This window comes from Schistocerca gregaria, chromosome 5, assembly GCF_023897955.1.
Source record: "Schistocerca gregaria isolate iqSchGreg1 chromosome 5, iqSchGreg1.2, whole genome shotgun sequence".
NCBI lineage: Eukaryota > Metazoa > Arthropoda > Insecta > Orthoptera > Acrididae > Schistocerca > Schistocerca gregaria.
Window position 1 is genome coordinate 208,282,510 of NC_064924.1, and position 144,179 is coordinate 208,426,688.

At 42.2% G+C, this 144,179-nt stretch overlaps 1 protein-coding gene across 1 annotated transcript; it reads right to left on the minus strand.

Moving 5' to 3' along the window:
* Positions 1-1,801: 1,801 nt before the first annotated feature.
* On the minus strand, positions 1,802-85,140 carry LOC126272374 (uncharacterized). Its single transcript, XM_049975188.1, has 4 exons — positions 85,017-85,140; positions 56,480-56,635; positions 16,935-17,105; positions 1,802-2,163 (listed from the first exon to the last, which is right to left on the minus strand). Exons 1-4 carry the CDS (start codon positions 85,089-85,091, stop codon positions 1,999-2,001), a joined length of 567 nt encoding a protein of 188 aa, XP_049831145.1. The 5' UTR covers positions 85,092-85,140; the 3' UTR covers positions 1,802-1,998.
* Positions 85,141-144,179: the final 59,039 nt, after the last annotated feature.

Below are 144,179 nucleotides of genomic sequence, written 5' to 3' on the forward strand. Positions count from 1 at the left end.
TGCTTCGCCACGACCAATATCTCTCTACCTGCCCAACCTGTAATTCTGCTTATGTTCGGTGATCCAGGTGTTGATTAATCCTCCAATCACTCCAACATAGACTTTTCCACATGTAGGTGGCATACGGTATATTACCGATTTTTCAAGTGGGTCCGTTTTCTCTATTTCCGATCTGAGACTCTCTTCGATCTTCTTTGTGAGTTTGCAAAAAATGTTTCTACGCCGTGTTTGCGCAATTTAAGGCCGATTCTGTCAGTTATTTTTGGAATCTATGGCAGAAATCCCGTACTCGATATTTCTTTTTACGATTTGTCACTTCGACGAGTGATTATGTGGCATATCTCACGTAACTTGTGGAGTACCGATTGCTCCTCGGAACGCTTTCCAGGTGTCGCATCTCGCGTCCGAGGTGGTGCTGCTCACACATTCGTCTTGGTCGCGTTACGAGTGTGGTGCTCATGCGTCTTTTCTGACTCTGTTGGTGATTTGGTAGTTTGTGCAGGTATCGGTCTGTGTGACAATCCCAGCAACTCGTGCTGGGGAAACGTCAGAAGAAAAAGTATCAAATAAACATCGACCGAAGAACTCGAGACAGAAACCAACAGGCAATTTGTCAAAACAGAAACTGCTGCTCACAGCGTGTAGGCTTTCACGGCCTCTTAGCCCGGAAGTTTTAATTACTGAGAAACTGCTGCTGCTCCTTGCACCTCTGCCCAACCCTGCAGCTCCAGCTAGTGTGTCCCAACATCTCATGAATTTATCTGCTACACACCCACATTAAAATATATTTCTTAACGCTTAATGTATCCTTTCTATAAAAGAGAAACTGCTTTCCTCCACTCGGCTCAGTGACTGTCAGCAGTGTATTCGACCATTGCAGCAATTTTTCTCCTGCCCATCCACATTAACTTACTTTTATTTGCACGCAATGTATCCTGTAAATGAAACAAACTGCTACTGTTCCTCGCGCATCCCCTCGAACTCCACGCCTGCCGCTAGTGTACTCCAAAATTTCAGGAGTTTTTCTGCTAGTAATCGACAATACCCTACATGTATTCATACTTTATGTACCCTTTGTATAGAACAGAAATAGCTCCTGCATCTGAGGTGTCTACTCAACTAAGAGTCTGATGTTCTTGTGCCGAAACATATCAGGAAATTTTCTCCTACTCATCCATATTATCTTACATTTATTCACACTTTATGTGAGCTGACATACCTTGCTCCAAATGGAAATTCTGTCAAATTCCTCCTGAATGCTCCAACGACGAAACTTTGCCAGTCACAGCAGTGTCGTAAGCAGACACTTTTGGATTTTAGCTCACGCTTTCTGAAAGTAACAGATCTTTCCTGAATAGTGAAGAAAGTACATGGTCCCATGTCATCAGAAAATGGTCCATCTAAGCTTACTTTTGTTTTGAAAAATACTTTTTGTCGAAAAATAGTAATATTGTGTGATCCATTATCTGTAGAAACCTCTGCTTATTATTCGTGTGGGAATATTAATCTCTGCTACTTTTTTATGGAACTAGAAATTCCAATATAGATCTGTCTGTTTATCGTACAAAGAAGTGTTTTTTATTGCTAAAGGAAAAAAAGTTTCCCATATTAGACCTTCTACTGTGGAACTAACACGAAAAATTACTAGGAACATTTTGCAGCCAGTAAACAGAAACGTTTTTTCTTATTTTCATTAAGTTAACACGTTTCAGTTCATATCCTCATTTTCCGAGTTACACGTGATGTAAAACGCTGCAAAAACAATATAACATAGGATTCTGGACAAAAATAAATATAGCCATTATGCTGTAAATCACATACATATATTTTGCAAAAACCTGCCCAATAAATTGCTTTTGTTTTCAATAACAAGCGTGTGATTACTTCTTAAATTTTTGAATGAAAAAATTCTTAAACTCCCTTAGTTTATGGACTAAACTTCGATGAAACATTTAAAAAAACTAATGGCTTATCACATTTGTGAGATGTACTAAAAGATCAGACCAAAGGAAGGCCAGTGTCTATTTCGACTTCCATCTTCTGACACCCAACAATCTTTTCATTATCAATGGCGACATTTTTCAGCTTCCAGAAACCGTCGATTGCTGGAATGCGCGAGAAGCTTTCAGCATCGAATTCTGCATCCACCATCTTGTAAACACCCTGAAACGAAAAATATTTTACAGCCATCAGTGTAATTATTAATCCTTTTCATTGATTTGCACCAAAAACACATAGCTAATGAAATGAATGTACTAAAGTTAGGTTACGAATAACTTGCTTCTGTTTCGATAACTCTTCTGAAAAGCCTTAAAAGCTAAAAGAAAATAGTACAAAATACTTTTCAGTCAACTCCTGGGTAGGTAGTTGCAATTTATTGTACACCCTCTTTCCCTGTTGTCTTTAACAACATCCGTTTTCATGCTGGGCTACAAGTTTTCTGGTTTAATAACCCTGGAAACTTCATTGTTAATAATAATTCCATCAGATAGTGTGCCTAGTTTTTCTTTCTTGGAAGTAGACTTTCATCTTCGAAAAAGTTTATGATCATGAAACCAAGAAATTTAATAGGAGCTAAATCAGAAACAATGTTGAATCTTTGCAACACCATGATCATACTATTATGCATGTATGTGAGTCCTCAGCAACAGGATTCAGGCAAGAGAAATGATATTTCCTGGTCGTTTGTAGATACGATAAGCGGAGACGAAATACAAAACTAGTATATACGACAGGGTCTTAACATCAATGATCTAAGTAGAAAAGTGATGATATGTCAGAAGAAGTCAAAGTCGCACATGGAATGGATAATCCATGTATGTTTCTCAAGAGTACTATAGATGTAGCAACCAAAACACTTCCACAACTTGCACACGCCGAGGGCCTGATAACACTCATGAATAAGTGATATTACAACAGCTTTGATGACGATAGCAATGACTGATAGTCCGCAATTCTTGGTCTAATATTTAGTGTCACTGGCTCTAGACTGCGAAGTCACGGTTTCGATCATCACAAGGGTTAGAGATTTTCTTTGCTCGGGGACTGGGCGTTTGTATAGTCCTTCATCACAAAGGCGCGCAAGTCACAGAAGTGGTGTCAAATAAGTGTAGAAACACTTGCTCTAGGTAGCCAAAAACCTCAGCTAGGGTCTCCCGTCAAATAATGCTACCTGACCATTTCTCTTCATACATAATTAATTGTGTTTAGCACGTAGATCCGAACAGCTCTCATATAGTAACGCATAGTAGTAATACACAATGCACACTCACGCTGGAAAACGTATCTCACACGACACGCCATAATATTCCACAATGACGCACAAATGAAATTAGTAACATCTTCAAAAAACCTAGAATTAATATATCCTTCAACACAAGTAGAACAATGCACGCGCACAACACATTAAAATACACTAGTGTAACATTTAAAATAAAATTATAAAAGACGACATCTTGTGCTGTCTGTGCCAGAAATGTCCATCATAAAAGCAAAAAAATTACATCTTATGCTACTTTTGGCAGGAAGATCCATTTCAAGCACAAGGGGAAAAAATCAACATAAAATGAGAATCGATTCGTTCATGTATAAAAGTTTTCTAAAAAGCGTTTATTTTTCAACTCGTTGGGACCAAGTTGGAAAATAGACTGTTTTTAGACAACTTTTATACGACACTGAAACATTTGTAGCTTTATTACGATTATTTTGTCTATGGGTTGACTGTAGTGTGTGGACACCAAGTGATTTTATGCGTAGAATGTCGTTTAGCGTTGCATCGTTTAGTCCAAAAGACAGCGAAAAATCCATCTCGCCCCAGCGAAGCCACCTAAAGCATCGTATTTGTGGTACAGATCTTATACTTGAAGCTGGTCCGTTGCCCACATTAAATAGGGAAGACCAGATGATTAAACCATTACGACCATTGGGAACGCTGTTTTAAGGCTTCTGGGAAAGATATTACTAAATTAAGCATTACTCTGGAATGCTTCTTGAGCGAAAATATTTTGCAGCAATGTATCTTAGCATGGGAAAATAGTGTGTTACTCAAACTGCTGTGTTCGTTTGCAGGCTGAGTTGGCATCCCTTCGCTCCCAGCTTCAGGCAGTGTTGGCTTCGGTCACACAGCTTGAGGCTGTTGCCAATGGGGGGTCCGGATGGGGGTTTGTCAGGGACGGCCAGCTCGTCCCACGCATCCCCCAATCGGACTACGACTGTGGTTGCCCAGGATACTGCCCGCATTGAGGCTGATCCCTCACCTGTGGTAGAGTGGGAGATCGTCCCAAGGTGTGGCAGGGGGCGAAAGACATTCCAAAGGGCTGAACGGAAGGGCTCTCCAGTTTGTCTGACGAACCGGTTTCAGACTCTGTCTCAGGGTGATACTGATCTTCGGCCTGACATGGTTGCTTGTCCTTTTCCAGAGGTTTCCCCTCAGTCTGCAAGATCCGGGCGGTCGCAGAGGGTGGGCTTACTGGTAGTTGGGAGCTCCAACGTCAGGCGCGTAATGGGGCCCCTTAGGGATATGGCAGCAAGAGAGGGAAAGAAAACCAATGTGCACTCTGTGTGCATACCCGGGGGAGTCATTCCAGATGTGGAAAGTGTCCTTCTGGATGCCATGACGGGTACAGGATGCACCCATCTGCAGGTGGTCGCTCATGTCGGCACCAATGATGTGTGTCGCTATGGATCGGAGGAAATCCTCTCTGGCTTCCGGCGGCTATCTGATTTGGTGAAGACTGCCAGTCTCGCTAGCGGGATGAAAGCAGAGCTCACCATTTGCAGCATCATCGACAGGACTTACTGCGGACCTTTGGTACAGAGCCGAGTGGAGGGTCTGAATCAGAGGCTGAGACGGTTCTGCGACCGTGTGGGCTGCAGATTCCTCGACTTGCGCCATAGGGTGGTGGAGTTCCGTTGGATAGGTCAGGAATCCACTACATGCAACTAGCGGCTACACGGGTAGCAGGGGTTGTGTGGCGTGGGCTGGGCGGTTTTTTGGGTTAGATGGCCTCAGGCAAGTACAGAAAGGGCAACAGCTTCAAAGGGTGCGGGGCAAAGTCAGGACATGCGGGGACCAAGCAGCAATCGGTATTGTAATTGTAAACTGTCGAAGCTGGGTTGGTAAAGTACCGGAACTTCAAGCGCTGATAGAAAGTACCGAAGCTGAAATCGTTATAGGTATAGAAAGCTGGCTGAAGCCAGAGATAAATTCTGCCGAAATTTTTACAAAGGTACAGACGATGTTTAGAAAGGATAGATTGCATGCAACCGGTGGTGGAGTGTTCGTCGCTGTTAGTAGTAGTTTATCCTGTAGTGAAGTAGAAGTGGATAGTTCTTATGAATTATTATGGGTGGAGGTTACACTCAACAACCGAGCTAGGTTAGTAATTGGCTCCTTTTAACGACCTCCCGACTCAGCAGCATTAGTGGCACAACAACTGAGAGAAAATTTGGAATACATTTCACATAAATTTTCTCAGCATGTTATAGTCTTAGGTGGAGACTTCAATTTACCAGATATAGACTGGGACACTCAGATGTTTAGGACGGGTGGTAGGGGCAGAGCATCGAGTGACACTATACTGAGTGCACTATCCGAAAATTACCTCGAGCAATTAAACAGAGAACCGACTCGTGGAGATAACATCTTGGACCTACTGATAATAAACAGACCCGAAATTTTCGACTCTGTATGTGCAGAACAGGGAATCAGTGATCATAAGGCCGTTGCAGCATCCCTGAATATGGAAGTTAATCGGTATTGTAATTGTAAACTGTCGAAGCTGGGTTGGTAAAGTACCGGAACTTCAAGCGCTGATAGAAAGTACCGAAGCTGAAAAAGGGAGGAAGGTTTATCTGTTTAGCAACAGTAATAGAAGGCAGATTTCAGACTAACTAACAGATCAAAACGAAAATTTCTGTTCCGACACTGACAATGTTGAGTGTTTACGGAAAAAGTTCAAGGCAAACGTAAAATGCGTTTTGGACAGATATGTGCCGAGTAAATCTGTGAGGGACGGGAAAAACCCACGGTGGCACAACAACAAAGTTAGGAACTACTGCAAAAGCAAAGAAAGCTTCACTCCAAGTTTAAACGCAGCCAAAACCTCTCAGACAAACAGAAGCTAAACGATGTCAAAGTTAGCGTAAGGAGGGCTATGCGTGATGCGTTCAGTGAATTCGAAAGTAAAATTCTATGTACCGACTTGACAGAAAATCCTAGGAAGTTCTGGTCTTACGTTAAATCAGTAAGTGGCTCGAAACAGCATAGCCAGACACTCCGGGATGAAGATGGCATTGAAACAGAGGATGACACGCTTAAAGCTGAAATATTAAACACCTTTTTCCAAAGCTGTTTCACAGAGAAAGACCGCACTGCAGTTCCTTCTGTAAATCCTCGCACAAACGAAGAAATGGCTGACATCGGAATAAGTGTCCAAGGAATAGAAAAGCAACTGGAATCACTCAACAGAGGAAAGTCCACTGGACCTCACGGCATACCAATTCGATTCTACACAGAGTACGCGAAACAACTTGCCCCCCTTCTAACAGCCGTGTACCGCAAGTCTCTAGAGGAACGGAAGGTTCCAAATGATTGGAAAAGAGCACAGGTACTCCCAGTCTTCAAGAAGGGTCGTCGAGCAGATGCGCAAAACTATAGACCTCTATCTGCGACGTCGATCTGTTGTAGAATTTTAGAACATGTTTTTTGCTCAAGTTTCATGTCGTTTTTGGAATCCCAGAATCTACTCTGTAGGAATCAACATGGATTCCGGAAACAGCGATCGTGTGAGACCCAACTCGCTTTATTTGTTCATGAGACCCATGAAGAAAGTTTGCATACTACGCAATGAAAGACGACTCAGAGTAGTGGTTAATAATGAAACGCGATAACTCCACACCCCTCTCATTACAATACATGATCACGGTTTACAGTTTTTACATTAAAATCATATGTCAAGATCTAAGGTGCATGACAGTACGCCTTCACATTCTACTGATTTTAGCATCTCCCTCATCATTTGACAAGCCATCCTGGGCTTACTTTTCAGCATAATAATGCCCGCCCACAACACGGGAGCTTCCTATTACTTGTCTTTGTGCTTGCCAAACCCCACTTTGGTCATAAATGCTGCTGGATCACTCCCCAGGTGAGAACGTTCGGGGCATTATGGGCAGTACCCTCCAACTGTCTCGAGATTCTGACAATCTAATGCGCCAATTGGACATAATCTGGCATGATAACCCTCAGGAAGAAATCCAGCATCTCTGTCATTGCCAAGCCGAACAGTTGCTAGTGGTCCAACGTGTTATTGATTGTCTCAATTTGTGAAACTCTTTGTCCTGAATAAACCATCCAATTTTCTCTGAAACTGTTTACCTCTACATGTACATCATATCTACCGATTTCCGTCCCATTCGGAGTCGTTCTTTTGTCTTGGAGGGTATTAGACGCCCTCCCATCCACCACCGTCTGCCCCACTCATCCCTGGAAAACAGCATTCTAATACCGCGTAATACACCTTCTAGCATTGATAATGGCCTCAACTGGGCGAGGAACAGAGTCCAGGTTTCTTCAGGTGTATGATGTCAAGCCACTTATCAATGATTATATCGTGTGGAGATACCAGACAGTGAAGTAATATATTGCAACAAGACGCCTGCTATTCCAAATAGTCCCAGACATTTTGTATGGACTTAAGATCGCCTGATTTAGCGGACCAGTCGAGACGCGACACAGTGCCTGTCGGACTGTCAAAGTAGGAATGTATGTCTGTGGTACTGTGAACACAGCTGTTGTAGTGTGCAGAAAATAAGGGGGACACTTGACCACCGAGAATGTTGAAATAAACATCCTGATTCATGTTCACGGAGCTTGAATGAGCAGACCCAAGTCATGGTACGGAAAACAGCCCCAAAACATCAAAGCATCACCTCCGATGTGAGCGACCCCCTCCACAGACACAGCCGCATCGGGCCGTCAGTACAATCGTCGCGTTGCATCATTGGAAAAGAGGCAAAATCGCGACTCTCGGGCCCACACTGTACTACTGTCCCATTTCTGTATTGATTGGGGCGTTGAGGACGAGCAGTCTGCTCTGCTGCTGCGAACAATGACCTTTTGCGAGGTACGGAACTCCATACGTCCACTGCATGCGCATCTCGTCGAAATGGTTTCCCACAAAATGGGTGAGATGGACAGTAGATATAAATATATAAGGAGTGACCATTCGGATGCGCGTAACGAGGATTCCGCCGGCAGCATCTCCTACAGCTCACGTCACGTGATTTGGGACGGCGTATTTTAGCTCGTGTAACGCCTAGTTTATTCTGAGTGTTATTACTTCTCTTGTACAGACAGATCATCTTCAGAAATACCGTGAAAACTCGCATACGTGTTTTACGGACATCTTAAGAATCTGATACCCTAATCTCTGTTATAATTAATTATGTTACAATGACACTGTAGACGGCCCCAAAGTTTCACGAAGAAACAACGTATTTGGAAATATGAAACTATTACAGTAAATAGGGTTAGTTATTTGCACAATCTGCTTGTCGATTATTATTTTCATTTTTTATTTATTTTCTCTCCTGCATTTTATAGAGAAGTAAAATATCTATAACATTTTTCGCCATCTCATCAGAAAAGAAAACCAAACATTACGTAAAAAAATACATGATCAACGCTCAAATTTTGGAGTAATAAAAGAAGTGTCAGTCATTAATTTTTTGTTTCAGGTTTTGTATTGCACTGATTCATATTGTGGAGTCTGTTCTAACTAATGCGTTACAATGGCAGGTGTATAGAAAACTGTCTCATATAGAAACAGATATATTCAAGGGTTTGACAACCTGCATAAATTGGAGAAAATTAATCATCAGTTTTGTCTGTATATGAATATAGCACCAGTATGTATACACTGACTGGCTGTTTTCTCAAACACACTTGCGAATTTATCTATCACTTGTTTCGTAGGTACATGGCCATAAAATCGCAGAAATTATCTCTACAGTACGAGACTTTGTAGTACGTGTCTGGATACCATTTACAATCACACATTTGTTGTACACACCTATACATTTGTTGTACTTGGCCTCGTTCATCCTTCAGTTTACGTCCGTAGCAACGACTGTACCGCACCATAGCTGTCACTAAAACTCAAATGTGCAGAAACGTATATAAAACAAGGTCAGTGCGGGTAATATTCGAGTTTCGCTATTACCGCAAATTGTAGACAAGCAACGCTGTCCCAAAATCACGTGACTAGCCCGGTTTGATGTTGAGAATGTGTACAATGGACTATGCTCACTCCATAGACACACATACTCTATGAAATGGACCTCCGATTCATCTCGGTTTTGAAACTGGTTGTCTTTGACAAGGCCTGACACTTGTGTCCAGACCCTGTGGATTAATATTTTTTTTAAGAGCGCTATTCTTACGCTATGTTACCTGGTTGCGAGTGGTACATCATTCTTTCTAGACACTTCAGACCACTGGTCGTCAAATCTTTTGCTTAATAGTCAATACTGACACTGCAGTGCGGCACGTCCAGCAGTCGATTATTGGGGCCGGGGGGCCGGGGTTAGGGGCCACTCAAAGAGAAATTCAATTCTCACGAACCCAAGGCTACTGATAGAAGGTCACCACTTGTTGTTGTTGTTGTTGTCTTCAGTCCTGAGACTGGTTTGATGCAGCTCTCCATGCTACTCTATCCTGTGCAAGCTGCTTCATCTCCCAGTACCTACTGCAACCTACATCCTTCTGAATCTGCTTAGTGTACTCATCTCTCGGTCTCCCTCTACGATTTTTACCCTCCACGCTGCCCTCCAATGCTAAATTTGTGATCCCTTGATGCCTCAAAACATGTCCTACCAACCGATCCCTTCTTCTAGTCAAGTTGTGCCACAAACTTCTCTTCTCCCCAATCCTATTCAATACCTCCTCATTAGTTACGTGATCTATCCACCTTATCTTCAGTATTCTTCTGTAGCAGCACATTTCGAAAGCTTCTATTCTCTTCTTGTCCAAACTAGTTATCGTCCATGTTTCACTTCCATACATGGCTACACTCCAAACAAATACTTTCAGAAACGACTTCCTGATCCATAAATCTATATTCGATGTTAACAAATTTCTCTTCTTCAGAAACGCTTTCCTTGCCATTGCCAGTCTACATTTTATATCCTCTCTACTTCGACCATCATCAGTTATTTTACTTCCTAAATAGCAAAACTCCTTTACTACTTTAAGTGTCTCATTTCCTAATCTAATTCCCTCAGCATCACCCGATTTAATTTGACTACATTCCATTATCCTCGTTTTGCTTTTGTTAATGTTCATCTTATATCCTCCTTTCAAGACACTGTCCATTCCGTTCAACTGCTCTTCCAAGTCCTTTGCCGTCTCTGACAGAATTACAATGTCATCGACGAACCTCAAAGTTTTTACTTCGTCTCCATGAATTTTAATACCTATCCCGAATTTTTCTTTTGTTTCCTTTACTGCTTGCTCAATATACAGATTGAATAACATCGGGGAGAGGCTACAACCATGTCTCACTCCTTTCCCAACCACTGCTTCCCTTTCATGCCCCTCGACTCTTATGACTGCCATCTGGTTTCTGTACAAACACATTCTGAATTTACATATTATAAGGGCTACATATTAAAAGGGTTTCTTTTTTTATTGGGTTGAGCATTTTGGCCAGTTTTCCCGATCGGACGCCATGTCGGCATCAGTGGTCCACCGAAGAAACTATCAGACTGAAGTAAATAACAAGGAACTACATTTATAGGCCAAAGGACGTTGTTTAAACACTGATGTGGTACCGAATTATTACTGTCATTAGTCGTCATACAAGTGAGGAAACTAGAATAAAATAAATGACTTATCTCATATAAGACGATTCAAAAGCAAAACCATTTTCACTAAAAAAAATAACGGAATCTCACTGACAACATGAAGTATGACACGAAGTCCTGACATCAGGTATCGGGCTGTCACATTTACAGGCGTATATAAATTTGGTAACAGACCTATTTCATTTATCTGATCATTTTAGAACTAATTTCTTATATTGATTCAAATTCTGTCATAAATTTAGTTTCGTCTTTGGCAGTCATACACAAATCTTTGCGTTGGTTCGACTGTTACTAATCAATAGTTGAACATAGAGCATAAACAATTCTCATTTTGTAAGTCCAGAATACCTTTCATAAGAAGTGAAATTAACTTTACGTTTGTATTTATGGAATGGAAATTTTCCAGCTAATAATCTTCATGATATAAGCAATTTTATAAAAAGCATTGTTATCGAACATATTTTATGAATCACCATCCTAAAAGCTAAAAGTCGGATGAAACATTATATTACAGTGTGGGAGGAGCGAACTAATAGTCCTACGTAATTCCGTGATGTCAGCCAGTATACACAACCATGTTTTTATTGTAATCAATAAATTTTCTGTATTTAATAATGGCTAACATAACCAGTCATTGTTAAAATCATATATGAGTGACAAATCAGCCATCAGGATCTTAGTTTCTCGGCAGTTTATGTGAGGCACTTTTGTCACAATTTTTTAACCATATTGTGCAACAAACATGTAATTCTGAAAGAGAAACATGTATCAACCTGAATTTCTTGAAATTTCTCTTGGCACTACATTGCCAAGAACTCAGCAAATTGCAGCAAATTATGGTGAAGCAGATACTCACAAATTCTTTTGCAGCCACTGCAGCATCGGAGATCACCCAGAAACGAAGATGAGTAGTTGCTGTTAATTGTTACGCCCTGTTATATTTCAAACAATGGCGATGTATATTAGAACTAGTTTGACTACTTCTCGACAGGCAGCGGCGCTGTTCAAGGTAAAAAATATGCAATGGCCACTTTTCCCGTCCGGACCACCTTACCACACAATCCCCAACAGATCTTTCTATTAATTGGTAACCTCCATAAATTAGTATATGGTATTAATTAATAACAGTAACTTCAATGTAATACACAATCACAAAGGTTTTGAATGGCATTTTTCTTTTACTCACTCTTAATTTGAATACATATTAGTTGGTACAAACATGTACCACATCTGAAGATGACCTTCTCTACAAGGTGTTCGGAAATTCCCCGTTACTAATTTCTGGGATTTGTAAAAGAGAGTGAGTACATAATATTTTGAATAGCGGCCCATATCAGGACACGTACCGTTTCCGTTTTATGACGGTTTCAGTTCAGTTGTTTGACTTATCCTCTTCTGCTTGAGGAAATGAATTAGGGTGACGTAGTACAATATGGAAATGGTATGTGGCTAGGGCCTCCCGTCGGGTACAGCGTTCGCCTGGTGCAAGTCTTTCGAGTTGACGCCACTTTGGCGACTTGCGAGTCGATGGGGATGAAATGACGATGATAAGGACAACACAATACCCAGTCCCTGTACGGAGAAAATCTCCGACTCATCGGGGAATCGAATCCGGGCCGTTAGGTATGACATTCCGTCGCGCTGACCACTCAGCTACCAGGGGCGGACGTAGCACAATTATTAGGTAACGAAACATTCATTTACCACTTAAGCATAGTTGTTTGTATTAAAACTTAAACATTACGTGTTTACACTATTCCAAAACATACAAAAGCAAGCACAGTGTATGTAGAGAACAGTATTGATCCATTACAACAGTGGCTCGATATGGCGGCCACCACCGCTGTTACAGACACTGTACTTACAAAGCATGGTCTGGTACGCACTCTCCATCTCACATGGCGTTTCTTCGATATCTGTTGTAATAACAAGAGCTCGGGCCAGTAGCTCGACCTCTGTCTAAACAGGAGTCTCGCAAATTAAACTTTGCTTACGACGACACAAGGTAAACGTTAAGTGACATCAGGTGGCCATCTAACGTACTACACATCTTTCTCTGTATCCTATTGCTTACCAGAACGAGAAACTCTGAAACAGTCGTAGAACGGAAAAGGTATGTGTCCCAACATGGGTTCCTATTCAGAATATTACGTACTCACTCCCCTCTACAAGTCCTAAATGTTTCCGGAGAACCTGTATAGCTTGCATTCACAAATTTATATTACTTCCGTTTGACACAGATACCGTGGCAGCTGATCTGGGCTAGATGCGTACCCTCGTGCGTTGGCTGCACTGGAAGATAAACAATGAAACATTCACCTCACACTTCTATTAATTCTGAAGTGGTCGCGCTACATACTACTCAGCCCCTCACGTAAGCGGCTAGATAACTGTACTTAGCTCCCTGCCGAATTTACCAACATCAATTAAAATTAAGCACATCTTAAAATATTATTGTCTCACTAAGTATTTTTGTTTCTTACTATGCAAGAAACATACACTGGGGTAGCGATAGGCACGTAAACTGGTGCCGGTAGTACTGCGTACACACCATTGGCGGAGCTGTCATTTCTACTCAGGCGATTTAAGTGAATAGGTTTCCGACGCAGTTAAAGCTGTGCGATGTAAATTAAAAGAATTTGAATACGGAATGGTAGTTGGAGCTGGAGACATCGGACATTCAGTTTCGTAAATAGTTAGGGAATTCAGTATTCCGAGATCCATAATGTCCAGATTTTGCCGAGAATACCAAATTTCAAGCATTACCTCTCACCACGGACAACGCAGTGGCCGACGGCCTTCACTTAACGACCGAGAGTAGTGGCGTTTGTGTAGAGCTGTCAGTGCTTACAGACAAATAACACTGCATGAAACAGTCGGAAAAGTCCTTGTAGAACGTACGACAATCGCATCCGTTAGGACAGTGCGGCGACATTTGGCGTTAATGGGCTACCGCAGCAGACGACCTACGCGACTGTCTTTGGTAATAGCACGACATCGTCTCGAGCGCCTCTCCTGGGTTCGTGACCATATCATTGGGACCAAAGACAACAGATGAGACCCTATTTCAGTTGGTAAGAGCTTGTGGCAGGGCTCGAGTTTGGCGCAGATCCCATGAATCGATGTCCTCTAATTGTTAACAAGCACTGTGCTAGCTGGTGGTGGCTCCATAATCGTGTGGACTGTGTTTACATGGAATGGACTGGGCCCTCGGTCCAATTGAACCAACTGAGACTATTTGCAGCCATTCATGCACTTCATATCTCCAAACCACGATGGAGTTCTTATGGGTGACAGTGTTGCACGTCACCGCCCCAGATCGAATCCGCCCGTCAGATTAACGAGGGCCAGTGTGCCGGCCAGCCTGAATGTGATTTTTAGGTGGTTTTCCACATCCCTCTAGGTGAATACCGGGCTGATTCCCACGTCCTGCCTCAGTTACACGACTCACAGACATTTGACACACATCCGCACTTTTCCATGATTTACACTACACACAGACATATGGGGTACCCTGGTTCTATCCCAGGGGGTACGGGGTGGTGGTAGGAAGGGCACATTAACATGCCATATCCGATTTAGTCACGCCAACCCCGCGCACAATTCATGACCAAGGCGCAAGCGATAGAAGCGATAGATAGTGTGGTACGTCACCGGACCACAATTGTTCCCATCTTGTTTGAAGTACATTCGAGCATATGATTTGGCCACTCAGATCGACCGAACTGAATACCATCGAACATTCATAGGACAAAACAGAGAGATCGGTTCGTGCTCAAAATTCTATATCGCCAACACTTTCGCAGCTATGGACGGTTTTCGAGGCAGCATGCTCAGTATTTCTGCAGGGGGCATCCAGTGACTTGTTGAATACATGCCACATCGATTTACTCCACTACACCGGGCAATAGGGGATCCGATACAATATTACGAGGTATCGAATTACTTTTGGCACCTCAGTATACACTCGTAAGAAACTCTCAGCGTCAGTTGATGTTTCTGGATGCAGCTGTTAGTTGCTTTATGCACATTATTTTATAATACGGCTAAGAATCGCGGGCCGCTTGAATATTCGGTTCGAACCGCATATGCGCGGGATTAGCCGAGCGGTCGTAGGAACTGCAAAATGGTTCAAATGGCTCTGAGCTCTATGGGACTTAACTTCTGAGGTCATCAGTCCCCTAGAACTTAGAACTACTTAAACCTAACTAATCTAAGGACATCACACACATCCAAGCCCGAGGCAGGATTCGAACCTGCGACTGCCGCGGTAGCGTGGTTCCAAACTGTAGCGCCTAGAACCGCTCGGTCACCCTGGCCGGCCAAGGCGCTGCAGTCATGGAATGTGCGGCTGGTCCCGGCAGAGGTTAGAGTCCTCCCTCGGGCATGGGTGTGTGTGTTTGTCCTTAGGATAATTTAGGTTAAGTAGTGTGTAAGCTTAGGGACTGATCACCTTAGCAGTTAAGTCCCATAAGATTTCACATACATCGAACCGCATGTGGCCCACGGGCAGCAGTTTGACAACCACCGCTTTAGACAGTCGGTGTTGACAAATAATAAATCTGGCAGCTTAATTTACGGAGTGGTCACTGGTCCCTCCGAAGACATGAAATACATCGTCATCTCCTTTGTGCCATCCCGTCTCATCTGCTCTTGGCTGTGTTGATTCCATGCAACCGACTGGGACGTACCCAGAACTGCACTGGCGTGACACATCAGCAGTGGAAGGTCGCATGATAGCCTAGTACCACCTACAGCGCTCCAAAGCGATCACCATGTTCTCTTAAGTGGGCGACTAACATCGTGTCCATCGAGTTAAGGGAGTGGACAGAAATACAGCACATTGCCTTAACTTACATGGTGTAGAAAAACCGTTGGCATTCAAAACAGTTTCTGGTCATCCGTAATGGATTAGCCGTGTATGGTCTCTGAGGGAATCTTATAACGTTCTTCAAGCAAATTGTGATAAGTTCACGTAACAGTGATGGAGTCAGATAGCGGTCATGTATCCTTCTCTCCAAAGTGGATCACAAGGACTCCGTAATACTGGGATCTGGTGATATGGTGGCCAGGAGATACGCGAAAATTCATCCTCGTGCTCCCAAAAGAAGTCCTGGATGATGCGAGCTGAATGAATAGGGCCAGCGTCGTCTTCAAACACAGCATTGGCATTGGGAAAAAGACATTGTACCGTAGATTGGCCCTCGTTAGTCACAATGGTCGTATACCCCCTGCAGCACTGTGACCTTGCAGAGTACCCAAGGGGTCCAAATCATCACCGAACCCCCGTCGCGTTACGTTTTTGGAACATGAACTCGGCCAGAAGCTACAAACATTATGCTAAAAGACACATCCGAGCATATGACTTTCTTTCATCGCTCCACGTTTTCCTATTACGGGCATTTTAATCACTGACGAGTGGTTTTGGAACTCCAGCACGCTGTGCGATACTTGCGGAGTTCCCTTCGTGTTGTTTTGGTGCTGATTGGGTTGGCAAGTGTCACATTCAGTTCTGCAGCGACATTTGCAGCTATCACTCTCTTATTTTTCGTCACAATCCTCTTCAATGACAGTCCGCCCCGATCAGTCAACACACACTTTCGTCCACGTTGTGACATAGCGGGAGACGGTTTCCCGCTTTCCTTGTATGCAGTATAAATCTTTGGTATGGTGGCTCTCGACACACCAAACATTTCGGCTACCTTGGTGACGGAAGCACCCACCATATAAGCACTAACAATTTGCCCACGTTTGAATTCACTTGACAAAATACGCAGAACACCGTTCTGACCACGACTGGTACTTGCAGCCTGTTGAGGACATTAAACTGTGCCGCTCGTGGTGGAATACAACAGCGCAACCTGCCGGCTTGGCTGTCATCTGCATTTATGTGCAATCATGCACTCCTAGCTCTATTTCCATATTTCAGTGCAACCCCTGTAAGCGTTAGACATTGACCCTTAAAGTAGACTTGCTGATGTACACATCCTTGTATATACATTTAAACAATTTTGTTAACAATATTAAACTTGAGATGTTTCCTTCAGTGTAATGTCGCTTCTACTTACTGGCTTAATGGGGCAGTGGGGGTCAAATTCCAATATGTGTTCCACTCCCTCTGTCCACATTTGATTCTTGTCTGCCAGATGATCACAGATGTCTACTAAGCTCATCTTTAGGTCCTGTGTGCATGTATGTTGCTGATCTCTGCTCTCACATTGTGTCAGGAACAAATCAAACTGGAAAAGAAATAAATGATTCATACTTCCCTATCGGTGTCACAGATAATGTTTTCATATTTGATTATCCATACCAAAAGCAAACTTTTCATTAGTAATAGAAAACGTTTTGCTAAGTAAACAGCTCTGTGAAAATAAAACAAATGGAACAGGTAGGTAAATAAACAACTATTATCCGTTTTCATGGAGTCCCTACTTAGAGCGTCTGTTTTATTAACTTAAGAAGCTACTACCAGCTTCTTGCACAAATCAGTTCTTAACACTTACGTACGTATCAACAAAGTGCTCCTTATTTAATTTCACAAGAAACAAGCATTCGCATAACATAATTATGTGGTTAGTAGACATCAAATCAAATGTATTTAGTCCTCATTAAAATGTGTGGTAAAGCGCTGGACTGATAAGTAATAAGCACAAGTTTGAAAACAAACTACAATTAGTCTTTCTTCATAACAACTTACGTATATATTATTTTTTTGTAGATAGTATGCCTACATACAGATACCGGTACGCTGAAGGAGGAGAAGAAAGAACAAGACATAGATAGAGACAGACGGAGAAATGGAGAAAGAGAGAGCAAAAGCCTCTGAGTGCTTCAGTTAATTAGTTTCAACAAGGCTTAATTATTATGTACATAATGTTTAAAGCCACTTATGTATACCGTCAGCATGTAGCCACATTTATACTGAAGAGGTGTGTCCTTCTTGTAAACTAGTTGTCATGTTAAACATCACAGAGTAATAAAACGACCATTGTTGTTGTTGTTGTTGTTGTTGTTGTTGTGGTGGTGGTGGTGGTAGCCTTTAGTCGAAAACTGGTCTGATGCAGCTCTCTATGCTATTCTAGTCTGTGTAAGACTTTTCATCTCTTTGTAAGTACAAACATTAACAGCCATTTTAATCTGCTTAGTGTATTCAAGCGGTGGTCTCCCTCTACAATTTTGTCCCTCCCTCCTAAACTAATTTCTGTTAACAAACTGACCATTCATTGACGCCTTAGGATGTTTCCCATCACTCGATCCCTTCTTTTACAAGTGGCTTTCAATGAGCAATGCAACACATTTTTCACGGTCAGTTTCGGCTGAAAAAAAGCGTAATATGTTGGGAAACATCGTGAAATATTCCTGATCCAACCCCTGTAGTTCCACGAAGTTCCAATAGGCGCCGGCGTAGCCTTCACAGTGTCGTCTGTAGCGAGGGTGCATTTCAAGCAAAGAGCTGTCTTTTGGTGGAAAACCAGAGCATCACAGATATTCGTAGAAGCTCTCAGAATGTCTATGGAGACTTGGCAACGAACAATAGCATGATGAGTCGTTGGGCGAGGCGTCCGACATTATCGCAACGATGTCGCGCAAACCGGCCGTGCATATCTTTGATCCCTGCAGTGTTGGAACTTACGGAGACTCTCATTCGATGTGATCGACAGATCACATTCAAATACCTCACTGCTCAACTGGATGTCTCTGTTGGTAGTGCTGACCCGCTCGTTCACCAGTTGGAGTACTCAAAGATGTTTGCCTGCTGGGTTCCTCGCCGCCTGACAGAAGACCATAAAGAGCAACGAAGGACCGTCTGTGCGCAGTTGCTTGCGCGCTGCAAAGCTGATCGTGGCAGTCTTTGAACGTCGTCACAGGCGATGAAATGTGGGCGTATCACGTCGACCCGGAAACAAAATGGCGCAACATCACCTCTCCCCCGAGCAAAAAGTTCAGTGCCACAGAGTCATGGCGACTGTCTTCTGGGACTCTTAAGGGTTTATTCTGTTTGATGTTCTCCGTCATGGTGCAACGATCAACTCTGAAGTGTATTGTGCTACTCTCAGAAAACCGAAGAAACCAGCGTGTTCATCGCTACAAAAATGCAAAAGTATGCGCACCAAAGGGGGGCTCACAAAACTTAACTGGACTGTTCTTCCTCATCCACCTTAAAGCCCGGATCTCACAGCTTCCATCTGTTGGGCATAATGAAGGATGCACTCTGCTGGAAACAGTACTGTTGCAGCAAGGCGTTGGCACCGACCACGGCCAGTACAGTGGTACCACGCGGGTACAAAGGCCCTCACAGTAATATGGGGTCAGGCCGTCGCACTGAAGCGAGATTACATTGAAAAATAGGATTTTGTAGCCAGAAGAGCGAGAAATAGTATTATGTATTGGAATACTGAATAAAAACCCTGCTTTCAAAAAAAAAATTGTTGCATTGCTTATTCAACGCCCCTCATAGTCGACTTGTGCCACAAATTTCTTTTTTCCTTAATTCGTTCAGTACCTCGTCGGATATATGTATTCAATTTTCAGCATTCTTCTACAGCACCACATTGCAAAAGCTTCTGTTCTCTTATTTTCCGAACTGCTCTACGTCCATGTTTCATTTCCGTACAACGCTACACTCCAGACAAATACCTTCAGAAAAGGCTTCATAACACTTAAATTGATTTTGTACTGTAATTTTCTTGTAAAAGGAATACAAACGTCTCAAAAATGAGATCGCCAGGAAGTGCAAAATGGCTAAGGATGGATGGCTAGAGGACAAATGTAAGGATGTAGAGGCTTATCTCACTAGGGATAAGATAGATGCTGCCTACAGGAAAATTATGGAGACCTTTGGAGAAAAGAAAACCACTTGTATAAATATCAAGAGTTCAGATGGAAACCCAGTTCTAAGCAAAGAAGGGAAAGCAGAAAGGTGGAAGGAGTATATAGAGGGTCTGTACAAGGGCGATGTACTTGAGGACAAATATTATGGAAATGAAAGAGGATGAAGATGAAGATGAAATGGGAGATACGATACTGCGTGAAGAGTTTGACAGAGCACTGAAAGACCTGAATCGAAACAAGTCCCCCGGAGTAGACAACATTCCATTGGAACTACTGACGGCCTTGGGAGAGCCAGTCCTGACAAAACTCTACCATCTGGATCTGGTGAGCAAGATGTATGAGACAGGCGAAATACCCTCAGATTTCAAGAAGAATATAATAATTCCAATCCCAAAGAAAGCAGGTGTTGACAGATGTGAAAATTACCGAACTATCAGTTTAATAAGTCACAGCTGCGAAATACTAACGCAAATTCTTTACAGACGAATGGAAAAACTGGTAGAAGCCGACCTCGGGGAAGATCAGTTTGGATTCAGTAGAAACACGTGAGCCAATACTGACCTTGCTACTTACCTTAGAAGAAAGATTAAGGAAAGGCAAACCTACGTTTCTAGCATTTGTAGACTTAGAGAAAGCTTTGGACAATGTTGATTGGAATACTCTCTTTCAAATTCTGAAGGTGTCAGGCATAAAATACAGGGAGCGAAAGGCTATTTATAATTTGTACAGAAACCAGATGGCAGTTATAAGAGTCGAAAGGCATGAAAGGGAAGATGCGGTTGGGAAGGGAGTGAGACAGGGTTGTAGCCTGTCCCCGATGTTATTCTATCTGTATATTGAGCAAGCAGTAATGGAAACAAAAGAAAAATTTGGAGTGTGTATTAAAATCCAGGGAGAAGAAATAAAAACTTTGAGGTTCGCCGATGACATTGTAATTCTGTCAGAGACAGCAAAGGACTTAGAAGAGCAGTTGAACGGAATGGACAGTGCCTTGAAAGGAGGGTATAAGATGAACATCAACAAAAGCAAAATTTGTGATCCCTTGATGCCTCAGGACATGTCCTACCAACCGATCCCTTCTTCTAGTCAAGTTGTGCCACAAACTTCTCTTCTCCCCAATCCTATTCAATACCTCCTCATTAGTTACGTGATCTACCCACCTAATCTTCAACATTCTTCTGTAGCACCACATTTCGAAAGCTTCTATTTTCTTTTTGTCCAAACTATTTATCGTTCATGTTTCACTTCCATACATGGATACATTGCATACAAATACTTTCAGGAACGACTTCCTGACATTTAAATCTATATTCTTGTTAACAAATTTCTCTTCTTCAGAAACGCTTACCTTGCCATTGCCAGTCTACATTTTATATCCTGTCTACTTCGAGTTATTTTGCTGCCCAAATAGCAAAACTCATTTACTACTTTAAGTGTCTCATTTCCTAATCTAATTCCCTCAGCATCACCCGACTTCATTCGACTACATTCCATTATCCTCGTTTTGCTTTTGTTGATGTTCATCTTATATCCTCCTTTCAAGACACTGTCCATTCCATTCAACTGCTCTTCCAAGTCCTTTGCTGTCTCTGAGAGAATTACAATGTCATCGGCGAACCTCAAAGCTTTTATTTCTTCTTCTTGGATTTTAATACCTACTCCAAATTTTTCTTTTGTTTCCTTTACCGCTTGCTCAATATACAGATTGAATAACATCGGGGACAGGCTACAACCCTGTCTCACTCCCTTCCCAACCGCTGCTTCCCTTTCATGCCCCTCGACTCTTATAACTGCCATCTGGTTTCTGTACAAATTATAAATAGCCTTTCGCTCCCTGTATTTTACCCCTGTCTCCTTTAGAATTTGAAAGAGAGTATTCCAATCAACATTGTCAAAAGCTTTCTCTAAGTCTACAAATGCTAGAAACGTAGGTTTGCCTTTCCTTAATCTTTCTTCTAAGGTAAGTCGTAGGGTCAGTATTGCCTCACGTGTTCCAGTATTTCTACGGAATCCAAACTGATCTTCCCCGAGGTCGGCTTCTACTAGTTTTTCCATTCGTCTGTAAAGAATTCGTGTTAGTATTTTGCAGCTGTGACTTATTAAACTGATAGTTCGGTAATTTTCACATCTGTCAACACCTGCTTCCTTTGGGATTGGAATTATTATATTCTTCTTGAAGTCTGAGGGTATTTCGCCTGTCTCATACATCTTTCTCACCAGATGGTAGAGTTTTGTAAGGACTGGCTCTCCCGAGGCCGTCAGTAGTTCCAATGGAATGTTGTCTACTCCGGGGGCCTTGTTTCGACCCAGGTCTTTCAGTGCTCTGTCAAACTCTCCACGCAGTATCGTATCTCCCATTTCATCTTCATCATCTTCCATTTACATAATATTGTCCTTAAGTACATCGCCCTTGTACAGACCCTCTATATACTCCTTCCACCTTTCTGCTTTCTCTTCTTTGCTTAGAACTGGGTTTCCATCTGAGCTCTTGATGTTCATACAAGTGGTTCTCTTGTTCGTGCAAAAATGGTTAAAATATTTATTTTAAAGAAGGGGAGCAGAATATACACATAAATCAGAGTCACTCTATTTCACTTTTTTAATCTATTTTAGGAACATGGATCAAGAAGATCGACGTCAACATGAAAACACCGTAGTTGCAAAAGGCTATTTATTTTACTACCGATGAAGGCATTAAAGAGAACAATTCAGCTTCTTTTACGTTAAGAAGAAGACAACATATTCAGTTATGTTCTCTTTATTCACATGTAGGCAGGATTCTGATACCACCTAACGCTTGAAAGACAGCTTCTTTCTTTTTGCGTATTTTCCAAGCTAAAATTACAATACATGAAGAGAAAAAGTGGTCACAGGGCGGTGGTGTGGACGCACAGTAGAGAGCTTGAGTCCACTCTTTCCTCACTAGGTAAGTATGAAAACATTAAAAGCTACAGTTGTCGTTGTTCACCTAAACTAACAAGTCTTACAACAAATTAAAATGTATGAAAGTGACAGGATTCGAAACCACTATGCATAGAACAAAAAATTACTGATTTGACCGTCACACCAAACTACCTCTCGTGTGCGTTGACATTACAGTATGGTATGATACTACGCGTGAGATAACAACTACTTAAAGACACAAATAGCGTCAGAAACACAGGCTGAATCGCTACTTGAATCTAAATTTCACTTCTAAAGTATGCCACTTCGAAGACCACTTGTGTGACAAAAGTCATGGGATACCTCCTCATGTCGTGTCGGGTCTCCTTTTGCCCGGTGTAGGGCAACAACTCGACGTGACATGGACTCAACAAGTCTTTGGAAGACCCCTGCAGAAATACTGAGCCATGGTGCCTCTATAGCCATCCATAACTGCGAAAGTATTTTCGGTGCAGGATTTTGTGAACTCTCGATTATGTCCATTAATGTTCGACGGGATTTATGTCAGGCGATCTTGGTGGCCGAATCATCCTCTCGAACTGGCTACAATGTTCTTCAAACCAATCGCGAGCAGTTATGGCCCGCTGACATGGTGCGTTGTGATCCATAAAAATTCCATCCTTGTTTGGCAACATGAAGTCCATGAATGGCTGGAAACGTCCTCCTCGTAGCCGATCATAACAATTTCCAGTCAGTGATCCGTCCAGTAGGACGTGCCTACACCATTAGGGAGCCACCACCTGTTTGCGCAGTGCCTTCTTTACAACTTGGTTCCATGGTTTCGTGGGGTCTGCGCCACACACGAACCTACCATCAGCTCTTACCAATTAAAATTGGACACATCTGACCAGGACACGGTTTTCCAGTCGTCCAGGGTCCAGCAGATATGGTCATGAGCACGGGAGAGGCGCTGCAGACAAGGTTGTGCTGTTAGCAAAGGCTCTCCCGTTGGTCATCTGCTGCCACAGCCCATTAACGTCTAATTTCGCCGCACTGTCCTGACGGATGCGTTCGTCGCACGTCCCTCATTGATTTCTGCGGTTATTTCACGCGTTATTGCTAGTCTGTTAGCAGTGACAGATTTAAGCAAACGCCGCTGCTCTCGATCGTCAAATGATGGCCGACGGCCACTGCGTTCTGCTTTGTGTGAGGTAATGCTTGAAGTTTAATATTCTCGGTACACCCTTGCGACTGTGGGTCGCAGAATATTGCTTTCCCTAACGATTTCGGGAATTGAAGTCGCATATGTCAAGCTCCAACTACCATTCCGCGTTCAAAGTCTTATTTTACGTCGTGCGGTCACAATCACATGGGAAAACTTTTTGCATGAATCACCTGAATGTAGATGACAGCTCCACCAGTAAACTTCCCTTTTATAGCTCGTGTACGTGTTACTACCGTCATACGTATACGTACATAGTGTTATCTCACGAATTTTGTCACCTCGGTGTAATACAGTCTTTCACGAACGCCAACCTCCCCAGCGGCTAAAGCAGAACCGACTCGTTTGGCGGCAGTAAACATGACAACCATCAGAACTCTCTGTCTGGCAGTCTGCATGGTCTGGAAGTTGACAGAAGAAATGTTATCATATGGTAGTCCTATCCAAAGCCTCTCCTGCAAAGGGTTTAGTGATAAACGGCGCGGAGCAGCTTTGCGAAATCTAGTCGTTGTACTGCATTCCATCTGTATACTAAAATCATATGTCTTCCGGAAGCAGAGTCATAATTTCGTATATTGGCACGCCATTTAGACAGTATGATGCAAAATTGTTTTCGCAGTTGAGCTCTAGGTTGAGAGTCTCTGCTTGTGAACGCTTTCGTGTTCCAGGGTCCTCTCCCTACACAGTCGGAGAGGTCATTGCCTGTGGCCACCGGCTCCCTAGCCACCCAGGTGTTCCCTGCATTTCGCAGCGACTGCTTGCGATCTACGGCGTATGTTGCTACTCTTGTATTCGCTGGTATAATACTATTCGTAGTTCCTCTACGAAAGTCCTCAGAGAAAGACTGTGGTATACCGAGTGAAAGCGGCGCACTGCGTCTTCAATAGAAACGCAGACAGGTATCCGACTAAGTTCTATTAATGGAGTTATAAAGAACTTAAGCTGGTTGAAAGTGACGCAATAGATATTCTTTTATATTTTATCAGAAGTTTTTGATTTGAGGAAGCCGAGTGTGGGAGGACGTGAGAACCTAATAGCTGCTAACGCAAGTCTCATAGAATTTTGACACAGGGATGACAATGTTACTCGTGTGGCAACTGCCCGTACCGCAAACGACGAGAGAATTTTTGAAGCATATAGTCTACCATCGTGATTAAAATGGATCGGAAAATTCAACTGACTTGTGCATCTACCTTACGATGGAAGTTTGTTGTAATAAAAGATAAAGGTAAACTGTTTGTTTCAGTCACAGTTCTGAAATACGGCCACGACCGTTTTCCACTACTAGAGGCCGTATTCAGATCTGCACCAATTGGTTTCAGTGGACTCATTCACGTTTGCCACTGAGATGGTTGTCATAACATTTAAATAGGAAAGGCAGTATATCTGCCCTTCCGAAGAGAAAGTAACGCAAAACTAACTTATGCAGACGTCAAGAAACAAATTTGACGTATGTCATATACTGGTAGCATTTCAAGACACTCGCCGTAGTTTGAAAATATGGTGGTAGAAGTAGAAGCATAAAGAAAATCGGTAGACGTAGCATTCGATATTACACAGTGATCAAATAGTATTCACGAGGAAAATGTATCTCTACTGATGCAGATAAAAAACTAAAGGTATGAACAAGGAAAACTCAAATCACTGTCAATAATGTATCTTCGTTTGCAAAACAGACACTTCTTGTTACTCCTACAAGGTAATGAATCGAGTTTGTGAGATGCCCTTAAGATGTAGAGCTTTTCTTAAAGTTTCGTCACTGAGTTTGGTTCTGGCGATTTCCAGGTCGAATAAAAGAAACGAGAAAAGAAGATTTACGAACCGAAACTTTTCTCCAGCGTGTTATTACCGTGCGTTACCGCCACGCCCACAGGACACTGTTGCAACAAACCTCCTCTCGGCCTTTTATGCCATTTTCATATACTTGGAAAAGGCATAAAAGACCGAAACCTGGGTTTTGTTTAAATAAAAAATGAAAGAGTCAAATGGCGGTGTGTTCCTTTAAAAATATTGTATGAGTGTTACCCAGCAACATCAAAAAACCCCTCTCGATACTACTATGGTACCTGAATCATTCGGAAAATTTCATTCAAATAACAAGAAAGTATCAAATTAATGTAGACAGACAGTTCATTGTACACCCTAAAATAAGTGGAAGATCACAGCTATGCCAAAGATTTTCTGCAATGTTGTCAATTCTCATCTATACTGCAGTCCGATTAAATTACTTGACAGCCTCTGTCACTTGCCGCTACAGTGTTGACACATCGGCTACTGACTACCGCTCAGTTATAACTTATAAGTGACACACAAACATGGCGGCTCACTTCACAAATGCTGTTAACGTGTAATGTGGAGCAATGTTGGAAGGGACCACCGCATGTATGTCGAAAATACGAGATGCTCTGTCAACAACTCCTCAAACACACAGAACAGCATCAGAAACAAAGGCTGAATCGCCTGGATAATACTGTGACGAACAACTGAACTGCGGCAGACGATGTTGTTCTAGATCCGCATTTAAACTCATGTTCTAAGATATTCACGGTAATTAAAGCCAACCCTTACGAGCAAAGCCAAAACAGGAAAAAAAATCTGTTTCAGCGCGAAAATCAAACTGTAATTTCTCGCTATCATTACCTGAAACTATCCTCACACAATAGTTCAATTCTTTTATCTTGGCGGTTCGCGCATACCCGCCCACACGCGGGAGATTGCTGCGTTGCTAGTTGTACGCACCAAGAGAAGCACCGCCATGGTATAGTTCGCAAACTTACGATTAGGGGGGAGCGCGCAGTTTATGAAGTAAAGCCACCACAGCCTCATTAACCCTTTCGCTGCCAAAGAGACGTGCTCCCTGCATTCCGCGATATGCGCGATTTTGTCGTCATTGCACTGCTCGCCTGTGTAGACTCATGGTGTTTAGACTGCTTTGACACAGTTTATCATTCAATTTCACAAAAACTATTTGGCCCAAAAATTTGATTTTTACTCATCTTCTTGACTGATACCTTCCCCCCATAAATGACTTAATTTTGTTTCGATGCTCAAGGCAGTTATTGTACAGCATTAGATGTAGTAAACCATTGCACGAAATATTGAAGAGTTTGCAGAAGTAAAAGTCCATAGCGTATACTTTCCGTGTGGTCGATTTTAGTTGCTACTAGAAATTTCAAAAAATTACATTCAAACTAATAAAATTCATGAAGTAAGACAATTTGATATTGTTTTTAAATAAAGAAAATATTAAGCACCAATCAAGGTTTTTTTTATTTTAATCTCGTTTTGCTCGCTTTTGTTCGTTGCATCTGCTTGGGGCAGACGTCGTAAGACATCCGTTTAAGTTTGTCATTGATCGATTAACTCAGTTTTTTTTATTACAGAGGGCAGCTAACCCTCTGACAGAACACGCTGAGCTACCGTGCCGGCTAAGTTCGAACTCAGAACCTTTCGCTTAGCAGCCATACACTTTAACCATTACACTAACGCAGCTTGTCATTCAATCTATCTCCCGGAAGACTTTAAAATATCATGCAAAATACTGTCAAACACTGTTGGTATGATTATGAATTACTCACGTTTCGTCGAACTACAATAGGAAATAAACAATTACCGCTGTTCTTTATTGCGAAAAATCGGTTGCTATCGCCTGAATTAGGCGGCTTATTGCTTGTTTGGTTTAATTAATTAATAGAATATCAAGCAATTGGTATAAAGAATGCTTTTTCCAAACTTTCTAAAAAAAGAAAGTCTGCTATCAAGACATTGCTTTTGTTCAATTACTTTATTTATGACTGAATGTTTCTAAAAGTGAAGACACTCGTCTGTGCTCTGCACTGCAGTCGGGCTCTGGCAACGTCATTCTCTGTTCATTGGCTGACTGTGTTTTGTGATGTTAGATGCACAGAACGAACTTAGACTAGGCCGCCATCATAAATGACGCGCACTTTAGCTGCATGAGCTGCCACGTTAAAAAACCACCCGATAAGCAGTGCTCCCTCGCACTTGGTTGCAGGTTATAGGTGACATAGGCAGATTCCAAACAAAAAAAAGGAGAGGAAGAAAAATAAGAGTAAATAATAAGTTGTCTGTCCAGCTAGCCACGCACTGTAACGCGCTGCTTCCCGAGCTGGAAGGCTCGGCGGTCCCCGGCACGAATTCGCCTGGTGGATTAGTGTCGAGGTCCAGGTTGCCGGCCAGCCTGTGGACGGTTTTTAAGGAGGTTTTCCATCTGCCTCGGTGAATGTGGGCTGGTTCCCCTACGCAAACACTGCCTCCACGTACGCGTACACCATACACTACCACGCAAACATATGGGGTTACACTCGTCTGGTATGACACGTCCCCGGGGGGGGGGGGGGGGGGGGGGGGGGGTCCACTGGGGGCCGAACCGCACAATAACCCTGCGTTCGAAGTGGGGCGGCGGTGGGACGGGTGGACTGCTGTTGCCTGTTGTGAGGTTGTGAACCAATAAAGGCTACGATGGAACGAAGCCTCTCTGTCGTGTCTTTGTCCCCGGTTCAATACACAAGAGACACACATAAATGAAATGTCAATATGACGATGAAAATTGACATGGCAAATAATTAGAAATAAAAAACTTACATTGAAACCAATTAACTGGATAAAAATAACAAACGAACTCTTTTGGTTGGATTTAGAAATTTGAAGAAATCGCTACATTTGACGAGATTCTAACCTACAGCCTCTTGCACGTTAAGTTAACTCGCCGACCATTGCACTGTGCCATATAATGGCTTCAACTACGACTACTTGTGACTATGGTAATCCAACCGCAGCGATGAGTTGCAGCCTTGAAAGATTCGGCTTCAAAAAGTGACGTACGAAGCTTATTTAATGTACGCTGATCTCTGTGATTCTGATAACCGCATATGTGACGCTGAATCGCATCTTTTGCTGAAATGTCCAGTAGTGTTGGGTTAGTGCTGTGTATGAAACGTATGTATTTCATTAGGCTGGTGTTGTAGAAGGAGAAACACTAGGATGAGATTAGTGTTTAACGTCCCGTCGACAACGAGGTCTTAGAAACGGAGCACAAGCTCGGATTAGGGAAGAATGGGGAAGGAAAGCGGCCGTGTCATTTCGAAGGAACCAACCGGCATTTGCCTTAATCGATTTAGGAAAATCGCGGAAAACCTAGCTCAGAATCACTGGAAGTGGATTGAACCGTTGTCCTCCCGAATGCAAAACCAGATTGCTAACCACTGCGCTACCCGAATCAGTGCCCGTGTTGCATAGTGTTGTGTGTGTATGTGTGAGTGTGCGTGTGTGTGTGTGTGTGTGTGTGTGTGTGTGTGTGTGTGTGCGTGTTGGTTTCGGTGTGCTTATCACTTATGGTGAAATACGAAATAAAAGTGCCAGACGGATGATTCGAGATCCAAACACAGCAAGAAAGAATGCTGGACAAGGCGTGGAAAATGAACTGACAATTTTTGTGGCCAGTTTGGCAGCGGCGAACGGTTCAGGCGCTTTGATTGGAGCAAACCAGCTCCAACGCATGAAATGTCAACTATCAGTGTAATTTTATTCAGGCTATAGATTTCGCATCTAAATTATTCGTGTGCCTCCCAGAGCACCACGTACTGGAGAATAGCTACAGGCAAGCCCTAAATTAATTTGATGAATGGTCACATACTGAGAGAATGCAAAATAGCTGCACGAGTTTCTCACTTAGATTTATTCCCGCCCCTGTGATTAGGTCAAGAGACTCAATTGTAGAAAGAAATATCGTTTTCGACCACTATGGCAACCTATACCACAAATTAAGAACAGCAAAGTTTTTTTTTCCAGCAGGTGTCCTATACAGAGGTTTAATTGTTTTCTTTTGACTCAAGTATTTTACAAATTGACATGGACGTTTGCTGTGTACTGCCTTGTAGACAATGCTAAGGAGAGGTGGGTTAGTGGGTGGTGCAGCAAGTGCCAACGTAGGAAAAATGGACAGGAGCAGAAATGATTAGCGAACACGTAAACACAGTAAACAGAAGTTTTACTCAAGTTGTAGCCTTCAACAAGCATTGCGAAGAAACTTCGCAAAAGAATAAACAGAAATAAAGTCCAGCTATTACAGTTAACCGGTGTGCAGTGTGAGGCTCCCGCTGCAAATGCAAGAGCGAACTGCCGAAGGCTGGATAAGGCTGAAGAATGTCGAAGACCGACTGAGGCAGAGCCATGGATCTGCCGCTGGCCACTGTATACTGCGACGTCAGAGGGAGCTCGTAGTCGGAGCCGCTGAATGTGTGGCTACCAGGCGCTCGTCATTGGATCCGTCGGGACCACACGCGACAGATATCGGCATCTCTCGGAAACGCACGTTTCCATTGTCAAATGTGAGACGCCGGAGAGGGTGTTATCGATCCGTGCTACCACACATTCAGCAGCCGCCTTCCGACTTTTGAACTAATTATCCACATTTGTTATGTCTAAATGTTATCTACTCTCGTATGTAAAGAAGTATTTAGTCAGAGACGCTAATGCTAGTATGTCTGTCTGCCAACGACATACTGAAAGAATCGCAAACTGTTCTGACTGCTGTCTGCAGCAATGATTTGCTTTAAGTGGTGTGTCAGTTGTCAGTTCCTTGAAAAAAAAAATACAGCTGTTTCCTCCTCATTGGCATTCAATCCAAGCTTGTGCTCTATCACTGAACATCTCATTCCCAGCAAGATGTTCAGGGTGATTATAATTAAAGCTAAACTTTCGAAACGCTGCAGAGATAACACCACTGATCAGAAGGACGTCAAATTGCAACGGAATGTTATCGGAGAAGGGGGGAAACGTATGGTCAAATTCGCCATCATCAGCATTGTAAGCTTCAAAATCGTGGAAAATCAAAGACGTGGAAATGAACTACATTCACGTCAAGTAACCCGTTTTCCTTTGCGGACCTCCAAAGTTTACAATAGCATCTGCTTTTATTGTTGTTTAATTCATTTCATCAGCATGTTATATTACTTGTGGTATCACCGCCAAACACCACACTTGCTAGGTGGTAGCATTTAAATAGGCCGCGGTCCGTTAGTATACGTCGGACCCGCGTGTCGCCACTATCAGTGATTGCAGACCGAGCGCCGCCAACGGCAGGTCTAGAGAGACTTCCTAGCACTCAGCCCAGTTGTACAGCCGACTTTGCTAGCGATGGTTCACTGACAAAATACGCTCTCATTTGCCGAGACGATAGTTAGCATAGCCTTCAGCTACATTATTTGCTACGACCTAGCAAGGCGCCAGTATCCGTACTATTGATATTGTGAATCATGTACCATAAAGAGCGACGTTCGTCATTAATGGATTAAAGTTAAGTATTCCACCAGCTACGTCCGTTTTTCTCAAGTCTAATTCCCTTACCATGTTCCAGACCTCACGCCAGCCTGTGTTAGCTAAAACTCGTGCATTTCGGCCTCCTTTAGCAATACGGTTGGCTCTCCTGCCAACCTCAACATTACTCGCTGGGATAATTCTTGTATCTTGTGGTAGACATTTGAGTGGATAATCTGTCAGACCTGCTACACTTTAGGGATCTACTGCATAATACTGGTATCACTTGTTACAATATATCTGCGATGATAAAGTCCCGGGGCAATTAAAGGGTCCTACCACAACTATTGTAAGCATGCAGGGTTCAGATTCAGCTATCTATTATTATTATTATTATTATTATCCTCTCTTATTTTTGTCACTACACCATAATGACTGCATCCCACATAACATAAAAATACCATGCGGGAATGGCAAGTGTTCATAATATCCCTTGTTGTTAACGTGTGTCAAGAGAGTGCTGTGTTTATTTAATACATTACTCAGATAAAACATCAGTATTCCGCTAAAATACTATATTGGTCCCAAATATTTACGCTATAACAACTTTAGACACTCGTGTTTTAACTTTCCCTGATCTCCTCAACACGACCAATGTAAAAATTAAAAAAAAATCACACGTCATGATCTCCTACAACTACATGGCACTGTAAGTAACAGCTAAAATGCACTACATTCTTAGACTGCCTCAGTATACAGCTAGATGCCTGTCTTGCAATAGCATCTATGGTTTCACGCGAAAGAACTGCTACTTCAAAACAAAATTTGAAAAATGGGGGTTTGAGGCAGAAACAACAGTTGCTCAAAGGATTAAGATCGCTCAGGATGGCTACTCGCAGGTATCTCATAGAAGCTACTGTTTGCAGTGATTTGTCGTCAATATTATAATCAGATATTAGTGAATCTCTTCACCTATTAATGCGTCATAAGGTACATGTATTTGGTTGAACTCCGATGACATTGTAATATAGTAAAGTTTTACTATTATTCGAAGGCAGTTATACCGCTGCTAAGTCGGTGACGCTGTACTGCAACCTCTCACAACAACAAAAATATATTTGCGTTCAGGGTCAACTGACAGTTGCTGCTTCAGTTTGTCGATGCCCTGCAGCTCTTCCGGCATTTCGCTGCAGTCCTTTGCCATTGCTGTCTTCCCATAGAAAACAGCGTCGCCCTTTAATAGCCTTAAGAAGTTTCCAACGTTAACAACTACACTGATGTGTCGAGAGTACCAAGTTTTAGGCATTACCTCTCACTACTGACAATCCAGTGGCCGACGGCATTCACTTATCGACCGAGATCAGCGGCGCTTGCGTAGGAAATTTCAGTGCTAATAGACATGCTACACTGCGTGAAATAAACGCAGAAGTCAGTGTGGGACGTCCAACGAATGTATCCGTTTGAACAGTGCGGCGAAATTTGGCGTTAAAGGGCTACGGCAGCAGACGAGCAACGCGAATGCTTTGCTAACAGCTCGATATCGCCTGCAACGTCTCTCCTGGGATCGTGACCGAATCGATTGGCCCCTAGATGACTGGGAAACCGTGATCTGGTCAGATGAGTCGCGATTTCAGTTGGCAAGAGCTGATGGAAAGTTTCGAGTGTGGTACAGAACACATGAAGCCATGAATCCGAGTTGTAAAAAGACACTGTGCAAGCTGATGGTGGTTCCATAACGGTGTGAGCTGCGTTTATATGAAAAGCACCTTATCTTCTAGTCTAGCTATCCTACCGAAAATTTATTGGAATAATCGAGATCTCAGTTCGTGCAAAAAATCCTGCACTTAAAACCCTTGTGCAGTATGGATGGCTATAGAGGCAGCATGTTCCTGCAGGGGACTTCCAGCCACTTATTGACTCCATGCCACATCGAGCTTCTGCAGTACGCCAGGCAAAAGGATGTCCGACAAGACATTAGAAGGTATCCCATGACTTTTGTCACCTCAGTGTAATAATGCCACTCCCAAAAGTTTCTTTACATCTTGCGATAATGTTCCGTCAAGCACGAAGCGTTATATGCTGTCGGCAAGGGAGTCCTACATCCAGTCACAAATATGGCCTGATGCTAGATACACTATGTGAACAAAAGTATCCAGACACCTGGCTGATAGCGACTTACAACTTCGTGGCGCCCTCCATCAGTAATGCTGGAATTTGGTATGGTGTTGGCCCACCCTTAGCCTTTATGACATCTTCCACTCTCGCTGGCATACGTTCAATAAGATACTGGAAGGTTTCTTCGGGAATGGCAGCCCATTCTTCACGGAGTGTTGCGCTGAGGAGATGGCGGTCGGTGAGGCCTGGCACGAGGTCGGCCTTCCAAAACAACCGATAGGTGTTCTGGAGGATTCAGGTCAGGACTGTGTGCAGGACAGTCCGTTACAGGGCTGTTGTTGTGTAACTCCTCCGCTACAGGCCGTGCATTATGAACAGGTGCTCGATCGTGTTGAAAGATGCAATCGCCATCCCGAAATTGCCCTTCAAAATTGGGATGCGAGAAGGTGCTTAAAACATCAATGTAGGCCTGTGCTGTGATAGTGCCATGCAAAACAAAAAGGGGTGCAAGCCTCCTCCATGAAAAACACCGTAACACCACCGCCTCCGAGCTTTACTGTTGGCACTACACATGCTGGCAGATGACGTAAACTGCGCATTCGCCATACCCACACCCTGCTATCGGATCGCCACATTGTCTTCCGCGATTCATCACTCCACGAAACGTTTTTCCACTGTCCAATCGTCCATTGTTTCAGCTCCTTACACCAAGAGAGGTGTCGTTTGACTTACTAGCAGCCGCTCGACCATGAAATCCAAGTTTTCTCGCCTACCACCTAACTGTCACAGTACTTTCAGTGGATGCTGATGCAGTTTCGAATTCCAGTGTGATGGTCTGGATAGATGTCTGCCTATTACACATTACGACCCTCTTCAACAGTCGGCGGTCTCTGTCAGTCAACAGACGAGGTCGGCCTGTCCGCTTTTGAGTTGTACGTATCCCTTCCACTTCACTATCACAGCGGATCAGTGGACTTAGGGGTGTTAAGGAGTGTGGAAATTTCGCGTACAGACGTATGACACAAGTGACACCCAATCTCCTGACCACGTTCGAAGTCCGTGAGTTCCGCGGAGCGCCCCATTCTTCTCACTCACGATGTCTAATTACTACTGAGGTCGCTCATATGGAGTACCTAGCAGTATGTAGCAGCACAATGCACGTAATATGAAAAACGTGTGTTTTCGGGAGTGTCCGGATACTTTTCATCACATAGTGTGATGAACCATGAACCATGGACCTTGCCGTTGGTGGGGAGGCTTGCGTGCCTCAGCGATACAGATAGCCGTACCGTAGGTGCAACCACAACGGAGGGGTATCTGTTGAGAGGCCAGACAAACGTGTGGTTCCTGAAGAGGGGCAGCAGCCTTTTCAGTAGTTGCAGGGGCAACAGTCTGGATGATTGACTGATCTGGCCTTGCAACATTAACCAAAACGGCCTTGCTGTGCAGGTACTGTGAACGGCTGAAAGCAAGGGGAAACTACATCCGTAATTTTTCCCGAGGATATGCAGCTTTACTGTATGATTAAATGATGATGGCGTCCTCTTGGGTAAAATATTCCGGAGGTAAAATAGTCCCCCATTCGGATCTCCGGCTGGGACTACTCAAGAGGATGTCGTTATCAGGAGAAAGAAAACGCGTTCTACGGATCGGAGCGTGGAATGTCAGATCCCTTAATCGGGCAGGTAGGTTAGAAAATTTAAAAAGGGAAATGGATAGGTTAAAGTTCGATATAGTGGGAATTAGTGAAGGGATGGCTAGAGGACAAATGTAAGAATGTAGAGGCTTCTCTCACTAGGGGTAAGATACACTCCTGGAAATGGAAAAAAGAACACATTGACACCGGTGTGTCAGACCCATCATACTTGCTCCGGACACTGCGAGAGGGCTGTACAAGCAATGATCACACGCACGGCACAGCGGACACACCAGGAACCGCGGTGTTGGCCGTCGAATGGCGCTAGCTGCGCAGCATTTGTGCACCGCCGCCGTCAGTGTCAGCCAGTTTGCCGTGGCATACGGAGCTCCATCGCAGTCTTTAACACTGGTAGCATGCCGCGACTGCGTGGACGTGAACCGTATGCGCAGTTGACAGACTTTGAGCGAGGGCGTATAGTGGGCATGCGGGAGGCCGGGTGGACGTACCGCCGAATTGCTCAACACGTGGGGCGCGAGGTCTCCACAGTACATCGATGTTGTCGCCAGTGGTCAGCGGAAGGTGCACGTGCCCGTCGACCTGGGACCGGACCGCAGCGACGCACGGATGCACGCCAAGACCGTAGGATCCTACGCAGTGCCGTAGGGCACCGCACCGCCACTTCCCAGCAAATTAGGGACACTGTTGCTCCTGGGGTATCGGCGAGGACCATTCGCAACCGTCTCATGAAGCTGGGCTACGGTCCCGCACACCGTTAGGCCCTCTACCGCTCACACCACAACATCGTGCAGCCCGCCTCCAGTGGTGTCGCGACAGGCGTGAATGGAGGGACGAATGGAGATGTGTCGTCTTCAGCGATGAGAGTCGCTTCTGCCTTGGTGCCAATGATGGTCGTATGCGTGTTTGGCGCCGTGCAGGTGAGCGCCACAATCAGGACTGCATACTATCGAGGCACACAGGGCCAACACCCGGCATCATGGTGTGGGGAGCTATCTCCTACACTGGCCGTACACCTCTGGTGATCGTCGTGGGGACACTGAATAGTGCACGGTACATCCAAACCGTCATTGAACCCATCGTTCTACCATTCCTAGACCGGCAAGGGAACTTGCTGTTCCAACAGGACAATGCACGTCCGCATGTATCCCGTGCCACCCAACGTGCTCTAGAAGGTGTAAGTCAACTACCCTGGCCAGCAAGATCTCCGGATTTGTCCCCCATTGAGCATGTTTGGGACTGGATGAAGCGTCGTCTCACGCGGTCTGCACGTCCAGCACGAACGCAGGTCCAACTGAGGCGCCAGGTGTAAATGGCATGGCAAGCCGTTCCACAGGACTACATCCAGCATCTCTACGATCGTCTCCATGGGAGAATAGCAGCCTGCATTGCTGCGAAAGGTGGATATACACTGTACTAGTGCCGACATTGTGCATGCTCTGTTGCCTGTGTCTATGTGCCTGTGGTTCTGTCAGTGTGATCATGTGATGTATCTGACCCCAGGAATGTGTCAATAAAGTTTCCCCTTCCTGGGACAATGAATTCACGGTGTTCTTATTTCAATTTCCAGGAGTGTAGATACTGCCTACAGGAAAATTAAAGAGACCTTTGGAGGAAAGAGAACCACTTGTATGAACATCAAGAGCTCAGATGGAAACCCAGTTCTATGCAAAGAAGGGAGAGCAGAAAGGTGGAAGGAGTATATAGAAGGCCTATACAAGGGCGATGTACTTGAGGACAATATTATGGAAATGGAAGAGGATGTGGATGAAGACGAAATGGGAGATACGATACTGCGTGTAGAGTCTGACAGAGCACTGAAAGCCCTGAGTCGAAAAAAGGCCCCCGGAATAGACAACATTCCATTGGAACTACTGACTGCCTTGGGAGAGCCAGTCCTAACAAAACTCTACCATCTGGTGAGAAATATGTACGCGACAGGAGAAGAAGAATATAATAATTCCAATCCCAAAGAAAGCAGGTGTTGACAAATGTGAAAATTACCGAACTATCAGTTTAATAAGTCACAGCTGCAAAATACTAACGCAAATTCTTTACAGACGAATGGAAAAACTAGTAGAAGCCAACCTTGGGGAAGATCAGTTTGGATTCCGTAGAAATGTTGGAACACGTGAGGCAATACTGACCCTACGACTTATCTTAGAAGCTAGATTAAGGAAGGGCAAACCTACGTTTCTAGCATTTGTAGACTTAGAGAAAGCTTTTGACAATGTTGACTGGAATACTCTCTTTCAAATTCTGAAGGTGGCAGGGGTAAAATATAGGGAGCGAAAGGCTATTTACAATTTGTACAGAAACCAGATGGCAGTTATAAGAGTCGAGGAACATGAAAGGGAAGCAGTGGTTGGGAAGGGAGTGACACAGGGTTGTAGCCTCTCCCCGATGTTATTCAATCTGTATATTGAGCAAGCAGTAAAGGAAACAAAAGAAAAATTTGGAGTAGGTATTAAAATCCATGGAGAAGAAATAAAAACTTTGAGATTCGCCGATGACATCGTAATTCTGTCAGAGACAGCAAAGGACTTGGAAGAGCAGTTGAACGGAATGGATAGTGTCGTGAAAGGAGGGTATAAGATGAACATCAACAAGAGCAAAACGTAGATAATGGAATGTAGTCGAATTAAGTCTGGTGATGCTGAGGGAATTAGTTTAGGAAATGAGGCACTTAAAGTAGTAAAGGAGTTTTGCTATTTGGGGAGCAAAATAACTGATGATGGTCGAAGTAGAGAGGATATAAAATGTAGACTGGCAATGGCAAGGAAAGCGTTTCTGAAGAACAGAAATTTGTTAACATCGAGTATAGATTTAAGTGTCAGGAAGTCATTTTTGAAAGTATTTGTATGGAGTGTAGCCATGTATGGAAGTGAAACATTGTCGATAAATAGTTTGGGCAAGAAGAGAATAGAAGCTTTTGAAATGTGGTGCTACAGAAGAATGCTGAAGATTAGATTTGTAGATCACATAACTAATGAGGAAGTATTGAATAGGATTGGGGAGAAGAGAAGTTTGTGGCACAACTTGACCAGAAGAAGGGATCGGTTGGTAGGACATGTTCTGAGGCATCAAGGGATCACCAATTTAGTATTGGAGGGCAGCGTAAAGGGTAAAAATCGTAGAGGGAGACCAAGAGATGACTACACTAAGCAGATTCAGAAGGATGTGAGTTGCAGTGGGTTCTGGGAGATGAAGAAGCCTTCACAGAATAGAGTAGCATGGAGAGCTGCATCAAACCAGTCTCAGAACTGAAGACCACAAGAGCAACACAGTGTAAGTTAGTATTCTGTTCATTGAGCGACAGTGTGGAACTGTATCTTATGCCTTCCCGAACTCAAGAAACACGATATCAATCTGTACGCCTTTATTTACGTCACCCTCGACTTCAAGGACGAATAGAGCTACCTGTTGGTTCGTTGGTTGATTTAGGGAATAGGACCAAACAGCGAGGTGATCAGTCCCATCGGATTAGGGAAGGGTGGGGAACGAAGCCGGTCGGTCCCTTTCAAAGGAACCATACCGGCATTGGCCTGAAGCGATTAGGGAAATCACGGAAAACCTATATCAGCGTAGCCGGACGCGGGTTTGACCCGTTGTCCTACCGAATGCGAGTCCAGTGTGCTAACCACTGCGCCATATCGCTCGACTAAGCGACCTGTATTGCGCAAAGTCTCTCTTCCGGAATCAGTTGTTGTTGTTTTTTATAGAGCAGATTTTCGTTCTCCAGCAACGGCGTAATGCGTGGTCATATAAATTTTCCATAATACTACACCAGCTGACGTCATCGATGTACACTTAGGTGACAAAAATCAGGGGATACCTCAAAGTATCGTGTCGGACCTCTTTTTGCCTCATGTAGCGCAACAACTCGACGAGGCATCGACTCACCAAGTCTGTATAAGACCCGGCAGAAGTATTGAGCCACGCTGCCTCTACAGCCGTCCGTAATTGCAAAAGTGTTGCTAGTGCAGAATTTTGTGCACAAACTAGTCTCTCGATTATGCCTCATAAATGTTCTTTGGGATTCATGTCGGGCGATCTGAGTGGCCAAATCGCTCGCTAGAATTGTCCAGTATGTTCTTCAAACCAATCGCAAACAATTGTGTCCTAGTGAAACTTCCATCGCTGTTGGGGAACATGAAGACTATGAACGGCTGCAAATGGTCTCAAACTAGCCGAACATAACTATTTACAATCAATGATCGGTTCAGTTGGACCTGAGGACTGAGTCCATTCCATATAAACGCAGGCCACGCGAATATGTAGCCACCACCAGCTTGCACAGTGGCTTGTTGACGGGTCTGTGGCGTCGTGGGGCCAGCGCCACTCTCGAACCCTTCCAAATTTACCAACCCAAATCGGGACTCATCTGACCAAGCCACGGTTCTCCAGTAGTCTTGTATCCAACCGATATGGTCACAAGCAAAAGAGATGCGCTGGAGACAATGTCGTCGCTAAGCGAAGGCCATCATCCACTGCGTTGTCCCTGGTGAGAAGTAATGCCTGAAGTTTAGTGTTGTCGTCACATTCTTGACACTGTTCATCTCGAAATGCTGAATTGCTTAACGGTTTCCGAAACCCAATGTCCCATGCGTCTAGCTCTAGTTACCATTCCGTCTTCAAAATATGTTAATTTCCATTATGAGACCATAATCAAATCGAAGACCTTTTCACATGAATCACCAGAGTGCAAATAACAGCTCCTCTAGTGCATTGTCCTTTTATATCTTGTGCACGCGATACTACCGCCTTTTGTTACACGCATATCGATATCGCATGACTTTTGTCTCGTCAGTGTACGTCTATAGGCGCATCAGTGACTGCTAAAGTTCGAATGGGGCGAACTCAAACAAATGGTTAAGCAAATGGTAGCGATAACCAGAAAATCCAGGTCTGAGTCACAGCTCGGTAAAAATTTTCAGTTGTGACTACAGGTTTATTACATTGTAGGTTGAGCGAAGCACTGATATCATGTCACTGCTTCTTCATTCATTTGGTCCCTACAAAAGTATTAATTTCATTCCATGGTCTTTAATTCATTTCAACACAGTGTACTGACTACCTGGAAAAGAGATCACCCTCACACAGTCGTCATGCCACTGTGCATCGTGAGTTTACGCGCTTTGCAGTCCTGTTGAATGTAGCTGCAATTGCACCCGGTTTTTGACGTGGGTTCCTTGTTACCTTGATTACCAGTACGTCTTTGAATTCCCTATATGAAGTCATCCAGATGTTGTCTCTGGTTTATTTAGTAATGGAAAACACCATCACGGTGCACCTTAACTGCTTGCTAATTGACACACGCTGTTTTTTCCTATTCTTTCAAGTGCCTCGGGTTGCGGGGCCGGTCCCATGTGGCTCTATAGCCTCGCTGATCTCATGCAGTGTGATGTCCTGCTTTCTGCACAAGACTGGGTAACCTCTGACAATTTTCTCCCTCACTTTCATCATTTCCACAGAGAAAAGAACATGTTATGGCACTTTATCTGTCTCGTCCTTACGTTTAGCAGAGCTTAGCAGAGCAGTAAATGTAAATGTGTGACTAGGGCCTCCCGTCGGGTAAGACGGTTCGCCGGGTGCAAGTCTTTCGATTTGACACCACTTCGGCGACTTGCACGTCGATGGGGATGAAATGATGCTGATTAGGACAACACAACACCCAGTCCTTGAGCGGAGAAAATCTCTCGAACCCAGGTCCTTAGGATTGACGTTCTGTAGCGCTGACCACTTAGCTACCGGGGACGGATGTGTTCTTTGCAGTCTGTATGGAGGAGAGCCATTGATACTAGCGATTGGTCCTAGCGGTACGACTTCAAGTATTTTAGGCAATGCAACGTGGGTGACCTGAGTACTCATGTTCACACATTTTTCGTAAGTTCTTCAGAGAAATCAGAGTTCTTTAAGAGCTCCACTGTCTTCCTGCCAAGAGCCGATGTGGGATATCATGCTAATACAAAGAGCCAGGACTACTTTGGACAAGGGCCACTTCGGCTCTGAGTTTAATTAGGTGACAACGCCGTAAAGAAACAATGGATATTCAGTCCGAGACATAGAGAAACCAATGTAAACGTCAGATTCTCTAAGTTGAGACTATCATCTACATTTAAATTTTAAAAGACATTTCAAAAAACATCCACATGAGTAGCAACGTTTCGCAAAAGCAACTGAATAAGATCCCGTATTAGGAAGCCTTTCCAAACCCTCAAGTGCGGTGGTGGTGGTTAGTGTTTACGTCCCGTCGACAACGAGGTCATTAGAGACGGAGCGCAAGCTCGGGTTAGGGAAGGATTGGGAAGGAAATCGGCCGTGCCCTTTCAAAAGAACCATTCCGGCATTTGCCGGAAACGATATAGGGACATCACGGAAAACCTAAATCAGGATGGCCGGAGACGGGATTGAACCGTAGTCCTCCCGAATGCGAGTCCAGTGCGCTAACCACTGCGCCACCTCGCTCGGTCCATCAAGTGCCTCAGTGCCGTGACAGAAGTTTATAATGAGTTACAGTTCTTAAATTTCTATCAGAGACAGAGGACGATTTACAGAAGGGTGCTGACTGCTGCAAAAAATTCATTAATGGCTAAATAATATAAAATACAGAGAATAAAATTAAAGCACCCTGGGGTGACGTTAACAGGAAGCATAGAGGGGCAAACAAAAACATAGTAACATACAGGATATCAAACAAAACACTTTCAAGCCGTCTAGTTTCCAAACTTATTTTATTTGGCTACCAGTTTCAGCGTTTTACTGCGTCATCTTCAGGCCTCTACCGACGTGTAGGAAGATTCTACCTCGGTTGTGATCAAAACAGGGGCCACCAATACTGCTATTAGTAGATTTCTACTTGCTATAGCGATCACTTCAACCGTGATAGTGGTAAAAGTATAGAGTCAGCCTTAGTAAAATTCACGAAAGGGGTTCTTGATGCTCTTGACAGTGTTCTTGAAAAAGTTGGCGATAAGATTCTACTAAATACTCTAGAATCATTAGGAATAAGATGTGTAGTTAATGACTGATGCCAATCATACCCAAAACGTAGGTTACAATGAGTATAGGTAACATAAACCTTTAGAATAAACTGTTAGTGAAGCAGAGCCTGTTCTGTTGATGGTGCGAATGGACGGTCTAAAGTTATAACGTTATGGTGATTCTCTTGTACGACTGTGGTGGTGTTATCCTAACGCATTACGTTCCTCCATGGCAGACCGTCAATGCACAGTATTACTGTTCGTTTTGGAGCATCACCTGCGACCAGCTTTTCGAAAGAAGTGGCAACACTTTCTGCACGTACTGTACCATCCACCATATTCCCTGGACTTAAGTTCTTGTGACTTTGATTTGATTCCAAAGATGAAGGAACCACTTCGTGGCATTCGCTTCAGAACTGTTCCAGAGATTCGGCAGGCAGTAGACTGCTCCATTCGCACCATCAACAGAACAGGCTCTGCTAAAGTATACTACGCCTTCCACATCGCTGGCAACGGGTTCTACACATTGCTGGTGACTGCTTTGAAGGACAGTAACAGGGGTAAATATGTACCTCTTTTGTATCGGTTGTGAACAAATACTTGCCACTATTTAAGTTGCAACCCTTGTATATTAATATTGGAGTTCTTTGGTGTAGCATATGAAGACCAATACTGTTCCTGGAATACATCAATCACTTTCCCAATAGTGTTACTCATGGAGAAAAAATACTCTTCGCTGATGACATCAACATTATATTCGCTGATAAAACAAGAGAACTCTTTACAAAGAAAACAAATCAACCTCTCAAGGAAGATTAAATTGGTCAGTATAACATAATGTGACACTCAACGTACAGAGGAAAAATCAGTTTGAACAGGAAAAATGGCACTCTTAAATCAAAATAATATAACCAGTATTTTTATAGATTGTGTTACACACGCAAAACTCGTAGTAATGAATATTCCAGAAAGAGATTTTTCACCCTGCAGCGGAGTGTGCGCTGATATGAAACTTCCTGGCAAATTAAAACTGTGTGCCGGACCGAGACTGGAACCCGGGACCTTTGCCTTTCGCGGGCAAGTGCTCTACCATCTTTTTTTTTATTCTCATTTTGTTCGTTTTCGTTCGTTGTATCAGCTCGGGGCGGACGTCGCAAGACACCTGTTTCAGTTCTTCGTTGATCCATTTACTCAGTTTTTTATTACAGAGGGCAGGTAACCCCTGACCGAACACGCTGAGTTACCGTGCCGGCTCAGCATAACATAATACCATCTGAGCTACCCAAGTACGACTCACGGCCCGTCCTCACAGCTTTACTTCTGCCAGTACCTCGTCTCCTACCTTCCAAACTTTACAGAAGCTCCCCTGCTTCTGTAAAGTTTGGAAGGTAGGAGACGAGGTGCTGGTAGAAGTAAAGCTGTGAGGACGGGGTGTGAGTCGTGCTTGGGTAGCTCAGATGGTAGAGCACTTGCCCGCGAAAGGTAAAGGTCCCGAGTTCGAGTCTCGGTCCGGCACACAGTTTTAATCTGCCTGGAAGTTTCGAAATGAATATTGATTCTCAGATGAAATGGTGAGAACGCAGGAAGATGCTTGGAAACGAAACAATATCAGCATGTTATGTCTGCGGGTTCCTGTCATCACTGTGTAAGAGCCAGTATCTTTTAGCTACATACTATTAACATGTACAGTCAGTTCTTTCCTACAGAATTCTTTTCTGGGGCACAAGTACACAAAATATAAACACAAAATACAATAAATTACCATAATAAGAACAACAAAAAACTAGCAGATCTAGTTGAGCTGATTGTAAATAACTGTTCAGTACCCTGGGGATGTTTAATAACTATGTGAGTACATTTACCAAATACTTATGCTCATCAAAAATAACGTTGATAATTTCCGCACAAACAGCTCTGTCTATGACTAAGGACTAAAATCTAGAGTGTACTATCATTTACCAAAAAGAGAATAAACATAGAATCCAAAACAACTTTTTCTACCAAAGAATAAAAGTGTACAAACTGCTCAATGAAATTAAGATATTATTTAAACGAAACTACTTAAAAAGACAGTTAAAAGTATCTTTCATGCAGAATATTCTAGACAGTAAGGATTAGTTAGACAGAACAGAGTATAGGTTTGGTAAAAAGTGTATCACAAGTAAATAATAACGGTAATGGCAATACTAAAGAAACATCTACCATGTCACATAACATTTTCACATTGTCTTTTTTCTTCTTTTCTCTTTTCTTTGTTTAGTGGAAAACCTTAGTCCAAAAGCAATACAATGAACGGTACTAAAGGCTTATTCTTTCCTGAGCTCAACATCTTACTCATTATATAGAGACCCGGATTTAATTTTACAGGTTAGCAAATGGGAAGTTGCAGAAGACAAAATGGTGCTGATGCTGGTTGATGGTATGTGTAGTGTGTAGTGAGAAACCAGTGAACAGTGTAGCACCGGCCGTTTTCGTTATGAAGTCATTTCTTTGCAAGACAGTAATGTACACTGTGAAAAAATCGAATGAGGTAGCATTGTTTAAAACAGACTAGTTTTGTATTCGGAAGGCTGGAGACTCCATTCTCCATCGAGCAATTCTGATTTATGTAGTCCGTGGTTTCCCTAAATTACAATAAGGCCGCTGCCAACTACGTGTCTCGACCTGCTTGCATGTGAATTCCTGTACATATAAATTATGTAGTTTTCATTGTTCTTAAACTGTAATACAATGACGTGACCAATACCCTTGTAAAAGTGATTCATAGATGAATGAAACTACTGCTACTATTACAGCTACATTAGGTCATCTCTGTCAAGGAAATCAAGGTGTGGTGCGATTCAACCAAGCCAGGAAGACCAACACATAGCGAGGCTACCGTTTCGCAGTGTAACAACAACTAAATACAGATATATGAAAAATCAGCGGTGGCCGAACACAGTCTAGTAAACAAACACAATGTTACATTCGAACAGACAGGATTCTAGGTCATGCTTCGAACTGTTGGGACTCTGTGACTAGAGGACCAGTAGAAATCAGTGTCATGACAACTTCAATAGGGACACAGGTTAAGCACTTAGAAAGGCGCGGAGGCGTACGCTTGGCCAAGAAAGATCAAAGAGGAAACTTCACGTAGTTTACTGCCTGACATACGTGGCAGCGCAATAAGCGACGCTGGGCAGCAAACACTATCGTAATGTATGAACGCAGAGGGCGACATCTCAGCTTACGGCATCTCTGTGACATCATTATGACGCAATGTAGTAAGTCCGATGCCCTCCTCTGAGCATGATTCTCTCCATTTCACAACAGTCACTCGTAGCTCTTAACGATGATCGAGTTTGAGATTTTATCCGACTTTGAAGTAGAAAGCTAACCGAGAACTTCTTATCCAGTGAACATTGTTTACAAATATTTGTAGTAAAAAGCATAATTTACAGCATGACATTCACTAATAAGTTACTGAAGTATGTGAGTCAATGTGTTTGTTTTTGTCCCAATCGGATTCAACGCCTCCTCTTGAACCTTGTTCTTGGTAGTCAGCTCTGGAGATTATCGGAGGAGTAGAACGCCTAACAGATGAAGTGTTCAAGAAACGTCCATGTGAAATTCTCCAATTTTTTCACGGGTACTTACAACTCTACACAAATACATACTCCTTTTCTGGCTGCTCCTTTATGGTTCACCAGCTGATGTTACACCACGAATTCATTAAAGCAACAACCAAACACCACTCGGACTTGCAACGCTGGTGGTATGTCGTTTAAACAAGGGGACAAATAGGAATTCCTCGTTCATGGGGAACAACTGCAAGCCCCAATCCCTTGCACGGTGGAGACTCATCGGATTACCCCAAACTTCCGGTCTAGGAAGACACACTGATGCCCTCACTGTAGCGTACGTCCGCGGCAGAACACCTAAGAGCATCACAGACCTGTTATTTCTCAATCTCGTGAGGCTAGAAATCGCCTGTCCCTCTGAGAAGAAAAGTAGTCGCTGACAGCACGAAGGATGTAACGTGAATAGTTAGCAGGCTAGAATCTCGCTCGTTATCGGAATTAAACGTACAATTCGTTCCACTAACTAAAAACGGCCTTGCACCACCCTTCAGCGAATCAAGAAAGAGCTACCAATCTGTCAGTCCTTCCGGTGTCCGGACCTGATGAGATTTCCCGTGTTGATTCAAATTAAACCCCAGGCTCCACTTCTGGTGGTGTTCTTCCGTCAATTGCTTTAAGTTTCAGCTTTGCAACCAGACTTTCGGCGGAACTCAAATACTTTTGTTCACTGCAGGCTACCCGCCGAGTCATCATAGGAACTGCGAGGGAGTCCCAAAAAAGGCTCTGAGCACTATGGGACTTAACTTCAGAGGCCATCAGTCCCCTTGAACCTAGAACTACTTAAATCTAACTAACCAAGGACATCACAAACATCCATGCCCGAGGCAGAATTTGAACCTGCGAACGTAGCGGTTGCGCGGTTCCAGTCTGTAGAGGCTAGAACCGGAGGGTGCCCACTTAAAACCCGTACGCCTCACGCCCGCGATTCCAGTAACAGTGAACTACATACAAAAGAATAGATAATAGTGAGATTAGAAAACATGTAGTTACATGTTTATAAGAGATGCAGGAAGTGGTGAACATGGGTATCAAAACCACTTCAACAGTATTTCGATTAGAGATGATTAACTGGTACGTGAAGCGTACCGGTTTTATGTCGGATACACCGTATAAAATATCGCATAAGAAAGTGACTTTATCCACAGGCTATTCTATAAATTTTAGTGTGAAGCACAGGTACACAGCTAGTTTTTGATCTAAGAAAGATGTTTCTTTCTACAATAGCTTTGAAATAATTGCTCTATTACACCCGCAAATCTCTAGGCCAGGTTACTATCCGGATGACATAGATAGTTATATGTTTATTCTGCACTTTGAATGATCATTTTCACCTTCTGTACGTTCAGAACAAATTGCAGCACATTGTCAAAAAATAGTGAGTTCAGGTTTCCAAACTCAGGAAAATATAATCTCTCCATCTTACCGTAAAACGGTACATTCATACAAATTTTGAAAAAATATTCATTACACAGTGGAACACTGTTTTTCTAGAATATCGATGGGTCTGACGCCCTTAACTGATTCCTGGCTGATCCTTTTAGGTAATTTGACTTTCTCACAACTTAATATTATTTTGTGCAAGCTATATTATTACATGAAAATGTGTATATTCACTGAGTTTGACAATAAAATTATTGTGAGCCACAGGTCCACAGTACAAATGGCACACATCTTCTACAGCTTCGACATATCCCACAGGTCAACTTAAAGCGTAGTATCCTCACTTTTCACCTGTACTTAAAAACAATACAGCAGTGGGTATTTTATAAAACTGGTAATGTTGTTGCTCTCCTTTCTTCCGTAATATATCACGATTGTCCTCCAGATGTCGTCTTTAATTTCCTTTTGGTACAAATTCTTACAAACTTAATTTATCGTTTTCTCTCTGGCTGCTTAACTGGTGGAGAAATCCCAAATAACTTGTTAAACTATGTGTTCCCACGTAATATCGATCATAACAATTGATAATCGCGACAATTTGTTAAGCACTTTTTTTCTGTTTTCGTGAGGTGTATTCAGCTCTCAGTTTAAACTGTTCAGAATTATAACTTTCATTTCAGTCAGTTTTGCATCAATTTGTACTCTTCCAAACAAGTCAGATCTTTTTGGTATGTAAACACAACTATTCCTAAAGTACCGAAAACTCAAGTAATACCAAATGCTTCCCTTTTTTTGTATACTGAGGTTCTACTTGCATCTAGATGAAACTTAGCTGAAAATTCTATGTTTTTTATCTTCTTTCTTTCCATGTTTAGTAACCTGGATGATTTATTCTCCAATACCAACCCCAGTAGTCAGTGCATATACAGTATAACTGGTTGAGATCAAATGACTTAATAAAAACTCTTAAGTGTGTGATACCTGAGTTTCTCCCGGCGTGTACAGTGTTCAAATAACTTGAGAGAATACAGCCAAGTGACGTCGTCGACGACCGCCGATATTTCGACAGGAGTATAACCAACCATTTTCAAGACGAAACTAAAGCAGGTAAGCACTGTGCAAGGAGATTTAAAACCTCGGTTTTCAGAGAAACTCGGGAAAGATAACACATACACACACAAACGCGCGCGCTCTCACACACACACTGATAACTCTAGCGCCATCACTAACCAAAGATGACAGACGTCAGAAGTTATCGACAGTGAAATTAATAACCAATGAGAGAGGTTGCATTAACCCTGTCCCTCTGTTTTTTTTTGACAAGGGATAGTGTAGAGTTTCCTGAAGAATTTAAACCACAACCATCATCCCTATTTATAATTTTACTTGTTAACGACATCACGTGGCTGCATTCCCCTAAGTTATCTGAACAGCACTTAACTATTTTATCCTTCAGATATTTGAGCTATATTTGACTTCTTCTAGTCTAAACAATCATGACATCATCTTTCAATAACTCTTAAGAGAAACTATATAAGGCTAGAAAAATTTCCAGTCCTTTTCTGATTGAAGGGGCAGGTCACCCTTGAGTAACTTCCACTCCTACTTTCCTCAGCCAATTTAATATTTTCTAAAAACTTGAGGCTTTTCTTCACAAACCGAGACCCTGATTATTTCAGTGTTATGTCTTGGAAGCTTTCAGAAGTTCACAATGTTCATCCAGATCCTAATGTCGATTAATTAATCATCTACACAATATGTAATATAGGAACCTAAGACATTATCTAAGGCCCTAAAGACTTTGATGAACAGTTTGTCAGGCTAAGTGGAGTAAACTCGATATCACTTGCTTTAAAAGTAAAAAGCCTTGTATTTATTACGTCCAAATACTAACGCACCTACTGGTACCTGTCCGGCAATTTTAGACTGGTATTGCAATTACTGCCATGTAATTACAATATGATTTTGTGGCTGATTTGTCCCTATCTGCAAAATGGTAATCGTTATTATGGCGTATATTTCTAGTGACATACCGCCAACCTATTTTTTCCCTCCAACTACTGACATACTGCTATATTCCTTACGCTTATTTTTTTACTCTGCGTGCTTTTTTTTTAATTCTTTTCCTAACGTTTTTCGTTTCAGGTATAGGATTTGTTTCACGAAGAAAGTCTCCTCTCTTATTTATGTTCCTAAGTCCACATTCTTCTGTTTGCCTGCTTCTAATTTGTGCCCAACTATAGCGTTCCAATGCTGTATGAATATTAGATTTTCATTTCCAATTAAGTACTGAGTTACTTTCAGTTCCCATGTATACTTCATCTCATCACCTTATGCTTGCGACGCCAGCAAGTATATTTGAATAGCAGTTGTTGGTGTCGGTTTCATATGATTAGGTCACTGAGATGTTCACAGTAATTCGCTGCGTGTCGTACCTCTTACCCGTAACGAGTCCTATTACCGTTATAAGGTAGCCTGTAGCTGTCGATATTACTCAGAGTTAACGTCACCAGAAATATGTACCTTCGTTCCGTTTCACTTCACTGACTACTTCTACACCTAGATTCAAGCTTTGCATTTAGCTTCTCAGATATTCTAATTTGCCTACAACATTCAGTCTTCCGATAGTGAGCACTCGGACCAGCAGTATATTAACGTTTCGTTGGCCTGTCAATAGTTTTCATTTACCCCCGTGGCAGTTCCCTCCCAGAGACCCGAATGGGAAGAGTGATATCTATTGTCACTGGTGAGGTCATCATGACACTTTTCAATTACTGACCACATTTTCTGTCTATACTGCAGTGGTTTCGATTGCCTGCTGACCGCTGCACATTTTTCAGCCATTAGAAGCAAGGGCCTCCCAGTCGGACAAGAAGGAGCCCTGAGCTTCATCCACACCTTCTTCCACTTTTGCCGATGCCATTGGCGTAATGAAAGTATACAGGAAACTTTCGCCTACCATACCTGATGCTTTGCATTCTAAATCGAAGAAATGCCTGGGATCGGACAAGGCGTCCAAGACATCTAGTATGGTGGTTAAGGACGCTACCCCTATACCCTAGTGTCTTCTTAATGGGTAACAACAGCACCCAACCCAACGAAGCATCCGTGAACGATATCTGTCCTGAACATGCCCGCGCTACACTGAGATGACAAAAGTAACGGCATAGCGATACAACCATATACAAATGGCGGTAGTATCGCATACACAAGGTATAAAAGTGCAGTGCAATGGTGGAGGCATCATATGTACTCAGATCATTTGAAAAGGTGTCCGACGTGATTACGTCCACACGACGGGAGTTAACGGACTTTTAACATGGGATGATAGTTGGAGTTTGGCGCATGAGACATTCCTTTTAGGAAATCATTAGGGAATTCAGTAATCCGAGATCCACAATGTCAAGAGTGTGCTGAGAATACCAACAGTCAGGCACTGCCTCCCACCACGGACAACGCAATCGCCAACGGCGTTCACTTAAGGACCGAGAGCAGCGGCCTTTTGTGTAGAGTTATCAGTGCTAAAAGACAAGCAACACTGAATGAAATAACCGCAGAAATCCATGTGAGGCGCACGACGAACGTATCCGTTAGGACAGTGCACTCAAATTAGGCGTTAATGGACTATAGCAGCAGACGACCGACGCAATGTTACTTACTAACAGCACGACATCGCCTGCAGCACCTCTCCCGGACTCGTCACCATATCGGTTGGACCCAATATGACTGGAAAACAGTGGTCTGGTCAAATGAGTCCCGATTTCAGTCGGTAAGAGCTGACGGTAGGGTTCGAGTGTGGTGCAGGCCCCACGAAGCCACGGATCCAAGTTGTCAACAAGACACTGTGCGAGCCGGTGGTGGCTTCGTGATTGTGCAGGCTGTATGTAGATGGAATAGCCTGGGTCCTATGGTATAACTGAACCGATCACTGATTCGAGATGGTTACGTTCGGCTGCTCTGAGACCATTTGCAGCCATTCGTGGACTTTATGTACCCAAGAAACGATGGATTTTTTATGGATGACAATGCGTCATCTTAGAACATTATGGATAATTAGAGCCAATGATTTGGCCGTTCAGATCGACCGACATGAATCCCATCGAACACTTACGGGACATAATCGACAGGAATTACATGCACAAAATCCTTCACTGCCATCACTTTCGCAATTATGGACGGCTATAGAGGCAGCATGGCGCTGTATTTCTGCAAGGGACTTACAACGCCTTGTTGAGTCCATAACACGTCGGGTTACTCCAGAAGGAGGTCCGACACTATATCAGCAGCTATTCTATGCCCTTTGTCCCTCAGTGTAAGACTCCAACGAGTTTTAGTTTAACGGCCAAAATTGTGGCTGGTTGGTAAATAACATGCAGGGCGTCGAATGCTGTAAACATCATCGGCCTTTTGCGATTTCTCACTGAAGGGGTTCCTTGTTCAAAAAAATTACAGGAATGCAGCCGGTGACGGCGTCTAAAACCGCCGATATTTCGGCAGGACCACACACTGCCATTTTCAAGGCACTGCAGCAAGTAAGCACTGTGCAAGGGAAAGTACATAGACATAACATACATACACAGTTTAAACACTAGCGCCATCACAAATCAAAGATAAACGACCTCAGAAATAATCGACAATGAAATTAATAGTCAGCGGGTGAGGTAGCATAAACTCTGTCCCTCTTTTATTCATAAGTGAGAGATCAGGATCCATGAATTCCTTGCTAATTGAATTTCAACAGCTTTCTTAATAGCTGGAACTGCATGCCAGAATCTGTGTATTGTTATATTCTGGCCCCCGGTGTGGCCGTGCGGTTCTAGGCTCTTCAGTCTGGAACCGCGTGACCGCTACGGTCGCAGGTTCGAATCCTGACTCGGGCATGGATGTGTGTGATGTCCTTAGGTTAGTTAGGTTTAAGTAGTTCTAAGTTCTAGGGGACTGATGACCACAGATGCTAAGTAGGGTCAGTATTGCCTCACGTGTTCCAGTATTTCTACGGAATCCAAACTGACCTTCCCCGAGGTCGGCTTCTACTAGTTTTTCCATTCGTCTGTAAAGAATTCGCGTTAGTATTTTGCAGCTGTGACATATTAAACTGATAGTTCGGTAATTTTCACATCTGTCAACACCTGCTGTCTTTGGGATTGGAATTATTATATTCTTCTTGAAGTCTGAGGGTATTTCGCCTGTCTCATACATCTTGCTCACCAGATGGTAGAGTTTTGTTAGGACTGGCTCTCGCAAGGCCGTCAGTAGTTCCAATGGAATGTTGTCTACTCTGAGGGCCTTGTTTCGACTCAGGTCTTTCAGCGCTCTGTCAAACTCTTCATGCAGTATCATATCTCCCATTTCATCTTCATCTACATCCTCTTCCATTTCCATAATATTGTCCTCAAGTACATCGCGCTTGTATAGGCCTTCTATATACTCCTTCCACCTTTCTGCTTTCCCTTCTTTGCTTAGAACTGGGTTTCCATCTGAGCTCTTGATGTTCATACAAGTGGTGCTCTTATCTCCAAAGGTCTTTTTAATTTTCCTTTAGGCAGTATCTATCTTACGCCTAGTGAGATAAGCCTCTACATCCTTACATTTGTCCTCTAGCCATCCCTGCTTAGCCATTTTGCACTTCCTGTCGATCTCATTTTTGAGACGTCTGTATTCCTTTTTGTCTGCTTCATTTACTGCATTTTTATATTTTCTCCTTTCATCAATCAAATTCAATATTTCTTCTGTTACCCAAGGATTTCTACTAGCCCTCGTCTTTTTACCTACTTGATCCTCTGGTGCCTTCACTACTCCATCCCACAATGCTACCCAATCTTCTTCTACTGTATTTATTTCTCCCATTCCTGTCAATTGGTCCCTTTTGCTTACCCTGAAACTATGTACAACCTCTAGTTGTTTTAGTTTATCAATGTCCCATCTCCTTAAATTCGCACCGTTTTGCAGTTTCTTCAGTTTTAATCTACAGGTCATAACCAATAGATTGTGGTCAGAGTCCACATCTGCCCCTGGAAATTTCTTACAATTTAAAACCTGGTTCCTAAATCTCTGTCTTACCATTATATAATCTTTCTGAAACCTGTCAGTATCTCCAGGCTTCTTCCATGTATACAGCCTTCTTTTATGATTCTTGAACCAAGTGTTAGCTATGATTAAGTTGTGCTCTGTGCAAAATTCTACGAGGCGGCTTCCTCTTTCATTTCTTCCCCCCAATCCATATTCACCTACTACGTTTCCTTCTCTCCCTTTTCCTACTACCGAATTCCAGTCACCCATGACTATTAAATTTTCGTCACCCTTCACTATCTGAATAATTTCTTTTATTTGATCATACATTTGTTCAATTTCTTCGTCATCTGCAGAGCTAGTTGGCTTATAAACTTGTACTACTGTAGTAGGTGTGGGCTCCGTATCTATCTTGGCCAAAATAATGCGTTCACTATGCTGTTTGTAGTAGCTTACCCGCATTCCTATTTTCCTATTCATTATTAAACCTACTCCTGCATTACCCCTATTTGATTTTGTGTTTATAATCCTGTAGTCACCTGACCAGAAGTCTTGTTCCTCCTGCCAGCGAACTTCACTAATTCCCACTATATCTAACTTTAACCTATCCATTTCCCTTTTTAAATTTTCTAACCTACCTGCCCGATTAAGGGATCTGACATTCCACGCTCCGATCCGTAGAACGCCAGTTTTCTTTCTCCTGATAACATCCCGATTATGTCCCATAAATTTTCGATGGGGTTCATATCACACAATGTGGACAGCCAGATCATTGTCTCGAATTGTTCAGAATGTTCTTCAAATCAATGGAGAATAATTGTGGCCCAGTGACATGGCGCACTGTCATCCATAAAAATTCAATCGTTGTTTGGGAACATGATGTCCATTACATATACACAAGGCTCACACCATTATAGAGCCACCACCGGCTTACACAGTGTCTTGCTGACAACTTGGGTCCATGGCTTTGTGGAGTACGCGCCACAGTCGAATCCCACCAACATCTCTTACCAAACGAAATCGGGACTCATCCAACCGGGCCACTGTTTTCCAGTCGTCTAGGGTGCGGCCGATATGGTCACGAGTCCAGGATAGACATTGCAGGTCGTGCTGTTAACAAAGGCACTTCCGTCCCTCGTCTACTGCCATTGCCCATTAAAGCCAAATTTCACGACACTGTTTCGTCGTACGTCCCATATTGATTTCTGAGGTTACTTGGCGCAGTGTTGTTTGTCTCTTAGCACTGGCAACTCTACACAAACGCCGCTACGCTTGGTCGTTAAGTGAAGGACGTCGGTGACTGCGCGCCTGTGGTGAGAGGCAATACCTGACATTTGGTATTCTCGGCACGCTCTTAACACAGTGACTCTCGGAGTACTTAATTTTCTAAGGATTTACGAAATGTAATGTCTCAAGAGTCTAGTTGCAAACTTTATTCCGCGTTGAAGGTCTATTAATGCCCGTCGAGCGGCCTTAATCACGTCGGACGTCTTTTCAAATGAAACACCTGGGTGCAAATGCCAGCTCCACCAACGCGCTGCCATTTTATACCTCGTGTACGCGATACTGCTGCCATCTGTATATGTTCATATCGCTCTCCCATGACTTTTGTCACCTCAGTGTGTATACGTAGAGTATGTGAGAATGACAGCACTCGCGACTTCCAACAAACTTCAAAAATGATTTCAAACCTTAACGATATTCTTTCTCGCTGGTAACCCATCCCCCCCCCCCCTCCCCGTTAATCGATGGATGGAAAAAGTCATTTTAATATGTTTAGCACACTGACGCTGTTCAGATGTATTACAAAAGATGCTGTAGTAAGCGTAATTTCTTCCCTTTGGTTGCGAGCTGGATTTAATCTACATTAACTATATCATGATATAGAAAAGTAGACAGGTACCGAAGTTATTCCTTGGATAGTAATAAACTCAGCTAAATGCTACTGTAAATTATGTACATAAAGACAACCTAAACCACATTCAGTTGGTTTTAACAGTGTCCCCAGTTTAAAAGAATTGTTGTACTAGACTTCACCTAGAGTTCGCATGAAGAGTCAGATGTGTCTGAACATTACATTAATTTCAAAATGACATAAGTGTACCACATAGATTCTGATTAGTGGTCTTCGTCATAGACAATGAATTTAATCTGTATATATTAAGAAAATTAAGATGGTTGTCCTCTCAAATCTGTGTATGGTTTGTACTTAAAATCATCGAGACAGCGGGTGACGTGTTGTAATAAAAAAATCGTCAAAACACCATTCTCTTTCAATAATAAAATTACCAGGATACTATAATAAGTGAGAACCACCTTTCATATATTGTGAGGAAATACGTCAGATTAATCTGTGTTAATTTTAATCATAACATAGCTAATTATATTTTCAGAAATCCATGTAGTTTTGGATATAATAATGTGTGTACCGTTAGGTATACACAGAGACCCTAAACCAAATGTCTTCTGGCTTTTGACAGTGTATTTTCTTAAAATTACAAAAAGTTTTGTAGAAATTTTATAATATGACATTTCACAAAAAATGTTTTTGAAAATAATGTCGAAATTGTTATGTTCTCTGACTTGGCTTATATACGTTGTAAATATTTAGTGGATTTTATTTTACGTAAAACAACTACATATGGAATAGTGTATTCATGCTTTTGTGCAGTGGAAAACGGTTTTATCAAGTCACACCAACACGGTGCCATCTGCTGCCCCGATGTAACAGAATGTTTACGCTGTTTCTCAATCAGTTGTCAGCTGTTGATATGCATGAGCACTCGTAGTCAGCGCATTAGGATAATCTTTGTACATAGTCTTATGTTTGAGATGCCGATTTCCACTGACTTTTGTGATACTGACAAACATTTATGGTATAACAAAACTTACAGTACTGAGGAAAAAGATAATGTAATATTATAATGCATAGGGTATGTTATTGTTTCATACATTGTAGTAAAAGTAAATGTTTGTGAACATTGTTATATCATCTGGTTAACTGTTTACCTTGTCAATTTCGGTTCTACACTATTGCATGTCCGAAGATGGCAATATAGACTAGTCTAAACCGGTTATCTATATCTAAGAAATGCTTTACTAGCGACCTTGGTGCTTGGCAGTATCTCCAGAGTCTACACCATTGTAGATCGCCCCCGTACTGATACAATGTCTGGAATATATAAAGGTGTCGTAAGTACTTGACATCAAACACTTGAGAGTGATTATTACATACCTCAGTTGTCTTTCTGAATCTGAAACTAATGTATTCAAGCAATAATTTTTAAAATCGTTTTAGGATGAAAATTATCAGTTGCAATCAAGTAGCATTTTCATAGGCACATTGGTTTATCCTGAAGACGAGTTTAGACTAGTGACATACTATCGTCAGATTAAATAAAAAGTTATACTTTTAATAAATACTTGCGAGACGAGTGTCCCCTGTTTGAACAGCTTTTTTTGACGTACAGAAAAAGACAGAAAAGTAGAATTTGCAGTAGTCACCGGTTCTGCACACTCTTAAATAGTACGATTTTTGTGGTAATCCACTGATGACCGAAGCAAAAACTATTACTAGAATAAATTAATGAGCAAATAGTTTCAATGTTTAATTTTATTTCAAAAACTTACTCACCCGCAAATCTTCAACTTCCTCAGCAATTGCAATGGTGGCGTCAACATTCATTTTGTAAGGTCCAGTCTTAGTTAGCTGCACATCTTGCAGTGTTATAGTAGTTTCTGGCCGGTCCTCACATTGCTCGTAACCTTGTAGCTTTATAGTGATTTCTCCCTGAGAAAACAATCGGCTTTTTATTGATATTCAGTTTGATATAATTACTGAAGAAGCAGACACCAGATCTCTGTACTAAAAAGAATAAAAATTCCAACAAATTATATTTTGAAATTGTTGTAATATACATGTCACGGAATATTTCTAATTGAACTATATGTTAATGTCGTTTCTATTTCTGTTCATCGTTGTAGCAGGGAAAGAATCACGTCTTATTTGCCTCTGTGGAAGAAGTTATTAACATAATCGTATATTTGTAATCTATAAAAGGGGTATTGTGTTTCATACTGTAGGTTAATTTTAGATCCCACCTTGACAAACGTTTGTAAAACTTTTTTGGGGCATTTTCGTGAGGTAGTAGAGTGTTTCCTTTCAGTGTGTGCTATGCCAAATTTTGAAGGTCTTCTGTGCAATTATCCCACATATTAAACAATTAGATTATTTTTATATTCTCACACTAAATGTTTGTACCTTATTGGTCCAATTGGTCCATCATGATATGAATCATTCACATGAAAGAATCGTCTAGTCTCTGCCCATTTAGATTGCATACGTATGTAATTATTGAATTTTCTGACCTGTATAACAGGTTGTATAGATAGTGAAATAAGTTTACACTATTATTTAAATCTGACAAAGTGGTTTTGTGGTAGTGGCTGCAGTTTCTGAAAGCCTCATTCTACTGACAACTGTGATATATAGTATATGGGTTTCTCTACCCCGTGAATGCTGTGGTGCTGTAGACTGAATTCTAGGGAAGCTGTCCTTCAGGAACTTAGTTGTATCTGAGTTAATTTGTATCAGAGTTAATTTCATTTTTTATGCAGCATGGAAAGAAGTAATACGTTTACATATTGTAAAAATTTCTCATGTGAGTTTCTCAGTAATAAATTAAAGTTTGTCGTAATGTAGGTCACACTGATAATCAGTTCAATACCTGTGCCTATTCAAAAACATCAACTCATGCCTGTTGAAAAGTCGGCCATATCAATCGTCAATTTCCTCAGAAAAAATGGTTTAAATGGCTCTGAGCACTATGGGACTTAACATCTGAGGTCATCAGTCCCCTAGAACTTAGAACCACTTAAACCTAACTAACCTAAGGACATCACACACGCCCATGCCCGAGGCAGGATTCGAACCTGCGACCGTAGCGGTCGCGCGGTTCCAGACTGAAGATCCTAGAACCGCTAGTTTACACTGGCCGGCTTTCCTCAGAAATTGCGAGGTAAGCATCATCGTCCATTGCGTAAAATGCTGTCTTTGTTAGTTATACTTCTTCGACTGTGTCTGTTCACTGAAAAAAACTGTTTGTTCTTCTATCCTAGTCTTTCCTACACAACGCTATACTCATAAAATACTCGATGTACCGCTATACTGTTTTCCACTAGTCTCAATGCAGTGTTGCTGCTGTTTATGTCAGTTATTTCTGTAGCTTGCCGGAATTCGAATCAATACATTTGTTAGCACTTTTCAATCGTCCAGATGATACACACAACATCTGTATAATGAAAGATATGTTGTTGTTGCTGGTGTCGTTGTTATGATGGTAGTCTTCAGTCTCCCTCTACAAAATTTGCCCCACACTTCCCTCCAGTACGAAACTGGTAATCCTTTTATGTCTCAAAATGTGTCTTATCGACCAATCCCTTCTTTTAGTCAAGTTGTACCTTAAATTTCTTTCCTCCCCAATTGATTTCAGTACCTCCTCATTAGTTATTTGATCTACCCATCAATCTTCAGCATTCTTCTGTAGCGCCACATTTGCAAAGGTTCTATTCTCTTCTTGTCTTAACTGCTTATCATCCAGATTTCTCTTCCATACAAATCTGCGTTCCAGACGAATATTTTCAGAGAAGATTCCCTAACACTTCAATTCATATTAGATGACAACAAAAACGTCTTTTCCATAAACGCTTTTCTTGCTATTGCTAGATTTTATATTCTCTCTAATTTGGTCACCATCAGCTATTTTAGTGCCCAAATATCAAAATACATACACTACTTTTAGCCCATCTTTTCCTAATCAATTCCCTTTAGCATCGCCATGTTTAATTTGACTACATTCATTACCCTTGTCTTGCATTTATTGATGTTCATCTTATATCTTCCTTTCAAGACCCTGTCCACTCCATTCAACTGATCTTCCAAGTTCTTTGCTCTTCCTGATAGAATTAAAATGTCATCGTCAAGCCTCAAAATTTTTGTTTCTTCTCCCTGAAGTTTAAACTAATTATAGCCCCACTACCTAGTATTTGCGTAAAACTTATAAGTCATTAGCAAAAGCAATGTAATTTAGTGCGGAAGCTGCTGTAGAGGGTTGTGTTAACAACTGCAACCCGGTAGCCGCCAGTGTGGCGTCGTGTGGGTCACAATAACAGCCACACAAATTGAATTGCAAAGCCAAGATAGCCGAAAGCAGCAGTAGAATGTAGGATTCAGTGATAACCTGTTGCCAGCAGGGCAATGTCCCCAAAAAAGAGAAGGTCTCTTGTTACAATCGAAATAACAAGGTGATGGGTTCAGTGAAACTAATGCGTGCCAGAGACATATGAATAAGGCTGGTTTGTGAAGCAGGGATCAATTTTCGCTGCTGGAAACCAGTAGCACTACAACGACGCCCAGATATGTAAGCCAGTGAAATGACTGGACACTACTGGCAGCAGCCATGGGTTTGAGATCATGCTTTCCTGCCGCCAGCAGTAGTTCCTTCATGTGACATGGTGCCATGGCACTACCGACGTCCGTCTGTGCCTAACGTCTCCAACGCCGAGTTCTTAGCGGGATTGAGCAGCACAGCGGCAGCAGCCGCCCAATTCCTGTCCAACAGCAGCAGATTGAAGCCCATCCACAGCAGATTCCACTTGCGCCACTGTGGCCGCGTGCCGAATCGAGAAGCCATTCCTCGTCTGTGATACCATCGGAGCACAACGCATAGCACTGCTGATGTTAATAGCCGCGGCCTCCAAAGGCTGCCAGCCTCAGCAACACAGGGCGCCGGCTCAGCAGCGGTGGGTGGGAGCTGCCTTCTGTACATCAACATCAGCCAGGGGCAATGGGGAGAGTTGCATCTGCCTCACTACATCATGTACTGAAGTCAATAAACTATAACTAACCTTAACTCCATCTAAACAGGCCTCATAAGCCCCAATGGTATCGACCGAACGTTGTGTCGCCCTCAGACGATAGGCATCACTGAATGCTGATATGGAGCGGCGTGTGGTTAGCACACTGCTCTCCCAGCTTTCGTGACCAGAGCCGCTACTTCACAACCAGTTAGCTCCTCAATTGGCCTCACAAGGGCTAAGTGCGCCTTGATTGCCAACAGCGCTTGGTAGACCCAGAGGTTCACCCATCCAAGTGCTACCAATGTCCGAGAGTGCTTAACTTCGTTGATCTGACAGGAATCAGTCTTACCACTGCAGCAAGGACATTACCGCTGAAGTCAATAAAAGTCACTGCTTACTGTCAACGGTGTTTCCACTGGGGAGCACTTATCCCGTATCCTTCAGAGTGGGGTCAGTCACTCGTCAGTGGTGTCAGGAGTGCTGACGTCACTATAATCAGCAGTGGAGGGTGCGCTATTTCCACAGCGTGACGTCTGAGTGAGATTATGCAATGCCTTCGTTTGGGATGAGTGAGGCTATTTTTTGTTCTTGGAATCCAAGTTTAAGGGTCGTGATTATATGAGGGTTACCTCTATGAAACTAAAGAAACCACTCAACTTATCGCAGTTTAAGGGAAATTCTAGATTTGAGTGGTTATTACTTATGCACTGTACGCAATGCAGTTTGCTTCGACGTTCTGCCCTTGTGCAGTGTATGTAGCAATTGTCTGCTTTCGTGTCATCGTTTTGGATACATGGCCAGGCAATGTAGAGAGTCCTGTGGTTCTTGATTGAGAAGAAGAAGTAGGTTGGTAAAATGCTCCCCAACTACCTGTTTTATCTGGGTTACTAGCAAATTACGGTGTTTTGATGTATTAATTTTGAATGGTAAAGATGAGTAAGGAGGAAACAGTGACAAAATGTGTCACCAGTGAGGATGCTATACAGTCGCTGGTGAATCAAGTGGCTCAGTTAAGGGGAGATAAAGTGGTCACATACAATAAGGTGGCAGGGAAAGATCAGGAAATAGAGATGTGAAGGCCATAGGCTCTAGGAGTGTATCTGGCCCTTGATGACCCTATTTCTCCCTTCTCTCGTAGAGGATGTGTTGGCATTTGTGGAGGATCTCAGGGGCTTGGTCGGATGAACAGTTATTAAAGATAGCAAAGATACATTTAACAGAGGAAGAAAAGTCGTTTTCGTTGTTCACAGAGACGCTATGCAAAGCGCAAACTTTTAATAAACTCAGACAAGGGCTAGATCAAAGGTATAAGAAGTAGAATAGTGCACAGTTTCTCTACTAGCAACTGGTAATCGCTTCCAAGAGGCATGACGAAGCGGTTGAGGATTTTGCCGACAGGATTAGGATACTAATCGTACATACTTATGGGTTAAACCAGAGTGAGGAGGTGAACGAAGTATTGTTACAAGAAGACAAGCAACGTAGCTGAGAGGTTTGGCACTGACAGTGTCTAGGACGGTGTGCACTGGGGCGCCAAAAGACTTCCATGTAGCAGTTTGGTTAGCATTGGATTCATGATTGATGTTTCCATGGGTCTAAGGGATCGTAGAAGCGTGTTTGTGTCGAATGTAAGATGTTTCAATTGTGGTCACGCCACAGAGGAATAATCGAGATGGCTCTGGGCTTAGAACACTGAAAAACATTTTCGGGGCAGCAGATGCCTATTAAACAAAATGGCAGAAGCCACGAGATGGCTAGCACGGGCAAAAAAAGTTACTATAGAATGGCATTCCTCACAGATTGTGAACCTGCAGAGCAGCTTCTTGAACAACACACGTATGCATCGGCAACTGACTAAGAAAGTCGTGGATTATGCTGGAGTCACAGCTAGCACTCTGAAGCAGGATTTGGAAACCGTACATACACAAATCAAGCACTAGATGCATTACTAACGACGACGAGGCTATTGCAGCCATTAGGTGACAATATGTGGGATGCAAGAATGGAATTAACGAATTTGCGGGAAACTATCCATCCAGTGCCCCATGAGCTGTTAAGTCCTGTAATGCTGTCGCCAGAGGGGTATCTGGAATGCTTGAGGAAGGTGCAAGGAGTATTAGCACCGGAATTACAGTTAATAGTAGATCCAAACAGCGAGAACTTGCTGTTCTACTATCATGGTGCCACAGTAGCTATAACGACAGACAGTGCACGATTGTATGTCTCAGTGAAGAGGTGGTTTACAAGCATGCGGTGCTTAGTGTTACAATGCACACATATCTGGTGAAGTTGGCAACAGTTGGGAAAGTTGTGCTCGAAGGAGGGTAACGAGTGATACTATTAGCGAAAGACGGGGATCGCCATGTAGTGGTGACAGCGGGTGATCTCCAGCAATGACAGAGCGGAGAAGTCTCCAAATGCCGACCCACGAGATAGTGGGTCCCATTAATCAATGGGACTAGGTGTGTAATTATGGGACCTACGTTTCAGTTACCAGCTACTATGATGGGAGTTACTGTGTTGAAAATAACACATCCCTGCTGTATGGGACAGGCGAACCTCTAGAGATGTTGCCCGAACAAAACCTTACCATCCTTAACGGCACCTGGGAACTAAGCTTGGATTGTTCGTTAAGCACAAGGGGGCAGATCACCACGCAGAAGTTATTGCAGCATGTGGAACAGTGTCGGGCTGTAAGTCGTCAGGTGGCCGTGAGCTTCTGTGTCACAGTTCCGAGTGCTTTGCTGATTTTGGTTTTGCTCTGCCTAGCTCTTATATATCTGAAACGACAAACCGTGGGAGAACCGAACCCAAGGTTAATTCAAGTTGCTGTAGACTGGACTGAAAGCCTTAAGCGGGGGATTAAAGGCGGATTTATGAAGTCAGAGGTAAATACACTACTGGCCATTAAAATTGCTACATCACAAAGATCACGTGCTACAGACGCGAAATTTAACCGACAGGAAGAACATGCTGAGATATATAAATGATTAGCTTTTCAGAGCATTCACACAAGGTTGGCGCCGGTGGCGACACCTACAACGTGCTGACATGAGGAAAGTTTCCAACCGATTTCTCAAACACAAACAGCAGTTGACCGGCGTTGCCTGGTGAAACGTTGTTGTGATGCCTCATATAAGGAGGAGAAATGCGTACGATCACGTTTCCGACTTTGATAAACGTCGGATTGTAGCCTATTGCGATTGCCGTTTATCGTATCGCGACACTGCTGATCGCGTTGGTCGAGATCCAATGACTGTTAGCAGAATATGGAATCGGTGGGTTCAGGAGGGTAATACGGAACGCCGTGCTGGATCCCAATGGCCTCGTACACTAGCAGTCGAGATGACAGTCATCTTATCCGCATGGCTGTAACGGATCGCGCAGCCACGTCTCGATCCCTGAGTCAACAGATGGGGACGTTTGCAAGACAACAACCATCTGCACGAACAGTTCGACGACGTTTCCGGCAGCAAGGACAATCAGCTTGGAGACCATGGCTGCGGTTACCCTTGACGCTGCATCACAGACAGGAGCGCATGCGATGGTGCATTCAACGACTAACCTGGGTGCACGAATGGCAAAACGTCATTTTTTCGGATGAATACAGGCTCTGTTTACAACATCATGATAGTCGCATCCGTTTTTGGCGACATCGCGGTGAACGCGCATTGGAAGCGTGTATTCGTCATCGCCATACTGTCGTATCACCCGGCGTGATGGTATGGGGTGCCATTGGTTACACGTCTTGGTCACCTCTTGCTCGCATTGACGGCACTTTGAACAGTGGGCGTTACATTTCAGATGTGTTACGACCCGTGGCTGTACCCTTCATTCGATCCCAGCAAAACGCTACATTTCAGCAGAATAATACACGACCGCATGTTGCAGGTCCTGTACGGGCCTTTCTGGATGCAGAAAATGTTCGCCTGCTGTCCTGGCCAGCACATTCTCCAGATCTCTCACCAACTGAAAACGTCTGTTCAATGGTGGCCGAGCAACTGGCTCGTCACAATACGCCAGTCGCTACTCTTGATGAACTGTGGTACCGTGTTGAAGATGCATGGGCAGCTGCACCTTTACACGCCATCCACGCTCTGTTTGACTCAATGCCTAGGCGCATCAAAGCCGTTATTACAGCCTGAGGTGGTTGCTCTGGGCACAGATTTCTCAGGATCTATGCACCCAAATTGCGTGAAAATGTAACCACATGTCAGTTCTAGTATAATATATTTGTCCAACGAATACCCATTTATCATCTGCATTTCCTTCTTGGTGTAGCAATTTTAATGGCCAGTAGTGTAGTAATCTGCGTGGCAACTAAGAGTAACAGATTTAGTGTTATGTATTTGTTTTACAGATTAAGGGGAAGTGGTAACAGCAATAGAGAACAGGATCAGGACAAAAACTAAGGGACTGGGTGTCCTTCATGGAGGTGGGGGAGGGGTGGGGGTGCAGTGTAGTGCCACCATCTATTCTTTGAGTAAAAATTATAAGTCTTTAGGAAAAGTAATGTGATTTAGTGGGGAAGTCCCTGTGGAGTGTTGCTGTGATGGATTGCGAAGTGCAGCAGTAAACTCTCGTAGGCAATAGGAACCGTGTAGCCAGCAGAGCGATGTCACCAGGAGAGGTCTTTTGTTATGACCGACATAGGTGCTAGCTTCAGAGAAATAAATACTCGCCAGAGGCATATAACTCAGCCTGAATTTTGAGGTAGTAATCACTTCTTGTCATCGGAACCCAGCAGCACCACAACGACGCCACAGCTATGATGTACATAAAGAAAACTGGGCGCTAGCAGCAGAAGCCAAGGGTTCGAGACTGGGCTGCACCTGCCACCAGCTCTGAGTACAAGGGGAACGCCATCGCAGCACAACTCGTAGGGCCATGGTGTTAATGGCCATGGCCTCCAAAGACTGCCAGCTTCAGTAACACAGGCCACCAGCTCAGCAGCTATGGGCGGAAGCTACTGCTCGTTCATCAGCACCAGCCGGCTGCAATGGGGAGAGATGTGCCTGCTATCTACCGAAGTCAATAAAAGTCACCCTTAGCTGTCAACAATGTTTCAACTTGGGACATTGGCCCTCTCTCACTCTTCTAAATCTAAAAGAGCACCCAAAAAATACAGGACATTATGAAATTGTTCAGGAGAAAAGTAGGAAGAATTTAGATAAGAATCTCAAACCGAGCAAGACAAATTCGAAACCCTGATATGGGAAATAATAACAAGAATATTCTACCATCAGGAGTATTTCAGATGAAACCACAAAAGATTGAATCCTTGTGCTTTGAACATGTAAGGCAGAAAGGACGAATGACCTCGCAGTTTGGTCCCTTTTGACCCCACCAAGCAATCAATCAGTTATCAGTAAGCAGCCAGTTAGTCATCAAATAAAACAGAAGACAGTACTGCAACAATGAAAGAGGTGAGCAGTAATAGTAAAAACTCATCAGCAATGGTGTTGAAACACAAAACTAAAACCGTTACTGGTTGGCCATTTCTCTATTTCTGTACGATATAATCATGCGGGCAGTAACTACAATGGGGCACGAGAGTGAATTTTGCATTTTCAGAGGTGTTGGTTCTTAAGCTTTATTGCTTTGATCTCGACGAAATTACGTACCTGTACATTGTATAACGTAGGTGGGAGGAATAATCAGGAGAGGTGACAGGGGTTGTGAGAAAACAGTTGCTAGTGAACATCTTCTGGTAAGCTTGTTTAATTTGTTGTATTCTGCCAGGATATATAACCCTCCGCTGTTAGTGGGTTTCGTCAGAGACGTGACAGGTGTTGTGAGAAAAGAGTTGCTAGTGAACATCTTCTGGCAAGTTTGTTTAATTGTTGTATTCTACCGGGATATAGAACACCCCCCCCCCCCCCCCCCCCGTTAGTGGATTTCGTCACCTAAATCTATCAAATAGCCTGGATAAGAGGTAGTGATAAAGTTGTAATTATCACCTTGAAACACTAAAGTTACGTAGTCACATTTTTGTTTTTTGCTGCCCGTGTCTGAAGTCCTGGTACTCAGTCGAGTCCCCGCACGAAAGTATCGTAGCACGCCGCTAGTGCAACGGAAACGAAATAGTGCAGTCCACTGATAAAGTGGTGTCTGGTGCGGCAATTTGTTTTCTGCATTGGAAGGGGAACAAGGTCTCAACAAACCATCCTGAGTTGGTGCAACCGTGCGGTAACAACGCACCGACATGATGGAGTGGTAGGTGGCGAAGAAACTTCCAGTGTGGTCAAACGTGTCTGAATGGCAAACAGCGAACAGCGAAGTGGAAGACCACCTCTCTGCGAAGAAAGTTACTTAGAAGTCCGTTATGAGAAATTTACGTACTTTGCACCAGCTAGTTCCAGCACAGCAGACGAACTTCTACGAGGGAATGAAGACTCCGGTCGCACACTGTGATCAATGTGACAATAACGGAGGTAACAGCGGAGACAACACCTTTGTTATTTCTGTTTCTGTGATTTCGTGTGCCTCTCTCTCTCTCTCTCTCTCCCTCTCTCTCTCTCTCTCTCTCTCTCTCTCTCTCTCTGTGTGTGTGTGTGTGTGTGTGTGTGTGTGTGTGTGTTGATGTTATTCAATCTGTATATTGAGCAAGCAGGGAAGGAAACAAAAGAAAAATTCTGAGTAGGTATTAAAATCCATGGAGAAGAAAGAAAAACTTTGAGGTTCGCCGATGACAGTGTAATTCTGTCAGAGACAGCAAAGGACTTGGACAGTTGAATGGAATGGACAGTGTCATGAAAGGAGGATAGCTAACACTTTGTTTCAGAATCATGAAAGGAGGTTGTATACATGGAAGAACCCTGGAGATACTAAAAGGTATCAGATAGATTATATAATTGTAAGAGACAGATTTAGGAACCAGGTTTTAAATTGTAAGACATTTCCAGGGGCAGATGTGGACTCTGACCACAATCTATTGGTTATTAACTGTAGATTAAAACTGAAGAAACTGCAAAAAGGTGGGAATTTAAGGAGATGGGACCTGGATAAACTGAAACAACCAGAGGTTGTACAGAGTTTCAGGGAGAGCATAAGGCAACATTTGACAGAAACAGGGGAAAGAAATACAGTAGAAGAATAATGGGTAGCTTTGAGGGATGAAGTAGTGAAGGCACCAGAGGATCAAGTAGGTAAAAAGACGAGGGCTAGTAGAAATCATTGGGTAACAGAAGAAATATTGAATTTAATTGATGAAAGGAGAAAATATAAAATTGCAGTACATGAAGCAGGCAAAAAGGAATACAGACGTCTCAAAAATGAGATCGACAGGAAGTGCAAAATGGCTAAGCAGGGATGGCTAGAGGACAAATGTAAGGATGAAGAGGCTTATCTCACTAGGGGTAAGATAGATACTGCCTACAGGAAAATTGAAGAGACCTTTGGAGAAAAGAGGACCACTTGTATGAATATCAAGAGCTCAGATGGAAACCCAGTTGTAAGCAAAGAAGGGAAAGCAGAAAGGTGGAAGGAGTATATAGAGGGTCTATACAAGGGCGATGTACTTCAGGACAATATTATGGAAATGGAAGAGGATGTAGATGAAGATGAAATGGGAGATACGATACTGCGTGAAGAGTTTGACAGAGCACTGAAAGACCTGAGTCGAAACAAGGCCCCCGGAGTAGACAACATTCCATTGGATTTACTGACTGCCTTGTGAGAGCCAGTCCTGACGAAACTGTACCATCTGGTGAGCAAGATGTATGAAACAGGCGAAATACCCTCAGATTTCAAGAAGAATATAATAATTCCAATTCCAAAGAAAGCAGGTGTTGACAGATATGAAAATTACCGAACTATCAGTTTAATAAGCCACAGCTGCAAAATACTAACTCGAATTCTTTACAGACGAATGGAAAAACTAGTAGAAGCTGACCTTGGGGAAGATCAGTTTGGATTCCGTAGAAATACTGGAACACGTGAGGCAAAACTGACCCTACGACTTATCCTAGAAGCTAGATTAAGGAAAGGCAAACCTACGTTTCTAGCATTTGTAGACTTAGAGAAAGCTTTTGACAATGTTGACTGGAATACTCTCTTTCAAATTCTAAAGGTGGCAGGGGTAAAATACCGGGAGCGAAAGGCTATTTACAATTTGTATAGAAACCAGATGGCAGTTATAAGAGTCGAGGGACATGAAAGAGAAGCAGTGGTTGGGAAAGGAGTGAGACAGGGTTGTAGCCTCTCCTCGATGTTATTCAATCTGTATATTGAGCAAGCAGTAAAGGAAACAAAAGAAAAATTTGGAGTAGGTATTAAAATTCATGGAGACGAAGTAAAAACTTTGAGGTTCGCCGATGACATTGTAATTCTGTCAGAGACGGCAAAGGTTTTGGAAGAGCAGTTGAACGGAATGGACAGTGTCTTGAAAGGAGGATATAAGATGAACATCAACAAAAGCAAAACGAGGATAATTGAATATAGTCGAATTAAGTCGGGTGATGCTGAGGGAATTAGATTAGGAAATGCGACACTTAAAGTAGTAAAGGAGTTTTGCCATTTGGGGAGCAAAATAACTGATGATGGTCGAAGTAGAGCGGATATAAAATGTAGACTGGCAATGGCAAGGAAAGCGTTTCTGAAGAAGAGAAATTTGTTAACATCGAGTATAGATTTAAGTGTCAAGAAGTCATTTCTGAAAGTATTTGTATGGAGTGTAGCAATGTATGGATGTGAAACATGGACGATAAATAGTTTGGACAAGAAGAGAATAGAAGCTTTCGAAATGTGGTGCTACAGAAGAATGCTGAAGATTAGGTGGGTAGATCACATAACTAATGAGGAAGTATAGAATAGGATAGGGGAGAAGAGAAGTTTGTGGCACAACTTGACCAGAAGAAGGGATCGGTTGGTAGGACATGTTATGAGGCATCAAGGGATCACCAATTTAGTATTGGAGGGCAGCGTGGAGGGTAAAAATCGTAGAGGGAGACCAAGAGATGAATACACTAAGCAGATTCAGAAGGATGTAGGTTGCAGTAGGTACTGAGAGATGAAGAAACTTGCACAGGATAGAGTAGCATGGACAGCTGCATCAAACCAGTCTTAGGACTGAAGACCACAACAACAACTGTACCACAATAGCATATTACTAAATTCCTCATTTTGATGATAATTCTTTTTCTGTCACACAACGGTAAATCAGTCTTATACTCACATTATCATCTGGAAATTGGAAGAATACAACAGTACGCGTGCACAAAAAGAAACACATTTATAACCCTTCGCTTGTTGTTGTTGAGCTTATTAATTACACCTATTAACAAAACGTAAAAGAATAGATCCATTGATAGGAAACATACTGATACATCAAGGAATCGTGACTTTGCTAATGAAGGTAAGAGTATGGGCTAAAACTTGTAGAGAATGATCGAGGATTGACTAACAAGTGTGTTCAAATGGTTGTTGGTTGCAGTAGCGAGGCAGAGACGAAGAGGCCTGTACAGGATAGACTATCGTGGGAAATTGCATCAGATCAGTCTCCAGAAGACAACAACAATAACGTGAACCTGCACTCCATTATAAATGTCTTCAACTGCCCAGTGTTTCCAGCTATTACTGTATTACATACTTTAAGAATTCCATTTTCATTTATTAACCAGGATGAATGATTCTTGCACGGAACCCCTTGAATGCGAGGTCGCAAGTCCAATCATTAGTAACGCTCGTTTGAAAGCGCCGTGTTAACAATTACGACAGGAAAAATATTAGTTGCTAATCACTCACCATGTACATCAGGATGGCGACAGCAAATGAGTGTGCGGGAGGAGCAGAGATCAACTTTCTACGGGAAGTATGCATTACAAAATGGACATCGTCGACATTCAAGAAATGTTGAAAACAAGCCATTGTCTTGCGCCATGAACACCGAATGAAAAATGCGCGCCGCAGTGAGCACAAATATTCGCACCATCGAGACTGAAGACGACCTCCTTTGGAGTTACAAGCCTTGCAGGACGTTCAGCTAGGTATCCTCTCTTAAAGAAAGCATATAGCATCGTATTGGTGTAGCGGAATGATGAGAAATGATGGAATGTGATGGCATGCAACCGAATGTGAGTAGTATATCGTGAAGCTTAAGTGGCTATCCTTTATGCCGTAGCTGCAGACAATGCGACACTATCTTTTATAGGCACGGGAAAAAAACATCCGGAGGCAGTATTTGTCCAGTCGTTCCACGTGGTACGAACTGCGATGTGACACACTTTTCGGGAGGATTAGTTTGCTCTAAAAAAAAGTATGATAGCAAAAGCAAGCTATTTTGACCAGATATTGGCCAAAAGCAGTGCTCATACCATAGTTGTAGTTCTCTTACGCCCATTTTGTCACTCTTGACGTAAATATTCCCTACGGCTCTCGCAAAATCACGCACACGAGGAGCGACCTTAGTGGGAAGACCATCTCCAACATCTCGTGGCACAACAAATAACATTCCAGCCGATTTACCATCCAGATAAACGGTCGGCATAATTGTATAAGAATGCGGTAAGGCCTTGATGTTAGTTGGTCTTGATACCTCTCATACAAATATACCGACTGGTCGAAATTGAAAACAAATTACTTACTGAACTATGGGATAAATTTGTTTATCTAATCTAAAAGTTTTCGAGCCGATTCCACAGTTTGCTGTGCATCGTCAAGTTGACACTTTGTTCGAAATTTCGTTACCTTGCGTCTTCCAGTTCTGTAGCACTGTTTGAAGTTATGCATCCATCCACTGCTTCCCTTGAAGTCACTGTAATCTATGTAGCGCACAGTGTGATGTGCGTAACGTAATGGATCACTATCGTGTAAATCCTGCAAACTGCATCGAGCATCCTTGAAAAGCGCAGACACCAGTTTGTGGAACAAGTGCCTCTTGTCCTCCCTTGAATATGCATAGCTTTTTCTTAATCATACACGGTCATACTGCTGCGGACTTACTCGACATCTGTTCATAACTGTTTTTTTACTAAGTTGCGGATGGTCTTCCGTGTCCTTAATTATGTTTAGTACCACCTCTTTGGACAACGATTGACCTTTACTACGTTTCACTGGGAATGGCATTTGTGGCATACTCGAGCGTATGCGACGCCACCCATTCCACTGCCTCATCTCGCAAAAACGCTAGTATTTCATCTGCCACTTCTCACTCTGCGAAATTCCTTGGATTTGTTTCTGACAAACTGACAACTTCGGCAACTGTTGCTGTAGATATAATCAAATGTTTGCTTTGTTTATCGTTGCCATTGCTGTGCTGTATCTGCACCACTGTCACGGTACCACAGAGTAGTTGAACTACACTCCGTACCTTTATACTGTGCTCGCCAATAGATACCTCCAGTCCTGCCCCGTGTTGCTATTAACAGTCAATATTGTGGTTGGTTGGTAAACAACATGCAGGGCGTCGAATGCAGTAAACATCATTGATCTTTTGAGATCGCTCACTGAAGGCGTTCCTTGTTCAAAAAACTTAACGGGAATGCAGCCGGGTGACAGCGTCGACAACCGCCGATATTTCGACAGGAGCACACACTGCATTTTCGAGGCACTGCAGCAAGTAAGCGCTACGCAAGGGAATTTAAAACCTCGGTTTGCGCAGAAAGTCCATAAAGACAACATAGATACATACGGTAAACACTAGCGCCACCACAAACCAAAGATAACAGACCTCAGAAATAATCGACAGTGAAATTAATAATCAACGGGTGAGGTAGCATAAACTCTGTCCCTCTTTTTTTTTTCATAAGTGAGAGATCAGGATTCCATGCAGAATTCAAAGAAAAACCACCATCTCTGTTTATAAGGTTCCTTGTTAAATCAATTTCAACAGCTTCCTTAATAACACTATCCCAATAGCTGGAACTGCATGTCAGAATCTCCGTGTTGTTATATTCTATAGGACGACCGGTGTTAGGAAAATGTTCTGCAATGGCGGATTTGCTCGCCCGTTTGTAAGCGTGTGTGCCGCTTATGCTCAGTACGTCGGTCCTACACAGTCCTGATAGACGAGCCAATATATGACATGAAACGATTGCAAGGAATACGGTAGACATCCGCCTAACGCAAACAAAAATAATTCTTTACGGAAGCTAAAATATCCTGGTCTTAGATGTGGTCGAAAAACATACTTAACATCATATTTTCACAATATTTATTATATATTATTTACATTTATTTGATCATTGTATACGCCGAGATAAACTAAGGTCCCGCAAGGAGTATATCAACAACAAAGAAAAGACATGTCCCTTCAGCAAATTCATGTATGACCATAAACCCTGTTATCACTTAAATTTCAAAAAAGGAAATTAACGGACAGAGAGGCTCTTAAGACAAATGGCCCGAGACAGTCATTTATCTATCATCTACATCTACATGGCTGCTCTGCAATTCACATTTAAGTGCTGATACTTATTCTTCTTATTAATGAATTAGTAAATAAACAAATTTCCTTTTTAAAGAAGCTGTAAAAGCTAAGTACATCTACATTGGAATGTCGTCACCTTTTTCTTACTTCGTAGATAAAAGGCCTTAACTACAAGTTGAAAGTTGCGCTATCAAATCTCACATGAACTAATCTGAGCCTATTTCATTCACTCGCAGACTTCAGCTTATTCATATGTGTGTGCTCGTGCTTTACAGTGATGAGAGTAGAGCAGAATGCGCGTGACACGTTAATACAGCACTAAAAGCAGACAGTTTTTACAAGATACATAGTCTGTTTTTATATGATCAGACGTCTTCAATTGGTGAGAGATCTGGAGAATGTGCTGGCCAGGGAACCAATCGAACACATTCTGTATCCAGAAAGGCCCGTACAGGACCTGCAACATGCGGTCATGTATTATTCTGCTGAAATGTAGGGTTTTGCAGGGATCGAATGAAGGGTACAGCCAAGGGTCGTAACACATCTGAAATGCAACGTCCACTGTTCAAAGTGCCGTCAATGCGAGCAAGAGGTGACCGACACGTGTAACCAATGGCACCCCACTCCGGGTGACACACCAGTAGGGGGATGACAAATACACGCTTCCAATGTGCGTTCGCCGCAATGTCGCAAAACACGGATGCGACCATCATGATGCTGTAAACAGAACCTGGATTCATCCGAAAAAAATGAAGTTTTGCCATTCGTGCACCCAGGTTCGTCGTTGAGTACACCATCGCAGGTGCTCCTGTCTTTGATGCAGCGTCAAGGGTAACCGCAGACCTTGTCTTCGAGCTGATAGTCCATGCTGCTGCAAACGTCGTCGAACTGTTCGTGCAGATGGTTGTTGACTTGAAAAAGTCCCCATCTGTTGACTCAGGGATCGAGACGTGCCTGCACGATCCGTTACAGCCATGCGGATAAGATGACTTTGATCTCGACTGCTAGTGTACGAGGCCATTGGGATCCAGCACGGCGTTTTGTATTACCCTCCTGAACCCACCGATTCCATATTCTGCTAACAGTCATTGGATCTCGACCAACGCGAGCAACAATGTCGCGATACGATAAACCGCAATCGCGATAGGCTACAATCCGACGTTTATCAAAGTCGGAAACGTGATGGTACGCATTTCTCCTCCTTACACGAGGCATCACAACAACGTTACACCAGGCAACGCCGGTCAACTGCTGTTTGTGTATGAGAAATCGGTGGGAAACTTTCCTCATATCAGCACGTTGTAGGTGTCGCCACCGGCACCAACCTTGTGTGAATGCTCTGAAAAGCTAATCATTTACATATCTCAGCATGTTCTTCCTGTCGGTTAAATTTCGCTTCTGTAGCACGTCATCTTCGTGGTGTAGCAATTTTAATGGCCAGTAGTGTATCTCAGCTGACGACGATGCGTTCACTTACATCATAAAAATGTGCCTGCACGATCTGTGATTAAAGCATACGTTCACAGGTAATTTCCAAAAGCACATTTCATAGATTACGTACAAGTAAACGCCACAGAAGAAAAGATCATGTCTAGAGGCTTTCCTCAATGTTTCCTTGCGGACTTTACAGGGGGATGATTCAGCTGCCCCTACCGCCGTCCTTTTGTGCAACCCGCAGTGTTATAGCTGGCCGCCTTAAACTATGTGCAAGCTATTAGTAATGCAGAAAAAAATGAGTAGGACAGTTTTGCAGGAAATTTAATGCAGCTAAATTTTGTACTGAGATTCGTTTTCGGTAAAGGACATGGTTTTTGAGTTATTAAAGAAAAACGTAAAAAAGTGACGTTCAAATGCATCTCCACCCCACACTCATCCCCCAACAGTAAGGATCTCTTGTTTTGGCCCTATTCTAATACTTGTGCCACTCCCTCCTAACACTGAAAAAAAATTTCCGATTGCACGAAATACGCCCAACGTCTTTTGGTCGCTATTGATTGGGCTATTACGCCAACAGCATAATCGGCTACTTTATTACTTTAAACCTACCCGTGAGGGTAATGAACGTAAAACGTTATGCCAAAACTTATTACCATCACAATTCTATTCAAACGTAACCCTCACAAGAACAGTAGTTTCGTAGTCAGAAGGCCTGATGGGTAGCTCTGCACCAGGCGAAACACGTGAGTTTTGTGCTGCCATACAGATAAGTGATTTAGACTGTAATAAAACTCAGTGTAGTTCAGGAAACTAGTTTAATAGGTGTATTAGTGTGTTTTGCAAGCTTACTATTAAAGATATTATTCCAGGAAACGCGAAAGAAACATAAAGTAAGGTTACGATCGTCTTCTTACATACATTTTAGGGCAGAAAAACTTATAGAATCTCATTTAATTGTTCTGTTGCGTTCCAGCAAGATAAGAAAAGGGTATCCCTTTGTTGTCTGACTCTTATTTTGCGAAACACAGCGTAAATTTTGAGTTCCGGTATCTGGAAACTTTGCACATACAGTAGTAGCTTTGTTTACATACAGTTGCGACTAGGCCTAATTTTTGGAAACGTGTTTTTCTTCTTTTTTCGGTAATCTAACTTATTGTCACTAAAGTAGTTTGTTTACATGCAACTGAGACTAGGCCTAATCTTTCATAAACGTGTTTTCTTGTTTTCCAGTAATTTAATTTGACTTATTCTCGCTAAAGTAAAATTTTTACCATGAGTGAAAACTGCCTGACGTGCCGTAGAAGTGTTAGCTCCGGGGTTTGGTGTGATGACTGCAGTAGTTTTTTCCATTGGGGTGACTGTGGCGGCGTAGGAAATGGGGAAGTGGATCAGACTCATCAGTGCTTCTGAAGGATATGCAGTAGAGATAGGAAAATAGTGGAACAGGAGGGGAAAATTGCTGCTCTTCAGGCACAGTTAGAGCAGGCTATGGCAGATCTGAACGGGTTAAGGAGGGAGAAGGGTAAAGGAGGTGGGAAGTGGCAACAGGTAACAGGAGGAACAGAGATAGAACTTTTTCAGATAGCTTTGTGGTGAATGTGAAGAATAAGTTTGATCTGTTGCCTCAGTTAGAAACTCATGAGCCTCAGACAGAGGTAGGTGTAGAGAGGTCACAACAAACTTACAGTAGAAAATTGAATAAGAATGTAGGGAAGTGAGCAAATGCAAAGAAAGTTTTGTTGTTAGGCAGTTCATCTGCCAGAGGTGTAGGCCAACTTTTCCAGGTTCAGTTAGGATCAGAATACCAGGTCAACAACGTAGTGCTGGTCTAGGTCAGGTGAGAGAGGATTTAGATTCACTCTGTAAAGATTTTACAAAGGAAGATACCATGGTATTTGTGGGTGGGCCGGGCAATAGTATTGACAGAGATCCTGGGTACAATTTCGAGTGTTACCTGGCAAAGATTGCATCAGCAACGATACATACCAGTGTTGAGTTTGTGTCTGTTCTGAGTCGCCATACCAACCTCATTTAAACTCTTCTCTCGGGAGAGTTAATTTGGAGTTGGAATGGCTACTTGGGTCGGGTGCGGGGTCACATATTGGTTTGGTTCCTGTTGATTCTCTCAGTAGGTGGGATTATACTAGACATAGCCTACACTTCAACAGGAAAGGAAAGGGTAAACTGGCTGGGCTAATAGCAGGAAATGTAAGGGGGAGGCACTGCCATGAGTGGTAATGTACCAGTGTGGTCATAGGTGTTGGAGTAGTATCTTTTTAGGATTGGTAGGACAGAACGATGTCAAGTTCTGAGAGAAGTAAAGATTGAAACGAACCTTCAGTTTGAGAAAGAAATCAAACAGAATAATCCTGGCACATTGGATCAGCAAACACAGCTGTTGGTTAAAAATTTACAGCAATCAGCAGAAATTTTATTTCTACCCAATTTCATCTCTGTAAATATGAAATGCCAACTATCTTTAGTGCACCAAAATATTCGAGGGCTTAGAACTAAACTTAATTAACTACTTATGTGCATTGATGAATTAGAGTGATTGAACCCAGTTGATATAATCTGCCTCCATGTGACCACTGGTATAGATATGTTAAACCTTACAGAATTTAAGTTGGCCTCTTACTTCTGTAGACAAAATATGGAGAAAGGAGGAGTTGCCACATTTGCTAAAAACAGTTCTAAATTTAAGAATATTGACATAAATAAATTTTGTTTAGAGCAGAACTTAGAAGCATGTGCAACAGAGATCATTGATAATATCTTTATACAAAATTCTAGGCAACTAAGCCACATTACAAAACCAGTAAATGAGCTATCTGACCATGACATGCAACATCTAACAATTTTGAAAATTGTCAGGTTAAAACCTCTATCAGAACTGAGTACAGAAGGCCAATAAAACAGTCGAAAACAGAAATTTAGGAGACTGCTCAAAGAAATTATTTGGATGGATGTTTACAGCATCCAAGACACAAATGGAAAATGCAAAACATTCATTAATAAAGTTAGCACCTTATTTGAAAATTATTTCTCCTGAAGGTAACTCAAACTAAGCAGAAGTCTAATTAGAAACCATGGATCACACAAGGGATAAAGATATCATGTGAGACAAAAATGAAACTATCTGATGAAGAAGGTTATCCAGAAATCTAAACACCTGCATTATGAGAAGAAGATAAATACGACCAGCAATAAAAAAAACAATATAGGATATAGTTAAGTCAGAAGCAGGTAGGACCAGAAACGAGGAGGAACAAAAAGCTCTAAAAATAAATAAAACCCTGGTAACAAATGAATATTGTGTTAGAAACCATTTCAACAAGTATTTTGTCTCTGTTACTGATAGCATAGGGTTGTCAGGTTCACTGAATAATGCAATGGAATATCTGAGACCAGTGCACACAAGCAATCTTAGTAAAATGGAATTGGCGCTTACTTCACCCAAAGAAACAGAATCCATCATAATGTCCTTGAAATCAAAGCATTCTAGTGGTTATGATATCACATCAACGAAGTTAATAAAAGAGTGTGTATATGAGCTTAGTCATATATTAAGTTATTTGTGTAATCAATTACTTATCACAGGAACATTCCTGGACTGCCTTAAATATGCTGAAGTTATACCTCTCCACAAGAAAGGGGACGAAGAAAGGCCGTCAACTTACCGACCAATCTCACTTTTGCTAGCTTTTTCAAAAACCTTAGAAAAGATTATGTTCAAGCATTTACTTAAGCACCTTAGTGAAAATATCATACTGTCAAAATGACAGTTTGGGTTTCATAAGAATTCTGATATTGAAAAGGATATTTACACTATACAATGAAAATGTCCTTAATTCATTAGACAAAAAACTAGAGGCAACTGTCATATTCTGTGACCTGTCATAGGCTTTTGACTTTATGAATCACAGCATTCTTTTAAGTAAATTAAAATATTATGGCATCACTGGTAGTGCTGCAAAGTGGTTTCAATCATATCTTACTAATAGAAAACAAAGTGTGTCATTATGTAACACTACAGCAGTAGGTAATCAGACATTATCTGACTGGGAAGAAATTACATGTGGTGTTCCCCAAGGTTCCATACTAGGTCCGTGACATTTTATTGTGTATATTAATGACCAGTCATCTGTTACATTACCAGATGCCAAGTTTGTCTTATTTGCAGATGATACAAACATTGCAATAAATAGTAAATCAAATATCAATTTAGAAAGGGCAGCTAATTCACTGTCATTAAACTTTGAAAAGATCCACTATATGCAGTTCAGAACCTCCAAGAGATTTTCTTTTAGTGTGTATATAAAATATGATGACATTGAATTAGAAGTTGAGAGTGTTAAATTCTTGGGATTACAACTTGATGGTAAATTCAGTTGGGAGCTACATACTAATGAACTGCTAAAGAATCTAAGTAAATCTGTGTTTGCAGTTCAAATAATGTCAGACATAGGAGATATAAATATTTAAAAAACTGGCATTATTGGTTATTTTCAGTCCATTATGTCATATGGTACCATATTTTGGGGTAACTACACAAACCAAGGAAACATTTTTAGAGTACAGAAACATATAATAAGAGTAATGTGTAGTGTAAATCCAAGAACATCATGTGGAAACCTATTCAAAGAATTGGGCATACTATCCACAGCTTCTCAGTATATTTATTCCTTAATGAAGTTTGTTGTAAATAATACATCTCTTTTTCCAACTAACTCCTTAGTACACAGTATCAATATTAGGAGTAAGAACATAAAGATTTAAAATCAGTTACTCTTGCCCAGAAAGGAGTCCAGTATTCAGCAACGCATATTTTCAGTAAGTTACCAGCAACCATTAAGAGTTTAGTTTCAGACAATGCGCAATTTAAACATAACTTAAAAGATTTTTGGTGGCCAACTCCTTCTATTCCATCCATGAATTTCTTAACAAGTGCAGTAGACCATATTACTGAAAATTTATTATACTTTAATTTTTGACAATACTTGGTTGTAACAGCCATGTAACTACCTACTGTGTGAATGATGGATGTATGGAAAGCAGATGTAAGTCTTAAGTCTGTAAATAGTGGAAGTTTAATTTTAAATATTGTACATAATTTGACTGTTCTTAACTGAGGACCATTGAAATGAATAATTTACTTTAATTTTTGACAATACTTGGTTGTAATAGCCAAGTAACTAGCTACTGTGTTAATGATCGATTTAATGAAAGCAGATATAAGTATTAAGCCTGTAAATATTAGAAGTTTAATTTTAATTCATGTACATAATTTTACTGTTTATTGACTGAGGATCATTAAAATTAATGAAACTCAAGTTTTTATAATTATATTTTTGTAATGTGTTTATCAGACATGTTCCACACCCAAGAGGATCCCCTCTTTTGTGGATATATGAAACGAACAATTAATCTAATCTAATACAACGATGAACTTATTTATTTTCTGCTGTTAAAATTCATGAAACTGTTAGGAAAAATGTACACAAACGTCAATTTTAGACTTTGTAAATGCTCGACTAAGCTGGCGGCGTAATAAGGCCAGATAATGAGGACGAAAAAGGGGTCGAATGAGGAAAATAATTCATGCAATGGCAAATATTTGTACAATGATGGAAGTGAGTGTCATGAAAAACACATAGATGTCCTGTCTGGTGAGCACTGAGTGTGGGTGCCTTTGAAGGTCGCTTCTGTACGTTTTTCTTGAATAACCTGACAACTACAGCCTCTGTCGAAAACATATCGTAGTACAGTATTTACTACGTTAAATTTTCTACAAAGAATCTTCATTTACTTCTTTTGTAGGACTAATAGTTTACGTGTAGCAAGCGACAGAATACGAAAATCTCGCGCGTGGTTTGTGACAACCAGCTATAACTTCGCGGGTAGCATCAAATGACAGCGGTAGGGGCAGCTAAATCACCCTATGTATTGCGATAACTCGAGAACATTACTCCACTTATGGCAGAAAAAAGGCAGCAGTTTCTTGAAAACAAAAAGCAGTTCAGTTGATTTTTCGATTAGTTTTTCGCAGATCTCATGAATCTGAGGCAAAGTTCGTGACATGCTGCTTTTGTAACACTTATAACTATTTTATGTAATTCTTCATAATTAGAAGAAAGAATATAATTGCATAGGTTACCACAGCCAACTTCTCTTTCGCCGGTGACCACCAATCATGGCACAAAATATAAGCGCCAATAAACAACAGTGGTCACGCTGCCCCGCACTGCAGTAACCTATTAAAATAAAGTTCCCTCTCTTTCTTCCTTAAGCGACCAATGAAATGAACTATCTTTTTAAAGTTATGAGGTAACTGCCTGCACGAGGAACAGTAATAATAAAATATAAGGAACACTGCATAGCTAGAACGCACCAGTAGCCACAGAAAAAGAGCGCCCCAACCGTGGCCGCAACGTTGGTTTTCTCCAGCAGTAGTTTTATACAATATGACGCGGTACCACACCCAGCAAACTTTTATGCCGACAATAAGAAAGAAATTGATAGTTATGGATACTGCTCATCATCATGATGCAATAGCCCCTTCGACTTTCTGGGAACTTGACTTTCCATATTCTCTCTGGACAACCTACGCTAAGCAACTTTAGGTTTATATCTGCAAACTGATCTTGGCAAACATTAATCGCTCATCCTTTCTGTAACAGACCTCCGACTCTGACGATAATCTTAGATTTTGTCATTTTGAAAGATACCACTTTGGACTAGAGATCTCAATTGTATATTTATAAATATAACCACTGAAGAGCCAAAGACACTGGTACACATGCCTAATATAGTGTAGGGTCCCCGCTAGCACGCGGAAGCGTCGCAACACGTTGTAGCATGGACTCGACTAATGTTTGAAGTAGTGCTGGAGGGAACTGGCATGAATCCTGCAGGGCTGTCCATAAATCCGTGAGACTACGAGGAGATGGAGATCCCTTCTGAACAGCACGTCGTAAGGCATCTCAGATATGCTCACTAATGTTCATGTCTGGGAGTTTGGCGGCCAGCGGAAGTGTTTAAACTCAGAGTGTTCCTTGGGCCACTCTGTAGCAATCTGCAAGTGTGGGGTGTCGCATTGTCCTGGAATTTCCCAAATCCATCGGAATGTGCAATTGACATGAATTGATGCAGGTGATCAGACAGGATGCTTACGTACATGTCACCTGTCACAGTCATGCCTATACATATCAGTGGTCCCATATCGATCCAACTGCACACGTACCAAACCATTACAGAGCCTCCACTAGCTTGAACAGTCCGCTGCTGACATACAGGATCCATGGATTCATGAGGTTGTCTCCATCCTCGTACACGTCCATCCGCTCGATACGAGACTCGTCCGACTAGGCGACATGATTCCAATCATCAACAGTCCAATGTCGATGTTGATGGGCCCAGGAGAAGCGTAAAGCTTTGTGTCGTGCAATCATCAAGGGTAGACGAGTGGGACTTCATCTCCGAAAGCCCATATCGATGATGCATCGTTGAATCGTTCGCACACTGACACTTGTGGATGGCCGAGAATTGAAATCTGCAGCAATTTGCGGAAGGGTTGTACTTCTGTCGTTGAATGATGCTCTTCAGTTGTCGTTAGTCACGTTCTTGCAGGATCTTTTTCCGATCGCAGCGATGACAGAGATTTGATGTTTTACCGGATTTCTCATATCTACGGTACGCTCGTGTAATGGTCTTAGGGAACCTAAATTCCCACTCCATCGCTACCTCGGAGATGCTGTATCCCATCGCTAGTGCGCCAACTATAACACAACGTTCAAACTCACTTGCATCTTGATAACCTGCCTTTGTAGCATCAGTAACCAATCTAACAATTGCGCCAGGCACTTGTTGTCTTATATAGGCGTTACCGACCATGCCCCCGTTTACATATCTCTGTATTTGAATACGTATGCCTATACCAGTTTCTTTGGCACTTTTTCTTCCACCGAACAAGCTGTCCAGCTGCTCATTAGAGATGTTTTTTCTGTGAGTCAATGTTATGATGCATTCGTACTCTGGAGCCAGACGGACTGGAGGTCAAGGCTGACGCATCTAAGGAGAACACTAAGAATACGGCCCGCAGATCCTGTCGGACTTCAACGCCATCTTTCGATGTCACAAGTAAAAAAATGAGCTGGCCTCTAAAACTGAAGACTGCTATTGCAAGGGCTAATATAAAGAATCAAAGCACTGTTCATTCGTCCGTTTTAGCGACTATGTGAGATTCTTCATGAAATATAAGCCTTAGACTTCTAAGTTACCATACGGTAAAGTACGCGAATGGGCGTGATACGGATTTCAGATGTCGACGAGGGTGTTCGAGTCTAATATGTAAAACATTTTTGTTAAGAATTTGGGTTATAAGAGCAACATATGAAAAGGATAGAAGTTAGTCCCACTTTTTATTTTGTAGATATAAAAGCGGCGCAGCCACATAACATTTGCTCCAATTTTGGTTTTTCTTCTTTTGAGTAGGGAATGTAGGTTGGAGATGGCCAGAGAATCAGTGGAATTTTAAGACTTATACCAGTCTTAAGTTTTAGGAATAAGTAAGCAGTGATTCACTATCCTCGTATTAATTTTTATATCTACATTTAAAAAGATTTAAACTATGGTCATGCAGTATCAGTAATTAATAGCAGTCAGATGCAATCCATTTTAAAATATAAATTAAAAAGTTTTATATTGGTTTTGGGCAGGGAATAATGGAAGCTACTCCTTTTTTGTGCAAACTAATACGAAGTATAATACTGCGGCGAAGATAACATTCTGGCAGCTAACGGGACAAAAAATTGTCGCAATCCAAAATCGTATTAGGCATTATTTAAGTTAAAACTATAATCTGTTCACCTTTACTTAGGGAATACGGCGGTGGTAATAACAGTTTTGAAGACTTCGGTTAATACGAGATCGCACTGCACTCGGCGTGTTTTGTCGATGAAGTAATAAAAAATCAGTTTATCCTACCATCGTTCAGCGATTGTCACTCGATGGCATTAAGTTTAACAATTGTAGAATTTAGGCTTCGTAGGGAATTGTAGTTTTAACCGGCTACGACAATATTTCTCCCACCCCTGGGCGTATCGGATACTTTCTTGTAGCAAATACAGGGCAACATTTTACAAGTGCTACTGCGACGTAATTAATATTATTCGTCACTGCCGCGTCACGCAGCCAGCATTATGGCAAGAAAGAAACGGTATCTGATAATTTAAGCTACACATGTTGATTGTCTTCCGTATGTCTTCATTTCTTTTCCTATCCCTCTTCATCACTCCCCACAACTGACTGAAGAAATCACACTTCAAAGGTTTTTACGTTCTTGTACCCTGTTGTTCCTATTACTGTGGTCCCCCGCTTCAGCCCCGTATAAAGTTGTTGTTGCCACAGTAATCTTTTATAACTTCAGTGTTCTTTCCTTCCTTGCTTGTTTCTTAGCATTCTACTTGTTGTACTACACATCTCGTTAAATTGTTCAATTATCTTTCCAATGCCAAGTTCTCCAAAAGGTGGAATGTGCGACCTTGGATAGTAAATTGGCTAGCCTGGTTAACGGATTGGTTATTAATAACCACCGAACAGGACTACAAAATACGATGTATTCCTTTTTATACAGTAAAATTTCCAAATTGTGCTGTTTCATTACTTCTTTCAATTCTTGAAACCGAGCTCGCTGTAACATATCCTCAGAAGCTGAAACTAGAATGGAAAAACTGGTAGCTGTCCGCGAGGTACATCAGTTTGGATTCCGAAGAAATGTAGGAACACGCGAGGCAATACTGATCGTACGGCTTATCTTAGAAGAGAGGTTAAGGAAAGGCAAATCTACGTCTATAGCATTTGTAGATTTATAAAAAGTTAATGACATTGTTGACTACAATACTCTCTTTGAAATTCTGAACGTAGCTGAAGTAAAATGCAGGGAGCGAAAGGCTATTTACAATTTGTGGAGAAACCAGTCGGAGTTATGAAAGTCGAGAGGCACGAAAGGAAAACATTGGTTGAGGAGGGAGTGAGACAGTGTTGTAGCTTATCCTCGATGTTATTCAGTCAGTATATTGAACAAGCAGAAAAGGAAGCCAAAGAAAAATGTAGAGTAGGAATTGAAGTACAGGGAAAAGAAATAAAAACATTAGGGTTTGCCGGTGACAATATATATCTGTCAGAGACAGCAAAGGGCTTGGAAGAGCAGATGAACTGGATGGGCAGTGTCTTGAAAGGAGGATATAAATTCAACAAAAACAAAATAAAGATAATAGACTGTAATCGAATTAAATCTGGCGATGCTGATGGTATTACACTAGGAAACGAAACACTTAAAGTAGTATATGAGGCCGGCCGGTGTGGCCGAGCGGTTCTAGGCGCTTCAGTTTGGAACTACGCGACCGCTACGGTCGTAGGTTCGAATCCTGCCTCGGGCATGGATATGTGTGATGTCCTTAGGTTAGTTAAGTTTAAGTAGTTCTAAGGTCTAGTGGACTGATGACCTCAGATGTTAAGTCCCATTGTGCTCAGAGCCATTTGCACAATTTTATTTATTTATTTATTTATTTTTTTAGTGGATGAGTTTTGCTATATGGCCAGCAAAATAACTGATAGTGGCCGAAGTAGAGAGGATATAAAATGTAGACGCAATGGCAAAGAAGCATTTCTGAAGAAGAAAAAATTGTTAAAATCAAATGTAGATTTAAGTGTTAGAAAGTCTTTTCCGAAAGTATATATCTGCAGTGTTGCCATGTCTGTAAGCAAAACATAGACAATAAACAGTTTAGCCAAGAAGAGAATAGAAGCTTTCGAAGTGGGGTGCTACAAAAGAATGTGGAAGATCAGATGAGTAGATCATGTAACTAATGAGGAGATATGGAATAGAATTGGGGAAACAAGAAATTTGTGGCACAACTAGATCAAAAGAAGAAATCGGTTGATAGGGCGTATTCTGAGACATCAAGAGGTCATCAATTTAGTATTGGAGGAAAGTGTGTGTGTGTGTGGGGGGGGGGGGGGGGGGTTAAATGGTAGAGGGAGACCAAGAGATGAATACAGTAAGCAAATTCAGAAGGATGTAGATTCTAGCAGTTATTCGGAGATGAAGAGGTTCGCACAGGATAGAGCTGCATGAAACCAGTCTTCGGACTGAGGACCATAACGACAACAACCGTACCGTAAACAAACAAGAGCGTCAAACAAAGCTGTTGCTGTTATTGTCAAATCCTAACTGGGGAATCTTTCTTTTCCATTTTCGAAGAACGTAGGAAACGTATAAATTAAATGTAGATTTCGCAAAACGCTCGTAGGCGACTGATGCCGGTTGGAAACGAAACACGCAAAAATCAGATTATAAAGTAATTTGTTAGTGTCCGCTAGCGCAAAATTAGAAATGTTGGACAAAGATACGCCAACAGAAACAGCTATATAATCACGTAAATCTTTATTGCACTCTAGTGGGAGGCATAAAGCCACTGAAAAAACGCTTTTGCGGATTTGTACTCACCAAGCAACCCACGAATACGCTCTGGAGCGCCAGTAGCGTGGCGGCGGCCAGGAAGAGCATGGCGAATCTGTCCATCGCTGCAGCGTCCAGTGCACGAAGGCTTCTGGCTTCCGCTGGTCCGAGGGAGCCGCTGCCTGTTTAACACGTCCGTGCCGGCCGGATATCGCCCTGTGCACCTGATAACCATCGAGGAAACGAAGTTTCCGCTTTGGACAGCCACAGTTGCTCATTAATTCAGCTACTGAATGGGCCGTGGAGTAAAAGCGCGCACGTGACACTGCTGATCATATCTGTCTAATTTATTTTTTGTGGATTACAATTTTTAATGTAGATGTGTCATTATAGCCTGACACTTACAACGTTCCCTAAAAAAAATTGGAAAAAAGCTGAAGAGATGCTGTAAACTGGGAAAGTACTGCGAGTGTGGAAATAAGCAAACCCGAACTGAAATTTAGTCAGCCCCCAGCAGATATCGCGCTAATACCGTCTAACACCACCTCTAATCTTGATAATGGGCTCTGTTCGGCGTAGAAGAGAATCCACAAGTCATCAGGTATGCCACATCTCGCCCTTTAACTCCTGGCTACGTATACATCAGTGCACAATGTTGATGCGTCCAGTGCTAACGATGTACTATATACAAGGCGATTGCATCATAATGTTACAGCCTTTCAGGGATGATGGAGAAGGGTAAATGTATCCATCTAAAGTCAGGAATCGTGGCCCAGAAACTACTAAGTCGAATATTATAAGCGGAAATCGATCTGATACCTCTGGCAGAAGAGCTTTTCTACAGCACTCTCTTTGCTTTCAATACTTCAGGAGGATACAGTGTGGACGGAAACAAGAAAAAAATTATCAAGCAAAGATGGGCTCTAAAATGCGTAACTGAAGACCTATGAGCAACTGTTCAGTAGAAGAAATGTGTTTCGCAGCAGCAATGATGAGCTGGCTCTTACGGTATGGACTTTAGAACCAATGTTTACTACACTACTGACTATTAAAATTGCTACACCAAGAAGAAATGCAGATGATAAACAGGTATTCATTGGACAAATATACTAGAACTGACATGTGATTACATTTTCACGCAATTTCGGTGCATAGATCCTGAGAAATCAGTACCCAGAACAACCACCTCTGCCCGTGATGACGGCCTTGATACGCCTGGGTATTAAGTCAAACAGAGCTTGGATGACGTGTACAGGTACAGTTGGCAATGCAGCTTCAACACGATGCCACAGTTCATCAAGAGTAGTGACTGGCGTATTGTGACGAGCCAGTTGCACGGCCGCCATTGACCAGACGCCTTCAATTGGTGTGAGACCTGGAGAATGTGCTGGCCAGGGCAGCAGTAGAACATTTTCTGTATCCAGCAAGGCCCGTACATGACCTGCAACATGCAGTCGTGCATTATCCTGCTGAAATGTAGGGTTTCGCAGGGATCGAATGAAGGGCAGAGCCACGGGTGGTCACACATCTGAAACGTAACGTCCACACGTGCGAACAAGAGGTGACCGAGACGTGTAACCAATGGCACCCCATACCCATCACCCCGGGTGATACGATAGTATGGCGATGACGAATACACGCTTCCAATGTGCGTTCACCGCGATGTCGCCAAATACGAATGCGACCATCATGATGCTGTAAACAGAACCTGGATGCACCGAGGTTCTTCGTTCAGTACACCATCGCAGGCGCTCCTGTGTTTGATGCAGCGTCAAGGGTAACCGCAGCCATGGTCTCCGAGCTGATAGCCCATGCTGCTGCAAACGTCGTCGAACTGTTCGTGCAGATGACTGTTGTCTTGCAAACGTCCCCATCTGTTGACTCAGGGATCGAGAGGTGGCTGCACGATCCGTTACAGCCATGCGGATAAGATGCCTGTCATCTAGAATGCTAGTGATACGAGGCCGTTGGGATCCAGCGCGGCGTTCCGTATTACCCTCCTGAACCCACCGATTCCATATTCTGCTAACAGTCATTGGATCTCGACCAACGCGAGCAGCAATGTCGCGATACGATAAACCGCAATCGCGATAGGCTACAATCCGACCTTTATCAAAGTCGGAAACGTGATGGTACGCATTTCTCCTCCTTGCACGAGACATCACAACGTTTCACCAGGCAACGCCGGCAACTGCTGTTTGTGTATGATAAATCGGTTGGAAACTTTCCTCATATCAGCACGTTGTAGGTGTTGCTACTGGCGCCAACCTTGTGTGAATGCTCGGAAAAGCTAATCATTTCCACATCACAGCATATTCTTCCTGTCGGTTAAATTTCGCGTCACTAGCACGTCATCTTCGTGGTGCAGCAATTTTAATGGCCAGTAGTGTAGATTTTTTTTTCTTTTTTCGCCCATATTACCACCTCGCAAAACGTAGAAAACAAAGAGTTAGCGGTAGAAGATGTCCACTACCAGAGATATCAGAACGATTTCCGTTTATATCTTTCGACTCGGTCGTTGTCAGACCAGAATCTCCTATCTCAAAGTGATACATTTACCTTTCTCCATCATTACTGAAAGTTTGTAACATTATCACGAAATCATCCTGTAGGTGCGACAGAAGCAGATTGCTAACGTCAGATGCAGACATTTGAAGTTTTCTTTGGAAATGCTCGCCAGGGAAACACACGCTGTATATGGGCGGGGGCTTACAGGACCATCTCTCTTCCACTGCTTACATAAAAAAAGAACAAATATAGTATGTATAATTTTGATGTACAGGAAAGGAACGCCAAAAGCTGAAGCGAAACTGCAAAGATATGGAAGGCACTGAAGTTGCATGATTTAAGATATATGTGTGAGTTGCTTACATGTCATAGAGCTGCAATAAATTCACGTGTGAAAATGGACTGCCAAGTAATACCGAAAATTTTTAACCGATGTGAGTGTTGAGTCAGAGACTTAAGCGTACCAATTGCAAGATGCTGGAGTAACAACACCTTGCAACTAAGAAGTCTCACTGCGCTGGGGAAGTAGGATTTAATTTCTAATACAGCGCGGATATGTCCAGATCTTTCGATTTAAATGTCTTTGGAGCTGCCAGATAAGCCGACAAGCTAGTTCCCTTCTTCACTAACTGTGCCCTAGTCAAATTTTATTTCTTGTGTTAAGACAGGAACATTTTTTTCTCTGTTTCTCAACTTTTACTCCACCATAATTTTGACTTTAGATCGGCACAGCTTGGCAACCGATGTAGACTGATCTAGTATAGGCTTTTTATTGTCATCCGAACCAAGTTGCTCATATCGTGGCAACGGATAAAGTTTTCACCTTCTTACAAAATTTGGGTCGATTCGCACAAGTTTGAAACAGACGTCGCACGTAAAGAAACTCACAAAAAACTGTTTTTCGCATGTAAAAAAACTAGATTTTTATGAAGGCGCTTTTCAATTCAATTTTATCATAAGAATGCACTTTTTATTTATTTGACTCACTTTAAAGCGTTTCTGGGCATTTTGAACCGATTCGCACAAATTTAAAATATCGAAGTGGTGCGCTCTAGAAGCCTCCCACAAAAATGCGTTTTTGCGTGTAAAATCAGAATGGTGCACACACAAATGGTGCCATGAGCTGAGCGTTAATTTCAGCCCAATGAAAACCTTTTGCAAAAGGAATTAATCGATTCGCACAGCTCAGGTTAGTCATTCAAACATCGGTAGACGTCAGCCGTCTCCGCAATTATTTATCAATCTCTACAACAACTTACGTGAAAGCGGTAACACCCCGACAACGTAACAGAAGGAAACAAGTATCACAGCCTTCTAACATACGGTATTCCACAGATGCTAGAAAACATTCCCCAGCAGACTAGGAGGAACCTGTGGCGCCAGCAAGATGGTCGTCCAGCCCGCAGTGCACGAAGTGCTGCAGAATGTTTTCACGAATTGTTTGGAAATCGGTGGATTGGACGCAAAGCACCTGTACCTTGGCCAGCCCGGTCTCCGGATCTGACGCTTGTAGACTTTTCTCTGGGGTCCCTAGCTATAATCTGAGACGTGGCAATGTCCTCTTGCTCCTGACTCTTCAGCCGCCGACGCGACGGTTTCCTGAATTTGCCGCCTACAGTAACTCCAGAGGAGAACCCAGTTAGCGACCAAGTATCACCTGTTGCATTCGTGGTTCCACGAAATGCTTCCGCGTTAGTCAATGGACTTGCATTGCATGTCTCTTGTTGTGAGGGGCAGAAAGCTGTGCCTATGACCGCTCCCTCACCTGCGTCTGCAGAGGCCGCCATGCCATATAGCCGACAGAAACAGCATATACAACCTGACCGTGCGGTGGAACTTACGAAATCTAAGAAAAAATATTCCTGTGACGGGCGTCCTGGTCTCCCGATGTCTGATTCATCTTTGGACTCCGCAGCGGATCTTGACGCTCAACTGGCTATATAAAACTGATCGGTAAGTTCCATACATACATGCATACCTGTGGTCAATGCAAAAGCCTACACGTTCCTTTCCCTAAACGTTGATCGTGTCTAATCAGAATTGCGACAGGCTTCGGTGCGTCAGTTTATTTATGACTCAGACGCAGTACCCTCACAGAAGGTGTTGTTGAGGCGTTGTTCCCTACCTGGTTTGCGTATGATCTTTAATATAGCACCCGAATAGTCTACAGGGACCGCCTTATTCTTTCACGAAGACGTTCCTATTGCTACGGTGGAAATGTTGGCTTCTGGGAAGGCTACAGGTTGTCAACTTTTTAATCTTACCTTGTCTCTTTTATATGCACTGTGGATCGTTCGCTTTTTTATAAAGAGGAAATTGTTTATCTATTGGGCGTCCTCCGCATGCTCTGGTGGGTGACGATTTAACTGTGTCTTGCGTCCTGCAGATAAAAATTTTAATTTCTTTCGCGAATTACATGAATTGGTCAGCTCCTTAACGCTGAAATTCTTCAGGATATATAAATACCCGACGTTAGTTAAATTTACTCACTTTACTGCGACTTCTAGTAGTAGATTAGAAAGTTTTACTTACCAGACTGTGTGAGCGATAATATTCTTCTTTTACGGATCGCTGCGCTGTGACTACAACTCTCAATCTTGAAAGGCAACCGGTCAAATTGTTTCGCACTCCGTGGGTGTTACACGTCCTTACCTAACTGAGCCCTCTCTCGATGGCGTGTTGCGAGCCGAGTCGGAACGTGTTCTATGGTGCACTAGAAGTACTCTTCCATCCTTGACTATTGGACACAACTGGCGAAACCGAGTCTCGGGCAAGCTTTGATACTTTTTTGTGCTGTAAAAGCGTGGGACTTTCGGAGAACTTAACAATTTTACTATTCCATCCTTCGTAAAATTTGTGATGCTGCGGATCACGCCCCTCTGCGAATTGCGGATGGTAGGATTTTAAAGGCGAAATTGTTGATCTCGAAGAGAATACAAATGGAAGGTTTAAAACTGCTGTCCGAGCCAAGTCCATTGGTAACGGAAGAACTGACTTCCTTATATCATTTGCTTTGGCATCAGACCCATCTCCGGCGAGCTTACATTCATTCTCTCACGACAAATGATGGACGAATCATAATGGCGCAAGATGATATAGTGGGTGTGTTACATCAATGCTATACAGACATCTTCGACGTCGATGCGGCCACTAGTCAGCACTTTGGATATGACAGTTACATCAGAACGTTATGAAACGCTCTAGCTGCCTTTCAGACTGAGGAAGTTTATATACTTATTGTGGGATCGCCCCGGGTCTGGCTGAACTTCCCAAGGAAATTTACATCTGTTTTTGGCCTCTGTTGGGTGCTACCTTTACGTGACTTTTGAATGAAGTGTTACAGGTGAGGGTAGCGCCGACCTCGTTCAAAGTGGGGATAACTGCTTTAATCACAAAACGCCCAGGATCTGCTGCCCTTGGTAGCTTTCGCCCAATTATTTTATTAAACTTTGTGGCGAGGGCTGTCAATAGTAAGATGTCGGCTCTGATGGAGACGCTTGTTGAAAAACAACAAAGCTCCATACCAGGTTGTACCATTCTTACCCTTACAATCGAGTGTCGTGACGTGGTTTCGGTCGCTGCTGTAACGTCCGGCCCTTGTGCTCTTGTTTTTCTAGAGTTTGATACGGCATTTGACAGTGGTAATCACGACATCTTGCGTCGGATTCTGGAGAGTGTTGGCTTTATTATTGACACATAGCGGGCGCTCTCAATTACGGGCTTTCAGCTTCGTTGGTTGTCAATGGCCAACTGACACCCCAGATAAATATCCTTCGGGGAGTGCCTCAAGGAAGCGCGCTGACAATGACTTTGCTTGTGTTGTCTCTGGAGCCCCTACTTCAGATGCTGACATCTCAGCTGAAAGGTTGGAAACTTTCCGGAGAGACTGTGGCTGTTCGTGCATACGGGATGGTTCTACTCCGCAGTCCTGCGGAGATATCTCGGCTGAAGGCTGTAATCAGTGTCGGAATTCTGGTGCACTATTTTTATGAGTGTAAATGCGGGCTTCTTACTTTACGAGGTTTTGATGGCGCGGCTGTTCTATTGGCTACTGCAGTGGATCGGCATACGTCTGCCGCTATCATCATTAATCGTTTGTCCATTCAAAATGGCGACTCTCAACTGGAAGTCTGTTACTGACAAAATTCAGGGAGCGGTACTAGAACATGAAAAGCGTTCTCTTATTCTGTTCCACGAAGTCCGAATACTGGATACATATGGCTTCTGTAAAGCTTATTACGTAGCCAAAGTTTATCTCCTTTCCTTGATAAAGGCGAAGAAATTACAACAGCTGCCTGGTCGTTTCTTATGGAAACGACATATCTTTCGCTTACGGTATGAGGTGGTGTGGAAGCTTCGTTCCTCTGCGGGTTTGGGCCTGGCTGAAATACGAAGGGCGACGCAGATGTTATATGTGTGACGTACTGTTTCGACGATAACTCAAGAAACTTACACATTCAAGTCGCGTTTATTTCTCTGTGTCCGTCCTGCTAGTCTTGACCCCCCTTATTGATGTTGGTCCCATAAATTACAAGTTAAAACACATTCGTGACTTCTATCTTGCGGTGAGATTTTTAGGAGCTGACTTTTTATGGAGACCTGTCCTCACCATAAATTTCCTAAAGACTCTTTGGGAAGGAGTTCTTTGTCCGAGCCTCGTTGAAAGAGGATCGCGCAAAACAACCTGGACGACATTTTGGTCCAATATCAGTCTTCCGATTTTGACGATGCGCATAGTGTCCTCCCGGTATAAAGTAGTAAATAACTTGATTCCAACGAACGAGAGATTAGTCCACATTGGGCTTAGCGACGCAGGTTTATATAGTCCCTGTACGTCAACAGACATGATACGACAACGTTTTACTTGCGGAGGACATATGGCAAATTTATCTTGGATTAGGACGCAATTGGCCTCCCTTGCTCGATCTTTTGAGACTGCATACACTACGGACACCATATTGCTCCCAAATTCTTCCTACTTTCCACGGTCGAAAACCCATACCGCAATGTGGTTGCAGGAACACTTCGTTCAATGTGTCGTAGAAGGCGAGGGGGACGATCACATAGCCTTCAGGCAGTACATGATCACGTCTTAGCGGACATGCTTGCGACTGCGTCGATATCTTGACGTCTTCGCCATCATGTTGAATCTGGTTTTTCGTCGACAATGTGTTGTTTAATTAATTAATGGAAAATCTCATATAAAGATGTGAAACAATTACTAACAATTACTGGCCAGTACTTACCTCAGCTCACTACAGCCGATAGAAACACAAAAAACAACCGAAAATTTAAGTTCCTAGCTTTCGGAATAAATGTTCCTTCATCAGGGAGGAGAGAGGGGAAAGAAAGGGAAGAAGGGAAGTGGATTCAGTTACTCACAACCCAGGTTATGGACAAACAGGGAAAGGAAAACAGGGAAGGTAGCAAGGATGGAGGCATGGTTGTCAGAGGGAAGCCAAAGATATTCTACTGTAGGTACTGTGCCAGCTTCAAACCAAAGAGGATGCATACAGAAGTAAAGAGGTGTATAGTATAAAGATGTAGGATGAAAAGATGCATGAATGGCTAAAGAGGAAAGGGAAAGAGGAGATGACTGAAAAGTAAATGGGAGTGAGGTTGTTTAACGTAGGTTCAGTCCAGGGGGATGGCGGGATGAAAGGATGTGCTGGAGTGCAAGTTCCCATCTCCGCAGTTCAGAGGGACTGGTGTTGGGTGGGAGACGCCAAATGGCACATACGGTGTAGCAGCTTCCTAGGTCCCTAGAATTATGCTGTAGGTCATGCTCCGCTACTGGGTATTGGACATCTCCTAGGCGGACAGTTCGTCTGTGTCCGTTCATGCGCTCAGCCACTTTAGTTGATGTCATACCAATGTAAAAGGCTGTGCAGTGCAGGCATGTCAGCTGGTAAATGACATGTGTAGTTTCACACGTGGCCCTGCCTTTAATTGTGTATGTTTTACCAGTAGCGGGGCTGGAGTAGGTGGTTGTGGGGGGATGCATGGGGCAAGTTTTGCAGTGGGGTCGGTTACAGGGGTAGGAACCTCTGAGTAGAGAAGGTAGTCTGGGAATATTGTAGGGTTTAACAAGGATGTTACAGAGGTTAGGGGGACGACGAAAGGCAACTCTGGGTGGTGTGGGGAGAATTTTGTCAAGGGATGATCTCATTTCAGGATTTGACTTGAGAAAGTCATATCCCTGGCGGAGTAATTTATTGATGTATTCGAGGCCAGGATAATATTGGGTGACAAGGGGGATGCTTTTGTGTGGTCTGAGGGTAGGAATATTGATGTGGACGGGGAGGAATGTATTTCTCTGGAGATCTGTTTGTGGACAAGGTCTGCAGGATAGTTGCGGGAGAGGAAAGCACTGGTCAGGTTATTGGTGTAATTGTTGAGGGATTCGTCACTGGAGCAGATACGTTTGCCACGAGTACCTAGGCTGTAGGGAAGGGAGCGTTTGATGTGGAATGGATGGCAGCTATCAAAGTGAAGGTACTGTTGTTTGTTGGTGGGTTTGATATGGACAGAGGTGTGGATGTGATCTTCAACAAGATGAAGGTCAACATCCAGGAAGGTAGCTTGGGTTTTGGAGAAGGACCAGGTGAAATTCAGATTCGAAAAGGTGTTGAGGTTATGGAGGAAATTAAGGAGTGTTTCTTCACCATGAGTCCAGACCACAAAGATGTCATCTATAAATCTATACCACGCCAGGGGAAGCAGCTGTTGGGTCTTCAGGAAAGCCTCCTCCATGCGGCCCATGAAGAGGTTGGCATAGGACGGAGCCATCCTGGTTCCCATGGCAGTACCCCTGATTTGTTTGTAGGTCAGGCCTTCAAAAGTGAAGTAATTATGGGTGAGGATGAAGTTGGTAAGTGTGATAAGGAACGAGGTTTTTGGAAGATTTTCCGGTGGGCATTGGGAGAGGTAGTGCTCAAGGGCAGAGAGACCATGGGTGTGTGGGATGTTTGTGTAAAGGGATGTAGCATCTATGGTGACAAAGGTTTCAGGTGGGAGAGGAGTGGGAATGGATTTGAGGCGTTCTAGGAAGTGGTTTGTGTCCTTGATGTAGGATGGGAGTCTGCAGGTGATAGGTTGGAGGTGTTGGTCTACCAGAGCTGAGATACGTTCTGTTGGGGCTTTGAAGCCTGCAACAATGGGATGGCCAGGATGGTTCTCTTTGTGGATTTTGGGTCATAGGTAGAAGGTAGGGGTACGTGGCTCAGGTGGAGTGAGTAAGTCTATGGAATCTGTTGTGAGGCCTTGTGAGGGACCTTGGATTTTTAGGATTTTCTGCAGCTCAGTCTGGATGGAGGGAATGGGATCCTGGGTAACAGCTTTGTAGGTTGAGGTGTCGGAGAGTTGACGCAGTCCTTCTGCCACATACTCCACACGGTCAAGTACCACAGATGTGGAGCCTTTATCCGCCGGAAGGATTACAATAGAGCGGTCTGTTTTCAGCTGCTTAATGGCACGGGATTCAGCTGGGGTGATGTTGGGGGTTGTCGGGATGTTCTTCAAGAAGAACTGGGAGGCAACACTGGATGTGAGGAATTCCTGAAATGTCTGCAAGGGATGGTTTTGGGGGAGGGGAGGAGGATCCCTTTGAGAGGGCGGTCGGAACTGTTCTAGACAAGGTTCAACACTGGGTCTAGTATTTGGGGGCTGTGTTTGGGTAGTGAAGTGATATTTCCAGTTGAGGTTCCGGGTGAATGAGAGGAGATCTTTAATCAGGGCAGTGTGGTTGAATTTAGGTGTGGGACTAAAGTTAAGCCTTTTGATAGAACAGATGTCTCTGGAGGAGAGAGGGATCTGGATGAGAGGTGTAGAACTGAATTGGGGTTGGTGATATGTGGCATTTGACTGTGGTTATAGTTGAGATTTGGTCTGTGTGGGGTATGTGCTGGGATGAGGAGATTGAGTAGGGTGGCTAGGCTAGGTTTGTTGGCTATGAGGGGGGGTTTGTTGACGGTTCTGTTGTGGTTGGTGTTTGTGAGGGATAGGGAGAGGGACCCCACTTCTTAGGTGTTGCACTAGCGCTGTGGATAGTTTTTTCAGGTGGTGTGTGGCATGGGACTCAAGTCTGCGGCTGGCTTCTAGGATGATGTTCCTGAGTGTGTTCTCCAAGCAAGGGTTTGAGAGGTGGAGGACTTTGAAGAGAGATAGGAGCTCTTGGGAGTGGTGGTTACATGAAGTAGTGTAGAGATTCAGGACAAGTTGGGTAAGGGCTAAGGATTGAAGGTTCTGGAAGTCCAGGAGAGATTGGTGGAAGGAGGAATTGCACCCAGAGATGAGAACTTTTAAGGTAAGTCCTTTAGGGGTAATTCCAAAGGTTAAGCAGGAACGGAGGAAAAGTATGTGGGATTGCAGTTTGGCTACGGTAAATGCATGTTTCCGGAATGAATGTAAATAATGTGGTATAGGATTAGGGTACATAGTGGGTAACTGGTGGGTCGGGAAATTAAATAACTAAAGTTAAAATAGTAATCATAAGAAGGAATAAAACACGGAAGGAAGGGCGAGAAAGAAAGAAAGAAATTGTGTTGGTAATGTTAAATACCAAAGAAAGACCACCAAATAAGAAAAACACGGAAAAAGTTGACCAGACCAAGCAAGTATGTCCAGATCAGGGGGAAAAGAACACACGCTGCTCAAAAACAGAGATAGCGAGTAGCGAAAAAAAGATCGCGCGTGCCGCAAAAAAGATCGCGCGTGCGCAAAAAAGTTCGCGCGTGCCGCAAAAAAGATCGCGGGTGGCGCAGAAATGTTCCAAAAAATGTTTCCTGTGGCAGAGAAAGATAGGCAATGGCACAAAAATATCACCAGCAACACGAAATCGACGGAATTGGATGATACTGATAGGTGTGGAAGAGATTGTTGGCAGTGATTGTTGGCTGGAAAACAGCGAATAACGAACGTTAAAACTAGGGAATGTTAAATAATCGAATGTTAAATAAATAAATCAATAAATAGAAAAAGAGAGGTGGACTATAAACGGAACAAGACAATAGGAGGCAAATGAAACTAGCACAGTTGGTGACGGGTATATAACACTGAAGAAGAGAAAGTGTTTAGATGACAGATGTAAGTGATAGCTAACAAAAGGGACAAAACAATGAAGAATGTGGACCATATAGGTGATCTAACTAATTAATGGAAAATCTCATATAAAGATGTGAAACAATTACTAACAAAGAGATAGAGGGGCTGGCCAGTACTTACCTCAGCTCAGTACAGCCGATAGAAACACAAAAAACAACCGAAAATTTAAGTTCCTAGCTTTCGGAATAAATGTTCCTACATCAGGGAGGAGAGAGGGGAAAGAAAGGAAGAAGGGAAAGTGAATTTAGTTACTCACAACCCAGGTTATGGACAAACAGGGAAAGGAAAACAGGGAAGGTAGCAAGGATGGAGGCATGGTTGTCAGAGGGAAGCCAAAGATATTCTACTGTAGGTACTGTGCCAGCTTCAAACCAAAGAGGATGCATACAGAAGTAAAGAGGTGTATAGTATAAAGATGTAGGATGAAAAGATGCATGAACGGCTAAAGAGGAAAGGGAAAGAGGAGAAGACTGAAAAGTAAATGGGAGTGATGTTGTTTAACGTACGTTCAGTCCAGGGGGATGGCGGGATGAAAGGATGTGCTGGAGTGCAAGTTCCCATCTCCGCAGTTCAGAGGGACTGGTGTTGGGTGGGAGACGCCAAATGGCACATACGGTGTAGCAGTTTCCTAGGTCCCTAGAATTATGCTGGAGGGCATGCTCCGCTAGTGGGTATTGGACATCTCCTAGGCGGACAGTTCGGCTGTGTCTGTCCATGCGCTCAGCCAGTTTAGTTGTTGTCATACCAATGTAAAAGGCTGTGCAGTGCAGGCATGTCAGCTGATAAATGACATGTGTAGTTTCACACGTGGCCCTGCCTCAAATTGTGAATGTTTTACCAGTAGCGGGGCTGGAGTAGGTGGTTGTGGGGGGATGCATGGGGCAGGTTTTGCAGCGGGGTCGGTTACAGGGGTAGGAACCTCTGAGTAGAGAAGGTAGTCTGGGAATATTGTAAGGTTTAACAAGGATGTTACAGAGGTTAGGGGGACGACGAAAGGCAACTCTGGGTGGTGCGGGGAGAATTTTTTTCAAGGGATGATCTTGACAAAATCTTGACAAAATTCTCCCCACACCACCCAGAGTTGCCTTTCGTCGTCCCCCTAACCTCTGTAACATCCTTGTTAAACCCTACAATATTCCCAGACTACCTTCTCTACTAAGAGGTTCCTACCCCTGTAACCGACCCCGCTGCCAAACCTGTCCCATGCATCCCCCCACAACCACCTACTCCAGCCCCGCTACTGGTAAAACATACACAATTTAAGGCAGGGCCACGTGTGAAACTACACATGTCATTTATCAGCTGACATGCCTGCACTGCACAGCCTTTTACATTGGTATGTCAACAACTAAACTGGCTGAGCGCATGAACGGACACAGCCGAACTGTCCGCCTAGGAGATGTCCAATACCCAGTAGCGGAGCATGCCCTCCAGCATAATTCTAGGGACCTAGGAACCTGCTACACCGTATGTGCCATTTGGCGTCTCCCACCCAACACCAGTCCCTCTGAACTGCGGAGATGGGAACTTGCACTCCAGCACATCCTTTCATCCCGCCATCCCCCTGGACTGAACTTACGTTAAACAACCTCACTCCCATTTACTTTTCAGTCATCTCCTCTTTCCCTTTCCTCTTTAGCCATTCATGCATCTTTTCATCCTACATCTTTATACTATACACCTCTTTACTTCTGTATGCATCCTCTTTGGTTTGAAGCTGGCACAGCACCTACAGTAGAATATCTTTGGCTTCCCTCTGAAAACCATGCCTCCATCCTTGCTACCTTCCCTGTTTTCCTTTCCCTGTTGCTTCATAACCTGGGTTGAGAGTAACTAAATTCACTTTCCCTTCTTCTCTTTCTTTCCCCTCTCTCCTCCCTGATGTAGGAACATTTATTCCGAAAGCTAGGAACTTAAATTTTCGGTTGTTTTTTGTGTTTCTATCGGCTGTACTGAGCTGAGGTAAGTACTGGCCAGCCCCTCTATCTCTTTGTTAGTATGTGTTGTTTAATTTCATTTTCCTGATAATAGGTGTTCTCCTTGTTAGTATGTTTTCAATCTGCTTGCTTTGGCTTGTTCTGCACTAGCTCCCCTGTTCGTTTTGTTATGTGTTTTGCATCAGTATCGCTCCAGTTCTATTGTATAATGTATATAGATTAAGTTCAAATGGTTCAGATGGCTCTGAGCACTATGTGACTTAACATCTGAGGTCATCAGTCCCCTAGAACTTAGAACTACTTAAACCTAACTAACGTAAGGACATCACACACATCGATCCCCGAGGCACGACTTGAACCTGCGACCGTAGCAGTCGCTCGGCCCCAGACTCTAGAACCGCCGGCCACCGCGACCGGCATAGATTAAGTACACATACAAATGAGCGTATATAATCCTTGTAGTCAAGTTGAAATTTTTCTCTAGACAGAAAGCTTAGTTTGCGATTTAGACCATAATCTGATTTCTTTGTCTTTCTGCTTTTAGATTCTGTATCAAACATAACAAAATAACTGATATAAAAATTACAAAATAAATAAAAATCACTAAAATAAAAAACGAAATTAAAAAATGTTGATACATAGCTTGAAAGCTGGGTAGTGGTTTGTCTGGTACGTTCTCGAGTTTTTTTTTTCCTTTCTCTTTTTATTTATTGTCTGTTCTTATAATTAATCCCGTCTCACATTTGCAGCTTATATTACATTATGATTTCATTACGTTCTTCTGAAGTTTCGTGATAGTACCATGTCACTCTGGTAATAAAAAAAAACGGGCAATGTCTTTGTTTGGTATTCAAAATGTCCTCGGTCCCGGGCTCGAGCACCGCCAACGCTTACATTTTGAATAAAAATCATCAGCAATAGCGGCCGAAGACTTCCGGCATAAGAAGTCACCCTTATTCAACCAACGGCCTTGGCAAAGAGAGCAGAGTAGCACTCTCTAGCCCTTGGGGTGGGAAACTGCCGCTAATGACAACGGCAAGAGGATGAAGGCCATGTAAATTACTGCATCAAAGACACAAAATGTGTATCCACAAGATGTGCCCTGTAATTGAAGGATGATCTTTCCATTAGCAAAAGATTCCAGACTAGTTCCCTATTCAGACCTCTGGCAGAGGACTGCTGAGTGGATGGTGACCATGATAAAAATATTGAATAACGAACGAAAGGTTAACGTGCTACGAGTCAGAGCATCGAATGCCAGAAGTTTGAACGTGTTACGGAAGCTAGGAAGTCTGAAAAGGGAAATGCTAAGGTTCAATCTGGGTATAGTGGGGGTCAGTGAAGTGAAAAGGAAGGAAGACAAGGATTTCTGGTCATATGAGTATATCAACAGCGGCAGAAAATGGTGTAACGGGAGTAGTAGTCGCTATGGAAGGAAGCGCAGAGAGGTAGGGCAGAGAGTGAGTTACTGTGAACAGTTCAGTGATAGGGTTGATGTCATCGGAACCGATAGCAAACCAATATCGACAATAGTTCGATGGCTCACATGAAGATGATTGGCAGGAGTTCACTTTAAATATCGTGGAGTGAAGTTTACAACGACCACTGTAATCCCGAGATCTCTTCGCACATTTCATTCTCCGGGAGAACTTTAAATTTCTTATCAAGCGCCTTTACGGGGAGGAGAAGGCATCACATGTAAGACGTTTCGACAAGCTGCATAGTTAGAGAGCAAAACTTTTAACTTCTTTAAGTTTTTTAACGTGATGTCGTGTCCATGCCATAATATCAAAATTTGCCAGAGTGCCACATTTTATTAAGACTGCCACTGCACGGAAGATAACGGAGGAGGCCAGTCATGCTGTTGTTAAGAAGAGAATTTGTTACACGAGACGAAGGTTGGATGCCATTTCAGAAGAACTGTTTCACCTACTTCTGAAGACTACAGCACTCATCTCTCACGTGTATCATGGGATTAGGTTTATGGAGTGACTTCAGCCAAGTTTGATTGGATGTATAAGGATGCAAGTTCTCGACAGATAAAATTTGATCGTTTGGTGCCGTAACAGCCGTCGCCACAGGGAATAACTACACGACGATCTCAGAATGAAATTTTCATTCTGCACCGGACTGTGCGCTGAAGAGCTTCTGTGAAGATTGGAAGGTTGGAGACGTGGTACTGGCGGAATTAAAGCTGTGAGGACGGGTCGTGAGTCGTGCTTGGGTAACTCAGCTGGTAGAGCACTTGCCCGCGAAAGGTAAAGGTCCGGAGTTCAAGTCTCGGTCCGGCACACAGTTTTTACCTGCCAAGAGGTTTCACACGACGATCCGTTGTTAACTTAGCGGAGAAGAATTTGGACGCTGCGACGCAGGCTGTGTTGGATAAATGACACAACTGTGCACCTGCAGCAAGTGCACTGTCCCTGAGAAGTTTTATGAGTTGAGTTTAAGAAGATGTACGACGCTTACTGTGTTGGATAAATGACACAACTGTGCACCTACAGCAAGTGCACTGTCCCTGAGAAGTTTTATGAGTTGAGTTTAAGAAGATGTACGACGCTTTACTGTGGATGCTGAAAGCTTCTTCCAACGCAGTAATATAACCTCTGAAGAAAGGGTTGCACTACGAAATCTCCCACAGGATCCGGACGTAGTGATGCGACAGGTTTGTAAAGGCAACTCAATTTGTTTTATTCCCTCCCAGTCTGCATTTCGAGAAGATTTATGGTCTACATCGTGATACTACGTACAGGAAGATTGATCACGACCCTACAGAACGTGTGCAATGTAAGACTTGTACACTCCTGAATTCTCCCTCGTTACCTCCACAGACCAATAAGCGGTTAACACCACATGGCAGCGTACGACCAAGACCGTATGGTCTTGCTAAAGTTCACAAAGATGGTCCTCCTTTACAGCCTATAGTGAGTAATATTAACACCACGCATGATTAATCCAAACATCTTGCTTTCTTGTTGAGACCATTGTTTGGCAAATGTCCATCTCATATACGGAACTCAGCCTATTTTTTCAACAGACTGGGGGCTCTTCACCTAAGTAGTTCGTCTCTTTCAGTGAGTTTTGTTGTAGTATCTCTTTTTACGAAGGTAACTCTTGCTGATTCTTTGGCACTAATTGGTAACAGTTTCAGTCGGGCACCACTGCTTTGTTTCAGCACGCTCTTTCCTCAACATATTTTGTGTCTAACGAAGAATATTTTGAACAGTCTGACGGACTCGCCATGGGCAGCCCCTTGTCCTTCGTGGTGGCTAACTCCGTTATGAAGGATTTTTAGGAAAGACCAGTTGAATAAGCGGTTCTTAAACCAATTGTTTTTTGGAGATGCATAGATGATACTTTCACAGTGTGGCCCCACGGAGAAGATAAGTTAATAGAGTTTTTACATCATCTTAACTCCGTTCGTGAGAACTTTCGATTTACTATGGAATTAGAGAAAGATGGTTGTCTTCCATTCCTGGATGTTTTGATTCGACGGAAGAGTGGCGCCTCTCTAGAACATTCTGTTTATCGTAAGCCCATTCACGCTGATTTATACTCGCACTCTTCAAGTTGCCATAACCCGTCCCAAACTATGTGTGTGCTTAAAACCCTTGTACACAGTGTCGGATGCAAATAGTTTGCCTCAGAGCTTTCACATTTAAGGACAGCGTTCAGAGGCAATGGATACTCGACCCGGCAGAATAACAGGGCATTCTCAGCTAAAACCAAGAATAGGGAAGTGTAGAATGCCCCAGCAAAGTCCATACCTTTTCTTCCCTTCGTTGGAAATATTTCCTTCAAAATAGAATGAATCCTTACTAATTTTCAGATGAAAGTGATTTTCCGCTCACCATCTAAGACTTCGGACTTGCTGGGAACAGCGAAGGATAATTTGTCAGTGCGGAAGGCGGGAATTTACAAAATATCTTACCAGTGTGGTAAAGCCCGTGTAGCACACACAACACTCACAATGGAAGAACGTTGCAGAGAACGTAGATGTTGCACTCGCCATCTGCACCCAGCAACTCTGCAATTGTGGAACATCGTATCTCCAACGGACATTCAGGGGAGTGTAACAAATCATTAATTTTGGCCACAGCAACAACTTTTTGGAACGCCATTACAAAATAATACGTTGAAATACGCATCGCGGAAGATCTAATGAACTGTGACTGCGGCTAACAGCTGGAAATGCTTGGAATCCCGTCGAGATTTGCTCCACACGAAGACGCCACAATACTCCGATGAGTGTGGCGAGCGGCAACACCGAAGGCAGCTGATCTTCGCAGTTCCACCAGCGAGGGCGCTGCCGCCGCGCGGTGTGGTCCTTGTGTCTACATCTACATCTACATCCATACTCCGCAAGCCACCTAACGGAGTGTGGCGGAGGGTACCTTGAGTGTCTCCATCGGTTCTCCCTTCTGTTCCAGTCTCGTATTGTTCGTGGAAAGAAGGATTGTCGGTATCTGTGTGGGCTCTAAACTCTCTGGTTTTATCCTCATGGTCTCTTCACGAGATATATGTAGGAGGGAGCAATATACTGCTTGACTCCTCGGTGAAGTTATGTTCTCGAATCTTCAACAAAAGCCCGTACCGAGCTACTGAGCGTCTCTCCTGCAGAGTCTTCCACTGGTGTTTATCTATCATCTCCGTAACGCTTTCACGATTATTAAATGATCCTGTAACGAAGCGCGCTGCTCTCCGTTGGATCTTCTCTATCGCTTCTGTCAACCCTATCTGGTACGGATCCCACACTGCTGAGCAGTATTCAAGCAGTGGGTGAACAAACGTACTGTAACCTACTTCCTTTGTTTTCGGATTGCATTTCTTTAGGATTATTTCAATGAATCTCAGTCTGGCATCTGCTTTACCGACGATCAACTTTTTATTATCATTCCATTTTAAATCACTCCTAATGCGTATTGTAGCTAAATGATAAGGGATCTTTCTTTCTATGTATTCGCAGCACATTACACTTGTCTACATTGAGATTCAATTGCCATTCCCTGCACCATGCGTCAATTCGCTGCAGATCCTCCTGCATTTCAGTACAATTTTCTATTGTTACAACCTCTCGATAAACCACAGCATCATCCGCAAAAAGCCTCAGGGAACTTCCGATGTCATCCACAAGGTCATTTATGTATATTGTGAATAGCAACGGTCCTACGACACTACCCTGCGGCACACCTGAAATCACTCTTACTTCGGAAGACTTCTCTCCATTGAGAATGACATGCAGCGTTCTGTTATCTAGGGACTCTTCAATCCAATCATACAATTAGTCTAATAGACCATATGCTCTTACTTTGACTGTGGGGAACCGTGTCTCTGACGCATGCGCGGCAATACTCTCAGATCGCAATATGAGGCATAGCGGAGAATGCCTTCGTCAGTCTTCGATGGCTCACCTGAAGATGACTGACCGGTGTCCAGTCGAAATGTCGTGGAATGAAGTTTACGACGACTGGCTGCAATCCCGAAATCTCTTCGAACAATAGTTCAGACATATATGCCGACATCGCAAGCCAAATATCAAGATATATTCAATAGGTAGTTCAGTACATATAGGGAGATGAAAATCTAATAGTAATGGGAGATCGGAATGCAGTTGTAGGGAAGGAGTAAAAGGGAGGTTACAGGAGAATATGGGCTTGGTACTAGGTTTAGATTACATCATGGTCAGGCAGAGATTCTGATGTCAGATATTGTGTTGTGAGGCGTACCAGGAACCGATACAGACTCAGATCACGATGTAGTAGTGATGAAGAGTAGGTTGAATTTAAGAGACTTGTCAGGAAGAATCAATGCGCAAAGAAATGGAATACGGAAGCACTAAGGAATGAAGAGATACTTTGAAGTACTGCGATAAGGAAAAGCTCAGCAGGCAGTTCAGTTGAAGAAGAGTGGACAATTCTGAAAAAGGTAGTCACGGAAGATTGAAAGATTAAACATAGGTACAAAGAAGGTAACTGCGAAGAAACCATAGGAAACAGTAGAAATACTTCAGTTGATCGATGAAAGACGGAAGTACAAGAATATTCAGGGAAATTCAGGAATACAGACGTACGAGTCACTTAGGAATGAAATAAATCGGAAGTGCAGTGAAGCTAAGGCGAAATGGCTGACTGAAAAATATGAAGAAATCGAAAAAGAAACGATTGTCGGAAGGACTGACTCAGCATACAGAAAAGTCAAACCATCCTTCGGTGAAACAAAAACCAAGGGCGGTAACATTAAGAGAGGAACGGATATTCCACTGTTAAATACAGAGTAGAGGGCGGATAAGTAGAAAGAGTACATTGAAGGCCTCTATCAGGGGGAAGATTTGTCTGTTGAAGTGCTGGAACAAGAAACAAGAGCCTATATAGAAGTGACAGGGGATCCAGTATTAGAATCAGAATTTGAAAGAGCTTTTCAAGACTTAAAATCAAATAAGACTGCAGGGATAGAGTAGATTCCATCAGAATTTCTAGAATCATCGGGGGAAATGGCAACAAAACGACTACTCACGTTGGTGTGTAGAACGTATGAATCTGGCAACATACCATCTGACTTTCAAGAAAATATCAACCACACAATTCCGAAGACTGCAGTTCAAGTTGCTAACAAGAATAATATACAGAAGAATGGAAAAGAAAATTGACGTGTCAGATGACAATCAGTTTGGTTTTAGGAAAGGTAAAGGCACCAGAGAGGTAGTAATGGAAGCAAGACTAAAGAAAAATCAAAACACGTTTATAGAATATGTTGACCTAGAAAAAGAGTTCGACAATGTAAAGTGGTGCAAGATGTTCGAAACTCTAAGAAAAATGAGGGTAATATGCAATATGTCCGAAAGCCATTAGGGAACAATAAGATTAGAAGACCAAAAACGAAGTGCTCGGATTAAGAAGCGTGTATGACAGGGATGTAGTCTTTCACCGCTACTGTTCAATCCAAACATCGACAAAGCAATGACGGAAAAAAAAGAAAGGTTTCAGAGTCGGATTAAATTTCAGGTTGGAAGGATATCAATGATAAGATTTGCTGATGGCATCGTTATCCTCAGTGAGAGTGAAGAAGAATTACGGGATGTGTTGAATGGGATGAACGGTCTAATGAGTATTGAATATGGATTGAGAGTAAATCGAATGAAGACGAAAGTAATGAGAAGTATCAGACATGAGAACAGCGAGAAACTTAACATCAGGATTGGTGATCACGAAGTAGATAAAGTTAAGGAATTCTACTATCTAGGCAGCAAAATACCTAAAGACGGATGAAGCAAGGAAAACATAAAAAGCAAACTATCACTGGCAAAAAGGGCATTCCGGCCAAGAGAAGTCTACTAGTATCAGATATAGACTTTACTTTGAGGAAGAACATTCTGAGAATGTGCATTTGGAGCATTGTATGGCAGGGAAAGTGTTGAAAATTAGGTGGACTGATAAGTTATAAAATGAGGAAGTTCTCCACAGAATCGGGGAGGAAAGGAATGTGTGGAAAACACTGACAAGAAGAAGGGACAAGACTGTAGGACCTCTGTTAAGACATCAGGGAATAACATCCATGCTACTAGAGGAGGCTGTAGAGGGTAAAAACTGTAGAGGAAGACAGAGATCGGAATTCATCCAGGAAATAATTGAGTACGTAGGTCGCAAGTGTTACCCTGAGATGAAGAGGTTGCCACAGGAGACGAACTCGAGGCGGGCTGCATCATTTCAGTGAGAAAAGTTACGGAAAAAAGGAGAGGTGCAAGCGATGTGATTCCGAGACGCTGCAGGCGATGTCACACTGTTAGCAAAGGCACCTGTGCCAGTGGTCTGCTGCTATAGACCATTAACGCCTAATTTCACCTCACTGTCCTAACGAATAAGTTCGTCGTATGCACCCCATGGATTTCTGCGGATGTTTCACCCAGTGTTGCTTATTTGTTAGCACTGACAACTCTACAGAAACGCCGTTGATCTCGGTCATTACGTGAAGAGCGTCGACGATTGCATTGTCTGCGGTGAGAGGTGGTTGTCCGCGCAATCCGTGACATAGTGCCTCAAACCGCGCGGCCACTCGGCGCGGCGGAGTGAACGTGTTTTGGATTTTAAAGACGGGACGTGAATTCCATACACGGTCATAGGCTTGTTCAAGGTCAAGGTATACGAAAATTGCGTATTTACTGTTCGTAAGGAGACGTTGTGAGAGATGTGTGAGGTATAAGACTTGCTCGTCAGATGGAATTGGGATGGAAGGGACACTGGTTCACAGGAAAGAGTAACTGTTGGTTCAGGTGCAGGGAAAGAATGGATTTATAGACGTTGCCAAAGTGAGGCTGATAGGTCAATAACAGGGTGTATTGCTAGGGAATTTGTTTAGTTTGAAGAGAAGTAGAACTTCTGAGGTTTTAAGGTTCTCCATAGTAGCCAGTGGAGAGGATCGTGTTATAAATGATTACAAGGCTTAATAGCAAGGAAGAAGGACGTTCTTTTGGTGTCTGTAGGTAATTCAGTCGTGGCCGAGAGTAGTGTTTCGTTTTTTGTGTAATACTGGTCATATTGTGTTATGAAAGTTTTCACTTCAATCTGTGAAGTGTTGTCCAAGCACCGGAAGCTAGGAGCAAGTGGTGAGACAGTGATGCCTGTACGTTCGTACATTGTACAGAATATGGAATAGTCGAAATCATGGTCATCACGAATTATGAAGACGTCGGAGAGATGGATACAAAGTCATAAGCGTTGCTACGTATGTCAGGTATGGGTTCCATGTTGTGGAGGAGTGGGTAGTGAGGAATAGAGTTGCTGCCTATCGGTGGAAAATTTCCTATACTTAAGGGGAGTTAATGGGGGGTGTAGCGTTAAATCTGGTGCATATTTGGTGCAATTCGGATGTTTTCTGGTATTGTGTATCTGTAAGTGTCTTACAGTTTCTGATGTGTGTCTGTAACTGACGGTGGTGTGTGACTGTATCCATATCCCGAGCATACAGAAACGAGCGGTATAAGCGACGGGACGCATGTAGGAGTAGAGCTATTGGAGGTATTGTAGGATGTTGGAATGAATGGGTTTGGTAGGGATATAGGTGGAAATGGAGTTTAACAATGCCTGCTGAATGACGGAAGTGGCACGAGATACATCATCAGGGCTTTGAAAAGCATGTGTCTGGGTTCTGTTACGGGTGTCTATGGATTCCCAGTAGGCCTTTCAATTGGTTGTAGACGTGATTTGGATAAATCTGAAGCGGATGTTATCAGGAGGCGCTTGGTGACGAGATGTGGAGAGGGATATGGGCAGTAGAAGGAGTGGGCGGCAACTTGCACTCGGATCCAGGACTTCTGTGGTGAGATACTAGGATGATGTCAGGGGTTGTATTATTTTCGCGACAAGAGTGTTGCGGGACGGGGACTACGTCACCTTGGGGGGACTGAGTAAACCCGTGCCGCCACTGAAGTTCTGCCGGAAAATCTACTATGGACGTTGAGGTCAGCGACAACAATGTATGTGGTCAATTTTCACACCACTGAGTACACAGAACTCGTCTCATATGTGATATATCCATTGAGAGGCGAAAGTACAGACAATGTGGTTAAAGCAATAAAAAGTTCAAACGACGAGCGGCAAAATAAACTTTTCAAAAAATGTTTTGCACCGCCCCCATGAATTGGTAGATCTTTTTTTCCGCAAACCTCTCCCCCAATACTTAAACCGGGACTCTCAGTAAAGTTTCGTAGAGCGAGCTGTCTCTCCAATCGGGAACGGTATAACGCAGCTCGTGGTCAGTGTTCAGTCTGTAACATCCCACGAGGGGTTATTTCAAGCCTAAACCATACAAAGTAAGTTGAACATTCAGCCACTCTCGTGATGCATAAAACAATGGAGATCCGCCCGCAGTCAGTAACACCTGCTCATGACTGTTAACTATAAATTATGGCTCGTCAGTGTCCCGAGGGGAATCTAACAGAACTATGCACTGTATTTCTGAAGGCAACTGTAGGGCTTTGTAGATCTCGTATTTGTCAAGCCTCTCCACAGATACTCCTCTGGGGTGTTTGCATCTGCGGCACAGCTTGTTCATTTATTTATTTATTTACTCGTCAAGTTCCGTAGGACCAAATTGAGGAGCAAATCTCCAAGGTCATGGAAAGTGTCAGTACATGAAATTACAACATAAACGTAATAACAGATAAAAATAAATGTTCATGAACCTTAAAAAAGTCAGTCCCTAAGTTTAAGTAAACGCTATCAGGAATACAATAAAAATCAGCTTAATTTTTGAAGGAACTCCTCGACAAAACAGAAGGAGTGACCCATGAGGAAACTCTTCAGTTTCGATTTGAAAGCGAGTGGATTGCTGCTAAGATTTTTGAATTCGAGTGGGAGCTTATTGAAAATGGTTGCAGCAGTATACTGCACGCCTTTTTGCATAAGAGTTAAGGAAGTCCGATACAAATGTAGGTTTGATTTCTACCGAGTATTAACCGAGTGAAAGCTGCTTATTCTTGGAAATAAAGTAATATTGGTAACAAGAAACGACAATAAGGAATATACGTATTGAGAGGCCAAAGTCAAAATACCCAGACTCGTGAACAGAGGTCGACAAGAGGTTCGTGAACTAACACCTCTTATTGCCCGAACCGCCCGTTTCTGAGCCAAAAATATGGGGCTTGTGACTGGATAAACGTATAAAACAATGACATGGAGAGTCTCTGTCAAATCAAAAAGAATAATTAATTGAAATTGCTGCCCTGTCTGTTATCGCTTTCCTGTCTCCAGACATTCGTAAAAGCTATCTTTCCTGGGTATCTGCCTCCTGATAGTGACAACATCGGAGACTGATCCTTCAGCAAGTGTTTCAGCCTTATGAAGTTATAGAGTAATAGGCAGGGGGGAGGCAACAAACACATAACAGAAAATCAGTAAATCAATGAAATAACTAAATATTGGCCACTGACGAGGGTCGCACAATAAGTAAGTTCCCCTGTTTCATTTCTCTGTAAAATAAAATGTGCCCATGACATGTGAAGGCTGGCGAGTTCGAAAAAAATGGCTCTGAGCACTATGGGACTTAACATCTATGGTCATCAGTCCCCTAAAACTTAGAACTACTTAAACCTAACGAACCGAAGGACATCACACAACACCCAGCCATCACGAGGCAGAGAAAATCCCTGACCCCGCCGGGAATCGAACCCGGGAACCCGTGCGTGGGAAGCGAGAACGCTACCGCACGACCACGAGATGCGGGCTGGCGGGTTCGACTGGGATATTGTAACGTTATGCATATGTAGGCGAGTTCTTTGTTTGAGAGCTGTTTCCTGAAAAAATTATGGAATGAAGCGATCAAATGCAACTTCAGGATGGATTCCTAAACAGACCAAGTTTCAAATATAGACGTGAGTCGATGCGGGACTTTTGTGTGGGTGGACTGGCTAAGTTGGCGCATATAAATTCGGCATCCGAATGCTGCTAGGCTTTCCCGTGGAGCCGGACACCCCCCCCCCCCCCCCCCCACGAGCACACACACACCACCCACCTGGACACGAAGCCCCAGTGCTTCAAGTGCCAGGAAGAAGAGCACGTGACAAAGCACTGCCGCAAAGGCCGCGAGGTGCGTCAAGTGCGGAGGTCAAGACGACAGCCGCACATGTACCAACCGACCTGCGCCCGCTGCGGCAGAGAGCACGTCGCCAACTGGCGCGGATGCCAGGCCTTCAGTGGCCAAAATCCCGCCAAAGCACCGAAAACGGCGTCCCAGGGCAAGAGGAGACGCCGTAGAAGAAGACGGCAACACTCCGTTGCCGCTGCAAACAACAGTGACGGGAGGTCAGAGGCGACCACAGAAGAGAGAGGCAACGCCGCGGAAACAACTGCGGCACCTGGAGGAGAGACGACGGCGGCTTACGCTCAAGTGCGGCCACCGGTGACAAAGGCCGGGGGGGGAGGGGGGGGGGGGGTGCAGCATGGGGGCAGACAGCGACAGCTGGTCCCGACGTCGACTCAGCCCTCAGCGAGGCGGAAACCAGATTCCACATGGTACTCCATGCAGAGATGGAGGCCGCGTGCCTCACTCTTCTAGAATCCCTCCGCCGCAGTCCACACAAGGAGACGCTGGCAGTACAGGCCTGCGAGCAGCGGAATGACGATGGGCCGGCCCACCAACGTCGTGACCACGCTACCCAAACGACATGGCCAAAAAAGATGATAATAAGCCGAGCCGCACAGGCCGCGGTTGCAGCCAACACAGAGTCTGCAACGCGTAAGGACGCACAGGTCCCGACCAGGGAGTTCGTCAATTACAGAGACTGCCTGGTAAACAGCGAGATCCTGGACGAAGCGATCCCGAATGTGGCCGAGCTCATAAGAAGAAAGGCGGAAGCCCGCGAAGAGCAATTAAGAAGACAACAAAAGAGAGAGAAAGAAGGCAAGAAGAGGAGCGCAACAGAGGGCATGAAGCCACTCTTGCCCGCCGTAATCGCCAGCACCAACGCTGGCAGGGCCAAAAATAAAAGAGAAGACAAACATAAGCAGTTCTGGCCGGGTTTTGCATGTTTTGTTTAGCCGCTAAGGTGAATACCGGAACTGTCCCCAACATACTCCTGCAAATAAATACCCAATTGGAAAAATACCTCCCCCCCCCCCATCCACCCCTTGCAAACAAAATAAATAGTGCCAAAACAGAATAAACTTAAACACTAGGGCTGAAAAGGGCATATAGCAAGCCCTAAAACAGCCCTCAGAGAAGGGAATGAAAAGTGAAAAAAAAAATCCTCTGGAAACATTAATGGAAATCACAGTGCTGAAGAGACACTTACAGGAATTTTTACAATGGTATTTTGTTCACTCTCCGACAAATTACAGTGTTGAGTCTCTATATTTTACTAAAAAATTAGAATAGGCATTGAAATCAAATCATGTAGTGGGAACAATATCCAGGGAAATAAGTACTAGAATGGGAACTATAATAATCATCAAAATATTTGTCATTATCATAACCAAAATAATTATCATTGCAATGGTAATAATAATTTTCAAAGGGGAAATGGAAATGAGAATTCTTAAAACGGAAATCACAACAGGAAACAAAGATTTGAGGGTCAAGCACATCACAAAATGCAACACCAGAACAAGGAGTCGGAAAACTATAGATCACCACATCTTAGTTCCAAGAGTGGGAAATCAACCAGCACTTAAAAGGACACGTTATTTTAAAAATTCAGTGGTTGTCGAAAATTCGGCAAAGAAGTCACAGTTGTTGGATACGGAGATAGTAAGAAGCAGGAATAAAATAGGGAATAATTTTAACTGACACAAATATAAATAGGGCTCAAGAAGTATTATAAAATGTGTAAAAAAATTTGATGATGACAATTGGGGCTCAAAAATTTATTTTGTGAAGGGAAAGTGAAAGATGGAATGAATCTATTTTTGATGGAAAACTTTGTGATCAGAAGAAACCCTGAGGTGGATCTGAATTTCCTGGAAGTGGAAGGTATGATGAATTCTGATGAGGTTCTAGTCAGTAGCAACAATTATAACAATGTAGGTAAAAGTAATGTAGATGAGTTTGTGTCAGTGGAAGTAGATGTGTCTACACTATTGTTTGGAAAAAGTGAAACATTGACCGGATAAGTAATCACACTAAAATTAAATCTAGTGATTGGGGACATGACAAGCCACGAATGATTAGATTTACAGATCTGAACATGCACTGTGACTGTGGAAAGCCAGTACTGAGAGTGTTACCATGTTGTTTGTCTGCTCATGTACATCAAATCTATGGATTTCTGTCCCAATTGGATAATTCCTTTGTGGTGAATCTTTCTTTTTTTTCTTTGAGTGTGATTTCAATTTCTTTTTAAAACTTTCATTATGTTTAATTTGTAAGGAAGGTGGTCAAATATTTATTTGCAGCACATATTGTTCCTGTTTGTGCAAGAGGATTGTTGGGATTGGGTTTGAGATCCCTACAGTTGCAAGTGGTTGGGGCTGGTGGTATGTCAAGATGAAGTGCAGTTTCCTAATCAAGGAATTGGCTGCAATGGTATGGTGGTGTTAATGATGGTGGTGGTGGTGGTGACTAGAGTCAAATGGTGATCCATCAGAAAAAAATCCTTGTTGAGAAAGTCTGTTACTCATATAATAGTTACAGTGACAGAATCAAAGCTGTGTCCATTAGCAGAGTGGTGTGAAGTGATGGTGGTTGGTAACATCATGCTGCAGACACAAACCAGAGGTGAACACTGATAACTGACAACAAAGAGATTGCTGGCCAGATTCCTTAGAGGTGGCATAAAGCACATCAGGGCGAGCAGAGTTAGACCACAAACTCAATCATGACTGAGGATGACGGAATGTGCCTACTCTGTGTGATAGGAAGCAACAATGTTGCCCCACATGGGGCAATGGGTAGTACTAGTATGGATGGGCAGCTGAATGGCCCAGCCTTGAACCCACAGCTGATTAGGGAGGTGGCTGTTGACAGGAGGTAATCAGAAAGCAGGTGACCCAACCATGTTCTGCTACCACATTGACTGCATACAGTCTTAGCTTTGTCAGAGGCCTGCAGCTATTGTCAGTAAAGTCTATCAGCAGTGGCTGGATGCTTCATCTTGGTCTGGTTATTGGCTGGTTCTTGGCTGGTGTCAACTCTGGCACTGGGCATACTGTGCACAACCGAAACCTAATGAGACTGGGGGTCTAAATTAGGTGGTATACATGTGAACTGGGCTAATTCATGATTCCCCATTGACAGCACTCTTGGCCTTTAGGTTAGAACAGGCATGTGCAGCCAGGCGTCACTGTTGGGAAACTATGATTTCGCTCACCCTGGTTTTCCTGTCTAGTCACCTCCATTGGAAGCTCTGCTGGTGCTAAAATGCACCCCTACTTCAACTTTCAGAAACAATGGCTGGCATCTTCCACCTCATCAGTGTAATGAATAAGTGTTCCAGGAGCAATCATTACCCTAAGCTAGGCTGTACTGCAACAGTAAGGTTCAGTTGTGGATAGTGGAGGCTACTTTTTCTTCTACTTCCTATTCTACATCGAAAACAATATGAAACCTTATATGCACCCTCAGTTTTTTCTCTAAGATTTTGAGCTGTAGATGGGGAATCATACAATTGCACTTTGATATCACTCCCCTTTTGATCTATGCATTTTTTTGTACATTGAAAAGATATAGCTGTTGTAAAAATGTGAGCAACTGTATCACGAGTAAGTTTTGTTTTCCTCTGTTGTATAAATTACTGAGAGAATACTTTGTATTACCCTAGAATTCATTAAGGTTTAACAATTACTCTCTTTGATTATGAAGTGGCTTCATTCACTAGTGACATTCTTCCAAATTACCACTATGCATGTCGTGTAAGGCTAGACCTGCTGTATTGTTAAAATTCTAGAACTGTTGTGTGGTGAAGTATATATGGTCATTTGTAGCAGCTCTTTGATCCTCATGTGAGGTGACTGTTACTGCTAGCCTGGGTGTCAGTACATTTGCTGCATGTATGTGGTATTTCTATGTGTCAAAATATTATCCATTGTCCACTGTCACTTCAATTGCTAAAATTTCAGAACTGTTGCACTGTGAATACATGTGATCAAGTGCGGTGAAGTATTAAAAGAAACATAATGTTGCACTATTGCACATTGAGGTATGTGTGGGGAACAACCAACAAACTTTTTTTAAATAAAGGGAGAATGCCATAGTGTTATTCAGTTACCCACCAAACCTACTCAATGTCCTTGTGCATTTCTACTCCATTCCTCCTCCCAACCCCTTGCCTCATGGCTCATATCCCTTTGATGGATCTGTACATAAGACCTGTCCCATAAATCCTCCCACCACCACCTTATTCAGTCCAGTCATAGACATCTACTATCCCATCAAAGGCAGAGCTACCTGTGAATCTAGAACTAAGCTGCAACAATTGTGTTGCTTTCTACATGGGCACAACAACTTAGAAGTTGTCTGTCTACATGAATGGCCACCAACGAAATTTGGGTGAGAGATAATTAGACTTCACAACTGCTGAATTTGCTGCCCATCACAATGTTCTTTACTTCAAAGACTATTCCACATGCTGTGCCATCTGAATCCTTCCTACCAACACCAGATTTTCGGAATTGCGCATGTGGGAACTCCCACTACAATATACCCTTCATTCCCTTACCCCCCTGGCCTTAACCTTTACTAGTTCTTGTGCTTCACGTGCATATCTCATTTCCTGCTTCCACTCCAGTGTTATACAGCCTTCTTTGCACCAACTCACCTACTAGCCTTTTTCCCTTCTTTACATCTCTCATTTTCACTCCCCTACCACCACCCCTTAAAACCTCCCAATTGCACCTAGCTATCCTACTCTGTCTCCACCATGTCCCAGCATGCTCCCACAAGTAGCACTACGCCTTTCCCCATCCCCACCCTCCTACCCCTCCCTCTAGCCATCCCATCCTCCTCCTTACCACCACCACTCACAACAGATCGCTTCTCCCATGATGTGCATTTTCAGTCAACTGTTCAGCCTCAGAAGTAATTTGTGTGAGTTGTGCTTGAGTGAATATATATACATGATGAAGCAAAATTCATGCACTCGGGCTTCGCAGTGCGACTCCTCACATGCCAGCGATAAAAAATTGTCTCCCTCAAAATTTCGGCCAGCGAGTACATCCAACAGAAAAAGGATTAAAGAGTGGCAATCTGGCAACTCTGTTACCACATATATGGTAACTACCTCTGTTAGCAAGTAATAGTTCTGCTGTACAGTTGGGCTAGCATGCAGGACATCGACGATTCTATCCAGGAATTGAGGCATATGCTTTCTAAATGCAGTCTAGGTGGTACAGTATCTAGCATCTTAATCGTCGACAGCGATTGCAGCTGGTCCTCTAGAAAACATTTGCACTTACATACTACAATTGTAGAAATGTAAGATTGGTCAGTTTTGAAAGAAGCCCTTCCCACTTCATCTACTAGATGTGAAACCTGTTTTCTTTGTAACCTCCTACAATGGTCACATAGATTAGTACCAATTATTATTCTTGCCTTGTTCAGGTCCATTCCATTTCATTAGGGTCTTATGTTACCAGTAGGACTAGCAACATGCTTTGCAAATAATGTCTAAACTCGGTTAATATTTGTATGTGTTATCACCAGTGTCCCACTAATTATGCCTTTCAACATTGAGTCTGGTAACCCCATGCTGTTTAGTACTTATCTCAATGCATTATTATTATAATTATAATTATTATTATTATTATTTCTTTCCTTTCTCAGACATTACATCTGGTTAAAAATGGAAAGTTACGTGGACCTTGATCAAGCGTGACTTCCTTTTAACTGTACGGTATATGTTACGTTGCATTTAGGAACTTTCGGGTAATTGAACATGTATCAATAATTACAGATTTATATAGTTGTATATATATGTTTGGATGTAGCTGTATTGCGTTAATGTACTGGTGGATATTGTGTGGTATGACTCCTGTAGTTGATAGTATAATTGGTATAATGTCAACTTTATCCTGATGCCACATGTCCCTGACTTCCTCAGCCAGTTGGATGTAATTTTCATTTTTTTTTCTCCTGTTTTCTTCTGTATATTTGTTGTATTGGGTATGGATATTTCGATTCGTTATGTTAATTGCTTCTTTTTATTGGTGAGTATGATGTCAGGTTTGTTGTGTGGTGTTGTTTTATCTGTTATAATGGTTCTGTTCCAGTATAATTTGTATTCATCATTCTCCAGTACATTTTGTGGTGCATACTTGTATGTGGGAACATGTTTTATTAGTTTATGTTGTATGGCAAGTTGTCGATGTATTATTTTTGCTGCATTGTCATGTCTTCTGGTGTATTCTGTATTTGCTAGTATTGTACATCCGCTTGTGATGTGATCTACTGTTTTTATTTGTTGTTTGCAAAGTCTGCATTTATCTGTTGTGGTATTGGGATATTTAATAATATGCTCGCTGTAATATCTGGTGTTTATTGTTTGATGCTGTATTGCAATCATGAATTCTTCCGTCTCACTGTATATATTTCGTTTTCTTAGCCATGTGTTGGATGCGACTTGATCGATGTGTGGCTGTGTTAGATGGTACGGGTGCTTTCCATGTAGTGTTTTCTTTTTCCAATTTACTTTCTTCGTATCTGTTGATGTTATGTGATCTAAAGGGTTGTAGAAATGGTTATGAGATTGCAATGGTGTAGCCGATGTATTTATATGAGTGATTGCTTTGTGTATTTTGCTAGTTTCTGCTCATCCTATAAAGAATTTTCTTAAATTGTCTACCTGTCCATAATGTAGGTTTTTTATGTCAATAAATCCCCTTCCTCCTTCCTTTCTGCTTAATGCGAATCTTTCTGTTGCTGAATGTATGTGATGTATTCTATATTTGTGGCATTGTGATCGTGTAAGTGTATTGAGTGCTTCTAGGTCTGTGTTACTCCATTTCACTACTCCAAATGAGTAGGTCAATATTGGCATAGCACAAGTATTTATAGCTTTTGTCTTGTTTCTTGCTGTCAATTCTGTTTTCAGTATTTTTGTTAGTCTTTGTCTATATTTTACTTTTAGTTCTTCTTTAATATTTGTATTATTTATTCCTATTTTTTGTCTGTATCCTAGGTATCTATAGGCATTTGTTTTTTCCATCACTTCTATGCAGTCACTGTGGTTATCCAATATGTAATCTTCTTGTTTACAGTGTTTTCCCTTGACTATGGTATTTTTCTTGCATTTGTCTGTTCCAAAAGCCAAACTTATATCATTGCTGAATACTTCAGTTATCTTTAGTAATTGGTTGAGTTGTTGATTTGTTGCTGCCAGTAGTTTTAGATTATCCATGTATAGCAAATGTGTGATTTTGTGTTGGTATGTTGCAGTAATATTATATCCATAATTTGTATTATTTAGCATGTTGGCTAGTAGGTTCAGAGCAAAGCAGAACCAGAAAGGGCTTAATGAGTCTCCTTGGTATATTCCATGCTTACTCTGTATTGGCTGTGATGTGATATTATTTGAATTTGTTTGGATATTAAGTGTGGTTTTCCAATTTTTCATTACTGTGTTTAAGAATTGTATCAATTTAGGATCTACTTTTATATTTCCAATATTTGTAGTAACCGTGAGTGGGGTACATTATCAAAAGCTTTTTGGTAAGAAATGTATGCATTGTGTAGCAACCTTTGTTTAATTTTAGCTTGATAAGTCACCACTGCAACTATTATCAGTTGCTCTTTACATCCTCGTGCTCCTTTGCAGCAGCCTTTTTGTTCTTCTTTGTAATTTTGTCATTAATTTCTGTGTAATGACTGAAGTTAATATTTTGTATATTGTTGATAGGCATGTTGAAGGTCTCACATAGGTCTTCACAAATTGACACCATCTCCTAGTCCTAGTACGCAAACAATTGTCCCCTACAATATGACCACATACCCCCAACCCTCCTCCCGCACCCGAGAACCCCCTACAGAGGGGTGCTTCTTTTACACCCATACCACACAAGACTGGAACAATTGAACTACATCAAATGTCAAGGCTTTTATTGCTGTCTATCATCATGTGCCGAGATGAGACTCAAGCCACCTGTGAAAGTATCCATGTCATATATCAACTCTGCTGCAATTATTTAACAGTTTTCCTTATTACCAACTAGGTGTCTACCAGGATGAATGACCACTGCTAAACTGTGGCCAAGAGCTAAGTGGCCACCCTTTGGCACAATATGCAACTGAGCATAACATGCTTGATTTCAGTGGCTGCTTCACAACCAGGGCCATCTGGATCCTCCCCTAAATCCCCAGATTTTCTGAACTGCACAGGTGGGAGTTACCCTTACAACAAATTCTCTGCTCCTGAAATTATGCTGGCCTCAATCTACGATAACCAACTGCTCCCCCCCCCCCTCCCACCTGCGCCCCCCCCCCCCCTCCCTCTCTACAATTTCCACACTCTCTGTCCTATAAGATCGTCACAGTTCATGTCTCCTCAACCTCATTGTTCACCACTCTCTGCCAGTGCACCTACCACTCTTTTTCCCCTCTCTGCTCCTCTCCTGTTTCACTGCATGGGCAAGGAAGATGGGCTGCTGAACTGACAAAAAGGCAGTAGTTGTACAAAGGCAACCTAGGTGCCAAACTTGGCAACATAAGTGTAAGTTACAGTGGGCCTGTTAAGTTGCCTGGTTTGTTAAATAATGTTCTAGATTAATAATGTCTGTAATGTGTTAATGAATTGCTCAGATTTTGAAAAGGCATTATATTGTATGCTATCTTAGTTGAGCCATGAAGAGCTACATGTTGGTTGACAAAAGACTAACTAATTAAACTGTTTCTTATTTCACCTGCTAAGGAATTGTTTAATTTAAAAGAAAAAAGGGTTGTAAGGTTATCAGTTTTGCTGAGCCAAATATTGGCAGAGGCTGGATAATGACAAATTGTCAACTTTATTATTACCATTTCTTAAAACTAGGAGAATATTTTCATTTTGGCTTTTAGTTTTAAAATTGGTAAAGTTTGCCATGAGGATGGGCAAGGTGCTTTATAAGGCTGCTTGAATTAACATCTTTCAATACTACCACTGTTTGTATGTCCCAGCATAAATCTACCCTCCCCCTCACCATTTCTCCTATCTATCCTGATGTGTGATGGTCCAGAATAAGTAGGGACATTATGGATTGTTAATAAATGGGAGTGACACTGTATTTCCTGCTGTCATTCTCTAAGACCTTGTCATGGTTTTGAAAGTGTAGTTTTCAAAATTCCACCTGGGGTTCTAAAATGTCATGTTGTTAAATACACTTTCCTTATCTAAATATTTCGATGACAGAAAACAGGCTAAGATGTGCAAATGTAGGTGAGCAAAATGTCCAAATCTGGATCAGCTTCCTTGGCCTGTGCAATTTTCCTATAGTCCAGCGGAAAAAACTGACGCATCAATATGCCAACAAGATGCAGCAGAAGAGTCAAAGTCTGTATCAGGACCAATTGGAAGATGTGAAAGTGCATCCGCATTACCATGTTGAGATGTCAGATGATACCCAACCTTGTTCTGGTATTGAGACAACAACAAAGCCCAGTTTTTTGGCATTTCGTACAGGAACTGATTTTCCTGGATGAAACAAGGAGAGCAAAGGTATGTAATCCATTACTAAGTAGAATTTTATGCTATACAAATAGCGGTGAAATTTGGTGACACCATACACAACAGCCAAAGCCTCTTCTTCAATTTGTGAATAGTTACACTCAGCTTTGGACAACACTTTTGATGCGAAAGGAATAGGTCTGTCTTTACCACCAACTCTGTGTGAAAGCACTGCACTGATTCCTTAAGAGGAAATGTCAACTTGCAATACAACTGTTTGTCAGGATCAAAGTGAACTAAGCATCAATCACTGAGCAATGCAACTTTAATTTTTTGATAAGCTACTTGGCACTTATATGTCCAAATGAAGGGGACATTCTTACAATGCGTGCAATTTCTGCAGTATTCTGTATGAACTGAATATAGTAGTTTATTTTCCCCAAAACTGACTGCAATTCTATGATATTGCAAGGAACTGGCAAGTCTCATATGGCTAACAAATGTGACTGAAGAGGATGTACACCTTGACTGTTTATGACATGATGAAGATACTGCAACTCAGATTTCTAAAAAATTGCATTTCTCCAGCTTACACTGTAGTCCTGCATCAGATAACACACAAAACAAAGCACATAAATTTGCAGTCTGTTCTTCATGTGTATGACCTGCTACCACAGTGTCATCTAAATAGTTTGAACAGTTTGGCACTTGAGCAGTCAGCTGTCCCAAATACCGTTGGAAAATGGCAGGTACGGAAGCACTGCCAAAAGGCAAATGCAAATATTTAAACAAGCACAAACGAGTATTTATGACACACACTTTTTGAGATTCTTCACCATGTGGTGTTTGAAGATACCCATCGCACAAATCAATGTTTGAACAGTAACGCCCAATGCCTAATTTGTCCATAAGATCCTCTGGGTATGGCAATGGATAAGTATTAATTACAGTTTGTGGGTTGACTGTAGACCTAAAGTCAACACAGAGGTGAATGCAACCTGAAGGTTTGGGGAGCAAAACCAGAGGACTTGCCCACTGACTAGCTGATATGAGCACAAATTGGTACCACCATACACAACAGTCAAAGTATCTATTTCAACTTGTGAATAAAATAGAAAGAAACTTCCACATGGGAAAAATATATTAAAAACAAAGATTCCAAGACTTACCAAGCGGGAAAGCGCCGGCAGACAGGCACGATGAACAAAACACACTCACAGAATTACTATATCTGTGTTACTCCATTTCACTACTCCAAATGAGTAGGTCAATATTGGTATAGCACAAGTATTTATAGCTTTTGTCTTGTTTCTTGCTGTCAATTCTGTTTTCAGTATTTTTGTTAGTCTTTGTCTATATTTTACTTTATCTGGATACTTCCCACCAACACCAACCTATCCGAACTCCGGAGATGGGAACTCGCCCTTCAGTATATCCTCTCTTCTCGATATCCTCCAGGTCTCAACCTCCGCTAATTTCAAGTTGCCGCCGCTCATACCTCACCTGTCTTTCAACAACTTCTTTGCCTCTGTACTTCCGCCTCGACTGACATCTCTGCCCTTACTCTTTGCTTTTAAATATGTCTGATTGTGTCTGTGTATGTGTGGATGGATATGTGTGTGTGTGTGTGTGTGTGCGCGAGTATACACCTGTCCTTTTTTTCCCCCTAAGGGAAGTCTTTCCACTCCCGGGATTGGAATGACTCCTTACCCTCTCCCTTAAAATCCACATCCTTTCGTCTTTCCCTCTCCTTCCTGAAGAAGCAACCATCGGTTGCGAAAGCTAGTAATTCTGTGAGTGTGTTTGTGTGTTTTGTTCATTGTGCCTGTCTGCCGGCGCTTTCCCGCTTGGTAAGTCTTGGAATCTTTGTTTTTAATATATCAACTTGTGAATAGTTACACTCAGCTTTGGACAACACTTTTGATGCAAAAGGAATATGCCTGTCTTTACCAACAATTCTGTGTGAAAGCACTGCATTGATTCCGTAAGAAGAAATGTCAACTTGCAATACAACTCCGTTATCTTGCAATTCTGTAAGTTCAGCTGCGACTTTGTCCTGTACAGCAATAGGAACAGTTCTGGCCCAGAAAAATTTCAGCTGAGCATTGTCTTTTAGAGTAATATGGGCAACAAAATTTTTAGCTTTGCCTAAACTTTCAGGAAAGAGTTCTGGGAATTCTTTTAGCAAGCTAGCTACACTGTCTTTTGCATTGAATGCAGACACTGACAACACATTGTCCTGAATGTTAAAGTAAAAAAAAATCAAAGAATCAAGGCCAAATATATTCTCACACTCATGTGATTGTAGCACTGTAAAAGTCACTGTTTACATAAGCAAGTGATACATGGCAGGCAAAGTGCATGTTCCGAGAACAGGAATGTTTCATCCATTATAAGCCATCAGTTGCATGCTAGATTTAGACAGGTGTGGGGAGCCTAACAGTTCATACATGTGGCGATTTAACAATGTGACAGAGGCGCCCATGTCCAAATGAAATTTCACAAGTTTCCCATAAATAAGTAAATGAACGAAAAGTTTGTTTGACTGACATATCACTGTAGAAACTGCACGCTTCCTAGTTTTGCTAATGGACCATTTCAGACCAGGAATATACCGCATTAAAGACATGTGCCTTGTGACTATATTTTTGTGAGTGGACCAAATTCTTATGTTTATTCCATTGCAAAGGTATGGATTGCACATGTCCCTTCCTACAACAAGCGTAACACTGAGCTTGTTGTGAGAGGCAGTCTTGGCGTTTGTGCCATGAGTAACACCGAGGGCAATACTTCACTCTGTTTGCCTGTGTAGCCGCCTGTTTAGCAAACAGCTTACATAACGTAGAAGATTGTTCACTTGAGAGGGCTAGCGCACACCACCGGTGCAGAATGGGGCTACCATGAGCCAGGTACTCAACCCGACAAATAGATGGCTGCTCAAATGTGTGAGCCGACAAGGCACCAGAATCATTCTCATCTAACATTTGCACTACCTGCTCAAATGATGGATCAAATTGTTTCAAAATTTGTTCTCTGAGTTTAACATAAGGCACATTTTACACGATTGCATCACGCAGCATAATATCTGAATATAAAGCACAGCAGGTACATTTAAATTTACATTTCTTCATCATACCCTGCAAATCTGTTACCCACTCATGATAAGTTTGTTCTGATCATTTTTTGCAATTGAAGAATTGACATCCAGCTGCTACCACATTAACCTGTTGGTCATAATAGTTTGTTAGGGACTGTACTACTTGGTCACATGACAATTCACTTTCAGTAGTGTTAGGATATAACTTCTGGTGGTCTGAACACTGCACTTCCTTCTAATGATAAGAGATAGGGAAGTTTTACAGTATGTGGTACATTGTGGATGATGAGATGGGATTCAAACAGGGACAACCACTTGTTCATGAAACTTTTGAAAAGGTGGTATAGCAGCTGTAATAGGTGGTGCTTGTTCCACAAGGCACGCAGTGTTGGTGAGCAGCTGCTGCACCGTGTTGAGCAGTGCTGATATTTGCAGCATCTAATGGTTGTGGCCGTGGTGCCTGAGCAGGGGGCAGGACAGGTGAGAGGGTCATGTTGGAAGACACAAATGTAACAAAAAGACAAAAATATGTACAAAGAGATTTTCTGCAATGCCCACTTGAAAACACTGATTAGCAAAAATGATAAGAAACTTTTAAATCAAAGCAATAAATAAAGACAAGAGAGAATTAAGGAGCCTGCGAAAAAATTTTCTTCGCATTCGGCACTGGGTTCGGAGGAGACTCATCGCCAGTTGTTGGGTCCTGCCCACTCATCTCGTATAGGGTGCCTAAGGGATGCTGTGTTCTCAGAATGCTATACAAAAATTCAAGCAAATAACATTAGTAGTTTTATTTCAATAAAGCAGATTGACAATACTTAACTTGTATTTACAAAGGTGTCTCAAACGATGAGCTATAGGCTATATAATTCAGAGTCCTTGGCTATATGCAAGGTCCCTGCAAGTTGACACACATCACTAATACTGCTCCATGAATCCCGTCCACTAATGTCTTCTAATGTCTGTACACTGAGTTGATCTGAGCAGCTGAGGCTGACAGGAGCAGTGCTTATATTCACTTCTGCTTGAGCGCGTTCCTGTTGTGGCATGGTCCTAATCTGCGCACCATTTGCTGACTTCATTTCACCACCTTCTCTGGTCTGGCATCCTTCTTCTTCATTCCAGCACTTGTGGTTATGCCAGAACAGTGTGTCTTGGCCTTGAGGCCAGAACAAGAAGATATCAATGAACCTGAATAAGACCAGGGGTTTAGGGTTTTGACAGGCTAGGAAGTTTTCCTCTAGATGGCTCATAAACAAGTTGGCATGGGAGCATTCCCATGTGTGTGCCCATGTGGGTGTCCAAGGCTGTGCCACAGCTCTGCATGATTTAAACAAAAAAATAATATACATGTAGCCATTACCTCCTCGTCTAGATCTCAGATTTGGGTTATGTTCTCTGGAGCAAAGGTGTACAAAAAGAAAAAAAGAAATCAAAAATACCTAACAATTCAAAAGCAATTTAAAAAATATATAAACATGATTGGCCATTCCTACACATTATCCGATAATGTAGCTTCAACAACGCTTGTTAGCAACATGGTAAGTAGCATTGTTTGTTGTGTAGTGATGCAACCCAGTTTGGTCAGAAAAATGTAAGTCCTTAACAAAACATAGGGGAACTAGCATGGAAATGCAATAGGGCACACTACATTAGCAGCCATGAGCTGCTAGCCACCAATGTAGCTACATGTGAGTGACAATAACAGACGTGCCAGTGGATTTCACAGCTAGGATAGCTGAGCTCAGCAGTAAATGGTGCTACACAATAACCATGTGGCAAATGGGAAGCTGTCAGCACACCAGGGTAAGTCTGTTGTTGCAGTAACATGACTAGGTACCTGACTTTAATGAAGGAAATGGGCATCAGAGGTAAATAAATAGGTGTAGATGTAAAGCCAGCAGTACCACCATGACACTAGACAGACACTGGGCAGAGAGATGAATGGGCTCCTCCAGCTGCAGCCATCAGTTTGAGACTGGCCTGTGCCTGCTGCATACAGTACTTGGTGTCACAACCCTATCAATCTTCCATCCATGTCTGCTACCACTAATGTTAGTTCCAGTGGGACTTGGCACCACAGTGCCAGCTGCCTGCCAACTTCTGTCCAAGAGCAGTTGTTTGTACCTCGCACTCAGGAGACTCCACATGCCATCAGCATGGCCACATGAGAAGCACAACATGGCATACTGCTGATGCCAAGGGTCATGACTTACAGTGGCTGCCAGCCTCAGCAGCATGAGGTGCCAGCTCAGTAGCACCAAGTGGAAGCTGCCATTCATCAACCCCAGCCAGGGTCAATGAGGAGGACATGCCTGCCTCACTACACAACATATTGAGATCAATAAAAGTTCTTTGTAAATGTTAACAGTGTTTGCACTGGACCCCCTGCCTCTGTCACTACCTCTCTGACACTGCAGACTGGTGTCAGGAGAGCCGAAGTAACTGCAGTCAACAGCAGAGGTATGCTATCCCACAGTGCATCATCCAAGCCACAGCCTGTGGTATCATTGACAGGGTGAGTGAGAGTATTTTTGTTCTTGTGTGATGATGGTGATAGTTATGGGGTCGAAGTTCAGAGGAGCCAGCGACTTATCACAGTTTAAGGGGAATTCTAGATATGAGTGTTTGGGGCCCATGCGTTGTACTCAGTGACTGGGTACTCTACCCCCTGTAGGCTAATAGAGAACTCAGCAACTAACTTTTCTGTCTAATTAGTTTTGTTGTTTCTTTTTGTTTGTTTGAGTTGTGAAAATGAATAAGGTTGAGGAAGAGGCAAAGTCAGAGACAAGGTGTTGCCAGTGAGGAGGTTTTGTAATCATTAGTGAATAAGATAGCCCATTTAAGAGCAGATAGTGTAGCTGTAAATAATTTATTGGCTGAGAAGGAACAGAATTGTTGAGGTCTCAGTTTCTAGGGATGGATCAAGCTATTGCTAACCTTGTTTCTCTCTTCTCTATCAGGGCATCTGATTATGTGATAGTGTTTGTGGAAGATCTCAAGTAACTGGCTAACTTAGGAAGTTGGTCAGATAAGCAGTTACTGCACATTGTAAGGTTATGCTTGATGGAGGAAGCAAAGTTGTTCATAAGGTGCATAGAAGCATTATGCAGAGACTTTTGATCAACTGAGACAGAGAAATGGTAGAGAAAGCAGAATAGTGCACATTTTTTTCGTCAGCAGCTGGGTATTATTTCCAGAAGACATGATGAGGCATCAGAGGATATTGCAGATGGGATTAGGAAGTTGAATGTTCAAACTTACGAATTAGCACAGAATGATGAGGTGAACAAGATGGTGCTGCAGGAGGCTGAGTAGGGCACTTGCTTTCCGGGCAGATTTGACTCCAGACATGTTTAGGAGGGTGAGTACAGGGGTGCTTAAGTAGGTAGCATTGGCATATGAAAAAATTGATAGATCAACAGAGGTGAGGGATTAGAGGTATGTATTCATTGATTGTGAAGTATTTTAATTGTGGATAAACATGAAATATGCAGAGGCAGGGCTACCAACCACAAAGAAGTGATGGATTTAATTGAGCTGGCCAATAATTTAATGGGAATGGGAATGGTAGTGGGGAAGATGGGGTGGTAATAGAGGTGGTCCAGGGGGAAGGAATGGTCCATTAAACTTAGGAAGAAACACCAAGGCCACAAACAGAAGTAGCCAGTAAAAATAAATTCAGTAAGAATGAATATAAAGGTGGAACGTGCCATAATAGATGTGGTAGTTGGTAGGGAATATAGTTTTATTGGACACAGGTGATTGTCAGTCACCTCAAGATAGTTAGTAGGTAACAGGCATTAAAACCCACCACGTTATAATTTGAGAGGGGTAAAGGGTATTGATGCACAATCATTAGGGTCAGTAGTAATGAGTTTTTTGTTCGAGGCAACCATGTTTAACCAGTGTGTGAAAGTGATGTCTCATGTAAATAAGGGCTATAGCATGATTCTAGGGTCGAACGTCCTGCTTCCAAATCATGCCATAATTGATTTTTGGCAATGTGTAGAGGGACCTAGTGGGAAGACATTCTGGCTAGGGTAAACTGTTATCAATGCTAATCTGCCATGAGGAAACAATCCAGTTACACGATGAGCAACAACATTAAGGATTGATTCACATGACTGTGCTTTAGGACGTAAGAGAAAGTCACTGTGGGTGACTGTGGAGCCTGAATTACCAGTTGATATTTAATATGTAATAGAACCACCAGAGGGCAGTGAGATATTGGATGCAGCACTTTGTTTGGTGAAACGTAGTGTTGTATGTGTATAACAGAGGGACGGAGGCAAAGTAGTATCTGTCAATGTGGATAATTTTGGTGCCAATGTAGTTAAGTTGTTAAATGAAACACTATTGGTTACACTAGAGATTCTGAATGAGGAAGATTGCCACACAGGTGCTGCTGGCTATGAGGGGCACAAGATGCTGCTAGGACTGCACTTTATGAGAAACTGAACCATTCAAAGGGCACAGTGAGGGTACAGATGGAGGACCTGTTGCTAGAATTTCAGTATTTGTTTTTCCTGCAATGGCCTTTCTCGGCTATGACAGTAACAGAACACAGGATTCCAACAGGAAATGAAGCACTGGTGTTTAAGAGGTTGTACAGAATTCCACAATTGCTGCAACTGGCATTGGGGGAATTTACAAATCAACAGTTTGCTGATGGAATTACAAAAGAGAGTATTAGTCCATGGGGGCAAGAGTTATGACTGTGTCAAAGAAGTCTATAGAAGGCTCAAAGAAGTATTGGGTTTGTTGTGATTACCACCATTTGAACAGTAAGATTATGACAGATGCCTACTCAGTTTAAACATCAAAGAGATGATAGATACCCTAGAGCAAAGCCAGAACTTCTCAGTAATGGACTTAAGGACTAGATACCATCAATTACAAGTTACTCTGAAACACAGACCAGAAATGGTATTGAGCACCTTTCGAACACTATCAATATGTAAGGGTGCTCTCTGGGTTGAAGAATGCACTGGCAACATTCCAACTGTTGCTGGATGGAGTGATGAAGGGACTGAAATCACATCAATGTCTTGTATATCTTGATGATATATTTTTCTTTTCAAGAGATATGCAAGAAAGTAGACAATGCCTGAGGGAAGTGTGAAAACTTAAGATCAGCTCATTTGACACTCTAGAACTAAACTGAACTCTGCCTGAACAGGCTATGAAGGGCCGATGGTACCAACTGGGTTCTGTGTCATCCTCAGCATACAGGCATCACTGGATACAGATAAGGAGGGGGCATATGGTCAGCATACCACTCTCCTGGCCATATGTCAGTTCATGAGATCAGAGCTGCTACTTCTCAACCAAGTAGCTCCTCATTTTGCCTCACAAGGCCTGAGAGCATCCTGCTTGCCAACAGCACTCAGCAGACTGCATGGCCACCCATCTAAGTGCTAGTCCAGCCTGATAGCACTTAACTTTGGTGATCTGACGGGAACCAGTCTTACCACTGCAGCAAGGCTGTGGGCAATTTGACACTCAGTATGGACAAATGTCACTTTGAACATGATGGGGTTAACTATGTGGATCACATCATTTAGTAAGGATGGCATGAAGACCGATCTGACATTAATACAGCAAGAGCAAGAATTTCCGGTACCACAAACAACTAAGGAATTGCAATCTTAACTCGGTCTCACAAATTATTATAGAAAATTCATGAAGGGGTTTGTATATATTGCCAGGCCACAAACCCAGTTGATGAAGCAGAGGGGATAAGTTTGTATAGTGAGAGGACTGCCATGAAGTATTTTTCGCATTTAAAAGACTGTTGACATTGAGTCTGGTTTTGTGTTTCCAGATTTTCAGGAGTTCTTATTATCACGTGATGCATTGAGTTGAGCTCTGGGGAGTGTTTTGAGCTAGGAGATTGATGGTCAAGAATATCTCATTGCCTATGTGTCAAGATAGTTGAACATGGCGGAGAAGAATTACTCTACAATAGAAAGGGAAATGTTTAGCTTGGCATATGGAGTGATGTGCTTCCAGTGCTACCTGTACAGAAGGAAGTTCAAGACATCAACAGACCACGCTGCTCCTAAGTGGTTAACTAAGTACGAAGGACCCGTACAGTAAATTGGCAAGGTCAGCATTAAAACTCAGTGAATTTTATTGTTATACAAAGTAATCCATAAACCAGGAAACCAGCTTGGAAACATGGACAGGTTAAGCAGAAAAACAGTGGTAATATAAGCAATAGGTCACAACCTTGAGGAGTGGGAAGTAGCGCAGAATGCTGACAAAGAGTATAAGCAGTTTGGCAAGCAACATTGGTTTAGTGTGTATGACAGAGACAAAATTGGGACCATGAGAGGTGGTGCAGGCCAAGCTGAAACTAGAAGTTTTATGTGAGATGCATGATCATATGTTATCAAGCCATGGCAAATGTCATGTGATACATCAGAAAGTGACAGAAAAGTATTGGTGGAAAGGTAGGAAAGATAATGTCAATCGATGCATCAGGAATTGTGTGGATTGTGCACAGTGAGTGGATTCAAGACAGAAGCAGGTACTGTTACAGAGGCTGCCAGAAGCAATGAAACAGTTCGTTTTGTAGGGTTTTGTAGGTAGCAGATAATCATTTGGAGCTAGACATAATAGACCTTTTTCTCTTTCATTACATCAAGACAGTGCTCATTCCAAACTGGCAGGCAGTCATGGTCATCCAAGCATTCATAAAAGACACATGAAGTTTGTGTTGTCAGAGTTGACGGCCAAAGGCTGGAGGACAAACTTAATGCTAGACCTGATGAAAGAGTTTCCTGGGAAACTAGCCTGGATCATTCTCAAATTGCATGACAGCAGCTGAGGAGTGGCAGATCATTGCAGAGCAACTGTTGCAGCATGTGGAACAGAACCAGGATGGTAGACTTCAAGTAATTATGACCTTGAGTGCCACAGTTCATACCACCATTGTGACTGCTGTTTTGCTCTGCCTGGCTCGAATACATTGGAAATGTTGAACTATGTTGAAGGTCAACAAAGAACCAATACAAGTTCCTGCAGACTTGATACTCTGAGCAAGAGATAAAAGATTAGTGGAGTCAGGGTTTAACACAGGAATTTTTGTAGCTGTTAAGAACAGCTGACTTCATGTTGGGTATTAGGTTTATGGAATAAGGGTAGAAGTAATTAAAGTAAAGAATCACGCTGGGATAAGATCTGGGTGGCCAGGTCTTCTCCATAGGGGTGGGCAGTGTAGTGCCACAACCCATTCATTAGTCATAAAATTATTAGTCTTTAACAAAAGTGAGGAGATGGAGCATGGAAGTGTCATAGAGCATTGCATTATCAGCCACAGTCAGTAGCTGCCAGTGTGCTAGCATGTGGGCTGCAACAACAAACATGCCAGTGGATTGTGCAGTAGTAAATGACACTGCACACCAAAGCAAGTCTCTTGTTATCGTAATGTGACTAGCCAATCAGTTTTAATAGAACAGATGGGTACTGGAGGCCTATAAGTAACTCTGGCTTTTAAGGCAAGGATCGCTCATCTTTGCTGGAAGCCAGCAGAATCACTACCGCAACAGACCAACACTGGGTAGCTAAGCGACTGAGCTCTTCCAGCTGTAGCAATGGGTTCAAGATCAGGCTTCGCCTGCCAGCTACACTAAATCCTTCACAGATTTTGTGTTACCATCCTGACCATCTGCTGTTCTTGCCTGCTGCCACCAACACTGAGTTCCTTGTGTGGGACTTGGTGCCACAGCCCCAGTCACTGGCTGAATTCTGTCCAAGGGCAATGGGTTGTACCCTGCCCACAACAGACTCCATACACCATCACTGAATCTGCATGCAGTGGCCAGGGGCCATCTCCCGTGTGAGATGCCACTGCAGCACAGCACAACAGTGCACTGACATCAACGGTCATGGTCTACAGAGGCTGCTGGTCTGAGCAGCATGATGTAACAGCTCAGTTGCCTCAGGTGGAAGCTGTTGCCCTTTCATCAGTCCCAGTGGGAGTCAAAGAGAGTTATGCCTATTTCACTTGACAACGTATCAAGATCAACAAAAGTTCTTTGTAACTGTCAGCAAGGTTTGTACAAGGCCCTAAGGCCTGTCACTACCACACACTCATCCCCCAGTGTGCCCAGCATGCTACAGAAAGGTGTAATTCTTCAACTGTAAACCTTCACATTAAGCAATAGTGTATTGTTAACAAGCCTCATTTATTACAATTTATTACATTTGCAGGTAACTATTTTCTATGCAAAATAGCAATGTATTCAAGTATATATTAATCTACCAATAGAATATGATAAACATCAACTGCTTAATACAACAAGAAGTTGTAGTTTACTTCAGAGTAGCGGATTTCCTGTCAATTTACAAGATTACATTTGGCTGACATAACCACAAATTGTGAGATGCAGAGTAATAGTTTATTGTAGTGTACAAAGTAAGTTCCTAGAAGTAACTTCTCTTTTATTGATATATTGCTTGGCTTGTTTCATATCCCTGAAGGATCTGCATCTACATAGGATTTCCAGATTATGATGAATGAATGCAAAGCATTCGGAACTGAGTGTTTTGGTTAACATATCTGGGTGATGATGCCACCTCACTTTCTCATCTATCTGGAGAACAAGCCTTTTTATATGTGGAATTGTACTTATTGTATGTCCATTGATCTCTATTACTGGTATGTGTTGGCTGTGCACCAATGGTAAGTCAATTTCTATATTCACCTGGTTTAGTGTGGTATGAATGTGTTTCAGTCCTTTGTCAGTATGCTTGTATCATTCATAAACATCAGATTTTGAAGAGTGTTCCAATGTCTGTGGCAAATAATTTATGTACATCAAGAACATGAATGGGGTAAGTACCGAACCTCGTGGAATGCTATATTTAGAACATCTCCACTACAAATTTTGGTTTAGTCCTATTGTATCATTTGTTAATATAACCTTATGTTTCCTGTCATCAAAATATTTAGATAAGGAAAGTGTATTTAACAACATAGCATTTTAGTATCCCTAGTGGAATTTTACAAACTACACTTTCAAAGCTATGATAAGGTCTTAGAGAATGACAGGGCGGTAATTTTCATGGTTTTTCTACAAAACTGAGTATGAGAGTCCATATAATGCTTTCTCAGTTGAGCAACCTTTACAGTAACAAGGGAAGTGGTTGTATAATTTAGAGATCGCATGCTTATCTCCAGTTTCACAACTGGGTATTACTACAGCACATTTCATTCTTTACGGAAATACACCATCACTTCCATTTATTAACAATGCGTAACATCCCAAACTATTCTCGCCCACTACACATCAGGATGGATAAGAGAAATGACTATACTTCTGACATGCTCCTACTAGACAGGGATGAGAAGTTTGCTTCCCATTACTTGTCCTGTCAGCTTTTCCTAGCTCTCCCTGGGCACAGGTTGCTAGGCCCAGTTAAATTTGCAATGTGCAAGTTTCTTTATAGCATGAAAGGCTTGAGTTACAATACATTACTTCACTCTTAGTTACAGCTTTTCAGCCTAACCATACGCTCGACCACTGGCCAGTGTCACAAACTCACATCTACCTGGTGTGCTTAGCCATAATGTCAACAATACCATCCAGTGGCTTACTTGATTAGCACACTGGCTGGACTGGCCTCCACTGCCTAGCTGCAGTAGATATAAAACTTACAAAATTCATAATTTACATGCCAAATTTTCTGAGCCACGGCAAAGGTAACTTGAGAGACACAATCAAATCGGCATAAGATTTCAATACTTTCGTTGAAACAGTGTCATAGCCAAAATATTTCCTGCTTTTCAGTGAATGAATGATATTTGTAGTCTTGCTAACAGGACAGGTGAACTGGCAAAACTGACATCTGCTGATGGAAGTAGATAATGCCTGTCTAAGTAAATCTAATGAATCTGCTTTTGTTTCTCCATTTCACCTTGTTTTTTTCCATGCATTTTTAATCTTATTTTTTGCTGGAAACAATACTACCATCCAGGTACTATTAGGAGGAATAATTGAATTTAGTGGACAATTATTTAGATCCATCATTGTCTGCCTTGCTTCAACAGTCAACTGGCAGTTTTGTATTACAAGATTTATTTGTTTCATTCGTAAGTGTGTTCCAAAACTACCTTTGTCTTATTTTTGGGATTTAAAATCTTTTTCCATTGCGCTTGATTGTTGCTATTTTGCTGAAATGGTGAAGAATTGTGCATACTGCTTGTAGAGCACATTTAAGTCTTAATTACAGCTAGTCTTCTGCGCTACATAAATCTCTCTCCCAGGCACAAGAGATGCACAGGGGCACTTTCTCTCAGCTTGCTCTGTAATTGGCCTTAATACATTGTCACATAAAACTCGATTCATTGTGTTCTAAGAATACTTTTGAAAGAATTAAATTTACCATCTACTATGTCTCCTTGATGAACTGCTTATCATTGCCTGTCCATAAATTCTCTCTCAATAGTATATAAGAGTGGGAATTGTCAGATACCATATTGATTTTTGAAGTTTAACCTAAGTAGAAAGTATTACTTTTTGTTAAAATTAACTTTGAAGGTCATGCATATTTTGTAAAGGATATTAGGCCATTCACACAATAAGTAATTGCCATATAAATTGCCAGGACAAAACAGAAAGAGTACCAGCACTGCTAGGGAGAGAAGATAATGTCAGATACAAATATCATCCTCACATATGAAGTGCAAATGTGCACTTAAATTGTTTTATATCATAAATAAGTACTTACAATAATTTCTCTCAGTTTCTAACAGAAATAACACACAAGTTATTGATTCTATGCAACTGCACAATCAGCATGGTACTAGTCTTCACAGATAGTACATTGCACCCACTGCTCAACTTCTACATCGTCAAAGAATTTTCCTAAGCAACATGCACTTGTTGCCTTTTGAGTTTGCTTGTCAGCATTATGGACATTAGATGACAAACTGCTGCTCACATTTATAGTTTTTTGATTTGTTTAGTGGCATTTTTGGGTATCTATTGTGAGTTCCCTTACTATCGGAATCCTCCATTTGCTGCTTGTAAGGGGACCATGTAATTAAAGCTGCTGAGTTTTTGGGTCTGCTGCATCTGAATGCTGTATTTTTCAAATTAGGAGCTGGTGATATTTCTTCAGAAGTGACATAACTTTTTGAAGTTGATGAAACTCCACTGGACTGTATTCAGAAGAATATGGTTGTTGGAAGAAAACTGAGCTGACTGATGAATGGAACCAGATATAGAGATATTCAAATTACCCGTTTTTTAGGGAGTGGTGGATAGTGGCATAGAGCCATTGCTGTTGAATATTGTGGATGCAGGATCAGAATTTACAATTGAAGTGCTTCATGCAGTGAGCTGTAAAACTGGGATACTTTATTCCTCTCCTTAGGCCACATCAAAATCAAAATCCTGCTAAATTATTGTTTACTGGTAACCCCACAGACTTGAGTGCATTAAGAGTTATTGGAACTGCCTGAACCTTTAAATATGTTCTATCAAATGCCTCAGAAACCTCATAATATGTTACTACATGTTTATTTTGCAATTGTCAGTTCCTGATTTCCTCACTGGAGTAATGTCTTAAAAATGGCCCATGAAGGTTCCACCAAGGGGTTGGAGATTGTGATTAGTATTAATTTAGTTTATTTATTTAGTCCTTCAAACCCTACATGTATAGAATATTACAAAGATATTGGACACAGTTAGGTAAGAGGTGATAGGCAAATAATATTGAGATGAGATTCCCAAGCTCTGTTGATCAGAAGAAGATTTCTTGTATGGCTGAAGTGGCCATCCAAGATTGGAACTGGATCTACCTCCAAACATTTTGTAGTGGAAACAAAATGATCAAACAAGTCCAAGGAATTTTTTTCCCAGAAATACCATAAGAAGAGGAATAAATATTCCACTTGGACTCATTGACACTACAATCATAATTATGGAGCCCCTCTAAGCAGAAATCATTGACTGTATTTGTCTTTTATCTTTCAAAGCAAGGATTCTGGGCAGTTTGCTCTCGACTACAGAGAGCCCTTTTCATCCAAGTTAAATAAACAAGACAGAGGGTAGTTTTGGGATTCTAATGCTTCTTCATAGAGGTCAAAGAATTTCTCCACTCTTTCTCTATTGAAGCTCTTGACCCTAGCAACGGATGTACCAGACAGAGTATGCAGCAATAAGTTCTGATTATGTCTCTGCATGAAACGTTTGAGCCAGTCTTTACCTGTGACTTTTTTTCACAATGGAAAATGAATTGGGAATATTATTCAGTCCACCATCTGATATGCAACCCTCTTAACATCATTCCTTGTGCAACTACAATATTTCTTCTCCACCATAAGCAAATGTTCATCCATTTTCTTCTTCAATTTCATCTGGTAATATTGGTTTACATACAAGTTTAGACTTCACAGCTTCAGCAGGCTCAGAATTCAATCATATATTATCAAAGAACATTGACCAAGGTACATTGAATCTCTTGGAAGATGCATGATAGCCCATTCTTTTTTCCTGGACTGCAATATGATATTTATCATATTATAAGAAATCCACATTTTTAGGGTGCAACTTCTTTTTTTTATTTGGATCAGGCATCTACAAATATTGCAAGAAGAAATAATTTGTTGCCTTCAAATTTTTGAATGATTAAGCATATTTAATAATTAAGTAAATACTTTCATTTTGAAGACCCCTTTGAGCAAGATTTTTAAATATTGTTACACTGTGAAATAAATTTTGTTACTTATTTTATCAATTATGTACAGTTTATTAAGGATTTCTAGCAATATATGAAATTTGATTAATTAAATTGATTTAAATAAACATGGATAAAAATTTTGTGAATCTCATTACTCATGGGTTTGAGCTAGCTTTTAAAAGCCATGCCATATTGAAATGCAGCAGCTAATGTTGGATACTATCCGTCATTGCAGTAGGTTAGCCAACTCCTCATAAACAGAATAACAACCCATCTACCTGAAATACATGGTCTCCAGCATTTCTACAGTTAGGGGATTAATAAGCCCCATTCATGGTCTATCAAACAGTGCATTTTATTTTGGGTGATAACTTGTAACCAAAAATCATTTCACTTACCCTTCAAAGACGGTTACTTGCAAAGAAATAGAAAATACACTTGATAAAATATTGGAAATCACAAGGATTGGGAGACAGTGCTCATGCTACACTAAAACCTTTCAAAAATTTGTGGTGAATATAAATGAAATGAAATGAAATGAGCAAATGGCATCGTTAGGCAGGATGCCCTGTTTGGGGAAGTTCGGCAGCCAAGTACAAGTCTTACTCCACTTGATGCCACATTGGGCAACTTGTGCACTGGTGATGAGGATGACATAATGATGAGGACAACACAACACACAGTCCCAAGTGGGGAAAATCTCCAACCCAGCCAGGAATCAAATGTGGGCCCACTTGCATGGGAGGCGAGCATGTTACCACCCAGCTAAGCTGTCAGACTGTGGTTCATATAATCTCTCACCAAAAGCATTCAGTCATTTACTAAGCTACATTCCACTGGAACTACTGACGGCCTTGGGAGAGCCAGTCCTGACAAAACTCTACCGTCTGGTGAGCAAGGTGTATGAAACAGGCGAAATACCCTCAGACTTCAAGAAGAACGTAATAATTCCAATCCCAAAGAAAGCAGGTGTTGACAAATGTGAAAATTACCGAACAATCAGTCTAATAAGCCACAGCTGCAAAATACTAACGCGAATTATTTACAGACGAATGGAAAAACTGGTAGAAGTCGACCTCGGGGAAGATCAGTTTGGATTCCGTAGAAATGTTGGAACACGTGATGCAATACTGACCCTAGGACTTATCTTAGAAGCTAGATTAAGGAAAGGCAAACCTACATTTCTAGCATTTGTAGACTTAGAGAAAGCTTTTGACAATGTTGACTGGAATACTCTCTTTCAAATTCTAAAGGTGGCAGGGGTAAAATACAGGGAGCGAAAGGCAGTTATAAGAGTCAAGGGACATGAAAGGGAAGCAGTTGTTGGGAAGGGAGTAAGACAGGGTTGTAGCCTCTCCCCAATGTTATTCAGTCTGTATATTGAGCAAGCAGTAAAGGAAACAAAAGAAAAATTCGAAGTAGGTATTAAAATCCAGGGAGAAGAAATAAAAACTTTGAGGTTCGACGATGACATTGTAATTCTGTCAGAGACAGCAAAGGACTTGGAATAGCAGTTGAACGGAATGGACAGTGTCTTGAAAGCAGGATATAAGATGAACACCAACAAAAGCAAAACAAGGATAATGGAATGTAGTCAAATTAAGTTGGGTGATGCTGAGGGAATTAGATTAGGAAATGAGACACTTAAAGTAGTAAAGGAGTTTTGCTATTTTGGGAGCAAAATAACTGATGATGGTCGAAGTAGAGAGGATATAAACGTAGACTGGCAAAGGCAAGGAAAGCGTTTCTGAAGAAGAGAAATTTGTTAACATCGAGTATAGCTTTAAGTGTCAGGAAGTCATTTCTGAAAGTATTTGTATGGAGTGTAGCCATGTATGGAAGTGAAACATGGACAATAAATAGTTTGGACAAGAAGAGAATAGAAGCTTTCGAAATGTGGTGCTACAGAAGAATGCTGAAGATTAGATGGGTAGACCACATAACTAACGAGGAGGTATTGAATAAGATTGGGGAGAAGAGAAGTTTGTGGCACAACTTGATGAGAAGAAGGGATCGGTTGGTAGGACATGTTCTGAGGCATCAAGGGATCACCAATTTAGTACTGGAGGGCAGTGTGTAGGGTAAAAATTGTAGAGGGAGACCAAGAGATGAATACACTAAGCAGATTCAGAAGGATGTAGGTTGCAGTAGGTACTGGGAGATGAAGATGCTTGCACAGGATAGAGTGGTATGGAGAGCTGCATCAAACCAGTCTCAGGACTGAAGACCACAACAACAACAACAACAACAACAACAACAACAACAACTATGCTACATCTGGTGCAATTGTGTTGGACCAACTCATCAGTTCATATTCATGTGTAATTGCCTCGTCCTATGGGCTAGCTCTTGAAGCTCTGCATTTACAAGTTTGAAACAGCATTTTACCAAGTGATGGTCATATTGCACAATGAATGACTCAAATTCCATATTAGCATGTGGAGCATTCTCAGTAATGTGTCTGATATCATCCTTAAAAACGTATTATCCGTTTCAAAAATACTGACACTTGAATTTGAGTTCATATTCAGGGTACATCACATGACGAACTGTGTGTTGTACCTTGCCAGAACTAACGGTGATAATGTCTATATTTTAGTGTATGGATATTACATTTCAGTTGAAAAGGGGGTGACTTATATGGTAACATTAAACAGAAAGCATACTTTTTCAAATATTTTTTGGCCAATGTCAGCTCAAGTGTCACAAAAGCCTGGCTGAAAGTAGGAGAAAAATCTTCCTTCCATTGTTTAAATATAGAACCCTATTCCACTTGCAGATGGATTTCCATTGTTTTTTACTAGTGCTTCATTGCTATAATGATAATACAAGATGCTGAAATTGAGCTTAAGGTTGAAGCTGTTGTGATGGAGAGACCACAGGTGTAAAGCTTGACTTTTGACAGTTACATCATATGTTATTACCAATGAATAATTCCCCATCTGTCAGTTATAAGACTGCAGAGCAGTTGAGTTAGTAGCTGCAATCTATGTGAGGCTGTGGCAGAGCATAGTTGTCATAGCAGCATGTTGCCCCAGTTGTAACACGCAGTAAGCACCTATTCACTAGTGAAGAATGGCAACTTTATAATTGAATTCCAATGCAGCATTGGCGCAATCAGTTGTTGTTGCTAGTGGAGGGCAATGAAATGGGAAATTGCAAGTGATCACTTGCACATTTTAACTGTAAATAAAAGTCAATTAGCTTGAATAAATTTTGCAGGGAATTTTTGAATGAAACAAAATGTACCTTAATCAATGTCACTGATAGCTGAGGTCTCACTACTGCTTGCATTGTCAATGGTTTTATTGCTGTTTCAAGACCATTGGCTTTCTGTGCATTCTTTTTTCAAGTTTGTGCTCATAACTCACTGACACTTTGGAGAACTTTTTCCAGAGTGGAGGGATGCAATTGTAAAGTATCATTTCTCTCAAAATTTTTGTTCTTTTTTGTTACCTTATTCTTGAGAAAGGCCCAAATAAGTTCAATGGTGCTGAATACACACTGTTACAGGCAACCACACAATTTTAATTTCCTTGTCCATTGCACAATAAACTTTCTGAAAGATAGTCTTGTGGTCTGAAATGTGGTCACGTGTTCCACTACGCTTGCTTCCATACAGTCCTCATATGATGTAGCATTAGATGGAAGCTCTATGTTACTGTTTCCCACACGATCAATAATAGCATCCTTCCTCCATCTCATAGATAGATTTTGTGGTATTGGATTTATCATCATGTAATATAGAGCCTGATCTATAACAGTCAAAGAGCTGTTTACTAATTTCTGAAAATGCTTTTAAATCGCTTTCATAATGTGTGAAATACATATTGAAATGATAATGTCCTACTCCTTTTCACTAATAAAAGAAGCCAGTATTTTGCGTAACCCATCTTCATTTCCAATGTGGCACACAATAATCATTTATCCAGAACAAAACTGTGTTTGATTTCCATCTTTCCAGCCGTTCCACTCTTGAAGAGGTCCTCTGTGGTAACTGTGTACATTTTCTGATGCATAAAGCATTTTTCATTCCTGCCATTTAAATTTTCTGGGATGATCTGCAGCACACCATCACTCACCAGTGCAACAGAGTCCATCCAGCGTTTCACAAGTGCCTTATTTTCCACAAGAACTTATCTCTTTTTTACTGTTGCTCACTTATTTCCCATCAGCACAGGCTTTTTGCTGAACTTTTTGTACGTGATGCCTAATTTCAAATAACACGCCAAGAGATATTTCACTCATTTCAGGAAAGTCTTCCATTTCAGTCTTCAACTTTTCCAATATGGCTGGTACAACTCTGTGAATGATGTTTGGTTTAACAGAAGTACAAGGCAACTAATTATATCAAGAGGACTGTCTCACAAGTCGGCTACACAACATCGAATGACAGCACAATTGTTTCTCAACTGATAGGAAGCCCTGATACAAATATTGGAACAATGAACATGAAATGGAAATACTCTCCAGAGGTTCAGCAACATAACATCCACAAGCCCACAGTTTATAAGGATTCAAAAGCAAGTGAATTAAACATTTGATATCAGATTCATGTGCATAAACACACAACAGCTGTGAAAGGCAACTGGAGATATCATATTTACAGCTTTGGTCTTGTTCATATGCATCATCAACAATGTAGGAAAAAGACAGATTGCTACTTAACATAAAGAAGACATGTCAATTTGCAGTCAGGTACAGTTAAAACACAGTTACATGAAGCTTTTGGCCACACCCTTCATCACTAAAGAGAGATACATACCATTCACAAACAAGCAGGCACACCTAATGCACACACGATTGCCAAATCCAGCATCTCAGGCTGGAATGCAACTATCACGTGGGATGCAAGCAGCCATCTGGAGGGGCCAGGGAAGGGAAAGGGATAGAGTAGTGTACAGGTTGGAAGAGAGACGAATGCTATCTGGTGGAGTGTACAGGAACTAGACTGCCAATAGGCACAGTGTCAGGAGGTTGTGAGGCAGTGAGGTGGGGAAAAAAAGGAACGAAAAAGGAAAGGAATAGGGAGAGGGAGAGTTGGGAGATGTGTTGGGAGAGGGTTGCAAGTAAAGAGGTGGGAAATGAGAATGGGGAAGAGATGATATGACAGATGGGGTGGAAACTGTTGGGTGGAGGATGTGTGGGACAGTATATTACCTTAGGTTGAGGCTGGTATAATTACTAACTGATTCAATATGTCACTTGGTTAAATCAATATCACATTAATAGACAATTTTCAACAAAATATGTGATTTAGTAACTAACACTACAGCAGAGAATGAGATTACATCAAGTTACATTTGCTACAAAAGTAAAAAGGGAACAGAAATTTCAAAGTATAATAACAGTATTTGATACAGTTCCTCAGCATTGTTTCGAAAACAAAATATGTGTATGTAGAAAAATATCTGCAGAAAAAATTATGTTAGAGTTAATATTTGTAAAATTCTAATTCCTCTCTCTCAAACCTCAGCCTATGGGGAGAGAGGGAAAGTTTTAGTTTTAGCGAATCAAAATTTACGAAGTAACTACATATTTTTTATTTATCTTTAACCATTTTCCATGCAAAAATGAGAACATGGATTTTCTAGAATTACAGCACCAACTGCTACGAATCAAAACAATGTTTAAGACAAAATGTACATAGTTTTTTATTTAGCATCTGATCTTGCAATAAAAAATGGGGATTCCCATTTGAAATTTTAAAGGTTCCTCCCCCCCCCCCCCCCCTCAACCCCAGGGGGCTGCAGTGGCGGGCTAATTTTAGCACCATCAGATGTCCCCCTCAAAAATAATCAACTTTGGATTCTACACATTTTTTCGTGTGAAGCTTATTTTTGAAATTATAGTGGTTTGTCAACTTACAATATACACCCTGTATATTGCAATAACTTTTTCTATGTACTGAATAGTATCGAAAATTTTCTCAGTAAATTTCTGAATGTGAATCTATTTGTAGTGAAAGGATGACTGAGTTATGTAAAGGATCATAAGCATCATACTTCATTTTAAACTCTCATTGTTACATTACCTGCCACCTTCAAACCATTCTCACTTAAGATGTTATTGTGAGAGTATTGTAATACTAGTCTTGTGAACCTAAAATACAAAATTGCCCCTATTCAGTCTTGATTATTTGCAGTGAAAATTTCTGAGTAATGCCTGCAGGATAAAAACAATCTTTTTGTTGTACCTGAAGCATCTGCTGGCATCTCATTGTTCCAGTATAACAGAGAGGATTAGTATAAGGAAACATAATCTAAAGCAGATAGAATAGTAAATGATGAAGGATAGTTGTCCGCAGCTCATGGTCGTGTGGTAGCTTTCTCGCTTCCCGCGCCCGAGTTCGATTCCCGGCAGGGTCAGGGATTTCCTCTGCCTTGTGATGACTGGGTGTTGTGTGATGTCCATAGGTTAGTTAGGTTTAAGTAGTTCTAAGTTCTACGGGACTGATGACCATGATGTTAAGTCCCATAGTGCTCAGAGCCGTTTGAACCGTTTGATGAAGGATAGTTATACAGAAATCTAAATATGAAAGAATTTAACAATCATGTCAAGCCTTGCAGGCGACACTCTACAAGATTCACACAGATTGTGAATCCCCTGAGGACTAAGTGCACACAACTACAACTACCCCATCCCAGTGGCATTAAAAAGTGTATCACAAGAGGCATTTCTGGATACATCAGTCAACACATACAAGGTGCTCAGGAATTCACATCACAAACATCTTGGACTTGTAGAGGGGAGTGGTTACATAATATTTTAAATAGGAATCCATGTCCGAAAACGTACCATTTCTGCACTACAGCCTTTGAAAATATGTTTACTAGATAAATATGCAACAGAATAGTCATGGCAGGGTTGGTTATGTCGGATAAGCTGATATCATTTGACTTCTATCCTACCTCTTTGACCTGGTTCAAGCCTCATTCATATGTTTATGAGTGTTAGAGCAGAATGGTTGAATACATGTTTGCAGAATACACCAGCGTGATTCTTCGCCACAATTGCGCAACAGCTTTTAAAAAAGTTATCTTCACTGTCAGTAGGCATGTCTGTGGTGTTCAAAAGAGATGCTGCAGAGCCACATTGAAAGAAGCTGTACTCCATCATGCTGAAGAGAACTCGTCAACAAGTACGTCAGCCATTTCTTTGGCTATTAAAGAATGGAACTGTAAAACAAATGATGCACTGTGTCACACCAAAAAATTACTTAGAAGTGGTCATGTTACCAACATGTTTTCAAATGGTTGCAGATCGGATATGGTTTGTTTCCAGGCATGGGTTCCTGTTCAAAATATTATCTACTCACTCCCCTCTACAAGTCCGACAAGCTTGTAATGGGAATTTCCAAAAACCTTGTATATCAGTGGGCACGAGGTCACCTACATTCCACTTCAAATTTGCTTTTCATTTCTCTTCCATTTTTGACAGATATTTGTAGCCATCATTTGTTGTAACTTACTGTTTAAATGTAAATGTAAACACTTAAACAAATGTTACATTAAGTTATTAGTATATAATCTTATGAAAACATTAGACATGTTAGATAAACAGGAATCAAATACCGCTAGACAGTGAAAATCCAAATAACCATTCTAAATTGACTAAAATCTGTTGTACAATCATTCCATCAGTTCAGTTGAAACTGCAAGCCAAAATTAAATAATGTCTGCCAAATAATCGATCATTTCATATGATTAAAGAAGGGTGTCAACAGGTAACGTAATATTTTTTCTCTTCATTTTGAACAACTAAATGCTCTTAACCCTTCTCCAAAGTTGCAGAAGTAGAACCTGACATTTCCATCACATCTAATTCTTTATTCTATTCTAATGCATTTGAACTGATTTCAGTGTCTGGGACTTATTTATGTACTTCCGCAAAGTCTAGTACAGTAAAACCTTTAGCCATCTTAAATCTTTATTCAGGTCTCTAGATTGTTCTTTAGTTTCAGAGTGTAACTACTGTATTGAAATTCAAATTTCAGATAGTAATTTACCTGTTTTAATATTTATTTTGAATTTTTCTCGTTGCATCTCAACTATGTGCTCATCTAGTTTTTATTTCGCTACTTGCAATTCCCACTTTAAGTCATCACTCTGACCCTTTATACCAGCATTAGTGGTATTCGACCTAACACTTTTTGTGCCTCTTTTCACATTTGACTTAGTTAACTGCTCAGTGAATGTTCTGAATATATTTTTTAAACACTGCTCCATATGCATAGTCAGTCCAGGCTTACAATTCTAACCATATTCAGTTTACAGCTAATGTTCTCCAGCTAACAATACAACTATACTGACAGTAAATGTCTGAAGATAGTCAGGGAAGCTCAAAACCGATTAACAATAAAAGTAATATTGTAGAACAAAGTCAAACTGGTGCTTTTTAATTATTATAATGATGTTCTAACCAAGAACCGATGGAAGATTCTGTTAACATTCAGTTTGACTTTAACACAGCTCATCAGAGTTACTTGTGTTGGCTTGCAGCACCTAAACAATGATGGGAAACCACATGAACTGGGTTGCTGTTGGCAGATGCACAACTGATGTTACTACCTTCTGCTGCTGTGGCTTAGTTTTGGACCAGAAGGAAACGTCATTGCCCTTAATAGAGTCGGATACCAATCTTATGAGTTCCAAATGTTAAAAATTCTTCATAGTTGTAATAGTTGTTGATTAATTTGGTTATTGTTCATTGACAATTATTTCTTCTCAAATCTTATCTCCATAGGTGTAACTTATTACTTATTTTGTTTTAATTTTCGACTGTTGATGTACTTGCTAATGACAACAGCAAGA

What these genes read in the sequence shown, in the direction of transcription:
- LOC126272374 (XM_049975188.1), bottom strand. Translation starts at nt 85,091, where the DNA reads ATGGACAGATTCGCCATGCTCTTCCTGGCCGCCGCCACGCTACTGGCG. An exon ending in GCGTATTCGTGGGTTGCTTG is followed by an intron (nt 56,636 to 85,016) that starts GTGAGTACAAAT and finishes TTGTTTTCTCAG; the next exon opens with GGAGAAATCACTATAAAGCT. An exon ending in CCCACTGCCCCATTAAGCCA is followed by an intron (nt 2,164 to 16,934) that starts GTAAGTAGAAGC and finishes TTTTCGTTTCAG; the next exon opens with GGTGTTTACAAGATGGTGGA.